The sequence below is a fragment of the Pholcus phalangioides genome, unplaced genomic scaffold, assembly GCF_987345545.1.
Source record: "Pholcus phalangioides strain wild (caught in Gottingen) unplaced genomic scaffold, Ppha-v1.0 ptg000013l_1, whole genome shotgun sequence".
NCBI classification, from domain to species: domain Eukaryota; kingdom Metazoa; phylum Arthropoda; class Arachnida; order Araneae; family Pholcidae; genus Pholcus; species Pholcus phalangioides.
The window spans coordinates 14,308,742-14,452,920 of record NW_028301606.1 but is presented as its reverse complement, the minus strand read 5'-3'; the positions used below and the strand labels follow the sequence as shown (position 1 = coordinate 14,452,920).

At 33.6% G+C, this 144,179-nt stretch overlaps 1 protein-coding gene across 1 annotated transcript; it reads left to right on the top strand.

Moving 5' to 3' along the window:
* The first annotated feature begins 78,983 nt into the window (after positions 1 to 78,983).
* Positions 78,984 to 133,526, top strand: LOC149078643 (uncharacterized). The gene is made up of 2 exons (XM_089240779.1): positions 78,984 to 79,726; positions 130,967 to 133,526. Exons 1-2 carry the CDS (start codon positions 79,573 to 79,575, stop codon positions 131,989 to 131,991), a joined length of 1,179 nt encoding a protein of 392 aa, XP_089096905.1. The 5' UTR covers positions 78,984 to 79,572; the 3' UTR covers positions 131,992 to 133,526.
* Positions 133,527 to 144,179: the final 10,653 nt, after the last annotated feature.

The following is a 144,179-nucleotide window of genomic DNA, read 5'->3' as shown; positions in this document are numbered from 1 at the left end:
TTTTTGCTGTAGTACATGCTCATCTTTCGGTTTTTCACATGGACCTAAGCATAACCTGTACCTAGAACTAATACATAAGCGATTAGAAATATGTCTACTGTATTATATAGGTTGTATACGGAAGTATGCACCCTGCAAATAACTTGCTAACAGCTAGAGCCACAGATTAGCCACACAGGGTGTCTCAGAACCAAATTTACAAACTTCCACGAGGGGTAGAGTACGCCTAGATGACTCGGAATTGCATAGCAATGCATGGAGGGGGGCTGCTTCCCTGATGTGGTAGGGTGCACAGAAAAGTAAGAGAGATCAAAGGTGTTCAAAGTGTCATCCACGAGCTGTAATGCAGGTCTCACATCTCAGGAGTGCTTTGAATTTCGAACATTCCGGAAGATTCCGTTGATGTCTAGGACTTCCCTGCAATGCAGGAAACAAGTTCCTCACTGCTATCAAAAGGGGTGTCATGCTTCAATGTTTTAATATGTCTTCAGTCTCGGGAACCCGGAAGAAGTAATCAAGACATTATAATCCGGTGATCGAGCAGGTCAATGCACCTAACATCCGGAACCACCGCTCCCGTATAACGCCATCTAACGCGTCAGGACAGAATTTTCGATTCTACATTAAATGCGATTCCCAGTCGTCTCGGTGCACTTTACCCCACTTTGACGTTTGCAAACCTTCTGCTGAGACACTCGATATACAAGGTTCATAACTAACACGACGTATGGTATTTCACTAGCGAACCGTTGATCCTAGAGTCATGCTTCCAATTAGAAAAGTGTCCAAATAACGTGTTGCACTCAGATATTCCATTCAGATTGCAAGGGTTATAAAATTATTAAAATAAAAATAACGTTTTATACAATCCCCGTGTGCCCCCAAAAACAAAATTAGAAACTTGTTGCCCTGTCTCTCCTGATGCCAAAAACATTATATGTTTCAAAGTGCAATACTCACTAAGATATTCGAATTCGAAAAATAGAGCTAAAGGGGACAAAAAAACGGCATTACATGCGGGAAAAAGTCTTTCCGCATTTAACGCTGTTCGTTCCCAAATTTCCTTCGTTTTTCCAATTCGAATATTTCAGTGAGTGTTGCACTTAGAAACGTGGATTTTTTTTTGACATCAGAAGAGACAGGGCAACAACTTTATACTCGGATTTTGAGGCACACGGGAACTGTATAAAAAGGTTTTTTTTTATTTCAATAACTATGCAGCTCCTTTCAAACATGAATGACATGTCTGAGTATTATACGTTATTTGGATACAATACCAGAAAAATATCATACGCCCTGCTACCTATACACCTTGTGTGTTTTATCCAAACAAACCGTCCTTTACTGAACACTTCTGCGCCTAGAGGATTTAAGATTATAATGACTTTGAAGATATGATAATTTTGTATCTAAATTTTTCAACACAGTTTTGATAACAACGTAATTTCTAAATTAAAAATGATCGTCAAGTGCGATGTAAAATTATTACCTTACACTTTGGAATTTTTTAGAAATGTAATATATTTTTACTTTATTCTGAAATTTAGAATAAAGTAAAAAGTCAATCATTCATGGTAAAGTATCAGAAATATTTTACATCTTTCCCGTGCACGTTTTCCTTTTGGTAAAATCACAAAGTTTTGTTATTTTAGACGTACTGCTAATTTAATAAACCTCATCAAATCTACAATAAAAATAGTACATACAATAATAAATACCTTAATGATAGGGTCATGCCTCATTCTTATGAAAAACAGTTGTATAGACAGAGGTGGAGGCAGAGGAAACTCATGATAGTTCCAACCATTCAATGTTCCACATATACAGCCTTTAGACTATAAGAAATAATGAAATATCTTATAATATGGAAATAAAATTTTGACAAATATGTCCTGAATTTCATTGGATTTTTAGCACTAACTATTTAGTGTTTATACAAATCATGCACGAATCTCTTCAAATTAAGTAGAAACAATTACTTTTTTCGATATTTAATATTTGACTTAATTCACATCGTTGACTAATTCGATATTTTAGGCAATTTATTAAACCTTAAATTCGAAAAAAAGCATTATTTCTCAAGGGCTCTCGCATATTCACCTATGCGATTTAGCATCGAATTCAGCTGTTTTTTTCGTAGGTGAATCATTTCACATAAAAACTGCTTTGATAAACAATAAGAAATGCTCCGAATACAATGTTGTATTTCGAACATCTTATGTTAAAAACTTAAATCCATATGATAAATTCCACCGTTGGTCAGAAAAGGATGTGGCCTTTATAGAGGACTCTTACCGTGCATGATTTAGGTTCTTCTTCGGTGCTTTTGCAATATTGATATAATACGGTATACAAATAGATGTGTGAGATAAACTAATTAATAATGTGATTCAGAGACTGTTGCTAATATGGTATAAAACAAAAATTTCATTCTTTCATCGTCTTATGGTTGTTCTTTTTCCATGGTACGTGTACTTGTTCATTCAATATCCATAAGCAAGGTGTTTTTTTTTTATCTCGATTTCCAACACAATAACGCTTGTCACTGCTAATTATGTCATCATTAGTGTTATGGGTGTTGCTAGTTCACCCAATTTTTCTACTCCATGTTATACTACACTCCTTTTTTTTCCGCTCCCCCTCCATTTCTTTCTCCTTCGCTTTTGGGACCTCCATAAGAAGAAGATCGGCCAAATCACGTGAACGTTAAAAGGCTCAGAAGCAATTGAATTATCTGTTCGCCAGGCTTGTTGCTCTCTCTCTCTCTCTTGCACATACACCCCTTAGCCTTTCGTTCGGTGTTTTGGGGGTGACTTCTTCCACGTCGCCACCCTCATCCAGTTTCTAGCAATGAACGTTATAATCAGGCCATCAAGAGGAAAAGGGCCCCTGGGACTACCAAGAAGAGAGAGAGAAAATCAAATCAGACGCGCAGTACGCTACCGAAAGCATGGTGTCTGGGGGTGATGAAGAAGTAGGGTTCCCCATCGATCCCCCCCCCCACGACTTCCATCACTGGTCTGGTGTGGTCCCTATTTTTTTTTTCCTACTCGGAGGGGGGGGGGGCCCGTGGTCTGGTGTTGTTGTCACAGCAACGGCTCCTTTCAGGAAAGAAATAGATCAAGGCTGTAGGAAAAGAAGTTTTTTAGGCGATTGGGAGGGTTTGGTGATTTGGTCTTGGAGGTTTGGGGTTGGGGGAAAAGAGAGGATTTAACCAGATTTGCCGTTTCACTTGCTTCGGAAGCTATCGCGATCGACGAAATTGGTGGTGATATCTTTGTTACTGTGGCACACATGACGAACCAGACAGAGAGAGAAAGAGATGAGGTTGCCAAAGCACTTCCCGAGACGGGAGTCTTTTCTCCAGAATCGCTTGCTGGACGATGACTTTGGTAGTGTAGAGGCAGACTCTCTCTCGTACTCCGTGGGGTGTAACTTCATTAGTGCAGTGACGATTTTTGATGCACGAATTCTCTTGGTGGATGCATTCACGTGCTGTGTGTAGTATTGGAGACGTCATTGGAGGAAAAGAACGCTCTCTCTTTTCCTATCTGGAGCTTTTTGTCAATTTCGACGGACGTTTAGCGTCGTGGGAATAAGAGTTCACGAAGAGTTAGAAATACTCTTATCCTTGTTTCTCTTTTTCTTTTTAAGCAAACAAATTCAGTCGAAGTCCGTTATAACGACAGTTCAGAGTCACGAGGAAAATAGTCATCATAACGTAGTTATCGTTACAAGCGAAATCGAATATTTTGCTCTGTTAAGGCCTATTTACACGCTGCAAGTGATTTTAATAGTTAAATAAATTTTGAGTTCTTAAGAGTGCTGTAAAATTTGCCCCAGAAATGAAATGATGAATACTCATTGAATATTACGAGACCACGCCCACTGGCGCATGCGCATTGTGCCTACTTAATCCCAAAATTATAGATCTTACTCTATTCTACTTAAGAACTTAATCACTAAATCTTACACTTACCAACTAAACCCGAGCGAACGGGTCTTAACGTTAGCATACATTCTAAAGTAATTAACTTCCATGACTTTATGGACTCGATTTATTAATTTTATATAATTTTTCAAAAATATTAAGGTTTTCCAAGTGTGATTTTTTTCAGTCATTCGAAAATGCCTTCAAGGTATACAATTACGTTCCAAAGCACTTTTCTATAAAATGGTTCTGGAGTGAACTTTAATGAAATTGCCTGAATGAAAGTGTCTCAAATTGGTGGAAACAATAATAAGTTGTGCACTACCTGCGTCATCTTTTAAGAAAAAGGCATTTTTATGTCAAATTTTAAGCAAAATCCGTATAACATTCGTCAGTCTGTGACAAAATCTTCTATGAGTAGAATATTTTATTATTTCGCAGTACATTTAGGTATAGTAAATGTAAAAAATATGTTGTAACAATTTCGTATGCTTTGTTTTTCCTTTTAGGCACAAAATAAAGTGTTCCAGACTCTGCCACGAAGCTAGACTGAAGAGATCTCGGCAACGGGATAAGTCCACTGGCAAAGTTCTGGCATTCATTTATTCATTCAGATAAAAACGGTGCAAGTCATGAACCAAATGTTGAAGGGTTTCGTGGTACGCGCATAAGTTACACTCAAATGTTAATGTGGTCATGAATTTTTTGAAATTTCATTCAACATATCGTGTACAACCTACTGTAATTGGGCAAATACAAGTGATAGACCTCAGATTTTGGTCCATAACGCTTACAATGTATAGAAAAATATTATATCGAAATTCGTAATGATACAGTGAACAGATTTTTAGAAAGCATGTTTCAAGCTCAAGTAAAATGTAAAAAATAGCATTCTCCTTAAAACACGTGTGAAATTTTTATTCACGAATTACTTATATGTAAAAAACGCAACACTAAAGTGGACGTAATTTCGATTCTAAGCCTCATAAAAACATACCAAGACATGATTTGGAATCACAACACAGTATGGAGAATCCCTTTCACAAACGTCTTCAAGAAATATTGCTTGCATTCAAGCTATTTTATAAATTAAATATCTCATTCATTTTTGTAATCGAATTAACAATTTAATTAGGCCAAATTCAAAATAGGAAGGATAATTGCTTTCCTGCCTATATCACTGCCTATATCTGCTTATAAATCTTTTTCAAGGAAAAGAATTCACAATTAAACGAGGCTACACTATTTAAAATCTTCTTAATTAATTCTGTATCATTAGAGCGTCTCGACAAGACGATATCAGGTCAGACAGTGCCACATAAAGAGGACGTTCGGACGTATGTTAGAGAAGAGACGTTATATTTCATATCATAACAAGCATTAAAATTTTCTAACTATTAAGGTACAACGTCTCCTCAAGTTGACATAAGCTTGATTGTCACACCGAGCAATGCACAGGGTAATGAAAGTGGAACGCACGCTCGCAAGTGTATTTACGTAATACATGTATTTGCATACACATGGCAGAGAATAAGATGCGTAAGTTAGGAGAGCAAGATTCGAATACCCTAGTCTTTCTCCAAATAACAGTAGGTTGACTCCGTTTACGAGGAGCAAATTATAACATCTTACATGATCGTATCTTGCGCAATAGAATAGCATGCATTGTGAAGTACCGGAATCCATTGTAATTATTCTCCGACTGATGATCAAGTAACAGAGAGGTAATTACATGGCAGTCTTGAGAAAAGGCTGAATTGGATAATCTACAATGGAGTTGCAAAATCAATGTAATGCACATACACACATGGAGAAATACTCACACAATTATTAATATCAATTACTATTAAACTTAATATTCACGCATTTCTGTCATCTTTTAGTTTAGAAGCTACTACAGTAAAACCGTTGATGAGAGTTTTTAAATGCATACTTTTATTATACAAGGGCGTCCTATTATTTGGCTGTAAAAGAGGGATGACAGCATCTGAGGAGTATCCGTTAAGAGGAGGTTTCACTGTATTTTATTACTTGTTGCCGTTCCAAGACATTCGCCTCTGATGACTTCAGATTTTGTATTTTTATTTGTATGTGATTGTAGAATTAAAAATATATATCATGTGTCGACACTCATTATAAAGACCCCAAGCCATAGCGACCATTCCATTACAACAAATCCTAAATGTTTTAATTAATAACCTCATATTCTTCTATATGATATAAAGACCTTCTAATACATTGTCCGTTTTGATGAGATGGGGAGTCGTTATAACGTTTTATTACATAAAACGGTTTTCTGTCGCTCATTTTTAAATAGAGGTGTATCAGACTGCTTGTTTTGAAAAATAATCAATCAGGAAAACGATGAATAATAAGTATATATATGTGTTTCGTATGATTTATTTTTTTATATTTACGGTGCATAATATATAGGGTGGGCAAAAAATCCTGGACACATTTTAAACATTAATAAAAATCAACCAATCAAAACATAAAAAGATGTGGTGTGCACTGAAATATTTATAATGGTCTGAATGAACGCCAACACTTTACCAATGGACTTATCCCGTTGCTGAAATCTCTTCCAGACCACCTTCATGGAAGAGTCTATAACACTTTATTTTGAGTCAAGAAGAAAAAAAAACACGTTAACAATATAACAAAATGTTTACAATGTTTTCCCAGAACAATTGGGTAGTACTGTCGCGATAAACAGATATGTCATGGTCTAGACTTTTTTGAAATACTAAACGAACTGTTCAAAATTCCACTCACAGATAGAGCTGTATCACGAAAAACTTAACATTACACATTAAAAGTGCGAGATAAACAGATCATAATTAATATTTTTTTATGATGCGCGTAACATGAAACTACCACATTTGAATTTCAGTGCCAATTTAGCTCGGGGCTACAACTAAGCGGGTGAAATGGTGCTCATATTTAAATTTTGATGTACAAAATGTAATAGAAGAAGAATTATTTTGGTGCAAATCACACTTTTCTATGTCGATTGGTTAATTTTTTCAATGAATGTTTAAAATGTGTAAGGACTTTTCACCCACCCTGTATATTGCATAATGCGTAATTATTAGAACTCACTTTACTCATATCGGTAAAGGAGAATTCGAAATGTCCATTCTGTGATAAAAATGTTCTAATCCATTAACTATTAAGGTTGGAATTTACTTCATGCATTTTAATGTATATATGAGGTAGTTCATATTTCTGTCTTTTCAAATTTAAAACAAAGGAATTTTGACTCTCAACTAATGAATTATTAATCATTATACGTATATTTTGTAGATTCCTATTAGCAATAAATGTTATTAAAGTAATGTCTTTCCAACACAGTTGGACAGTACAATGAAAGTGGTTGAATGATGTTTCATCCAAATAGTCTAACAAAATATCGTATCACAACCCGGTTTACTTTTCTTATATCATTTAAATATCTGTAGAAGGTTTTAAATGAAAAAAAGAAATGTTAAATATCAGTTTGTTACCTTATCTTAATTTGTGATCATCCTAATATTAGGCTTCAATAATTACCCCAAGCATTTTAATTAAATTTAATTATAAATAGTAGAGTTTGAATGTTCTAATTGTAAAAAATAATATTGTTTTCATAATTTTCAATAGTATTAAACACCATTTATTTAGAATAATGAAAATTAATTGTTTTCAAATAAGAATCATATATATATACACACATTTGTATTGAATATACTTTTTTATTTATTTGTATTGGTTCTACAGAACATTGGCAAAAGTGACACAACATAAAAAAGACATCGATTAGTGATACTAGAAACATTGAATACAAAATGCAACAATACAAAAATTAAGTGTTAGGAAAAGAAGCAAACACGTTAAGAATAAAAGAAAATTATACGTAAATAATGAGCGTGCACATACATAAGTCCCGGGTTCAAAATATAATTGATAATCATTGATAACAGAACGATTTTAAGCAATGTGGATACAGATACAATCGCTGAAAAACATGAAGGTGATGAAAAAAACTTTTGATCTTGATCTGCGACATAATTCAAAGAAATCTCATTTTTTTAAAATTTCATACAAAAAAACCAATAGATTTTAGAAATGTTAAATTCATAATGTTTCGAAAATTCAGAAATTTATTAATGTGTCAAGGTTTTGCCTAGGTATTTCGTTCTATAATATCTGTAAGCATAGCGGAGAAAAAAAACATGCGACCAGGTCTCGAGAGAATTTTTATTACAAAATGGTACAGTTTTTGAGTCGGTTAATGAATCGAACACCTTTCCATTCACATAACAATTTATTTTCCAAGTCATATTTCAATAAGAACTCTCTTGTATCATAAATCGTTATTATTCAAAAGGAATTCTTCTATTCCAACATTAGATTTTAATAGCAGATATTGAGGGAACGTAGAGTCTTGAATAGTCTCAGTTAATGTCTTTAATGATAATTTTACTTTAATCATTGATTTAAAAAGTAAGAAAGTTACGGATGAAATGAAATAAATTTCTCCAAGTAATCCATAAGGGGGGGGGGGCATTCAAGTATTACGTAAGCATCGATGTGGGGGGGGTTTCCGATTTGCTGACTTTTGATGACAAGAGGGAGGGGTTTTAGATGATGCTTACGTCATCAACCACCCTTTATAAAGATATGAAATATTCTTAATATATTATTCGGTGCGCAAAAACGTAAAAAGCCTTTAGATAGTTATTGGGCACCTGAACTAACATTCTCCCTATTGATAAGTCCCCTACAGAGCCACTTTAGTGACCTAAATGTTTCACGGATCCTTCAAGTGCTCTGGAGCTGTGTCCGGGCCACTTAAGTGCTCTGGAACTGTGTCCGGGCCACTTAAGTGCTCTGGAACTGTGTCCGGGCCACTTAAGTGCTCTGGAACTGTGCCACGTGTCACTCAAGAGATCTCTAAATGTGCCACGTGTCAGTCAAGAGATCACTAAATGTGACACGAATCGTTTACGTGTTCTGGATTTGTGTCGCGGGTTACTTAAGTGATCTTTGAATGTGAAAGTGATCTTTGAGGCCTTCATCAGTGATCTGAAGCCACGGGCCACTTAAATGAGCCGGAATTCTGCCACGGATCATTTAAGCGATTTGTAAATGTGCCGCTTAGTTAATTTTTATGAAATTAGGTTTGAGGGGGTGTATCCACATCAGATACCTCAGGACCACATTTGGTCTGCGGCTCAAGGGTTTACCATATATGGCTTAAAGGGTGGTGGCAATGAATTTCTTGAAAATAAATGTTAAGTTCTTAGCCTTCAAAGCCTCAATAACATTCAAATTAACAGAAATTGATTATAATAACATATAAAGGTATTTTATTCTGGGGGTGCATGAGCCCCCTATGCACCCATCCCGCGTACGTTTCTGGTCCCACCAATATGCGATAGGAGGCAAGAGGCAGTGCTGACGAAATTTCGCGGGAGGGAGGTGGGTCAGAGTTTTGCTGACTTTTGCTGACGGGGGTGTCAAAAATGGCTAAAAAATTGCTGACGTAATACTTGAACGACCCCTAATAAAAATCATAAGGATTTTCTTGTTCTTAGAAAGAATATAATCATCGACAATTTTATTTTTTTTCCAGTAAAAGTAAGGATCGAGTAGAAGAAGCCAATGTCCTCATCTATTCTAATTTCACTGTGTTTGAGATATTCCCTACGCTACATCCACCCCATTTATACTCGCCATCACCCTTTATAATACCATAGATTTCCCCCCCCCCTTTTTTTCGGCATCCTTCTACTTATGCATTTCTCAATATCATCTAAATCTGTTTTTAAATCTTCCTATATCGAGTTATTTTAATGCGGCCTAGAGGAAAAACGCTCTCTCTTTTTTACGCCGATCTCCAACATCCTCATCTCCCTCAATCTCTCACAGCTATTTTCCATCCAGTTTCCTAAAAATCCCTCCATTTTTTTAACATTCTCACTTTCGGCTGACAAATAAATTTTTAGCTATAGCTTCTAACATTTTCTAAGCCCCCTCCTCGTTCTCTATCTCTCCACGTTCCTTAATTGCGCTATAGCGAAAATTCCGCGTTCCAAACTCTCTTCAATTTCCCATCTTATAACGTTACTGAATTTGTATTTTTTTTCCTCATTCCTTTAATCAATTTATTTATTTCTTTTTTTTTACTGATTTTGAGGCGATGATTGGAATTTCAAGAGAGGAAAATAAAAGGAACAAAAAATAAGAGGATTAGGGAATTTTGTGTAAGCTTTATCTACCTCTTCTAATGTTTTCCTCTCTCTCTTCGTCAGTATCCATAAATTCCTGGGAACGAGACATGGAATGCCTGGCAATAAATAAAGAGAGGTTTCGGAAGGGAGGAATCCTATTTATAGCATATTTTGTTTGTAATTGAAACTATAAATAATTACCATTAACTAGAAATTCACTTGTTTCAGAATTGAATACAATTCTAAATGGTTTTTGAATACATACTTTCAACGGTATTCGAAATATTATTAATGATATTACAGTTTCAACAACTTAGCCGAGGGTAATTTGTCATGTGGATATAGAAAGTGGCAAGTTCGTTAACTGTTTTCCACTTTCTTACCATTAAAATGCTGAAAAGTATGAAAATGTGATAAAACTGGTCAGAAAGTTGATAGAATGAAATGTAATTCTACGGAAGATGTCAAAGGAAACAATGCGAATCATCCACAAAGATGAATTAGACGAGCAAAATAGAAATTTTGTGATTGAAAAAAATCATCAGTTTGTATAGAATATGAGTGTAGAATAGAAAAAGAAGAGAACTCTCTATATATTATTGCATCAACCCCTTTACACAAAAACGTTATCATAAAAATGCTGCAGTACTACCGAATTTCTATTGAGTTGTTTGAACATCACAATAATGGTTAATATGCAGGGTGCCCCCCCATAATTCGTAAATACTACACCAATTCATAAAAATTGAAGGAGTTGATTTAAAATCTTTCGCAAACAGAATTCAAATTACCGATTCTTTCACTTTTATTAATTCTTAAGCGATTTACGGATTTTTGCCACACCCTGTATATTCTACATTTTAACATTCCAAAACAAAAAATCGTACCATGCAGATCCATTCCTGATTTCTTTTCAATCTATCCGCAATTCAATATAAGCGAATCTCACCATTCTTACACATACTTTAAAACAAGCTGAATCATCAAAAATAATTTATTTTGCTCGACTGACTACCACATACCCCGCATTAGCCGGCATGCCGGGAAACATCAAAGGAGACCAGCATGCCGAGAAATTCGAGTCACTGATTCTGGAAAATCATTAAAATACTTGGCTGAATTCTAAAAATTTGTCTGAATGTACACTGTGACTCCAATTTAACCTCGATTTTCCCGGAATTCCGGAACTGCCAGATCCAATATTCAAAATTCCGGTGTCCTTCGAGTTTTGCGGCATGCTGGCTGATGCAGAGGAAAATGCACAGGCTAATGCTGGCGGTTGCAGAGGAATGAGGTAATTGTAAAAAATCCCCTATCTCCTGAATCGAATCATGCCATGGTTATGAATGAAACGTGGTATTAAACAAGATGTGAAAAAAAAGTGGAAGTTAAATTTTGCCTACATGGGATGAAACCTTTAACATTTCAGAAATGAAGTTTGTTCTCATTGTAAAAATATTCATTTCATAATGTTTCAGATTTGTAAAAAAATTCCACATTTATTAGTTTTAGGCTGAAAAAGAGGTAAACGCATTGCAAGATGATTTCTTATCTGTTTGAAAAATATTATAATATTCACTTATACAAAAAATACAAACAAATTAGTCATTTTTTCTAATTTTTTAAAAATACATTTGAGGTGTACGACATTAGAATCTTGAATCTTGCCAATATTACAGTGACATCTCCGTGCAACGATATTCTGCTGTCCAAGAAAAAAATATCATTGTAGAGGGATTACCGTTATATCGAATAGCAACATTGTCGTCACGTGCCACTAAATTTATTCTGTTGTCGGCATCTTTTCTAAATCTGCGTTGTTAGAGCCATCAAAAAACGCACTTTAAATATTTATTCGTCGCCAAAAACTGTAATAAATTAATTAATTAATGAAATTCACTCAGATGCATTACCGTTATAAAGAAATTTACCTTATTGCACTTATGTGTCTTACAGAGAAAGTGGCAGCACCAACAGCGTTATCAACATTTTCGGTGTTCATGTGGTTCAAAACACCGATGTTATTAGACGCTGTTGGAAGCATGAAAACAAGTGATGAAGTTAAAATTAAATTCAAGACGATTTTAAGTGAAATATAAAAAAAATATATTGTTGTAGCGGTTTCAAAATCTATTATAAATATTGTTACAGAGGGATTTAACGTAGTAGAAGATCGAGAGGTGTTTAACATTAGCCTACAGGCAATCGCAAACAAGATTTGAAAAAAATATATTGTTGTAGAGGGATTTTTCGTTATACCGAGTATCATTGCAGCAAGGTTTCGCTGTATTAAAATGGATGGTAATAGATATAATTAGGTTCATCCTAAAAAACCATGAAACCATGAGAAAATATGGACTTACGCATTATTGTTATTCTATAATTTTTCCTACTATATCCTTATTTTCCTTTCCTTGATGGTGAAAAATAAAGTGAATAATTAAAAGTCTAAGAAACATTATGGATTTTTTAAAATAAAATAATAATAAGATGAGGGAAATAAAGAGCTGAAATAGATTAGTGGGACGGGCAAACACGTTCCCGTTCTGGTGAAAGGCGCGTCGCCCTGGAAAAGGTCGTCTAATTATAAAGATAGCATTGCTTGATATGAGGTAGATACGTGACTGCATAACAAGTGGGAAATCACTGCGTGCGAAGAATTCATTCCGTGTTTTTGCGATGATATCGGGGGAAAGAATAACAGAAATAAATAATAAAAAAAAAATGGAGTTAAAAAAGTAATAGAGGGCAGCAGAAGCGATTTTGTGCATGAGTGTGTGTATGTGTTTTTCCATTGGATCTAGAGAATACTACGACTTTTTGTGCAACCCTTGCCTAAGGCTGACACGTGAATATAATTTTCTTTTTCGCAATAGAATCGTGAGAAAAACGAATGTCATTTGCAGGTGACGTTTAATTCAATTGTGAAATAGAAGAATAAAATGAATAGAAAAAAAAGAACAATATATGTTTAAAAGGAAAAAGAAATGAATACACGTGGTGAGAGTGAAAGTCTGGTCTTATTTCAGATACTGGGATTTCAAAATAAGATATCACAACTGACATGGCTTTCTTTTTTTTTTTTTAGCCTCGAATTTTATTTTTATAACATGACTGCTCACCTCTCACTTCACTACATGAAATAGGTATATCTAATACTTTAGGTTTTGTTTTTCACCCTATTTAAACTTTAGAAAGATCTTTTATATCATGAGTGCACAACCTCAGATATGTGGTATTTATGTTATTTACGGGCCAGTAAGGGAAAATATCGGGTGAGAATATGACCCGTATTTCCCGGGATATTCACATAATTTCAATCATCAAGACTTTTTTAAGTGAAATATCCAGTTCTCTCTTTCCCTCATTTTCAATGATGCCCTCTTGAAATTTTCTTCTTTGCATATAAATTATTATAATCATGACTTTCATTATCATAATAATTAAGGTCGTATGAATATATTCATCTCACATAAATGTTAAATATATAAGTTTTTTCTGGTAAAATCAATTTCAATTCATTGCGACTCTCAGTAGCACAGTTTTGTTGTGTTTCTTTTTGTGTTTTTTGCGAAAACTACATACACATTACAAAAAAACCAGACAATAACAAACAAAGAAGGAATACAAAATAGAAAAGGAAGAAAAAGACATATATAACAAATATACACTATGTATCCCCAAAGGATAACTACTCCTTCCAGGTAGCCAAAAAGGATTTATATTATTTGTTTAGCCACCACTGTGATCTGAGTATCCAGTACAGTATAATATTTCAAAAATAATATATATATATGTATAAACACATAAAAAATTCACGGCACATTATAAAACAATTCAAAGTGTATGGCATTGTATTTATAGATTCTAATTAATCAAATTAAAATGCCAAAACATAATAGGAATGGTTACGGTATTAATACACACATAATAATATACAAGGTGCATAGCTACAGCTGGCACCACAATTTACTGGCAAACTGTTGATCCTAGAGGATTACTTCCGACTAGAAAAAGTATCCAAACAACTTGTGAACCTCAGATACGCCATTCATATTGCAAGGGGTTGTATAGTTATTAAATTATAAAAAATTAGCTGTTTATACGTTCAGCTTGTGCCCCAATTAGAAGCCTGCCGCTCCCGAGTCCAACAAAAGAAATTAAGATATTCTACATTTCTAAATGCAATATTCGTTGCGATATTTGGATTCAAAATAGGTGAAGAGTTAGAAAAAAAACAGTAAAACCAACGGAAAATACTTTTTCCCCTCATTCATTTGTATTCTAATATCTCAGAAAAAATTGCACTCAAAAACGTGGAATTACTTACTTAAAAAGTAAATTATTATATTTTAATAACTATACAATTCCTTGAAATATAGGAAATGGCATATCCGAGGTATACGCAGTATTTGGATTCTTTACGTATACAATTCTTCCAATTGGAAGTATGCCCCCAGAGTCAACGATTCGCCAGTAAATTTTGGTGTCAGTGATGAGTAGCCCACTGTTATCTTTTTTGATAAATTTTTGAAACTTTAATAATTGCATTCCGCTGCTAATTTTTTTGTTTGTGTTTTCATGTTTTTCTGGGTGAGATGTATGTACTTAAGTTTCTTCATGTGTTTTTGAGAACAATACTTTGGGAACCTTTCCTTTTGAGGGGTTCACAACCATTAGACCAAGTTCGTTTATTTCCATTATGGATAATAAAGCCTTAAATTTTTTGTTAGATAATTGATTCAGTTCAAGTGATGTAAAGGAATGAAATATTTCAAAGTTTCGTAAAAAAATATCATTTTTTAGTGCCCTGTATTTACAAATAACGAATCAGTATTTTTGTTGTAAATTTATAGTTTTTCTTTAATAATTATGACTGGGTCCGCTATGGTTGTAAATTGAACCTTCTACGTGAAAAAATATGCTGGTACAGTGTGTAAGTAAAGAACATTTATTATATATTATGATTTATTTTATATTAATAAAATTCTTGATTTTGAAATACTTTCATTAGTTAAACTACAAACTACAAGTCAATTACAATGAATAAAAAATGTTACCATTTGTCGTAAATCAATCACTTGGAGCCTAGTATTCGCCTCCGCTGGAAGATTCTGAAATATGCATGATGTATAGTGGGAATGTATAGGAGAAAATCTATCATATCTTTATATATATATTATATATTTTTGGAATATTCAGATGGGGATATCTAAAATTTAAAATGGGATATCATAATAATAAGGGAAGCGAAAATGGAGCTCATTTGACATCATTCTCATCAACGGAAAATTATAATCCTACTTGTGAGTAAAATTAATTCATTATGAAGTGGAAATTATCAAATTAAAAATAATGACTGAGCCAACTTTATAATTCAATTTTTAGTGCGATTTGCACCCAGACTGATTTTTAAGCATATTCGTGTAATTTTATAAATTCTAATGAATATATTGGAAAAAATATATGCATACCCCTCAGTTTATTTACAAATGATGTTAGACGATTTCTTGAAAAAAAATTCAAAAACCATTCTTGTATCACTTTTTGGATGACATTACCTCAGAGTGTATAATACTTTCAGTCCCAAGATATATCATCATGAAAACAAATTTCTTTGATAGCAAATCTACATTTTATAAGAGTTATGACTACGGTGTTTTTCCTGAATATAATCCTGTTTTTTATACGTTAAAAAAATCTGAATTATCTTAGTGCGGTTTATAAGCTACTCTTTTCACCTTTAGCTTATTTTCCTGAGAGAGGTGAATAAAATATATAGTCTGAAAAAAAAATAATCTATAAAAATTATTTTTTAAAGGAATTAATTTTTTTTTAATACCATAACAATAGCTTGAAAATCTTGCGAAATGAGACCTATAAAAGTTTTTTTTTGATTTCGGAAGTTTCCAAATACAGTAGGTGCGAATATTGATTGAATGGCTTACAAAATCATATGAAATAATTTATACAAAGTGATAATAACGTAAATTCCAGCCCCCCCCCCTCCTCCTTCGCTTTCCGTGATTTCTGAAATAGCGAAATGATGCAAATAAGTTTTCCACAAAGCGCACGGAGTGCGTACCAGTTGTCATCGAAACCGACGATGAAGGTGGAGATTATACCAACACACCATCCCATGTGATTGCAAGGATTCTTTAACAGCAGGACCCGAATGTTGTTGACATTTGCATTTTTCGCATTTTGCTGCCTTTTTTCACTATTAGGGATTTTTTGAGATTTAGGCACACATTTTTCAGATTTTTTCAAGATATTTTTAAATTTTCAAACTTTGTTTACAAGGAAAGGTTCGAAAAAATTATATGAATACTAACTGTGCATATTGAGCACATACGAAAAAATATGCTTGAATTTCTAGGAAAAAGAAAAAAAGATGCTTTATGGCTTCCAAACCATAAGCATACACAGGATATTCTAAGGGCAGCGTTCATTTTTCACTGCTAAGATTTTTCACGAACTTCTCAATAGTGAATTTATAATGTGAAAATGATAAGAATCATCTCAGCCTCCCCGGGATGTAGCCCCGTCAGTCCATTGTGGAAGGCCATAACGCCAGTATTCCTAGCGAATTCATGAGCTGTAACTCGTTTGTTAGAAAAATTGTTATTTTTTACTGAATCTAAACATTGAGAAAAAAATATTACATATGGTTTTGATTCTATGAAAACTTTTTCTTTCTATTTTTGAACATAACCGGTTTTTAAAGAACTTTGTTTCGTTATTTCGATATTATTTTTGTTTTAATTTTCCGGGCATTTTTTTAGTCATTTCTGAAGATCTTTTAGGACAACAACATCCAGGCCTTCGTTATCAGACACTTGTGTTTTAGATTGAGTGACACAAGATTTTCAGTATTAGTGAGGCTAAATTTCCATGAAACAGACTCACTTCACCGTCATTAAAAAAGACTACAAAAATCTACATATTTACTAAAAGAACGGAATAATCCTTTTCATTCTACGAAATTTCAGTAGTGAATGTACAGATAGATAGAACTACTAACAACCACAATCCTTGGGGTTGTGAGATATATATATATATATATTTTTTTAGTGTATTATCAAAAGCCGGGGGGGGGGGGGCAACAGCCCCCCCTGACCCAGCAAATGACTGGCCTGTTAGCAAAGATTAATAGTAATGACCCCCTTGCTCGCAAGTATCAAATCTCCCAATGAAGACAGCTATCAAGCCGATGCAACAATAACTATAGTCAGATAAGAATATACCAGAAATTTCCATCTGCAAATGTTTCACATCGCGGATTATATGCCAAAATTAACGGTGCGGTAAAAATCAAGGATCAATGGGTTATGTATGGCATGTACTCCAAATTAATCGATTCTCAATAACTATTTAGCAGATAGTTTCCATTTAGCTTTTTTTTTTTTTTTTTTACTTATTTCCAAAAAGGCACAAATATGGAAAACGTATTTTTCATTACAGACAATTACGAGACACTGTAATTTTCAGACATTCCTATTTACTGAGGAAAAAATACAGGAGGAAGAAAGAAAATTTTAAAATAGGGACTGGAATAAGGACTTTCTGTTCTGTTTCGCTCAAGGCGTTCCTAAGTTCATTTCATTTAACAAAAAAAACAACAACAAAAACGGGACTTTTTCTTCCATTTTATGCTTTGTTTCCTTATGCACGTTTGCTCAGATTCAAAATGAAGAGGGAGGAAAAGTGGAAACTATTTTTCTGCAGTTATTCCACCGTCTACTGTTTACCACGCAAATGCTCCAGGGCTGTTTTCATTATTCACTCTTTAAGACAGTGATGTTTCTCCCTGGGCTTTAACCTCCCTTTTTTTCTAACTCGAACCTATTATATTTTTATATTTTATTTTGTATTCATTCCAGGCTTGTTTTTCCACTCATGTATGTACTATCATGCTCTTTGCTTTTATGCATTTAGAGGCTCGTACAGGAAAACGAAAAAAAAGTGCTTTCATTTTCATGCATTTGAGCTCTTACACAGATCAAGTACTGAATAAAAAGATTTTTAAGAGGCTTTTGTAAAAGTTTAATGGGGTATTTTTTTTTGTGCGTTTTGTTTCTTTCCGTGTTCTTCGTTTCTCTTTATATTTTTTCGCATAATTTCCTTTTTCTGTTGTTTGTTTAAGTGTGTATATGTCATGATATGGAACACGGTTATTGTAATGGATAGGATTTTACTGGGTTTATATATATGTATATTTTAATGCATGTACATTTGTTGAACTTTCTCATCTCAGTGAACAAATAAAACAAATAGTAGCTTAACATGATCAAAAATAAAATAAAATGTGCGTACTTGATGTACGAAAACTTATTACATAAATACTAGTAAATAATTATAATAAAACAAAATTTCATAAGTATATGTTGGTATGATAATTTTTTTTTATAAAGAAAACAATAGAATGAACAAGTAACGAGTTTATTGTGATTTTCGATGTCAATGGTGGAAATTGGTACGCCATAGATTGTGTTCCGTTTTTTTTTTATCAAATTGGAGTAATCTCAACTAGATATATTCTTAATAATATTAACTAGATATAATCTTAACTTATTTCAAAGTCCATATACGTAATCATTAGAGCAAAATGTTATTAGACTCAAAATAAGCAGGCAAAAAAGTGTTAAATTTCTAAAATAGGCATTGAAAAATAAATTTATAATTAATGGAAAAAAAAGGAAAGTAACTAAAACCTACAATATTAAGGGTCCGAAAAATAGCTAAAAATTTGCCGCACTCCCTGAATCTACTGTTTCAATGATAGCTTATAATAGTTGGCGTGGAATTTTTATACTATTTTTCTTGAAAAATAATAAAAAATTGTCCAAGCCGATGAAAATGTTACAAGAAAATTCAAAATTCAGAATCATTTCATAATGATGAGCCGGGAGATAACTTCCAGACAGAAAAATGAACCAGTCGATCCGGCTTTAGTGAAATTAGGGACCACGAAAATAAGCCTTATTAAGGGGGAAAACATGCATAAAACATACTTTGTAAGCAGGATCTAATGACGCCTAAAGAAGAGCGGTGAGAAGAGAACCATTGAAGTAGAAATCAGTGCTTCTCGTCATTCTGAAAATATCAGCTGTAAAGATTGGAATATGAAATATATATGAGTGTAATATGAAATATTTATGTATATCGTGTGAGGCGAACGTATATGCATATAACCAAGTGCATGCCAGGTAAAAACTTTTACATGCCCTAGGCACGTCAGGCAATTTGTGCTATCCTGCTTCCTACGTTAAAAAAAATAAAATAAACACTACAATACATTTTAATGGCAATCAAGTTTCTTAACGGTTTTTCAAAGGTTCTGGCTCATGATGCAGAAGAAACGTATTAACCGATATATTTCACTATATCGGATTCTTTTATAAATGTGAACAACTTGACAAAATAATAAATTATTCTACCAATTATTGAGAAAGTGATTTCCCAGATGAAAAAAAAATATAGAAATTGAAAAAAATGTAGGTAAAATTTAAAAACATGTCGTTAAAAGTTAAAATAGATGTCGCTGAAAAACATAGTAAATTAATTTTAATACGCACAAAATCGAAACTTAAACTGCTTTGAAATGCAATAATATTTATTTGCCACAATAAATTAGATAAAAATAAATTAATCGATATTTAACTACATCAAATTTCGCAATGATTAAGTTCAATTACAATAAATTTTATCAAAGTAATGACTTAATACCGCATTCTTTTCCAAAATATTAGATATATATTTATTCTTATTATAATCATCAATTAGAAATTAGTGTTTAAAGTCAACAACAGAGGACGCTAAAAACATCAATTCGCTGACCGCAAGCATCAACACATTAATCGCTCTTCCAATCTTTCAAACAAATTGCATATTCTTTTTGCATATGATTACTTAAATAATGTTTAATGCGTTTCAAAATTCTCCCTTTCAACAAGTAGTTATGAAAATCAGACAGGACAATCGATCTGTCGGCAGGAACATGAAAATTCAAACCCTTCCATATTGATAGCAACCGATCAAGCACCCTTAATTAATTCGTACTAAGGTTTGAAGATTTTAAACATAAAAATTCTCTCTCTCAATACTTAATCTCTTATACACTGTATACCTAAGTAATACTAATGCTGTATTCAACACGGATGAGAGATTTCAATGCAAGGTATATGCCATTATGTAAGATGATTTTTGCATATTGATGCTATGTAAAATTATATTTTCAATATAAATATTTTGGGCATATTAACAACAAAATCAAATTTTTTTACATCCATCTATCGTTGACTACCAGTAAATTGATGCTGAAATTGGGATTTTTCGGTTTTTTTTTTTTTTTTTTTGTGGTAATCCGCGAAATATACCGAAAGAAGCCACCTGAATCTGTGAATGTGGATCATATGTTACGGTAAATGTAATAAATCTGGTTAATATACATAATCGCATTTGGCAAAGTTTGATAAATTTCAATAAATTTATCACTTTTAACGGTGATTATGCATAGTACTCAAGCGTCGTTGGCAAATTTAATAAGAACTAAAAATATCACTTTTATTTGCAACTATGCATAATACCCAAGCGTCGCGTCATTGGTAGACATGAGAAATCGTAATTTTTGATATGAATACATAATACATGACAATTCATCCATGCATTTTATCATTGTATCAGGGTACGATCGTGAAATATTTTAACATTATATCCGGGTCCGACTTTTCATCACGCATACAAGACATACTTGGAATTCCTTTCATATTTATCAAATTCACCAATTGCACTAAAGTATCATGCATAATCACAAATAAAGGAGATGAAATTGAATTTTTTATCAAATTTACCAATGACACATGGCTATTATGCATTATCCTCGGTAAAAGTGATCAAATTTTCAATATTTATCTAATTTACCAGCAACACTGGGGTATCATGCATAATCTCTAGGGTAAAAGTGATAAATTTATAAAATTTAACGAGATGATTGGTAAGTATGCACAATAACCGATTTATCACATTTGTCGTACCATATATATCTCTGCGTCTAATTCTAAACGTTAGTTTATGAACAATTATCTTTTAGGTTAATTTATAAAAAAAACATTCATAGATGTTGTATGAAGGTTATGTTGTGAGTAAAAAAATTCACATATTTTTGAACAAATTGACATTGACATATTTTTTTATGAAAACAACCCTTTGTTTTCCTTGCATTATACATGAATGAAGTTTTTTCATGCGGATTATACGCCACTGTGGACTATAGGATAATATTTTTTGCTGAAATAATGAAATATTGACATCTGCAAATTACGCATACGAAAGACAATTAACAGTATATCTGAACTACCACTACTACTGAACCGTAGACGCATCTCGTACACATTCCTCTAGAATTACTAACGACTCGGTGCATGCCGGAAAGAGTTGTGTGTGTGTGTGTATACGTATGTACTGAATATGAGTGACCCTAACGTATTTATGCTGTCAGAGTTGTGTTTGTTTCGTGTTCTTGCTACATTACCACACATAAACTCCGGTCATATCGCTATACGGCGATTTCCAACAGATAGAGTGGGTAGGAAAATAAGGCTCCATCTATCGGTGGTTACTCCATGCTCTGCAGGTAAATAACTTGCTTTCTGTGTTCTTAACCCGGAATCGAACAAGTGGACCCTGACGGTAACCTTCATGGTGGAAGACGCGTATATTAGCACTGCACGACTTCGGCGCTCATGTTCTTGCAGGTACTGCCAACTCTTTTCCCATATTTGCAAGTGAAGACAGCAAATGCTTTAAATTTCATGCAGTGAAAATATCCTGTTGAAAGTCTGTGCTCTCAGCAGAAACACTTTTTCAAATGGGTGGCCGGCTCGCATTCACACCTCGAAGTGCATAACAATAGAAAAACAACTTCAGTTGACCATCATCGTGCCAGCAACAAGGTTTGAACCTGGATTCTCACGACGAGCGTCCAGCGTGATGACACACAACCACACAGTGGCAGGCCTCAACTGAAGATGAATAAGTTAAACATTCGATATGCGCCAGTGGTCGATGCACCAATCGACTGATGCAACTATACATCATAATATGGAATGTCATGTAAGTAATCAATTACCCCTTTATCTCTTTAACCGTTACTCGTAAAGGCATGGTTCTAATTTAAAAAAATGCTCAACATGTGTTCAGAAATCGTTCTGTACGAGTTTTGAAAGTTTGCTATGTCACAAAATAAAAAATTTCATTTTTATTCGGTCCCTATGTGTCATAATTTTCAGTTAAAAAGTTGCTGGCCTGTCTTTCCTGATTCCACATTTCTGAGTTGAGAATTTGCTGAGATGATTCAATTCAAAAATCGGAGAAAAGTTGGGAAAGAACAGCAAAAGCTAACGGACGACGCTTCTTTCCCTCTGATTTATTCTTTTCCCAACATTCCTCCGGTTTAAGAATTCAATATCTCAACGAATCTTCCACTTAGAAAAGTGATTCTTTTCCTCAACAACTTTCTAACTCAGTGTTTCAGGACAGGGTTGAATATCTTGTCCTAATATGAAAAAATGCTATTCTTATATAAAAATTATTTTTTGTTGCACACTCTCAAAATTGGTGCATAATGATTTCTAAACATATTTTGAGCATTTTTAATACTATAACGATACCTCTACGACGAACTGTTGGTGAGATAAAGGCTGAATTAAGACTTACAGGACCCCTCTATGAGAAAAATCGTTATAATGCACTAAAACTTGCAAAATTTCTACAATTTTGTAAAATGATCATGCTTGTTATATATTTCAACTTTTCCATTTTGAGCATCAAAATTTATAGCAAAAACTAATGATCTGTACTAGATCAATATTCATATTTAAAAGGTAATTAGTTGACCATGGTATCGTGTGTCGTTAAAGAAGCAAAAAAAAAATATGTATCGCAGTTACACTTCTTCGATCATAACTTGAAAAATGACACACGTGGAATATTTTGCAGGCATAAAAATCGAAGGAAAGGGGGAAAAAAAGCAAAAATGTGAAAAGAAATATGTGTATCGTGATAAGAGATAAACGATGGCGCAACATCGTCATCATGTTTAGTCGTTTAAATGCGTGTGATCTTTTTCCCAGGGAAATTTGCTAGCGGTATTTATGTACAGCGTTAACTTATAACTGATTATAAGGTAGGAGGAGTGACCGTTTGTATGTTTTACAACAAATGATTGTCCCATTGCAAGACCGACTGTCAACGGCGCATTGATTAATTCGATTTCGTCACGAAACGCAACATCGTATTTATGGCAACCTATGTCGTTTTCCTTAAGGCTTTTATATTCGTAAATGGCGAGTTTTCACTGCTGTGGCTAGATATTTATCAGTTTCCAACTTTGTGACAGAAAGGTTAGTGCCAAATTTTATTTAAAACAGTATTATTAAAATTCAATATCGTTAAATTCCATACGATAAAAGTTTGCATGTTACTTAACTCCTATGGAAAAGTGTTTTCATTTTTTTTATTTGGCCCATAATTAATGAGTTATAATGCTTCAAAAATGATTATTCCAAGGTAAAGTAGGAGAATTCAAAGTTTTGTGCAATTCCGAGGTACACGGTATTGTTTGTTTGAAGGTACAAGATTCTCCAGGCAATTTTATAAGAAAGTTTAACTGATGGGCTCCTCGTAAAAAAGTGATACCCAAAGACAGAAGCTTACGTGGGAGGGGGGTATAAGTCCTCTACCTGCCGTCCCTCCCCAAAATTTATTCATTTTTCAACATTTTCGTAAAAATATTAAAAGTATCGAAAAATAAAGAAAATACCCTTTATATATGCTTTCAAACAAGTTTCTGTTAATTTAAATGCTCTTTAAGATTGGTAACAAGAAGTATAAAGTTTTACCATTTTAAATAACCTAATTGAAATTATCGTTGTGTGATAAAATATTTATGTAACCGTATCACATAGGAATTATTTGAATAAACTTAATCATATATGAAAATTATGTGCAATTGGAGTTGATAAATATGTTGATACGTCATGCTAGAAAAATGTTTTTACTTTATCTGCTGTTGATTTAAATCACTAATTTCGGAATTGTTGTATGTTTTAACAATATGTGTATTTTGGTTTTGGGAAAATTTATTAATTTGATAAATTTTGAGCTATCACTTTAAGAGTTATTATTTTGATTAAATTTATTGCAATTCAGCTTATTCAAACTGAAATTTAAAAAAAAATCAATTATCAGTCAAAATGAATTTAATTGTTTTTATCGCGGCCCGAATCACTGAAATCATTGTATTGATGTCCATTCTAAGTTTTAAGTTCATTAACTAAGCGTTCCAATCAAAATCAGTTTCGGTTTCGCGGCATTTATTGTCAATTTTAGATAATATTTTTTGGTTTTATGTATACGTTAACGATATTTTTTCTATTTATTATCTATTGAGAAACAATTTTTTTTTAAATATTTAGTAAAATTTCTTATTTCAACAACGTTTACGAAAGTTATCTTGCTTACAACAAAATATGTTATATTGAAATATCGGATTTTCCCTTCTAACGTCGTGACTCACAAGCCATAAAACGTGCCAAAAGGAATTAGTTTCGTTTATCAGCGTCATCTATTTTTAGCTTCAAATGAAACATTCTGATTTTGCACGTAGGAATTTTTGGTGATACCTTTTTACTTTTTATACCGTTTCTTTAATTCGAAAAAAATAACTTCTCAATAATTTACAAAATACTTGATTATTCTGATGTCACGCCCACTTGAAAATTAATCAGATGCAGTGAAATATTAGTTAATATTTTCTTCTGTGTTCATGAACGTGAACCATTGAAATATAGCGTTGATGTTCGTTGCAAATGTATTTCATACTGCATTATTTATTATGTTTTGAAAGTAGGTTCTTAACAAGGGCAATCTACTATTGCCCTACATGCCCGTGGCATTAAAAAATTCTCAACGGGTATACATTATGTTTTGTGTTTGTGTGTATGCCTATACGTTCCATATTACCAAACTTTAACGGTGATATTTTCGGAATCAGAGAAGCATATAGGGGCCTACTGATGAAAAGGTTGTAATATTAGCACAGGCTGGAGGCTGGAACCACGTTTACTATACACATCCCCAAGTGATCTGCCCCAACTCGTTTGAAGAGCATGCATTCACTTGTGCGGAAAACATATTCTAAAGAAAATGCATGTATAATGGAGAATCTATATAGTGAAGTAATGATTTATATAGTAGGTAACGATAATTATATATATATAGTATATATAAATGTCATTATCATCAGCTGTCACCGAATTTATGTTTTTGTTGGCATCTCATCTGCGTTGGTAATGATGCTACTACCATAAAATGTATTATAAGTATTTATTAACAAAAAAAAATTCAATTGATTAGTTGATTAATTCAGTTAATTCGCACAATACGTTTGCGTACTACATAGAAAGTAGCTTCACGGCAATTTCATCAATACATTCAGAGGGTAGATTGCGCAAAATACTTTTATTATTAGACACCCTTCGGAAGAATAGCAAATTGGTGAGGAATTTGGAAATATATTGAAGCTGATTTTGAGTAAAATCTAAAATAATATCGTTGTATCAGTTTCAAAATTCTCCTAAAAAAGTATCTTTATACAGGTATTTATTGCACTAAAGGGCATTGTTGCATCGCATCATCTGTTTCGTCGTCTGCATGCCCACGTATTTTTGACATTTTGAACCATAAAAAAAAAAAAAAAAAAAAAAAAAGAGTCCAAAAAGAAGGGGGGGGGGGCAGAAACACAACAAAACTGAACAGGAGATCGACGAAATGCGTGACGCACGACGCGTTTGACTTCTCCATAAGCAATCGGCTAATCACATAAAACGTAAATGTAAAGCATTGGCGTGAGACTGTTTTCCTTTATAGGAAAATAGTCGCACAGTGTTTTCTATTGGTGAGTGGGCGACATGTCGCGCTGGGTGGTTCACGTTGCACATGGCACAGGAAACCTGCTCCTAGGAAAACCGGACTTTAGACAATAAGTGGAGGAACATTGCTTCGCGGAAGAATGCTAATAGGGAGAAGCCCTCAGTCATATACATGAAGAACTTTTAAAAATCAAAAACTGTGAGTTCTGACGCTTTCATAGACTGACTCTTGGGCCTACGTTTTGACATTTGCATTATCATTCATCAATGAAGAGAGAAAAATAAGTTTAATTAATTTTTGTAAGAAATAAACTCAAGTTTTACATTAATGTTTTGTTTATTTTAAAAGTTTTGTTTATATGTTCATACTGTATATGATTTTATGTTTCCTGCAGGCAAAGATAGAAAAGATAGACATAAAAGAAATTTTCCTAAAGCCTAAAATGTTTCCAATATTTTACCGAACAACGCACCAAAACAATTATCGAAATGATTTGATTGATAGTGCACACAGATGCATTCAAAATGGAAGCCTGTCATTTGCTGTAAAAATTTTGTAAATGAATGAATACATTTGTTTTGAAGTAAAAAAACTTCATTAATCAATAAGAGAATATTGCATTTGAGTAAAATATATATATTTTATTAATAAGATAAAAACAATTCGAAAATTAGATTTAAAAAAATTGCCTTAATTTTGCATCGAAAAAAAAATTAGATTCCACAAATCACATTGATTCTTCTCGGCAAGAAAAATAGCAATTCTCTATAATAATGATTACCTTTTTTTTTAGATATTATTGATGACTCCATCCGCTTGAGTGGAATACATACCTAGATGAATATGAATGATGATAACAATCTGTCAAAAAAAAAAAATAATAATAATGAAAAAAAATAATAAAACAACAACAACGAATGCGAATTTCGTTGCCGTAAAGGATAATCGGTCAAATTCCTTGATCCATTGTACAAGAGATTGTTGAAGCGTACGAAAATATAATATTTTAAGACAAAATATACGATTATTCTACCAAAGAGTGGGGGGGGGGGGAGAAGCATATATCCTTTAGGGGTTTTTTGTTTCATTCCATTTCTTATGCTTAACAAACGAATTACTTAAATTTATGAGTGTTTCTGTCGGAAAAAGAAAAACACATATTATATATATATTTCTTCCATTTTTTTTTTTGCCGCTTCTACTATTTCAAAGATTTTGACACGATGCCATCAATCATATTTCTTAGTGATAGTACAGCCAATAAAAAAGAAATAAAAATAAAGGGATAAGAGAATTAATGAATACGTCTTTTGTTTCTCCACTTTCTCTTCCAAAAAAACTCAATGTGGTTGTTCTAAAAATTACTTAAGCAGTTAGCTATTGGATATCAAAATTGCTTTCCTTCAGAATCGTAGATGAAATTACTCGTATATGTTTCTTGTTATATATATAAATGTATAATATATATTCTTAGGACGACCTAATAAATTTCAGGCTATCAGATAACTGAATTAAGTGTTGTAATAAATTTATGTTATCCGTTTGTCAGGATGGGAATGCTATCATTCACTTTTTTTTTTTCTTTTGGTTTTCTGATTATTAGGGGATGTTGAGAAATGCGATATAATTCTAAGAAAAAACGTTTTTCGCGCATTTAACTTTAGTTTTTCAATTAACAATGTTGAAAAGAACATTTTCTGTGAATCAAAATAGTAACTGATCTAATCTAATCTCGTGAACATCAGCGTTTAGCAAATGTGATTGAACTGAATTCGTTGGTAAATTCTTCAAAGAAGTTTTTTTTTTTTTTTTAAATTATGTATAAATTACACATTTAACATTTATTTAATTTTGTATTTTCTTTCATTTCATTTTTAAATTTTTCAACTTTCCTTAATTTTTCATGTTATTACATTTTTTTCGGGACATTCCATTCTTCTATTGTACAGAAAATACGATATGTGACAAGCATGTTTTCAACACCAAGTGATGTGCTTTTTTTTAGCCTCGAGGACATTCTATTTGTGACTTCTTTAGTAAAAGTTCCTTATGGTTACTGATGAGCCATATGTTTTTTCTCTCTGTTGGAGATCCAGGAGCTGGCAGACTCAGCCAGTTTTCTACTTTCAAGTGTGCGGATACAATGTTGTTGTCAGAATAGTTTTTTTGGGTTGGACTTTTTGGGTTCCAAGTGATGATTTTTCGCTCATGAATGCATGGACGTACCACCTTTTTTTACAACTGATATCCTAGACTTTCTTTTACAACTGATATCAGGTTCCGTAAGAAACGTTAATATGAACATCTATGAAGCTCTATCAATTTTATACAGTTTATTACGATTTCTGTGACACTTTATATGTTTATTTGAAGTTCATTCATACTGCCTCTCTACCACCCCTAGAAAAGGATTAGATAACGCGTGCGTCAGCAAATAGACCCAGAATACTTACATATTCAAAAATTTTGATCTACATACTGAAATATACTTCTCAACATTCCCACCTGTGATACATTGTGCAAAAGTATTGCACGCGACCGGCATTAACAAACGGCAACTCGTAGAAGGATAGAAATATGGGAGAGGATAAAAATTTGCAATTGCATACGCGGTTCCCAATCTCAAAAATTTTCATTAATGAAAACTATTCTTCGATGCCTGTTATGAAGAAAGAAACTCACCCAGTAACATTAGACTGAAAATCCATTGGAACATTGGTGATTGGAAAATTTTTAGTATTTCTTTCTTCAAGTTACTACAACCAAATATCCGCATCATTTTTGAATTACTGTTATTTTATAACTTATGAAGTTACAAAATTCAAATCGCCGATATCCCAGAGTATTTCCATCAAAATTTAACGGCGAAAATTTTGTTTGGTATACAAAAATGCGAATTTTTATAGTTGACATCTCTTATATTGTATGCCGTACACAAAAATAAACATTTGTAAATATTCCAAAACTAATTATTTTATGCGATATTCTTTTTCGCATCTGATCGGGTGCAGTCATTTTGCTTAGATGTTATCTATGGTGAATAGTTATAGTTCGCTCGTTTGCAAGTTATTTCAGGTCTAAAGGACTATCCTTTTATGCACTCTGTATAATTACTCTATTCCATGGGTGGTCAACGTCTTTCTGTTAAAGAGCAAACACAACGATCAAGTGCAGCTTCGTGGTCCGCATTACGAGTGTCATTCCGGTTATAAGCCGCACTAATAAAATGACACGGAGAACATGAACATTTGTAGACGCCATAAGTAATATGGCGAAATGTGGGCAGTTATTTGCTAATCTTTTACCCTGGGCAATGCATTCCCTTTCATCTTCATAAACATATATACTGTTTATCTAGTTGAGTTCCCAGCCAAATTTAATACATTAAAAATTACAGTTTCTTCTGCAAATAGTTCCATCCAGTCCAATTTTACAAATGAAACATTTGTTACATTTTTTTTATAATTATTGTTTTGGTGCAATAGGCAATTTGCAGAAGGAGGTCGAGGGGAAAAATCCAATATGGCAATCTTTATGAGTAATTTGTGTGTGAAAAAAGCAGTACGGTGATAACAGTAAATTATTTTCGTCACTAATAAAATAATGAATGTAAGTAATTTTCTGCTGTTGGAACGAAGAATAGCTCAAATAATGATCACCAATTTGGTTTAACACCTTTCAAATTATTAATTTTAATTTCATAACATAGTTTAACCTTGTCGTTATAGCTATATTATGAATAGTTGTCGTTTATTCATAATATAGTTTAATCCGGGGGGAGGGAGCACAAAATCAGCCAACTGTTGGCCCACACCTCCTATCTTATAATGGTGCACATTTTCAGTCTGTGAACTGCTTGCGGGCCACGAACTGTTTAAGTTATCCGGTGGAGTGGAGTGATTACGTTTAACTAAATCCATTTTCGGACCAAATTTGCCGCGTGAGTCGAAGGTTCTGCGCCTCTGTTCAATAAAATCATCAAAACAACATGAATTGATTTATCTCCTTGGTTTTTGGATTGATGGCATTGCTTTCAGACATAGAATCTCGAGATTTTTCAATTCGTGTTCGTATTCCCGATCTATTTCTTAAGAACTTAAGATGTGATCGTCTCCACAGTGGTGGTGAAATGAGAAAAAAACATACCAGAGGAGGGGAACATCGCAAGAGGAATCCTAAACATCATATACGACTAACCTGTCAGACCGGATGAAACAGATCGCCTTGAGGTCGGAGGTGATTAATTGCAGATTCCAGAAGTCTCGGGCACAGCGTTTCCAACAAGTTCTTTCTTCGTAGTTTGGCCACACCCTTACCATGGAATTATTGCCATTCTTTGGAGAAAGAAAGAGAGAGAGACAATGCTGTCGTTCTCCTTTTTTTCTCTTCTTGTGATCTCCGCCTTCTCTACACAGTTCAAAAATTTTCTCCTTTATCGTGATACTATATATTATTTACGACTACTGTATGTCACACAGTTTTTTTCCCTTTCCTAGGAAATAATAACTCTTGTCGTTTCGTAAATCTTTACTAAGGCAGTTTGTCGAATATAGGAGGGATTTGCTAAAAAGACTACGAGGACTCGGTGATATTGAGAAAATACTATATTAATATTTTAAGACTATCAATTGCCTTATATCTAGTTGATAGCACAACGTTGTTTTAAAATGCATGACCATTGCTAAATACACAGAGATTTTTAGAAAATATTTTTTGTCCATTCGCTTAGAGAGGAAGCAGAGATACACAGAATTTGGAGAGAGCTGCAAATCGATAAAAATACGCAGGGGTTCTTAACTCTTTTAAGCTGGAAGTACAGTTTATACCCAGCTGCAGAAATAAAGCTCTCCCATGTGGCAACACTGCATTCACTGCTTAGGCGGCTAATATGATGTGAACTAATGGATAGAATGGCTGTATAAAGGTTTGATCGAAACCCTGTGAGCACAACAATCACACAAGTATGACACTCGATATTAGACGTGAGCATAGAGACACAAGGCCTCCGCACGGGTTGCCATGTTCATCTGTAACGTCATTAAAGACTAGTTTTGTGGCAAAGCCGTTCAAAATGTAGCAAACTTGCCACATTTTGTACCACAGCATCCTGTTTCGTTTCTCCGTATTTTAGCGTAGAATCTTCCTGATTGGCTCGCAAATTCCACATTGTGATTGGATGTGGGGTATAGAAATTGTCAATTTTGAATCCGATCATTTCTTTTTACGATAATGGCACGAGCAGGGAATTTTTCCCCCTTAATATTCTGAGAAAAAAATGGACTGCTTGCTGACGTTACGAGCAGCGTGCGGGGGAGTCTTCTATCTCTAGCAGATGCTGATCTAACTCAATGTTGGACACAGGTATCAAAACTCAATATTGGATACCAGCAACAAACTCAACATTAGACACGAGCGTAAAACAATATCGTACAAAAGATCGAGCAGGTACAGGGGTAAGTGTGAGTCTTATGCAGGCCATGTATCAAAGTGGACACAAGCATAGGCTGGTAATTCATCAAATGCTGTAGATGGTAAATTAACGAAAACATGGAGCCAGTTGGGCACAAGTTCCAAGGAAAGAAATCGAGCGAAAGCATCGATCGCTCGAAATCAGACACAAGCAAGGAGCACTCATATTTCACTTGTGTACAAATGCTGTGCACTAAAGACGTCACAATGTTTTTTTTGTTTTTTGGCGGGTGCAGGTGATTACCATTTTGCAGAATACATGTGGTAATGCGTTTTTTTGTATCATATTTATAAATAAAAACCATTTATTTTTCATCAATCATTCTGAAAACTTGCTAACTGGGGCACAAGCTTCCCTTGTCCTCCAGTCGCGGGTATAGCAGATCATACTCATGTTTCAATAAGCACCGAAGTGTTGCGGGAACTACGTTGAATATTCCTAAGCTACAATACCGATTGTCCCATAAATTCGTAACTATTTGAAAATTTATAAATATTAGAGGAACTGACAGATTTCATTGCGAGGTCTGCGAAAAAAAAGTTAATCTCACGAAGAGAGATTTTTTTTGGTATAGAAAAAAGAAAGTTCAAATTTTGTCGACAGAGGTCACTCCACGAGAGAAAAAAAATTTCGATCTGAATCTTTCTCCAATCTCTTCTATATCCGGACCGTCCATAAATCTTCAGCCCAGGATTCGTGGCTGAGTGCCAGTGGCAGGGGAATTCATAAATGAAATATATAATGCATATATATGACTCTGACTTGCATATTTCCAGCCATTCGATTTCGTGAAACGCTCTCTATGAACAAAAATTTAAACAACTTTTTTTTCAGTACCGAAAAAATTCCCCTTGTGTGTGAGCATAACATTTACCTCCATAAACTCCTCCAATCTTTACAAATTTTTTAACTATTTACGACTTTATGGGACAACGTGTATAAAAAAATCATTGGAATGATGAACGTGATTCGTTCATTTTTTTAGGCAATGATCTTCCCAGCAGCCGCAAATATTTACGTGTCAAGTTTTTACTCAAATAACCGTAACGATCACGCTAACGTCCAACAAAATAGCGAAACATCGTGCTAAAACCATTATTCGCTACACAAGGGCAATGAAAAACTGCACTATTTGGTTACGGTGTTTGGTATAAGTTCAGATATTTGAATAACCTTATATACAATTTCGCATGATTATTTTATACATCAAACATACCTCGGGTAATATTAATTTAGTGTTGAAACGTTCCAGCGCTATCATAGATTAGGTTCTCCCAAAGCTTGAATGTCATGACAGAAAAAATGCCCAGAAATCATTTTTTCCTCCGTCTCGATTTAATTTCAAAAATTTCCAACTTTTATATTCGTTCTTAATATTTCCTCAATCCTGCCATTCTTTTATCATGATACGCATTACTTACTGTCTTTCGCCGATGGTTCTTCAAGAAAATATTACAGTTTTCAGATTAAAAAAAAAAAAGACTTTTCCCGTAAATTTAAAATGAAAAATGCTTTCGAAAAACAATTGCGTTGTTCGAAAAATGCGATGTAAAATGAATTTTTTTTTCCCCCTTCTTATTTCTCAGGAGCACCGGATGGATAGAAAATTGGGAGAAGAGACGAGAAAAACCTGTTACTTCATTTAAATCATTTGCAGCCGAGATAAGGAAGAAGAAAAGAGTAACAAAATGAAATGAGGTGGAGAAAAGTAACCCCTTAACTTAGATGGAGGCGAGTTTTCGTAAGAAGTTGGGTTCTCCTTTTTCATTATCGTCTTCGACTTTAGGTTCCTTACTTAAAAGGTTCCTGAGATATGGATCTTTTTATTCTACAGTTTCCTTGAAAAACGGATGCATGCGTGTGTATGAATACCCTTTCGGATAAAGAAAAGAAAAAAAATCTTATCGTTTTACCCTTTAAAAATTTTGATAAATTACAAATATTGGAAAATAGAAATATTCCATTCGCATTTGGCCGAACAAATGAGTTCCACTCAAATTTGAGTAGATTAGCACTGTATTAATAATGTTACCATTTATACTAATTTATGTTTATTACTAAAACTAGTTAAAACTTCTGCTGATTCAGAACTGTAAAACACGGAACATATGACATTCTTTTCTAAATTCATAACTTCTCCTTGTTTTCCTTTGTGTCAAAAAATACAGTTGGTCCCGTTTAATCGGATATTCGAATCAAACTTTCTCTCATAGAGTTTCACATAACTTACTTAACTTTTACTTAAGTTCAACAGCTTAATCGAACATTGCAATTTATATAACTGTCAATGCACATCAACCACTATGCATATAATGTTCTTATTAGATAAAACATTTTGAATTTATAACAGTGATATCGCCGAAAAAACCTGAACTTGAGTTTGGGTACTGGCTAGAAGGGCGTAAGTTGTGTTCAGTACGTATCTTTAATTATTTAAATTTTGTTCTCCGTTGAGCCCACAGAGAGAGCCAACTTTCACAAAGAAAAAATCTTGGGTATTGTGGTCGTTGTGATTCAATATGATTTTCATTTCATTTTGATGTCTGATCCATTCCAGAACCTTTATTATCATTAATACACCGTTAAATTTCAATATACAATCTATACCAATAGTGTTAAACAGCGATCGAATTGCTCGCCACTTAATCAAATATTGCGTGCTGGAGCGCTAGATATCCGTTTGAGCGGGACCGAGTGTATTAAAATTTAATAAATTAAATTTTTTTTCTCCCACGTGAAAACGATTGATGTGCACGATGCTTCAAGAAAAATGGAAATTTCGCTCATTTCATGAAGTTATGTTGTTTTAGCCATACGTCTGAAAAATGATTGACCGGAATCATGAATTTCGTATTTTACCATGCTAAATAACGATGTCTAGTCGCCCCTATCACTGTTAGAATCAATCTGTTCCTACTTCTTTGCATGATTCGTAAGCGCACTTAATTTTTTTTTAAAATTTATAAAAATAAACTACGCTTATGATAAAATTGCCTGAAATCAATGCAATTGAATTAAAAAAATATTCAAGGTAAAGAAAACTGTTGAGTTCATAAAATTATGAAAAAAAATTGAGATTTTCATCGACTCAATCTTATTCAAAATTGCATTTTAAATTTAATTTTTTTTTCAATTTTTTAAAAAGAATTTATAACCTAAATATTTAAGAATGGCTCTCAAATCAATTTCATGATTTTATGAACTGAACAGTTTCCTTTATTTTAAAGAAATTTTTGTATCATGTTTTTGAAACATGACATAAAAGTAATGCGCAAAAGTTGTTTCTGATGCATTTTTCTTTGAAATTTGTAAAAAATTAAGTATTGAGATGTGTGAGATTTTGTACTGGCATATATGATAGCATACACATTCAAATATATGTGATATACTTTAATTTACATGAATTTATTGGTAAACAATACTTTTAATATTATTTCTACATTAGAAAGTTTTTTTTTAAAAAACATATAAAATTTATGATATGCGAATTATAAAAAAATGCAATCCGTATTGGCTTTCTCGGGAGGGCCCCGTCGAATTGACCTTCTGACGCTACAGGGGATCCATGGTGCCTTCTGCGACATCAAACAAGTTGGGAAACACTTTCTTACATATATTATACTGTAAGTATTGTATGAAAATCTGATTTAAACGAATGAAGATTTCAAATTAATGAAATATTCCAGAAATACTGCATGAATATATGGCAAGCATTACAGAGAAACAAAAAGAACTTCACGTCAGGTTTCACTACACACACACGCACATTCCGCATGTACCGATTCGTTGGGGGTTCCGCGGGGGGGGGGGCATGTGTGGTGTAGCAGTAGTGGGTAGGGCCTCCAAAAAAATGGCTCGGGGATCCATGATGTTCTTAAGTCAGCAACCTCGTTGGGAAATTTGCCTGTTGTGGCGTTGTATTTGTATTTGTATAGAATTAAGAAAAGACGAGAATTACACTTTTTATATTAAAAAAAGTTTCAAACTTCTAATGTGATGATATTTGCGTTGGAAAAAAATGATGCCGTATATGAAACAATATAAATAAAATTTAAAATATAAAATTACTATTGATTTAGTTCAAATCAAAGTGAAAATATGTTTAATGTGGTTGCGTGTCTTCTGGTTTATAAGCAGTTCCGAAGCTAGTTTTAATCATTTTAATACGTGTAAAAACTGTTAACTATTGGTTATAATTGAATGACATTAACACAATAATATTTTCAAGAGTTTAAAATAATTTATCGTTTAAAAAGTCTTTGTTTATAATTATTTCCCCATTTAAGAAATATGATTTACAAAAAAAATTATATTAGGAGCCAAATTATTGATAACGATTCTTTGGTTGAACACATGTTCAAAATAGCGAATCTTTGGCTAGTGGCAAATATTCCTTGAGCTAATTGTGAGTCTCAACTGTTGAAAAAATATTGCTTTGAACTGATTATAATATGAAACCATATCTTAATTACATAAATGTTCTGCTGCTTTTATTAACGGGAAAACATAGGATTCATAATTTTCATATTCAAGGGCTATCAATGTACATTCTACATCTCTCTGAAACAAAAAAAAATATATGCAAAAAAAAGTAAAAAAAAAAGTAAAAGGAAGTACAAGTGAAACCCCCATATAACGATTCTCCACCGACCAAGAAAATATATCGTTGCAGTTGGATTATTTTTACATAGAGAGGCAGCAGTTTAACATTAGAGTGTAGGCATTTCCAAACAAGACTCGAAAAAATATCGTTATAGAGGGATTTATCGTGATATCGAGTATCGTTGTAGTGAGGCTTCACTGCAATAACTTACCGAACGATCGATATTCAATCAAATTCAATAGTTCAAAAACGTGCTGTATCTCAAACTAGAAAAATCGGAATTACGTGTGTGCGTGAAAATTAGTGAAATAAAACATGTAATAAACGAAACAATACAGTCTTCATCGAAAGAAATGTTTCAAGATAAAAACTCAAAAAAACCGAAAACAAAAACTATTTTTCTATTTTTTTTCTTTCCTAAATAAATCTGAGGTAAAGGCTTCAGATATAAACGAGAATTAAATAAAAAAAAGTACAAGAAAATTGTTCAAGTTTTATTTATTTTTTCATTATTTAGTGTCCCTGAGATCGGTTTGAAACATTGAATTGATTGCAGGCAAGAGAGAAAAAAAAAACCCACTTCAGTCAGTGATTTTTAGGATTCAAGTGTGAGAGGGGCTTGAGAAACATATAAATAAAAGAAACAAGAGAGAGAGAAAGAGAAATATATATAACGTTAAGGGAAGTCGGTTTGAAAAACTTTTTCATTATCTGCTGCATTTGCGAGTGCCTCGAAGCGGTCATTTATCCAGAAATCCATTTACACCCTTGTTTCTCTAGATCTGAAATGGGACTGAATGAAAATGTGTGTATGTGAGTGTGTGTGAGTGTGTGTTTCGACATGGCACTGAGACGTGGTAGTTTCCTGATAATTCAAGTAGAAAAAGAAAAGAAAAGCTTCACTATATACAAAACATGGATTTTTATAGGAGAAAAGAAGAGGTGAAACGCAAGAATAAATTTTTTTTTTCCATTAAAGAAAGCAAGAAATTGTTGTTTCTTTATTATCATTTTTTTTCCTTCTTGAGAAATTTTACTACATGTCCATAGATTCGAGAGAGAAGAATAAAGCCGTTCCGGGAATTCGAACATATAACCAGAGTCTCTATCCCCCGCGCTATTCCTCTTTCAAATATTTCACTTATATTTCATTTTCCGAGTTCCTGGAGCGTAGGTAAAAAAATTTTTTTTACTGATGTGTGACTATGTATTTTTTACTTACGGCTTATGTCTGAAAGAGTTTATGTATATATGTGTATTTCGTGTCTTACTTCCATAAATGTGAAGTATGTTTTGATTATGATGAATAAGCCTTACTGCTTTTCTCATGTCTGCGTTGGGCTGTCCACCCAACGGGGGGAATATTCATCATTAGGAACTCGGTGGTTGGTTTATTCTTATGATCTCGGCTCTGGTTGCTGCTGTGAGAACATTTTCGAAAAATGATTCATTTGCATTGAAACCACCATAAGTGTCTCAGTAGGATTTCCTTTCACAGGGAATTGCATTGGCAAGAATTTTTGATAATATTTGTTTTTATTATATGGAAACAAAAAAAATGTTTCTTACAGGAAGTGTGTATTTTTAATAAATGAATAAATAAAATACTAGAATATACGGAGGTACTCATGAACTTATTTATTCACTCATTGTATTTTTGAAGGCAAGTTCTAGAGTTTTGTTTTTGACTGTGTCAGGTATTCGAAACGGGGATTTTATCTGATATTACTGAAAAATTAATTGCAACTGAATAGCTCCACGTTTTGACTGATATATATTTATTGTATTTGTAGCGATACAGTTCATGAAAAGGGAAAAAAATCTAAATAAGTATCATTTCATCAATTGATGACTAAACTAAAAGAATTGAGAATTCCATTTCAACCCTGAGAGCAACTAAACCCACCTCCTAGATAACAAAACTAAACACGTGGAATAATTAAATTGCAGATATCGATGGCATATGAACGAAATGCTGATATCAGAATGTCAAATTGTGTTGCGTAAAACATTGTTGAAATATTTCGAATTCTATTCGCTTTTCCGTTGCTATATTTCTCTGTAGAAGAGAAATGCGCATGGATTTTGAAAGAGAAAAATTTTGAGCTGTAAACTTCTGCTGCCGCCTATCAAACAAGAACAAAATAATTTGTTATAAATTCTCCAAGTAAAATTGACTCCAGGTTTTTACCGGTATGCAGTTTGACAATAAATAAGATATCGTATATACGATAATTATTTCCTTTTCATGCTGTATACCGATGTAAATATTATGCACTGTGAAAAAGATTACTATATTTTCATGTTTGCAGCAAAATTATTTTGAGGTCAATATAAAAACGCAGTAACCGGTAATATGACACCTAAAATTTACACCAATCATTTATTTTATTTCTTTTCATACTGCACACCGATTTAATAACAACAATAAACTTGAAAAATAATAGCAATTAGTTTTTTTTTCATTTCATAGATGGCGGCAATGGATCAAGATCATTTTGTTTATTTAAAAAATAGCGCAGCATCTCGGCGTAAGTACATATAACAGCTTATCAAAATATATATTTTTTTAATTTTGACGATTTCATAATTTTTGTCACACCACTGTGATTTTCTACACACGAGAGCTAATTTGACCGGGACATACAATTTATTGCCGATTTTCATCAACGGCCTTTTTTCCTATACTCACCGAGAGGTTGGTGCGCTAATCCCTCGGTTTGGGACTTCCTGTGGTAGAAATTTCCTTCTGCGGTCATGTCACCTTTTCTGTTGCACCCTGTTGCACCTTTCTGTTGCGAGGAAACTTCCTAATAAGACGGACCAGGTATCGAACTCGCGACACCTCTAAACATCCTTTGGTACTTTAAGAGAGTATCTTATCAAGCTGGACTACCACACCCATTTTTTTCTCATGTAATTACTCTACTAGTATGTAACATTATTTCCCGCTGTGAGAAAACTGTGTGAAAAATGTTTATTCGCAGTCCAATTCATCCAGGTCAATGATATTTAAAGTGGTATGATATAGGGTTTTATAGGTTGAAGTAAGTTGTGTGGCGATGATAAATATAGTTCTGAAGAAGACGACGAGTGATAGGACAAAAAATTGGGGAAACTGTGCCCTAAGTAATTGCTTTCTTTCTTTTACTTTTCAAAATTAAATATTTAAATTTAAAATAAGGCTCTCTATATGCTGGCTCAATTCTAAAAAGCTGTTTTAATATATAACAATTTATATTTAGATGTTACATGATGATATTCATAGTAAATTTCTTAAAGATTTTTTTAAGGTGTTTTTTTTCAATAAAAATTATCATGGGTGCCTCGTTAGTGCAAGCGCCAGAAATATTAAAAATAATTTTAAAAAATGAAACTTCCATTGTTGGTGAACCTTGAAAAATGATATATCCCGAGATAGATTTGATAATATCTAACTTATTCGAGTTATTGCTGAAGAGATATAAAAAAACGTGCTTAATGTATATGAACTGAAATATTTTTCTCCAAATTAATTCTTATTTTTCGTAACATCATCATTATTTTTCGTAATAATCAAACATTCCAAATCATACATAAATCGAAAAAAAATATATCTGCGAAATATATTTACACATATACAAACAGTTACACAGTCAGTGACATTTTCATATCTTCATGAGGACTATATTCAGAATAGCTTTGATCTTATCACTCATCCACGCCCAAATCCAGCTAAGCCTCCACTTTACAAATCTGTGCTCAGATGGCAAAATGTAATAAGCCACTTTTCCGATACTGTATCTTTTTGACTAATAACAGTTTGCCTCCGTTGTTTCCTGATAAACTGAAAGAGAAAAATGAAATTTTTCCACTTTCCATAATTTCAACAAACGCGACTTCAGAATGCGATCAACTCAATTTTTTTTTAGGAAAAGTGACTTATAGCGTTTTGTCATCTGTGGATATAATACAGTCGAATCCCGTTTTAACGAATGCCGTTATAGCGAAAATCTCGTTTTAACGAACACTTTTCTAATACCTCAAATAAGATTACATAGGAACAATGCAAACAACCTGAAATTCTTTATAATGAAATTCCATTATAACGAAGTGATTTCTCCGGTCTCTTGGAGTTCGTTAGAACGGGATTCGACTGTATGAAGGAGAAAGCGTTTGTTTCTAAGTACATAATTTAAAAACATAAATCGAATTTTTTTTTTTACAAAATACAATTTCATATCATATACACAGTTACATAGTCACTGACATAATTTCATGAGAGCTATGTTAAAAAAAAAATACTATAATGTTATCTCATCACTCACCCATGCCTAAATCCTGTTCTAAAAAAAATCATACACACTATCAATATTCTATAGTTCTTTTTCAAAAAATAACATAAATGAATTATTCACATACGATATTAATGAATTTTGATTTTCATTAGAGCTGCATATTCCACGCAGTCATTTATCGCAGCCACTAATACAACACAATAATACAACAACGCGGAAAAACAAAAATCCAATTTTTATTTTCTAAAACAAACTAGAATTAATGAACGCCGACTTATACATACAATAATGAAAGTATACGAAATAAAAAAATAATCAAAAAAACCACGTCCGTAATTTATCGGCAGCATTAGCAGTTATTTATTTTTTTCATCCTATTTTCCTACGAAAAAAACGAAAACCTCATTCATTTAATGAAATAAGGAAAGTACAAATTTGATTTTTCGTCAGCTGCCGTTATATTAAAAAAAGAAAAAAAATTAGAGAAGAAAATTATGTGTGTATAACAAATAAACACAAATTTCTCTTCTCTCATATGCATATGTATATACATATATATATATATAAATTTTTTCCACTTTTCTTTGGATACCGGAGAATAATTAAATATAAGAAGACATCCGATTCTAAAGTTCTTGCGGATACTCTTATGACGAGAGGAAACACATCGAAGTTGTACGCATCCGAAGATTTTGTTATTTTACTTTTTATTTTGCTACTACCTTCTCTTCATCCTCCCAATAGCTTCTGAATACATTACCCAAATGCCGATATTAAATAAGGATGAAGGAAGTCCGCAATTTATTGGCTGGTGGGAAAAAAAAAATATATATAAGATAAAAAGTACCTTAGGAGAAGGTGATATTCAATTTGTTACCGTCACTGCCTCGGAATTTTATTTTTCTCTCCTATATCTATTATTATTTTGCTTCTAGACTTTCGTCTCCTGTTGCTGCTGCTGCTGCTGCTCCGAATGCTCCGAATCAATAAGTGTCTGCTTTATATATAGGACTTGAACGTTACTCACAGAACAAGAGGGGAAAAAATGACTTTTTACGTTTTATTATGTTTTTTTGTTTTTTTTTTCAATTTTTTTTCATCGCACTCACAATATATATCTATATATTATTTTAGGTTCCCTCCTATCTGTCTTGAGCCGACAGGTTGTCTTTCGGAAAGAAAAGAAAATTGGCAAAAAAAATGAACAGAATTGGAAAGGGAAAAAAATGGTGCTGGTGTGTTTTTTATGTGTTTCTTTTTTTCAACCTGTAAGAAAGATGAAACGTCAGAAAACCTCTCTTAGAACTGAGTAAAATATATATAAAAAAACTGCTCTTCAGGTGGTGGAAGTGGAGTTGTAATCTGCCCGTTTGCAGCTATTGTAATATGTAGGGCTCCGGGGAGAAAACACTGAGGAAAAATAACCGAAAAACTGCCTTTTTTCTGGTTGTGTTTGTTATATTTTTTATGGTATTGTTCATATATTTTTTCATTGTTTTCTGACCAGTTCTAGAACAAAACAAAAGAAAAACAGACCTTTTTCTTTGAACTCAACTTTTCACAACACGAGTGAGTGTCTTATTTATATCGTGGTTTGTGAACAACAAGATAGGATGTACCCCATGTGTTGTTTTCGAAAACTTTAATACGCTCTATATTTCTTGGATTTTTTTTTTTTTGCCCGTTTCTTCTGAGAAAGCCGTGGCTATTCACTGGACATGTAAATAAAAATCGATCATTGTAAAAATTTCGGAATTCTCTTTTTCTTTGCCATACTCATACACATCAATTGATGTCTTATTCTTTAAAACATTGTGGTATTTTATTCACTAATTCACATTGTATGAGATTTTCATTCACATGAAAAAAGAAATTATATTAAAAAAAATACATATTTAATAAATCAGGGAGTTAAAAATTTATAGTTATACACTGACAGTCAATATCGAATGATTGAGAAATAACTATTCATTTCTGTATTTACCAATTTCATCAGCATGTTTAGATGTTATATATGTCATAAAACTTGTCGAAAGCTTATTTTTTTACATTTAATAATTTATAATTGATAGAGCCTGGAAGTTTAGACACTAAAATGGTCAAAATAGGCATCAAAAATGCAATTAAAAAAGGCATTTTTTAATTTTTGGGAGGAAGAAAAATTAATTAAAGGTAAAGGTATTAAAGGTTTATAAACGAGCTTAAAAACTGGTTGCACTTAAACCGTCTATTGTTTTAATTATAGTTTATAATAACTGTATTATTATACAAGTCATACTGTGATTTCAAGCACAAAAAAATGTTAGTAGATTCTCTGGATTAGGCCAATTCCAGGACCACCATTATCAGATGCGGAGCAAGTGTAAAAAATGATCCGTGGTGCTCCTTCGAGTTGCGAATAATTCTCGTTTATGTGTTGTGTTATTTGAAATAATCATTGCCATTTCTATAGTTGAGACATGGCTACATTGTTCTATCTTCATTAAAAATCGTTTCTGTTTTTTAAAACAGATATTACTACGTATGTGGGACTCCTTCAAGCGCGGGGGCCTTTGTGGTCTGCCAAACGCCCCTGAGAGCCACTCTGCTCAATTTAAAGGAATACTAAATATGTGTATTTAATAAATAGTCATGGTTGTTTGCAGTGTATTTATGCTGCAAAAAAGAAAATCAAACAACATAGGCCCCCAGAGTCCTGTCTGCTCCTGTTCCGCCTTGTGTGAGCCATGGCATCAGTTCATGGCCTCTTGGGACAGCCATCGGCCAGCTTTACACATACCACGCAGTCCAATGCTTGAGCGAGACATATTATGTGAAGCGTGGGAAGAGAAACAAAAATTTCTAGTTTTCCTCTGCTTTTTTACATGGGCTGCGTTCATCTGAAACAAAATGATTCATGCCTAACACCATCCCGTCAAAGCAAAGTCAATGTATGGCAACACCAATCTCTCAAATCACTTATTTGCGTCTAAATGGAGTTGATGATAACTAATACTGAGAGTTAAATTTAAAAAGAAACCAATTCTTTCGAAGTTTTCAATGCTCAAAATATCAAAGTTTTGGCCACCGAAATTCACTCATAAATTTAAAGTTATGTAAAAATAGGCACACATTTTATAGCACGAAAATTTCAAAAAAACATTTTTTACCAAAAAAAAAGTTTGAAAAAGTTTTAAAGTTTGAAAATATGCAAAAAAGACATTTATAGCATTTTCTCTGAACTTCCGGGCTCTAATAATTAACAACTTCTTACAATCGATATTTAACATTATTTTCTTTTTATATTGATTTTATGTGTTCTCTATAAATATTCATATCATTCTTTTCTATTCATATTATTATTTTCTATTCATATTATTATTTTCTATTCATATTATTATTTTCTATTCATATTATTATTTTCTATTCATATTATTATTTTCTATTCATATTATTATTTTCTATTCATATTATTATTTTCTATTCATATTATTATTTTCTATTCATATCATTATTTTCTATTTATATATTCTTTTCTATTTATCTGTTTTTTTCCAAAGAATGTTATCCTAAAAATCGGTGTTATAAGTGCAAATGATATCGATGAATAGAGATTTTTAATCTCAATGTCGAGAAGAACTGTGAGGTCATACTGTGTCGAACTGATGATAAGGGAAAGCCAACTTTTTGAAACATTTTAATGAACAATCTAAAATGGTGTTTTCTCATTTAGTAGAAATTTTCGGTGATTACTTAGAAAATGAGAGAATTCCCTCTCACTTCTCAAAAATACTTTGAGAAGTTAAGTTCTCATGTCCCGTGAGAAAAGAAACAAAATTATATATAAGTTGTGAATGTGCTTTCTAAATAATTTGCTCTTATAGATTCATTCTTTTCTATAGATTTTATCGTTATAATATTGATATATGATTGAAATACTGTACGTATATATATATATATCGTAATACATTTTAAATTACTGTTGAGTGCAAGATAAAAAAATCAATATCAACATTATTAATATAAATTTAACATATATATAAATGCATATATTAACATATATCAATATGTTACTGCCAAATCTCTAAATCAGCCAGTTCACGATCTGGCCGACACTGTTGACCTGGCCAATATCCAAATTTTGGGATATATATATATATATAACTATGTATCGATCTTTACAATCCGTGGTCATCGCCACGTTTTCGTATTTTTCTAATTATGGTTATAATTTATAATTTTGGTCAGCTGTGGCAACCCTAAAGATCAAAGGAATCGGAATACCTTTATCTTGGAGATCGAGACTTTTAAGGATCAATGTATGGGTCCGACAAAAGCCCGATATTCGGACGTTGGCCGGGTCTACTGGGCTTTTTTCGAGCATTGTCAGAAGCATATATATATAATGCCTGTAAATAAACATTAAAGGTTACCTCAAATTAGTATAATCTATATATTTATTCACAATAAACACACACGCACACACAAATGCAATCAGTTGAATCTTATATCTGAATGAAATTTAGAACATTGAATGCTATCTTCTTTTTTGCTCATATAGTTCATCATAGTTGATTTTTATACATGTTGTCGATCGAATATTGAATATATTTTTGATCCATACAGTACCATTCCATATTCAGGAATAATATGCGACATTCTTAGCTCTTCATTAATACGTATAATCAATTGAATACTATTATTGTTATTACACACACACACACGCAGAGAAGATTTCAAACATCATCTATTACCATATTCCCATAGAAAGTTTTAAAAAAAGAATAAATTTTGTTATTATAAGTAATAATAATACTCATAAGAAAGTTTTAAAAATCTTTCACAATGAAATCTTCAAGAGTATATAAAGAGGAAAAGAAAAAAAGGTAAAAATAATTTTTACAATACAAATGATTCAAGTAAATACCACAGTATTTAGAGACACATAACTCTTCGTGTTCCGACTTTTCTTATTCTTTTCTTAGTTTCTTTCAAGGCTCATTTTCCCAATAAACGTAAATTAAACTTAATGACGTACATTAAACGTTTCGAACAACTACAGTGCAGTAGAGAATAATAAATATCATTTCTATATTTTCCTCCAAATGGAACAAAAAACAATGCTCTAGTGGGGAAGGGGGAAAAGAACCCTAGCAAACGTCATATGATTTCTTTTTTTTTTCTTTTTGATATACTTTCGCTGTTCTTTTTCCTTCATCTTCAGCAAGTTATTCTGCTCAAGAAATATGTAAAGAGGTCTAGAGACGGTTAGTTTTCTCTTTAAAAGATATCATTTCGCGTTCAGTGTTATATGGAAGGATCAACGATCCTACTACTCCCTTAAGAATAGAAGAAACCTTGAAAAAATATGTGGATAAAATATGAAGGAGAAAGTGTGCGTTTCTAAGCACATAATTCAAGAACATAAATAAAAAATATGTATATTTATTTCATACATACACACAGTTACATAGTCACTGACATAATTTCATAAGACCTATATTCAAAAATACGATGTCATCTCATCACTCACCCATGCCTAAATCCTGCTATTAAAAAAATCATATAGACAATCAATATTCTATAGTTCTTTAAAAAAAAGCATAAATAAATTTTTCGTATACGACATTAATTAATTCTTTAATTTCATTAGTGTTGTACATTCTAAGAAGCCACCAATACAACACAATAACAGAAGACAAAATTCCAATTTTTTCTAAAACAAACTAGAATTAATGAACCCTGACACACTTATTCATATAATAATAAAAGCATATAAAAAACCAAAAAAACTCGTCCGTAATTTATCAGCAGCAGTAGCAGTTATTTATTTTTTTTTCATCCATTTCATTATGAAAAAAACCAAACTTCATTCATTTAATAAATTAAGAGAAGTACAAATTAGATTTTTTGTCAGCTGCCGTTGTTTATATAAAAAAAGCGGAGAAAATTACGTATATCAAATAAACAGAAATTTATTTCTCTAATATCGTGTATATATACATATATATAATTTTTTTCATTTTTCTTTGAATACCGGAGAATAATTAAATAAAAGAAGACATCCAATTCTAGAGATCTTCCGGATACTCATATGATGAGAGAAAACACGTCGAATTTGTACGAATCCGAACTATATAAACCGGGAAAGGAAAACATGATCAAAAATAATTTTACAATAGAAATGATTCAAGTCAATAACATGGTATTCACAGACACATATAACTCTTCATTCCGACTTTTCTTATTTTTTCTTCCTAGTTTCTCCCAAAGCTCATTTTTCCAATAAACGTAAATGCAATTTAATGACGTACATTAAGCGTTTTTCGAACAACTACAGTGCAGTCGAATAACAAGATATCATTCCTCTTTTTTTTTTACTCTTCCAAATGGAACAAGCAAGCAAGCAATCCTCTAGGGAGGTAAGAACTCTAGCAAACGTTATTTCATATATATATATTTTTGTTTTTCGCTGTTCTTTTTCTCCATCTCCAGCAAGTTATTCTCCTCAAGAAATATGTGAAGACGTCTGGAGACAGTTAGCTTTCTCTTTAAAGGCTATCATTTCCCGTTGAGCGTTATATGGACTTTAAGGCTCAACACCCCCTACTACTACCCTTACGAATAGAAGAAACCTTTAAGGAAAAAAAAAATAAAATGCGGATAAAAGATGAAGGAGAAAGCGTTCGTTTCTAAGCATCATCCAGACATTCTCTCTCCCAAGAACCAGAAGAATCACTGTTATTTGCCCAGGAAAAGAGAGAGAGCTTTTGATTCATCTAATATCCTCTTTCGCGCTAGAGCTGTCAATATCATTTTTTATTTATTATACATACACGTATGTATATCGTATCGAAGACCATCAATCTAAAGAGCACTTACTTTACGAAAAACGTCCGATCGATATTTAGGAAGGCAATGTCGATGAACACGCACCCGAAAAAAAAAAATGAATAAAATCTAGAGAAAAGAGGGAGAGAGATTGAGGGCTACATTTTCTAACACGAGTTGCTTTTGATATAGGATATTTTCTTCCTTTTTTTTTTACTATTTATTCATTTATTTATTCTTTTACATATCGATGGACAGTGGAAATGGGAATGGAAAAAAAAATAGATGAATTTTTGAATATTTGAAGGGATGGAATCGGAAAAGATGAATGGATATCTTTGAAGAGTGAGAAACAAATTCGATGGAATGTAGAGGAAAAATTGTTTCAATTTTTTTTTTCTCCGGCTAAGTTTCAGTTCTTTGGAGAATGTGTGAATATTCGAATAATGTATTCAAAAACCGAATATATATTTAAGGGAAAGATACTGTCTGATAGCAAAAACATATTTCCTTAGGTTTATATTGATGCGGCAAATCTTATGATAACAAAATTAACTGTGTTTACAACATTTGCCGATGTCCCAGTCGAACACAATATGGTTTTTAAGGTTTAAGGAAATTTCAACTCCGAGAAATTTCGCCCCGACGTTTCGGGATCGCTTGGGCGCACCTACGGCCACGCACTGGGTCACTCATACGGTCACTAACTTGATCACTAATACTGTCACGCACTTAGTATATCATAGTTAGTATATCTTAGTATATCTTAGTTCAGACACTTCATGATTATTCAAAGAAATAATTCAGAATTGGTAAAATACTTGTGTATTTCAAAATTCATAGTAATGCATAATTGATGAAAAATTCTGGATTTATTGAATATTAATATTTGATAGAAAAACAGTTTCAGAAGCAACGGAAATTCATATTTAATGAAAAAATAATTTCATATTTAATGAAAAAATAATTTCATATTTAATGAAAAAATAATTTCATATTTAATGAAAAAATAATTTCATATTTAATGAAAAAATAATTTCATATTTAATGAAAAAATAATTTCATATTTAATGAAAAAATAATTTCATATTTAATGAAAAATATTTTCATATTTAATGAAAAAATATTTAAGGTTTTAAAAGTCCATATTTAATGAAAAAAAATTTAGGATTTTTTTTTTAATTTCATATTTTAATGAAAAAATCTCAATTTTGAATTTCCAACCATCAAAAGGCATTTTAAATTCACAAAATCGATCGAAACACCATTTAAACGATTTTTTTTGGATGTTTCAATTTTTTTCTACAGTTTTCTCTTAGTTCCAGATCATTTTGGGATAAGCATTGCTGCACGGGCCACGTATGTCTCCGTGAGGGAGAGCCAGACAATGAGATTATTTTATTGTTTAAGGTGTAACTAATAGAAAATTCTCGCTGATTGTTCAAAGAATGAATTATTTCACTGTTGGGATCTCATTTCATTGTTAATTCAGTATTCACAAAATTTTTGCTTTCGGTGCGTAACATCTCTTTAGTTAACTCTTCCTCGGAAGTTCGTCTCCATTTCGGTTCACAGTCAGGGTAGAAAATTCTAAAGCTCAGGGATGGCTCGCGAAAAAATGTTCGATCCAGTGTTTCAAAAAGTGTTCACAGAAGCTATCAACAGGGAAAACGCGGTGAGTACTGTAAATAAATTTCGATGCGAAAACAATTTTTTTAAATAGTAAATGTGCAATACAAACTGGGAGGATGTACTCTAAACCAAAGTTATATGAAAAAATAATGCAATCGGCTATTCGGTTAAGGAGCTAATATTCTCCATAAAAATATCAATACAGTGGAACCTTTTTATAACAGACACTTGGACATCGAAATTATGTCCTCAAACGTTTACTTGGCGTTATGGTAAGTTCCACTGCATATCTCGAATTTTTTTAACTAATTTTATTTTGTGCTATATGAAAATTAGTCCAAACAAATGATACACAGAAGACGTCCTGTATCCAGGGATACTTAATCTTATATGTGAATGCATGTTGTCAAAGGGTTCCATGTTGTCACCATCAAATATGGCCCCTTTTAAGTCTTCTAGGACTCTAGGACCTTTTCATTTTCTTATGTGCCTGATGATGCGAATTTTGAGAAATTGTATCTGGATTCACATACATGGCTTAGGATATTGGAGCCTTGTCTTATTCGCCCTGATTCTGTGTCTTTGTAATATATCTAGATCTCGAATAATATATAGCAACGGTTTTTTTTTCTATTTTCCACGCCAGAGAATATCACATAATATCGCTTGGAGCCTAACTGCTTATAGACATTGGCTCTCTTCCAATTTAGATTTAGAGGATCCGAGTAAGGATGTAGTGAACCAACGGGTCAGCAGTTATCACCAATCCGAAATTATCTTTATTTTTCGGTCACGTTTCGTTTAACAGAGGTATGGAGACATACATTAAAACGAATATAAATTCTTAATTAGCATAGTTTTCGTTCAAACAACAGTCTTTGAAAGGGTTGTTTGGCAAGCAGAATTTCTTGAATATCATTTTCTTCCATGAAAATAAAAATAAAAAATACGCCAAAAAAGGATAATTCGAGGTGCTTCAAACGTATTAGAAGAGATATAGGCCATGGTCTAAATATGGGCTAGCTGTTGAATATTGAATAGGCTAGTAGGGAGCACCGGTTGAGAACCGCTGACCTAGACAAAGGAATATCGTATGCCAGAGGTTCTCAAACTTTTCAACCCGCCATGCCTCTTTTCCTAATCAATGCTTATCTATGGCTCTCCCAGAGAGGTTCAACAGAGAATCTCTTCGAAAAAGCTGCTGCTTCGCGGCACCCCCTGCAAAGTTTAATGGCGCACAGTTTCAGAATCCCTGCCGTACATCTCAATAAAAATTGAACATACTGGTGTAAATATGGGTTAGTAGCTATTTTCCATCTTTCGTATATTTTTATAATTTCTTGGATTTGGCTTTTCGAAGCTCCTTTAAAGTACGTTTTAAATCATATTTTATTAAAGTTATACCTTAAAATTATCTTCGATTGCTGTTATTATTCATTTATCTATACTCATATGGGATTCATACAAGGCTCTCTTAACACCATAGGCCTCCAGGCAAAGGAATGACTTTGTGGGGCTCCTAACCAGTAGCTGAAAGTGCTGTTAAGGAGAAGAAAACCAATGCCTCGGAAAGCTGGCTTGCTTCCGATTGATTTTTAAATTGTTTCAGCAAATATATCACGGCTCGACCATATTCAGACCACCATTTCAAAAACTATTATTTCCTCAATTTCTTTAATTAAATTTGTTATAAAGCCCACGGAATACTTTAAGCATGTTTTTCCTTCGTGTCTTAATCCTTACATGGTACTAGGTAGTATTAACGTATCAAAAGCTTTGAAAAGATGTACATATAATGGTGGTCAGCCTTCAAAATGAAACATTTAGCTTATCTTTGAGAAACTTTTCCTCTATTTTTTCTCAAAAACTATGAACGAGCTCTCATGAAATTAAAAAAAAAGAAACATGTTTGTGACTTACTATTGTTTTTAAATATGTAGTCGCACGGCTCAGATGTAATAATGGCTTGATGTGTAAATTCAAAGTTTTTCTTCTTTTTTTTCAAATTTATCATTTTAAGATAAGAAGACGATGGCACATGGAATATTCGTCTCGGGGACCAGATTTCTCAAAATACTACGAAGACGAGGACGACGACGAGTACGAAGATGATGATACGTACCCAGCTGCTCCAGAAGTCGCCGAGGTCTTGGCTCCGGTCGATGAAGAAAGCATGAGTCCAAAAGTGTCCATCACCCGGATTGCCGATCAACCGCCTGTGATGAGGACTCCGGATCCACAAACCAAAATGCTCCTTTATCAAGGTGAGGGAATTTCATTTAATATAAATGCTGACTTCATTTTTAATTATTATAATTTTTTCTGCTCGAGGAATGCCCCATGACATTATTTTAATCTGATAACAAAGACAAATAGTATTTTATTTATTTGTCTGATTTTGATTTCTCTATAGGGATCAGTCATGACGGAGAAGGCCGTACTCAATATCTGAAGGCTCGCAAACGTATCATCCCAGAAGTCAGGTACAGGTTTCCATTATGCTCCTCGTGGGAATACGGATGGCATTACGGAATGCCAGTGGAACCGCTCACCTTGCCCGATTATGGAAGGCGGGATATCATCCGGACTTCTTTCTACCGGCCCAACGATCCGCAGATCAAGCCAATGCCTTGAATGGTACTCGTTCGTCGATTCGTCGGCGAAGAATTCACACGGTGTCTGAATCGGATTCTTATATCGAACAGTAGAGAATAAGGTCTCATAATCCCCATACAGTGCAGAATTCAATAAAATCCATTAGCCACACTGAATATTTGAATTTTTGAATATTATATATTTTCAAAGCAGAAAATTACTGTAGTCTCATATATTTCTCCGGTGCACCCTATTCTAGGAAAAAATAATTTTTATTACGATCAAGGCTGTCAACACATGATTAAATTATATTCTTATAGTTCAAATATGTATTTTAAAATAACTGAAATTAAATCAGCAAAACTAATTTTGATGGAATTTAATGCCCTGAGGGTATATGTAGCTAATTCTTTAGAAAAACACCAAATAAATAATCATCAGACATTCAGTCTAAACTAATTTCAACTAATTAAACTAACTTCCTTTAATCAATTGAAATTTGATTAATTCATGAGGTTATTCTTTTCGGTTTCGAAAATTTTGTCTCCTGAGCTAAAAAATGAAGGTTGAGGTTAAACTTGTGGAAGTTTGCTTTTTTTTTTTTCAAAATCCTAAACCATTTTTAGAGAAGATTAAAAATTCTTCCAATGAATATTTCATCTGATTCGGAGGTTGCAAAACATCTGTCACATAGAAATTTTCTTTAAGAGAACGAAACTAATGGCATTAAGATGTTGGGATGTCTGCAGTACTGTGGATGAGATTATTTATCTCACGGAATCCGTTTTCGGAGACCTTAGAAAAAGTAGTCATTCAAATTGGTGTGCATCAGAAACATGCATGTTGAATACACATCCATGCTACGTTTCTCTGTTCACATTTGTTGCCACTGCATACCCACCTCAATCATAAGCTTCTATAAACCAGTATTCTCAAACTTTGTTTTTCCGCAGTTTCATTGCCATAGTGGAAATGCATCCGCGGCTTCTCGGGATTGTCTAAAACTGAACCGTTTCATGGTATCGAATAGACACACATTAATAATGGCAGATCACGACGGCGCTACTGACAATGGTTGGCATTGCATAAGGAGTCGCAGTGGCAGTTTGAGAACAACTGTTCTAGACCTAATGCTAGAGTCATGAACAAAGTAATCACTCTTGTATAATTTCTAATTATTTGGTGCTTGTGCCATTAGTATGTGCTCCCTTAACGTGTATATGAGTAACGAGGTGCATTGATCTGGAGAATGTGCCCAAATGTGGCCTTTGGAGTCAGTCATATGATGTGGCCCTTGATCTCTAATCTAATTGTGTAAAAATGAACTAAGTGACACATTTTTATAGACCACTTGAGTGATTCGCGGCACATTTCCAGATTGCTTAAGGGAGTTATGGCATATATAGAGATCACTTGAGTGACCTGCGTCACAGTGCCACATGATCTTAGTGACGGTATATTTACACACACCTGATCCGAGGTTCCCACTCTGCCTTCAGAGGCGATTTAAGCGGCTGACGAAATCAAGCTGGGAAAACCTTTTATCCAGACCAGGAGGGCCACTACGTGAGACACAGGTCCACGTGACTCACCCCCCAGGGCATCCATCTCAACTCCATAAAAACACCACCATCAATAACGTGACATATTTATAGATTACTTGAGTGCCCCGCGGCACGGTTCAAGTGCGCCTAAGTAACCCACGACCCATTTCTAGGTCATTTAAGTTGGCCGCGGCACATTTTTAGATCACTTTAGTCTGTGATCCCATTCCCATTCCAAGATCATCAAAGCTGCCCGCAACCCATTTTTAGATCACTCAACCGCGGTCCACGACTCTTTTCCACATAATTAAAGTGGCCTGCACTCTTCTAAAAGTTGAACATCCTTATTCTAAAGTACGAATATTAGGCATGAATTAGGTATCTAGGTTTGAATGTTCTTGAAACTGTCGAACAGTAAGTCGATCCGTATAAACTGTAAAACGTCACATTCATACACTTGAAAAATATGTAATTGCCGAAGTCGCTTCGAGTGGTAAGGGAGCTAGATTCTCACTGTTCCGGTATGGGTTTGAATCCCGGTTCGGGCATGGATGTCTACTAACACTAGCAAAATTCCCTGGACAGATCGAAAAGATGCCTTGGGAATACGTGAATAATTAAAAAAAAGAAGCTTTTCAGAAAATGTTAATCTTAATATGATGGAAAGAAAAATACAGATTTTTCTGTAATAATGCGAAATATAAACACAAGCTCTCAACATTACATAAACTTATACAAATTTAATTATTAAAATAATTTGTTTTTTTTTAAATTTTGAAACAATAAATTAAATATTCACAAACAACTATAAATACGTATTTATGTGAAAGAAAAAAAAATTCTTATTTCCATAAATAACACGTAAGCGATATAGCAACGCAGCCTTTAAATCCATAAGAAGCTTTTTTTTTTGTTCTAGCTCCGAAGTAATATTATTAATAATAAGGATGATGATGATGATGAAAAAAAATTATTTAAGCTTAATCGTAATATCACAAATTATAATTTACGAAAAATTTCCCGGGAAAAAAAAAAAAATTTTCAGCGTGAAATTTTTATCGTCTAGGACCGAAAACGAGTTTATTCTTAGAGAGGCAACTTTTTAAAGTTTCTCTCTTGAGCTCTTGTTATCCGCTTTACTGGGGGGAAAAGTTTATTATTTTTATTGATCATAAATAACTTTAAAAAGTTGATTTTTATATTTTTTCAGTTAATAAGAAGCTCACGACTTCATTAGGAATTATTGGTTGACTTCGCTTAATATATATAAATATATTTACAATTTTTTTTTTCTTTTTGGTCCGCTTCGTTCCTTAATATCACGAGCGAAAATATTCCTGGATAAAAAAACGTACTTAAAATATTAAAAAAAAAAAAATCAAAATAAATATAGAAAGATACAATTTTTGTCACTCATAGGCAGCGAGCAACTAATCTCCATCTAATGATGAAGTTGTTAATGATCTTTAATAGGCTTAAGGTATCATTACGCGGTTTTTCGGCGATAATTTAGCGAGCCTCGTGATTAACAAAATATATTTTTTTTTACCCCTCCGAAAGTGCACAAAACCGTGGTTTTAATCGTAGAATTCTTATCTTGAGGAAATAAGTGAGAATTTTTTCCCCAGGTAAATTTTCTACCATAAAAACACATCACTGCATTAATAAAATACTAATATATCGATTATTGGAATTTTCGAGAAAAAAAAATTATGTGATGGAAATTTTGAATGTGTATATTTCGTGTAATAACTTCCTGATGCTGTGCTAATGAAAACGTAGATTTTCCATTTAATTTACATTATATATTCGAATTAAATGATTTTTTCTGTGGGTTTGATGAACATTTTGGAAACATGTACGTTAATTTTTTTTTATCTTTGAGTGAAGTATCACAGCAAGTAATCAAGGGTATTTAGATAGAGATTATCAGCTATCGGTTCCGGTTAGATAATTATGATTGGATATTTAAAGCTTATATTGCCGGAAATATTTGGACTTCGAGAATATCTTCTTCTGGTTGAAGAAACTATAAAATAACATCTCACCATTGGTTTGTGAACTTAACGCCAAAACACGCACATCAAGCGTCAAGTAATGTTATTTATTTCTACAATCGGTATTGAAAAATCAAGAACAGTAACTGAAAATTATTATTATAATAATCTGAAAATTATAAATTTATTAATAAACTGAAAATTATAAATTTATTAATAAACTGAAAATTATAAATTTATTAATAAACTGAAAATTATAAATTTATTAATAAACTGAAAATTATAAACTTATTAATAAACTGAAAATTATAAACGTATTAATAAACTGAAAATTATAAACTTATTAATAAACTGAAAATTATTATAACTGTATTATTTTCATGGCCATTATTAATTTCTTCATTGTCCATACCTATCTATTTTTGGATTAGTTTGATCACAAAAAATTGTCTGCGGTCGACTATACAGGCTCAGGCCTCTTGTCGACTAGTGATATGATATATAATGTAATTTTATGGCATATCTTAAACTGAAATAAAGGAAGAAAAAAACACCTTTGTCAGGTTCACAGCTCCTCGGCGCCCCTAACAAAGGTTGGTGGTTCCAGGGCGCCATGGAGCACAGTTTCAGAACCCCTGGTCTGTACCATTTCCTACGAATATTCAAAACTTTTGCGCAGGAAATATATTGGATATTTGTATTCAGGCATCTGCTGTTTTCACTTCCAGATATAGGAGGCAGATGGCAGCACTGTCAGAACAGTGAATATGCCTAGCTCTGAGTCTTGTTTACATGCGCAATGTTGCGGTATCATTGGCACCGCTGGACGACCTTTTTCACTCGTAGGGAAAGAAGTGAGTTACAGGAATTGTTCCTGTTTTTGTTGTGGATACTTGGGGAGTATCCTATATTTTTCTTTGCGCGGCGAATGAAACCAAGCGACCCACGCACCTCTGACCACATCCGAAAAGTTAAAGTGCCGGGACGTGTAAACGAGTTTTGGTGGAAATCCTTTCGGTGTCCCATGTAAACGGAGTGTAGTATAACGGTGTCTTTCTCTCTGATGTTGGAGGACAGATATCGGGTCCTGGTTCAACCTAACCACTGAATCTCGACGTACACTTATCTGGAGCAAATCAGGTACACGTTATTGGATGGGTTGGGTAGACATCGTCTTCAGTGGTCGTGCAGACTTCCTGGTCTTCACCAGTATATCTGTAACTGCGGTGGGGTATAGGGGATGACATTTTGGATACATATGTTCGACTTTTCAAGGGTGCAGTTGGCGGTTATTTCATTTTATTGAACCATATCGCGAATCTTTATAGGGCTTAATATGGTTGACGAATTTCTGGATAGTGGATGGAATGGTCATCCAAATATTCAAACCAAAAAGCCTATAAAGCATGCTTGGGTCGCTGTTTGGAGGACAATTGCAACTCGTCATCCTCCTTCTAGAACCGTAACTGAAAACAGCGTTGCTGATGGGAGCAGCTGTCATAGGGAACTCCTACACAACCCGATTTCCAGTATAAATTCACGTTGTATGATCTGTAGATCTGTATAACAGTAAGAGAGCTGGTTAGATCAACCAGCGGTTGATAGAAACACTGACTCCTTTTATTGTATAGTAAAAAAATTGGCTGTGTGTCTCTGCGTCAGTTCTGTATGCATAAATATTTTGCACTGAAATGGCGCAAGACAATGTAATTTCTAAAATACCAAGAAAATTGAGAAAAAGGGTATGGTATAATGGGTTATTACGGTATATTCACCTATATAATATCATTATGGTATAATAATAATAATTTGTCATGTATATTCAATATACAATGGTTGAATTCTTGCGAAAATTATGAGATATTAGAAAATTTTACGAATATTCTCATTTTTTTTTTCAAAACTAAAATTTTAGTTATCAAAATATATACGTCACTGTATGTATTTTCATTTTTATACCGTATTCTTAATTCCTCTACAGCAATAAGATGTGACTCGATATTCAGAGTTTCTTTGCGAAATCAAATTATATCATAAGTAATGCGTTTTACGATATTTATTTGGACGAAACTTCGTAAAAATTTAATTAAACTCATAAAAACCATCCGTTCCCAACTTTCCGATTAATTTTCGTAAAATAAAGTCTTAAACGCAGTTTGAATTCATGCCTTTCAGATTAAAAACCTACTTACTTATAAAAAAAAAGAAAAAGACTTAATAAATCGGAAAGCTAAGTTTAAAAGGAAGGGAAAAAATAGTAAAAGAAGAGATAATGATATGTAAGAAACGGAGCTTTAGTTATTTAACTTTTCAAACCGCGTATTCTACCTTTTCGCCATTGGGAATTGAGAACTAATTTCATGCATCAATTACTTCCGTGCTTTAAGAATTCAGTAATTGATTAGGAACACTAATTGAGAGTTTTCCGCCTTTTTAGGTCTCACTAGGTCGAGCTTAGGGAAAGTTCCTCCTAACGATTTATTGTTAGGCATTAAAACATACATAAAAAAAATTATAAAAGGAAGACTGCTTCACAACTGAGTATAAGTCGCACAGTCTTAACATTAATTGAATTCAATATCCCTAACGACGACTGAGCTTTTTTATACGCACATTTATACACACACACGTGCCAAGAGGTAAATGCTAAGACCCCATTTGGATAACAAGAAATACAAACGACTCTTATTGTTTGCGCTTGCAATTCCATGTTAATTTTTTGCAATTAGCGTTTACGTCTCGTCAATATTTCCTCAAGGGTATGCAAATTATTCCTCCGGAGCTCTCGTTTTTTTATTTCTCTCCAAAAATCAACATCTTTCTTTATGTTTCTAAATTTTTCAATTTGCTTAATTATGGATTTGTATTATCTAACTGTAATGATCAACATGTTGAATGTTATGATTTGTATGAGACGAATAATATTATGTAAAGCTTAGAGAAAACTGTTATTTATGGAGTGTAGATAATACATAACAATTATAATATACTAAAGATAGTGAAAATTGCATCACGGAAATTATGAGTGAAATACGGTGAAATTCATCAAATCTAAAGCCCAGATACAATATGATGTTTGGAGTTATAGAGTTTTGTTTCGGAACTCCATATCCACCTTATGACTATATGTCATAATAACTAACTAAACAACCGTCATAACCTGCTTTGTTCTGCTACCTTGCATAATGTTGATGCATAGACGTAAGCTTTTATCCATCAATTGGATCGATTCTTTTCTTCTAGCTCCTGATATTTTTCACTGTCTTCATAATAGCTATTGAAATACACATTAAAAATGTCGGCTTATAACGAGTGATTTGTAAATCATTGTCAAATAGCTAATGTTAAAGATAAATAAATAAATATATATATATATAATTAGTAAGCATTCGTTTATAGCGTCAACGGAATTCTCAAAATGTTAGTGTTTCCTTATTTCTGTTGAAAAATTAAACATGATGCCTCTTGACATAGCACATTCTTCCTCAAAAATTACTCTGAGGTACTTCGAACAAATAATGTACACAGAAAAGTCAAATTGTAGAGAGATGTTCTTTCAGCCCTTTTTTTGCCGGTCTTCAAGTCATTTCTTTTATGTATGAATTCTTTAACGACCCACAAATTTTATCCCCTATTTGCGTATTTTTTGTAAATTCACAAGTTATCCCTTCTACTATTACTACTGCTACTAATAAAAATAATAACGTGACTACTACTACTAAGAATAATAATAACACGTATTCCCAAGAGATTCTTACGATCTGTCCAGGGAATTTGTTGTTGCTAGTAAGCACCCATGTGCAGGAACCGGGATTTGAACCGGACCTGCTTGCACAGTCAGGGGCTAGCTCACAGCCACAGGACTGATGGGTGGCAGTAGGTGGAAAAATACAGTCCGAAATATTTCTCCTATTCGTGTGTTTTCCCCGGTCTGGAAATTACTTCTCTGATTTATATGTTTTTTTAAGGGTCTCAAATAATTTAATCTACTTATTTACTTTTGATGGTTCGCGAACCACTTCTCCCACTTACTCAAACCCGCAGGATTTTCCAACTATTTGCGTCGGTCCGAAGTTACGAAAAGGTAAACAAATATATTCTGCATACATTTTATTTTTAAAATTTAGATCCCACGTATGCAACTCTTCATCATTCCACAAAGTATGCCACGAGGATTACAAACTTAAATTGAAAAACATACGGGACTCAGAGAAACATATTGAAATATGCATACACGACATATGCAAAATAAAAATAATAAATGATAAAAATAGTAAAAAAGAAAAGAAATTGTGTACAATAACAACATACGCTGCCCATTTCATACTACTAATAGATGCCATAAAACGATATCAATGGAAAGACAGACTTAAAAATATGATTTTTACGCAATAGTTCATAATACATTATGTTGAATAAAAATAAGATAAAAAAGGAAGTTAACAATTGTCATGTTACAATTTTAAGATGTATATTTCTCATAAATTTTACATCTTTTACTGGAAATAATAAATTAATACTAAATGGGTTTAATATTTATATGTCATATGTTCATCATTTTTTCCATTATTTATGTAATAATTCCATCGAAATTAATACCTAATAATGGATATCATAATTCATTGTAGATCAGCACAGTTCATTATATTACAAATTCATAATTAAGACCTGTAGTCGTGCGTTTGTCCATGTAAATTTTTTAGAGATTTAAATTTCAGAAATTTAAAAGATCCAAAAATGAGAAAAACGAAAAACATTCTTCAATTTGAACCCATTGCTAACGGGATGAGCAGTATATAAGCCTTATTATGAGTAAGGCTCTATGAATCTCTCTCTCTCTTTATATGCCCAAGAACAAGCAAGATAAAGAATAAGAGTAATAACCATAAATTTTACGGGACAGCAATAAAAAGCTCCCAAGCGAGGAATTTGCTTGGTTTGATAAATTTAGTATAGACCTCTTTTCCTGAGGCGATAACATTTATCCAAACAATTTGAGAGATCGGCGTCGCCGTCTCTCAGGAATTCTATGTACGAAAACGGACAGGAGAGAAAGGAAAAAAAAATATATATTTTAAAATTCTTACAAGTAACTATAACCTATCAATTTTTCAAGAAGTATTTACGGTACTTTGCCTGTCAGAGTAATACTGAACCGTGCGCAAAACGGATGATTGGACTTTTATATCTGTACATACATGAGTAAACTCCATAGTCAATATGAAATTCAAAGCATGTTGTGATGAAAGATGAATGTAGATAAACTATGCTATGGTAGAAACAAAAATTGTGGTGCGAAAAATCTACAGATTTGAAGATAGAGAATGAAGAAATAGCTAAAAATACTTTTCTAACCATGCATGGGGTTCTCCCTGATGACGACCCTGCATAGTTTCTATTTCGCTTGTGCATAAATCCATCTTGTATTTTTTTTCTTCAAATAACAATCTTTTGTGTATACAAACTATGTTATTTATACATATATATGTATATATATATGTGTGTGTGTGTGTGTGTACATAAATTTATACGTGATTTGTCATATTTTGAATTTTGTAGAACCTGGCTATATTAAATTTAAATTATTGATACAGATTTCAGTTTTGAACGTGATTTCAACAATTAGCGGATAGTGTGTGCGTTGCATCCACTAATTCGAACTGGAAACCCTGTCAAGACGTGCATGGGCAGTGTATCTGTATCCGCTGAGAGCTAGAAATTTTTTACACCATAAAACGATGCAAATGCAGATCACATTAGAGTCCTTGGTTTTTATGTAGGAATCCTGAGATGATGCTAAATGCAGTAGTAAGGTGAGCAATTTACTGAAGAAGCATGATTGTATCTCATGTTTTTCAAGATAACACATCGGTTGCTTATCAATTATAAATGCTGAGAGAAAATGTAAAATATTGCAGAATATCCTCTTAGATTTGTGAGCAACCGCCGCAATTCTTGTTAACTATTTGGTCTCAACAGGACGACTAAGACCAACTTCTCCAAATCACAAGATTTTCTACTTTGCCAATTTTACTTGCAAAATCTGGATTCAACATCTCCTGGCTGATTTTTGTGCCATGAAAAAACTTTGAAACTTGTTTCCAAGAAATCAACGAATGAAAACTGCCACCAGTTGTTATACACTATTATGACAGATATGGTAGGAAATTTTGTAATATTCGCCACTCTGTAAAATGTGTGTGTGTGTGTGTATATGGTGACCAGGGCCGCAACTTGTGAGTACAAGTAGGGCTGGCACCCCCGGTGGCAAGGAGAAGCAGAAAATGTTAGTGACAGAAACATCTCCTTCATAAAATTATCAACCTTTTCAATGGAGGCAGTGGCAAAACCACGAATGTTCCCCTCTGAATAAAATGTTAGCTACACAACACTGATGTGGGCAGTACTTAACAGTATTTATCACTGTACAGTAACCACCTTGAAATCTTGAATAACGGAAGGAGGGTTCTCGCCGAGTGTCATCAGTTCAGCTGATGGCATCTGTATCACATCTATGAGGATCGGAAGATATTAGTGCACTGTTTAATAGGGCTTAATAGAGAAAATACTTTAAATTTTCTAGCGTAATTTTTTGGGCTATAAAAATGCAATTTATTCAACAAAATAAAGTTAGATGGTGGGGAAGGAAAACATACCCCTGCCAGACAATAATATTATCATAGATATATACAGGGTGATCAGCGAATAAGCCCTTATTTCAAAATTAAATATCTCTACAACAAAGATCAATAGAATTATGCGGTAAACGGTACGTTTATTAGCAAAACTGTAAGAATGTTGGACAGAAATTTCGAAAATTTAGGTTTTTCTTTTTAATTTTTTAAAATTAAAAAAAAAAACCTGTAAATTTTGGGGTTCCGAAAATCCTCATTTGTGTGAAGAGAAACCACTGCATTCGCCTAAAGTTACTGCATGGGCTGCGGTATGCGCCGTGTGTGCTGAAAAATTGTTCCAAAATTGTAACGTAACGTTCAGTAGTAATCGTTTCTCGCACGAAGAAGGGGCCGATAATGCCTCTGGCGCATACCGCAGCCCATGCAGTAACTTTAGGCGAATGAAGTGGTTTCTCTTCACACAAATGAGGATTTTCGGAACCCCAAAATCTTCAGTTTTTTTTTTTTTAAATTTTAAAAAATTTAAAAAAAACTAAATTTCCGAAATTTCTGTACAACACGCTTACAGTTTTGCTAATAAACGTACCGTTTACCGCATAATTCTATTGATCTTTGTTGTAGAGATATTTAATTTTGAAATAAGGGCTTATTCGCTGATCACCCTGTATTTATAATACAGTGTACAAGATTATTTGTTGCATATAGCGACTGATGATATGTCATGCTAAATTTATACCGGCATGCAGCATAAAAATGAAATTTTCATACCACTTATCCTTCATTTTCATTTTTTACATTGGTTTCAAACCAACAAGTATTTTATTGTAAGAATTATAACAGATTACCAACAGCTGATAGCAGAATCCTGACTTCACTCTGTCTCTCGCATTTAATACAGCAAACTGTACGTAGTATATGGATTATTATCAGTCAGAAGGTCCAGAAATTTTCACAAACACACATATATATATTTTTGCCACATTACAAATTATTTCTCCCATTTATGCTGGTTCACGAAAATTTTCACTTCATTTTAACTGTTTGCAATAAGAAAAATATTGAAGGTTGAGCAACACTAAATCATACAAGATATTGCAATTCAACACTGTAATGACCTCTGAAAAAAAATTCAAGATGTCCCGATTTTCATCAGGATTTGTCCCGATTTCTCAGTATCATGATCTGGCCACCATGTTCCAAGCCCGAGTCCGCCGTCCTGTCTCGTCATCAGCTATGATTCTGCAAGTGAGGTGAATGGTGAAGGAAAATTTGTAATTAGTGGTTTGAATAATTTTAGGTTTTGGTGATTACCAAAATTTTTTTTAATTTTCACATCGCTCAGAAAATTTTGGTTGAAAAAAATTCACATTCCTTTAGATAATAATATTTTTTGGCATTTAACCCTTTAATGTGCAGCTTTGCATACATTCAAAGGGTCTTTTAGACATTCATTACTGCAGCCAGTTCAGCCGCTGTGGTGGTCGAGTGGTTATAGTGACGGACTCGCGATGCGAGGATTCGGGTTCGAACCCCACAGTGGTGGTCGGCTGAAGTTGGTTTTCTGTGGTTCCCAACTTCAAGGCGCGAATGCGAGCCGATCTCCCAGTTAAAAAGTCTCGCCACAGAGAGCAACAGGCCTACAACGTAACAAATATTCAATCATTACACTTCACTCACATTTTGAAGTATAGATGGCAGCACTGAAATATCATACACAACACTAACTACACACTCAGACTGTTAGGTGCACTCACTTTGTTCCAGACTCTGCCACGAAGCTGGGCTGGAAGAGATCTCGACAACGGGATAAGTCCGGTGGCAGAGACCCTGGCGTTCATTCATTGCAGCCAGTTCAAAAATGAAAATTCTATATAGCCTTTATACATAAGCCGAGGCCACATTCTTTCTATTTTATATCTCGAATTTACTGATAGATGTCCCAATTAGTGACAGCAACTGTTTGTTGCAGAGCATGTGTATCTCTGATTTCGCTGATTTGCTAACAGACAACAACGTTGCATTTAATTTTTTTTTTTACATTGAAGTTTTTGCAATTACTTTTTTTTCTTACTATGATTTCAATCTCACTGAAAGTGGTCTATATCTGGAATGTGATATTACTTCCAACGTTTATTTTATGAGCGATTTTTGAGGCTTTATACGGCCACTTTAAGGCCCTGTATAAGCTGTACAATTCGAGATAGATTTTTTAGTCTTTCTATGCCATTAACTATGAAAAAATTATAGCTGAAACAAAAGGGAATTTTTTTTTTAATATTGAATGTTTAATCTTTAAAATATTGATTCGGGCACCCATCATTTTAAGTTACATACTTGACCGGGCATGTATATTTGTGGATCCAGTGAGAATTATAGGAATCCGACAACCACAGAAATTTTATTCATGCATTACAAACATAATAATTTAGCTATTTATGATTTTTATGTTTTCTGCTTATGAAATTACAAATCTGATACGTTGTTTCTGAATTTCACCATCTTTTTTATCGGATAGGAGAAACGTTTGATCTGTGGTCTACAAATTTGAAAAAAAAAAATCGGCATTATCACAACGATGACGGTGAATAAGTATCTAAAACATTACCGATAGAATTGAGTCGACGAACCCTGAAACTTCATGTCAAGTAAGCTTTAGTCAAGACGAAGCTGTTATTGGCTAGCGATCCCTGGATTTGGCGTTCTTCCATTGTCAAAGACTTTTCCCGCGTCTCCTGCTGGTTTTTCCTTAAGAAGAACTCTCTATTTTTCCTTTTTTCTTTGGCTTATGTTTTCTTACATATATGCCTATGAGTGTATGTGTTTTTTCCTTTTCTTTTTTTCGATATTTTTTTCTATCCTTGAGACACATTTTTTTTCTCTCTCTAGAACCAACAGCGCTATCTTCTCATACGCTGAAAAAGCGATTTTCTGTTGAGATATCTGCCTCTACAAACCTTCCTTTTTCTTTTCCCAGAAAGGTGTTAAAAAATGAAAAAAAAAACAACATTTTTTTCCCTCTTTCTTTTATGATACGTGTGTTCATACTGTGTGACAGGAAACATTACGTGCTATGACGCAATGAAATCTTTGTGCTGAAAAAGTTGATATGAGTTTGACATTAATGGTAATATTCTTCGCTTCTCTTCTTTTATTCTTTTTCCATTTTTTCAGAAGCTATATCCTTTTTTTTAGAAACAAGAGAGATTTTATAAGGGAAAAAAATATTGGGAGGGAAAAATCTTAAAAAATGAAAAAAATCTCAAAAATGATGTGAAAATGATAGAATAAGACAAAAAAAAATCGATTATCAAATTTTTAAAACTTTCGGTTAAAAATATTTTTTTTCTTCATTAAAAATGAATTTTTTTCTAATTTATTTCGTGATTAGTTAGGATATATATTACATTTTTTTTTACGTGTTTTTGAAGAATTTCGTGTCAGTCATGGGGAATTTACTAGAGTTATCTATGGCTATCCATCCAGGCTATCATCCTGGCTTCAATGTGGTATTGGATTCAGAACTTCACGGCTGAGCCATCCATCGGTTGTCGCCACAATCTCGTTAGGGAATTTATCTTATCTATATTCTCTCCTGGTTTTGAAAACAGGACGGTGACTAACTTCACGTTGGTAGACGAGCATCTTACCGGCACGCCACCAGGGCGCACGGCTAAAAACTGGCACATAAATAGAAGAGTAGATCAAATTTACCAAAGAATATTAGGAAAACCAACGAATAAAGCAAATACACGAAAAATATATACCAAACTCCTAAAAAAATCAACCCCTCTTCTCTAAATTAACTCTCCTAAATCAGGCGTTTCTGTATTTTCCGCGTATTTGTCTAATTCGTTGATTGACTTCTTAGTAGCATGTTAAACACACGAATGACAGGCAGTGACGTAATATAATTCAACTGCTCATCTTTACTTTACATTTTTTTTAAAAATCTCTGTTTCCAATAATACGCGTATTCAGTATTGTGTGACAAGAATCGTTACGTGCTATTACGCAATAAAATCCTTGTGCTGAAAAAGCTGATTTCAGCTTGACATTAATAGTAATATATATTCTTCGCTTCTCTCCTTTTAATCCTTATCCCTTTTTTTTCTCCGAAGTTATCTCTCTTTTTTTTATAAACAAGAGTGATTTTTTCGGGAAAAAATATCGGGAAGAAAAAAAATTGAACAGGAGAAATTTCTCAAAAATGATGGAATAAGACGAAAAAAATGGATTATCAAATTTAAAAAATATTCGATTAAAAATTACTTTCTTTAATAAAAAATAAATTTTTTTCTCAATAATTTTTCTAATTTATTACGTGATTTGCTAGGATATAAATTATTTTTTTGTGCTTTTACAAGATATTCGTATCTGTCATGGGGGATTTATGAGAGAAATCTATGAACCCATTCAGGCTTCAATGTGGTATTGAATCCAGACCTGCATGGATGAGGAGACTATCACGTTGACTACTTGGGTGACAGAAACTCATGTAATATAATTTAATATTTCATCATCGATAAAAATATCCTTTGATGAAAAAATTGCATCTTGAAAATATATAATCAAAAAATATGTCTTTGAAATTATATATCAACGGTAGTTATCACATAATTTGATTATCATTAAAATACTAATGATTTTTTTCCTTCAAAAAAAAGTGTAAATTTTCTCTTAATTTTAATTGGGAAATTTTTAAATAAAAATATTTCAAAATAGATTTCGCAACTTTTTTTATTCTCTTAGAAAAAAAAAGGAAATATTCTGAAAAATCACTCCGTGAAAATAAGGTTTATTTTAATTCTGGAGAGTGATTTATTTAACAAATAGAAACATATATTTGAATTCAAACATACGTTACTCAAATACAAACATATAATACAGAAATGTATTATATGCTTACACAGATAACAATATATAATACACAAATACACACACATAATACGCAAATACATGCACACATAATACGCAAATACATGCACACATAATACGCAAATACATGCACACATAATATACAAATACACACACACTTAATACACAAATACATACGTACATAATACATACCCTCACACACTATATAGCCTCAAAGGACTGAAAAGACCTTAATTAAAAAAAGTAATAGAAAAAGTTTTCACTTAAAGTTTTTTTTGAAGAAATTAACTCTATTTTGCATTCAAAGCCTCGACTGCAATTTTTTTTATCAATTAAACTACTCAATAATGTCTTGGAAAGATTTCAAAAATTTTTTTTATAACTAATTTTTCAATTTACGTTTAAAAATACAATCATCAAAATATGGCTGTAAAATTGCATTTGTTTTGGAATCATTTCCTAAAAATTTCATTAAAAAAAATTTTGTAGCAGAAATTATATATTATTTTCTTTGTAATAGTATTAATCATTGTGAAGTTATAATTATGATTTTTTGGTGGTAGTTATTAAGTGATATATTTATATGAGTATTTTATTCAAGAATGCATATTTTAATTTAATTATCTAAAATTTCATAATAGATTATTATCTTTACGAGGTAAAAGATAAATAATAAAAATCTTGAAAGAACGAGAGAAATCTGTTTCTCAAAACGTTTAACCTAATCAGTTTTTATTAGTTATTGTTTTCTCCGTCTCTGTGTTGTTTCTGAACTGCAAATTTGTTTTCATTCCTCGATCCAACTACAGTGCACGATCTGGAAGAAGAAGAGGCTAAAAAGAAAGATGATGTAGACGAAACCATTTTTATCGGCAGTGCAATCATCATCATCGGAGCTTGAGCAGCTCTAGCTATAGATTCTCACAGTGAGAGAGAGAGAGAGAGAGAGAGCAATTCTCATTTGAGCTCATTTCCTTCTCTCTTAACCTCACCGTCCCATCCTTTTGAAATTCTGTACTGAGCGAATGTGTGCGTGGAACTGACTGTACGCTTCTGCACCACAATACACTTCGCCCTACCGTCGGAATCTTTCAGTGCATCTTCAGCAAACCCCATCCTTCCACCCACCGCATCAGCAAAAGTTCAGCTCCCCGCCCCCTTCCAACCTCTTTTCAGTGCTGATGAAGACAAAGGAACAGAACGAACTGATAATTAAGTGGATCTGTTATTGATTCAGCGGAGCTCTTTGTCGTTAATTGAATTAATTTACGGTGCTAACGACTTCCCCCTTGCCTCTGCCATTAGTCTTTTCACTGCGCACAAAAGACTCGAAAGCGACTTGCATAGTGGGAAACGGGGGTCCAGAACCCGAAAACGGGTAAGGAGGGACGGCCCACCATCTCCGTCCCTTTTCCCGTCCATATCCGGTGGAAGATTTTCGCTTAAACCGAAATGGTTCGAACGAAAAAGACCTACCACTGCCGTCCTTTTCCCTTTATGCATCTACGATCTCGGATTGAAAGGGGGCAAAAGCTTATCTTCTAGAAATGAAACTCAGCATAAAAGAGTTTTTTCCTATTTTTTCCTTACCCTCTTCCGAAACATCGTCCGTAGAAAATTGAAACCTCATTTAAGGATAAAGCTTCGAATTATCTGCCTTATTCGAGACGTTTTCTGAGCAAGAAAAGGATTTTTGCCATCGAGTAGCATAATGAACACCGTCTTTCGAGTTATAAACGTTTACTCTCCGACTTTGCTCAATAATCACATTTTATACAATAAGAATCATATACAAAATTTAACGGAAATAGTCCCGAGAAATACGATGTGCTTTCGGCTACATGTCCTGGTCAAGGTATTCCTACAGAGGCAGCTAAGTATTTTCCGATGGGTTTTGATTTGTCTGACACTAGGTAATTACTGATTTAATAGGAAAAGCAGAAGTTCAAAATTCACTGTCCTATAGCATCTTAAGAACTCAAGTATTATTTGAATCAGTGACTCGTGAAATGAATATTGGGTAACACGTATGTTAAGTGGGGCTTTTGTAAGTTTTCAGGGGTATTCTCAAGTTGTTTTTGGCAAGACGTAAGTTAATGAAAACGTTATTAAAAATGAAATGGAACAATTATAGATACAGTAATTAGTATAAATATTTTCAAAACAACCTTATAGTTAAAAGGATACCCATGTTAAGCCTTCCACAAGAATATTGATTAAAGTATTTATCATGCAAATAAACTATTCATATTTACTTATTCAAAAACAATTATGATGAACACTTATTTCATACTTATTTAGATCATTATAGGATATTATTGTCATGAGATCGTCTTGCCCCATACAAGTATTTTTAATTCCTTTTAATGAATCATACAATTGAACACTTCGTTTTTTCTTTTGCCTCTTTTGGCTGAGGCCTGCTTTTACTTCTTAGCTTTAGCGAAAGCCTTTAGAAATTCATATATTCCGATTTTCACTTGGCGACTACCATCACATTATAAACACTCTCTTCTGTCTCATTCCCACGTTTGGATGAAACTCCAGAAGTTACACATGACTCCTGTTGACCTATCAGAAAATAACATCTTTGTTAGATTGCTCTATATCTAGAGGCATCACACACTTCTTGGCGTATAAACACTCTCTTCTGACTCATTCCCTCGTTTGGATGAAATTCCAAAAGTTACACGTGACTCCTGTTGTGTAACCTCCTATCACACACTTCTTGGCGGGAAGTTTTAGGGTAGGGAGGTCAAGCTAATCCCGGCCGGAACGACCCGAATTGCTAATATATTCAATTTAAAAATGAAATAAAATAGAATATAATAATTTTCCTCCACGGGCTGCTCCTAATGGCTGTGAATGATGGTGGGTGAGTGTTGTGCTTTTTTTGTATTTTGAGTGACTTTTGGTGAGATTATCCTAGCTTTTATTATGATTTACATTTGAGCGGCTTTTAATATGATTCTTTCCGTAATGTGAATTTGCTTTTTATTTAATTGAATTCCTATATTATACTGCGATTTTGGTCGTTATATTATAACGACCGAAATCGCAGGTTAAGTGTTTGAAATATGTTAATATTTTGCTCAATTCTTTCAATAAATATTTCAAAATTTAATTGCGGTATAACGTAATGCCGCCTCAGTCTATCTACCACTGTGTATTGTTTGTCTTATTTAAAGTAAACGTCGTGATCCGGCCTCGCGACATCATACCGTTAACGTATTCTTATTATTCATCAAGAAAAACTGCTTAAATCTTACATTACTCTTGATCATATACCAGAACTTATAGCAATAATTATTATAAAGCATATTGCATTTTCCATATTTATATCAATAATAATACACGTGATAAAGACACTCATTTATACAACACAAAAACAATTTTATTTCTCATTTCCATTCAATTCAAATTCATTTCCTGAAGCTTATAGGAAATATGATAATTTCATTAATCTTAATATGCATAATATTAATATCCACATCTACATGGTCCCAACTGAATATTTCAGAAATATTTGGATACCGGAAATAAGGAACAAAAAATAACGTAAATGAATTGAAAAGTTAATATGGTCACCAATTAAAAATTAAACATGATTGCTTTCTTACCATAACTCATTTTAAAAAATTAATACGGAATTTGTTTAATTAACACCCACTGCTTATTCATATACCGGTTTGTTTTCTTAAGAAATTTCAACTTAACTAATAATTTCATTTTTTTCATGGTTGCGCTGCAAAATAAGTAGAATAAAAAAAAAATCTTTTGTTTTATTTTTCATTTATTTTGTTCAAAAGGAGAAGAAATGCCTAAATCTATAGCGATTCCTAAGAGACGTCGACGTTATAAGATTTCTTTAAAAGCAATTTTTCGTTTCTTTTTTCTTCGGAGTTTCAGAGTTTCGAGATTTAAGTGCTTTGTAATTAGTTTTTGCGGGAAACTCTTGAAACGGGATTTTATATATATATTACTAGTCTTATTATTATATGTTGTTTGACCGTGTTTACTTCTTTTTTCTTACTGGTGCTTTTGATTCGCAAAATGCGCTGTTTTCTTACAATATTCTATTTTTTATAGCTCTAAATTCAATTTTTGTTTGCTGATGCTTCGTCACCACTAAAAAAACAAGTTTATATTTTTCTATGGTGAGCACATTGAGAGGTATTAGGTAAGCAGACTTTTAGCTGGATCTTTTCCCTTGAGAGAGGAATACGTAATATTAAAAAATATACTTTGAAATTTTTGTTGCTGTGGATTTTTTGAATATTTATTAATTTTATAGCATTCCAATTATAGTTGAATACCGTTTATTTATCTCTCGTTAAAACACTTTTTTGTATTTATGCATCGTTTTAGTTCCATTCTGCATCTTCGCTAAGCATTTCGATGAAACGATACGTTTATGCGTATTGATACGCATAAACGCATACAGTGCGCATTAATGTGAAAAGCATTTTTTGAACTCGTATTCTTAATATTACACGTATAAATTTCTGATTCTATCGAAGTATTCTTTTGAAATAATTGGTATGAGAAACAGGTATGACAGGATATTTATACACATTAATTCTTTTAATAGTATATATCACCCCCAAAAATATATACATATAAATATAATTCACCCTATATTGTTTAAGGATTATCTTTCTCTTTTTACCCTTGAATCGAAGAAACAATCAACATAAAATAAAAAATCGAATTTTGAGATTTTATTTGTATCATTACATTCAGTCAAATTATTCTATCGATTCAACTCTTTGTAATTGCAGTCGAATCCCGCTATAACCAACTCCAATAACTAAATTTCTTTGTAAAGGAAGTCCGGATTTTTACATAGTGCCTATATAAACTTATCTCGGGGATTAGAAAAGTTTTCGTTATAACGGTATATAATAATTAATTAAAATAAAAATAATAAATAAGTTTAGAAAGAAAAATATTGTAAGAGCCGGCTATATTAATGTAAAATGATTCTGAAAGAGACGAAAAGTTATTAAAAAATTAACGAAAACTGCCCTGTGACTTTCGGGACCTAAGGAGAAGGTCATGGACTTGGACAATCCGAGAAAGAATAATGAATACATCAATTGATTCAAGTTATACATATCCTTATAACTATACCATAATTATATTTACTCAAGAGAATACAATATTTTTATGATTTTGAACCTTCGTCTTACTCGTTACTTTTTGACTTGATTAATGTGAAACAACGAACCAGTGGGGTCAGCTGGCATCACATGCCCTCTCTGTGATTCGAGGGCCTCAGCTCGTGTCCTGTCAATCCATCTGTAAAGACGAAATGAACTAGTTTCACTAATTTCAAAAACAAAGAATTGGTTTAATAGAAATTTTATTTAATACTGTAAGAAGCGTCAAATTAAAAATAGACCGATGCGTCACTAAGATGATCATGTGTTGATTTCGAGACGAGGCTAAAAAGGTAGAGAAACCCTAGTCTATAAAAGTAAATTGATTTTCGCCCACGATCTCGGAATGTAAATACAAGTATAGAAATTGTTTTATAAAAAAATTGCGTAGCCCTAAATTATCAAGAAAAAGCAAGCAAAGGATCATTAACTTCCATCTGGAAAGAAAACAAAGAGAAAAAGGGAGTAATAATTGACTATATTGATTTATCTTCCTCATTTTTTTCTTATATTGCGTTATAGTTTTTCTTCCGTATAAAATGTTCAGTAGCAGAATAATTTTTCTTCGTATTATTTTTTTGTATATATAAATCCGATTTATTCTGTGTACCGTGCCATAAAAAAAATTAGAAATGTTCTAGAAGAGAGAAGAAGGGACGGGAAGTAAAAGACAGATATTGAATTCAGATATCAAAAAATAAAAATAATAAATAAATATAGAAAGCCGAAAAAAAAATATTGTAAGAATCGAACTGGCTTAGTGTTATATGTGAAAAAAAAAATTAAAGAGAAAAAAAAAAGAAGAAGTAAAAGCTGGAAAAACGAACGGCATCTCGATAGGCGCAAGGTGCGGATAACGTTGATGGAAGACTTCACTGATCCGATATTGATATACCAGATGCGATGATGGAAAGGTAGGCTACAAAGTCATGACAGACTCGCAAGAAGGCTTATCTCACGAGAGAGAAAGCAAATTTCGCTGTTTCGAGTATTTTCACTGTCAGTGAATATTAGGTAAATGCTTTGATGTACCATGAATGCAAAAAAAAAGGAAAGAAAAATCTCTACCTTTCCTGTGAGTTCTGGTCTTTTCCGACATGGAAATACAGTAGACTCTCGATAATCCCGCCATTTGATAATCCGGCGTTTTTTAGGAGGTTTTCTTCTAGCATAGAAGAGGATAATTGATCACTCTTGTCGCATCACGGTCATTTTCTGCACACGAGAGCTAATTAGACCGGGACCTACAATTTATTGCCGAACGGCAGCCTTTTCTTTTGTGCTCACCGAGAGTTCGGTGCGCTAACCCCTCGATGCGGGACTCCCTGCAGTAGAATGCTTTTTCTGTGGTCATGTCGCCGTTTCTGTTGTACCCCTGCGCTAGGAAAGTTTTCTCACTAGGCGAAACGGGTATCGAACTCGCGACGCCTCTAAACATCCTTTGGTACTTTTGGCGAGTGTTTTATCGACCTGCGCTACCTCGCCCATAGAAAAGGAAGACATGTCACTGCATGTCTTTTCGTAGAAGTGTATATTATTTAATTCGCTGACGTACAAGCTTTTGGCAATAAATTTGAATGATTTCTCTCATAAAATCAGCGATAAATCTGGTAATCTCGTCCTATCCTAACCATACGTTAGAAAAGGGAAGAAAGGAAGAGAAACAAAATGTATAAAAAATAAAAAATAAATAGAAAAAAAGCAAGCACAGTATAATAGATAATTAAATAAGAGTGTACACAGTATAATTATCTTTTAACCCTCAACCTACGTGTTTTCTTTCGCCCTTAAACGTGTATAGTAGAAAAATGCATTATATATAGGGGGGAGGAGAAATCAATATCTGGAGTACATAAAAACTAGGAGGAGAAAAAACAACTTCTGTTCATAGGTTTGCAAAGAAGTCTGCGATGATGAGGAGAGAAGAAAGAAAACAAAGAGAACTGGATTGAATTTTTTTTTCCACTGGCGTTTGAACCCAATATGTTGCAATATGATTGCAAAAGGGTTAAATGGAATTCTTTCACTTACTTTTAGTAATCCCGCACGACCTATTCTGGTTTGTGCCGGATTAGCGAGAATCTTCTGTACTATCAAATTCTGTTGCAAAACATTTAAAGCTTCCCTGAATATTTATCGTTATAACTGATGGTGCCGTTTTCCAGACATTTTGTGATGAAAAATTTAATCACATGAAATGAAATGCAAGAAGCTATTTCATTATGACTAGGGTGATTATATTTGATCGAGAGAAAACGCCATATTGGTGTCATATAAATACAAAAAAATCACAAATTTTTGTGAACAAAACAAACAAAAAATTATTGCCAACTGTCAGAAAAATCACCAAATATGGCTAATAGATAACCCTTTTGAAGTTAAACGCATATTATAATAACTCAATAAAAATTACGTATAATTATTACTTTATTGGCAGCGTACGACTAGGAAATACAGTCGAGTCAACATATAATGAATGATGTTACTTATGATCCCCTAAAATTCGCTTTATAGAAAAATCTGTTTTAGGGAAGTAGTTTTCAATGCAAAGTCAATTAACGAAAATCTGACCCATTTTTTTTTTCTATTTTTATAAAAATAAAAAATAAATTTCCCATAAATCAATCAAAATATTAGGTCAAAGGAATAATTAGACCACGAATTTCTAGCTGGTAATTCTGGTTTATTGATTCCATTTGTGGCTTGAGTGTTGGTCTACCACGATGAACCTGCAGTCAGGTTCGCAAGTTCGATCCTGGTGATACAACAAAAACAACAAGTTTATTCTATAAACGGACTCGAGGCAACCACCGATAAATTTTCAAATCGTCGTATGGCAATGTGCCCCGATTTATTGTTCGGTAAAGCAGTAGAAGAAATAAAAAGACGAGTAGTTGTGGGTATAACATCCATGAGAAAGCTTAATATAATAATGAAAGACAAAGGTATCTGAATGAAAACAAAAATTAGGATTGTAAATGTGTTGGTCTCCTGTCTTAATGTATGGATGTGAGAGCTGTACATTATGGAAAGCAGATAAAAAATTATTGATTTTTCTAACTTTGGTGCTGGAGGAGGATGATTAGAATTCCATGGACAGTTAAAAGCACTAATAAATCGGTTATCGTAGAAGTCAAAGCTGATTATTCTTACTTTGGTCATATAATGCGTACAGAAGGCTCACTAGAAAAAATGGTAATGCTTGGAAGAATGGAAGGAAAGAGGAATAGAGGCAGACCGAGCACCAGATGGATAGAGGAGGTGTTGCAAAGCACCGGAATGAAGCTAGCGCAACTGAGGCATGCTGTGTTTGACAAACCAGCTTGGAGAGCCATGATATTCTATAGTCACCAGGAGTCGGAATCGACTCGATGGTTCCTAACAACAACAAAGCAGTAGACCTTCAAAATAGGTATATCAAGTATAGCGTTATAACTACTCCTACTTGACCGTGCACGTACCTCATTCATACACATTCCTCTAAGGAATTTCTAACGAATTGGTCTATGCCAGGATACGTGTTTCGAGTGCATGTGTGGCCATGCCCTAACATATTTATGTCGTCAGAATAGTGCTTGTTTCGTGTTCTTGCTGGTGCTGCCTGTCCTCCATATTTTGAAATAAAGATGGGAAATGCTTGAATTTCCACGTCATGCCTGTATCGTGGTGTATGACTGCCTGCTCTTTGCGGAGAAACTTTTTAATATGAGATACAGACTCGTATTAGCAACGCTAATTTGGGTAACCGCAGAAAATTATCTTCCACCGACAGTGTGCGTCAACGGAGTTTGAACCTGGATCCTCACGAGGAGAGTCCAGCATGATTCCAACACCACCACACAGCGAAAAAAAAGAGGCTGATAATTGCAAATTTAGTATCAACTGGTGTATGTATTATAATGATTAGAATAGCATGATAAAGAAGAATTATTAATAATAATTAAGATTTTATTTGTGACATTTCTTACGTGTTTTTGTAACCTGCAGTTTCGAATACTTGATTTGAAAACTCCGTTTAAAAAAGATAAGGTTTTAAATTATTTATTTTTCTCATTATTATTTTTTAACGTCCAAAATGCGAACATCTGAATAGCTTAGCATTAGATCAAACAAGTGAAAATGGTAATATGGATCTTTCAAGCAAGTGAACTGAATATTGAACCGTATAATATCTTTTTTCCTGATTAGTTGTATGGCGACATATTGCATGATGATTTTCAGTTATTGCCCAGTAAGCGTATTGTTCATTGATCGCTTCAATTACCGTCCCGAACATAAAACGTTGACCTGGAAACGAGCTGCATTTTTGCGATATTTAAATAACAGCTATCAATCCTTTTATTACTCGCAATTTTCCTCATAATGAAAATCGATTTGACGAGTTTATTGCTGTTCAGTACTGATTGAATGATCTTTCGGAGCCTCGTTTCAACTAAATTTTCTGTTTTTTTCCCCGTATCCTCCGCTTAAAACCCGTTCAAAGAGTTCGTATTATGAAACAGAAATCGCACTTACTTAATTAGTTATAATTACGTGAGATTTCTCCAATGAAAATTATAGCACACTTGCCTTTTTAATGGACGGGGAACAACGTTGAGTGTGTTCCTATCTATCAATCTATTATATCAATTTATATAAATAACAATCCACTCAGTAGTGCTCCTATTATTCAGGTGATTACTAAATTGCCGCATTTTGCTGTCGAACCGTTGATCCTAGAGTTATTCATTTTTAGTCAGATAAATTCTCAAAATAATGAGTATGAAACGGCATTAATGTTGCAAGGGGCTGCATAGTTATTAAAATTTAAATAAATCAGATTTCTTATACAAACACCCGTACCCAAAAAAACAAATAGAAAGTTGTCGACCTGTCCAACCTGATGCCAACAAAGATATTTCCACTTTTTTAAGTGCATATTCACTGAGACATCCAAGTTCAAAATTCGGAGGAAAAATTCAAGCATTCCCTTCCTACTTTTTTTCTGTTTTTGAATTTCATTATCTCTGCGAATATTGCACTCGGAAACGTGGAATTTTCTTCGTTGGCGTCAGCAGAAACAGAGCAACAACTTTCTAATTAAGTTATTGGGACAGAAAAAAAATGTGTTCGTGCAAAAGTTATTTTTTATAATTTTTGTAATTCGAAGTATGCTTCTAGAATGAAAGGTTTGCCAGTAAAATACGGCAAGGGAAAAGGACTAACCCCCCAGTATATCAATATATATAAACTTAATGCGATAAATTTAAGGCTTCGGTAAAAATATCCTAGTGAGGTGGCATAGATAGTACAAAAATGCGTTTAGGCAAATAAATTACCATAAAATTGAATATGTACAAGCTGGTAGCGTGACAAAGAAAGTAAGGAAAAAGTTAATCAATTCAATTTTATTTTATTACAATATCGTACGAATCGGAATTTCTTTTTGAAATTTCAGTGTAATGAACTATTTTTATATCTTATGGATGCTCTCGAGACATATTTTGATTAGTAAAACAGACAAATTTTGAGGATTTCTTTAGAATTTAAAATCAGGGATTAATGAATTAATGGATCATGAGTGCGCCCACTTTTTAGTAAAAATGGATTACGAGAGCACTCATGCTTTCTATACTACTGATATACCAATAAATAAGGTAATTTGGTTATGTTATTTAATTTCTAGAATTTATTATTTTCGAACCAGTCTTGTTAGATATTGTCGTTAACTATTTTGACGATGCTTGTAAATCCTGTTTCTTTGCAGAAAGGTTCTTCATGTAACATAACAAACATTAAGGATGAACCGATTTTTACGAAAAAAATCTCTATTTTTAATGTTTTTTTATACATGCACTCTCCGTCAAGGGCGTAGCGGGGGGGGGGACTTGGGGGTCTGGTCCCCCCCGAAATGTGAGAAAATCACCGAAAAAAGGGGAAAAAGATGGCCAAATCCATTGTTCTGTGACTTTGGTCCCCCCCCCCGAACAAAATTTCTGGCTACGCCCCTGCTCTCAGTCGGTTATTTATTGCATTCATGAATGTGTGAAAGTAAACTGCACAGTGAACTATTTTATAGGGAATGATTGTACATATTTTTGCTTAATTTTTTTATTTTATTTTATTATATTAAAGGATAAAATATTGGTTTTTAAACTGTAATTTCCTGTGAATCCAAATACTCTGATTAAAAACTTCAAAATGTATCATCGTATAATGCACAGTTATGTATAATCCTCAATTAAAAATTTCATTCATCGATAATGAAATCTTAAGAAATGGAAAGGGTTGTACGTCAAAAAATGTTTTATTTTAAAACTAGATTTTGCTATTCGCCCACTTATCCATCTATAAAAATTTTAAAAATCATTTTTTTTCAATTTTTATAAATATATTAATAAAAATTATATGATAAAAAAATATATAATACAAATTACTGCTAATTTTATAGGTAAAATCCGCATATTTTCAGTACTTTGCTAGACATTGTACACTTAAAACTATTGCTTTTATCAACATGTTCTTCAAGCAGATAATGTTTATATTGTTCTATGCAATAGATTAAAAGTTTTATAATACTATAGAAACATTGCGTGATATGATTGTTCATGAGGGAAATAAATGCAGTTTTTCATAAAAATACTTGCTATTGTTAATCCAAAATCATGTAAGTCGAAAAGTTTCAAATGTATCGCTTAGCTTTTAATTCATTACTCAGCCAGTATTATTTAAAATGCAATGGAGGAGTTTCATAGATACATTTTGAAAAATGCCTGTGCGAAATTGTTTTCCATGAAAAAACACAAATCTTCAAAAAATACATTCACAGATTTCATTTTCAGATGAAGAAGAGTATTGATTTTTTTTTTACTTAATTCGCAATAACTTTGCTTCTAGATATTGTGGGGATGAGAGGAATGCTTTGGATTCCTTAATAATTGCATTTTCAAACTAACATAGGAAAACGATTTCAAAAATTTTTTTGTGAAATTCGTCATTTGAAGGCAGTCAGTCACCTTAGAGTACTTTGATTAATTATAAATAATTATACAGAAAAAACCATGGTATGATTTGAAAAAAATTAAATTTAAATGTTTCAGAACATTCCATTGTTCTCATTTATTTGCCAGTTTTCGCACTTCCTCCTCATAACCGAGTGGGGAGGGGAAAAACACTCTTTCCCTTCTCCCTCCCCACTGTCGGGAAAATCACTGCTGCTTGGAATCCAGAGGGCAGCACTGCGCCTCCTAAAGTGGCGTCTGCATAGCACCTAATTTCTCACCCGCGCCGAGCCAGAGCCCCGCATTCTGTTGGAGAGGGCCAGACGAGCCGTAACATCTGTCTGAACGGAGTCGCCCCCTCCTTCCCTCACAAAACTCCGATGCCGTATCGACTCGCTCCTACATCGGCATCAAATATTCCACAAGAACGGCATTAGTAAATAGTCAAGCGACCTAAACCTATCTTACTCATGGCACTATCCTAACATCCCGAGCAGCAATTTCAGTTCCTCCCTACATAGGAAAACAGATTCCGCGCGCGCCTTAGTTATACTATATTGTGGTAGGAGCAGCTTCTTTTTCCTTCTCCATAGAAAAACAAACAATTTCACGAAAAACCGTTCAACACTCTCTCGATTCTATCAACCTTTGTTTTTTATATATATATATTTAGAGCATCCATTGTTTCTCGGAGTCTTACTCAATTAATGCGAATATTGATTCAACCTCTGCCCAAAGAGATCAGCCCTCGTGGGGTTTAAAGGGACCCTCATTTTCCCTTTACAGTGTTATGCCGTATAGCAGGCGGTGTCCGTGCCGCGACCGAAGGATTGCATCGACCGTAGAATAACACCGAAGAGGATTTCGAACAAGAAATCAATCGGATGCTCGTGTTGTTCCCACTCCAAACAGCATGCCGAGATCCTTCCTGGTGAAGAAGGCCAAGCATCCGGATCATGGAAGCAAATGGCCTTACAAAGAGCCCTCGAGCCCTTCAGAGGCCTCATCGGCCCCGTCTTCTCCATCACCACCGCTGCATCATTGTTTGACCGTCCGATACACCAATGGTAAGTCCATCTTTGACATTTCCGATGTTTTGGATTATTTGCATTTGCCCCGCTTGTTTGTATGTTGCGTAGTTGCTCGTGCAACAGGTTGATCAGCACTTGTTGGTCTTTTACGTCCGTTCTCGTCCGTACTAAGATCGTATCAGTTGATTCTACACCGGTATTTTTGTCGCCTTTGGCATTTAAATGCTATCTCAATGAAGTCTTACTAAATAAATGGAAAAGGACTATGTGAAAGCACTGATATCTTCGAAATATGACTTGGTGTCTTATCGAAAAGTGCTTTTTGACATTTTTGACACTTTGCTGTATTATGCGAAATACATTAAAATATTCAATACTAAATTAAATAAATTTTACCTTTTGAGGAAATTTATTTCCAGCATTTATTTTTGGAAACATTGATTTCAACGGTGATCTTAACGAAAAGCAATTATTCATGGGAATTCTCTCATGTGAACCATGTTCACTGAATTTCTAGTGGACATTTATGTTTTATAAATAAAGCCATTTAAAATTCTTTCGAAACTTGGACCCCTCTATTTGAAGCCATGATAATATGTTTATATATTCATTATTTTAACTTAATTATTATCTCCATCGGTAAGCAGCATTAATAAGTACACGGATAGAGAAAAAACCATATGTTATTGACGTTGTAATAAGTACATAACAACATGAATTTTCATTTTCGAAAATTCTATTTTACTTATTTGTCAACGATTTGATATTTCTCGATGCAAGTGAATTATTTGAATGGAGTTTTGTGTCAAATGCGTTATGAAATTCAGCTTTGTACTTGTATTTTATACTTTTTAAAAAACAATGCATGAATATGATCTGGAGTTAGTTTTTTTTTTTTTTTTCAAACAAACTTTCTTCGTTTCTTTGAATTTCCAAGTTTTGAACAGAATGGGATTTTTCGAGAAATATATCATTTTTTTTCAATTGAGTGTCCTACTAAGCTGTGTGCGAATGCTGTACAATTTATCTGGAAGTAAAACTAATGTAAGAATTCGTGACCTTATATTATATAAATATGCTCGTGTCAGGTAAGCGAAACCGATCTGATCCTGATAGAAATATAATAAAAAAAATTAACTTCACTTGGCGAGACATCAAACATGGTGTCAATAAATGCATAAATAAATAAAAAACGTTTTTATTTATTTAGATAGGAGATAATTCACGCGATTTCGTAAGAAAATGTGGTTTATTATAGTCTTTATACATGCATTTATCATTTATTTCATTACTTCCCATATGCCTGTGAAGGTGGGACGGCAAAACGTATCGGATATGCATTTATATACATTCATATATGTCTGATTCATATAACGTCTATAGGTATTATAAATATTTTATGCGAGGCTACAAGAAAACAATTGAAATGTAAATATAGTGCGAGTTGACATGGTTTAGAAGTTAATTAAAATTTTTTTTGGCAATCACATGGGGAATTTTCATCGTTCTCTGGACATCATAACAAATTCAGACGATTCCATTTTTGCACATTCTCTGTGAAATAGAAAGATTAAAAACGTGACGTTAATATATGTAATATATATACATATATCAACGTGTCATATATTTTCATGTCATGTTTTAGACTTCCTGAAACCCATCTCGAAAATTGATCTGTAATATTCAAATGGGATTTGGTTTAATCTGTGAAAATAAAAGAGCAAGTTTGTTTGAGATTCGGTGAAAGCCATTAATGGAACTCATACATATAAATATCAACAGAGGAAATTTTTCCTTGTATATATTACACGGAAAATACGATTCAAAATTCACTGATTCACTGATTTAGGAGAGCACTGTAATTTGAATTTTCATAATAAAATGTTTTATTAACAACAAATTGTAAATTTACAATTTTCATTCACCGACTAGGCTTGATATGTTCTACAAAAAAAACTTGTTATATTTACAATCATTAACCCATTCTATCATTACTCGAATGACAACTTCGTTTCACTATTTCAGTAGAATACCCATGTCTTCAACAAATTCCTGATGAATAAATCGAGTGAGGGATTGCACCCCAACAGTTATATATAACTTTACAATCTTAGTAATTTCGTTTGCTTAGATGAACTTATGAAAACTGTATCCGTTGAATATTATGGTTACATTTCAGCATTAAGAGCTGGGAAAATAAAGACTAGAAATAATTATATGATCATGTTTTTTGATAAATTTTCGCTTTGGAATACGGTTTTTGTAAGAAAATTTGCTTAAAAATACCCACTAATGTTACCATGCCCCACTATATTAAAAAATAAATGCTCATAATTGTTATGAAATTTTGCTTAGTTTACATTGAAACATTTATGAATGGAATAACTAATTTTATTTACTTGCAAGTGAAAATCTTCTTGTCAAAATATACTATTAACGTACGCATGAGTTTAGTTATAAATTAGGTCGTCTGGCAAGAATCAATTCTAATGCTTTCTATACTTATATTCAATAATTTAGAAACTGTCTTGTGAAATCATATTATTGAAGAATGCTATTATTCTGTTGAAGATATGAAAGGGGAATATTAATCACCTCATCTTAGTTCAAGTGAACGAACCGTTGACATGCTGATATATGAGTTTATAAAGAGCAACATGAATAATTTATGTGCGGTTGAAGGTTTTATCATATGAAAGAACTCGTATGGAGAGCATATACCAATCAATCATTCAAGTTTTATAAGAAACTCGCATATTTTCGTTTTTTTAATACGGTGTAAGACAGATGTATTTTATAATGAATCGATAATCCTTTTCTTTTTCATTCAATATTAGCATGCTTATAAAAGTTTTTATGAGAGGGGGTATGTACAAAATGTTACTGTAAATGTGGTTAGTATTAGATTTGGATATTATGAATAATCACCGAGCATTTTGGTAAGTTTGATAAATTTCTCTAAATTTTTCACATTACCGGCGATTGTGCATAATACTCAAATGTCGCATCATTGGTAAACATCATAAATCGATACTATATGCTATAGTATGACTGATTATTCGTACATGTATTGTATCCTTATATCGGATCCGACTATATTCGTTACACATACTAGACTTAGTTGGAATTCTTTCCATATTTAACAAATTTACCAAATTCCCAAATCTTTTGTTTCATCGCCTCCCCTACTCCTTCTTCATGTTTTTTTTCTTCTCATGCTCCTCAAACTCCAGTAAACCCATAGGATCCTATGTTACACCCGTAGTTTCTATCGCCCCCTTAGATCATTTTATTGCGCCTCAGTGAGCAATATTGCCCACTTTGGGAAGCACCGCACTAGGTTATTAGGCATAATCACATATAAATCCGATGACTTTCAAGTATTTATCAAATTTACGAACGACACTTGGTTATTATGCATAATCGCGATAATAGTGATAAAGTTTTCAATATTTATCAAATTTATGAACGACTCTTCCGCATTATGCACGTTCGCAGGTAAAAGTGATAAATGCATCAAACTTACCAAAACAATTAATACGTAGGCATAATAACCGCTCATTATGTATAATAACGATTTATCACATTCACCGTAATTTTTATGTTCAATAACGCAATGACCATTAAAAATGTTTTTATTCGGCATTAATATTGAGGTCTATCAGGTATAAATGAAACGTATTAGTGATTTCAACAATGAACTACTATATATGCGCATCAGAGTGCCATGCATATCGTAATACTTGGTTTACGTTGTTAAAGTTCTTCATTTCTGGGCTAACTGCAGCACTTATCATTCTTTAGGAAGCTAAACGACATTGGAAATGTCCTTCATTAAATAGTGTAGCATCTTCAATAGGACATTCCTGAAGTTTCATAATTTTTTGATGAATAGTTGCGGCTGTAGATAGCTTCTTTTTTGCTTCTTTCTAGCTTTAATTTTTTGATGAATAGTTGCCTAGTATATGATTTTATTCTAAATATTCTAATCCCCAATTAATACTGTTCACAATAATTGTAAAATACAAGTCAATATGACCAATAACTATTATGTTCTTAGAAGTCACTGAAGTAGACTTTACAATTAAATTATAGGGACTTGCAAGACACAGAAATCGACAAATCTAATTCATAAAATGAAGTTCATTTTGCAGGCACGTATGTGTAAAATTGATGCCAATCATGAACACTTAATTTTATCTATAAATCCGGTGATTACGCATAATCGCCGTTCATTATGCAGAATTTGATAAATATTGTGAAATTCGCACATTTATAAAATGTGATTCTGTGCAAAGAAAATCAAGGTTATGCTGTGCCAAACAATCATCAAGCGGTGTAAGCCTTGTGGTAGAATTTGCGTTACCCAGGTTGCACCATGAAAAGGCTATCACATTACAATACCTTGCACCCTCGAATGGTTGATTGCACTTGTTGCACCAAATCCATCAGAAAAATATTATATAGTGATACCTCGGTTGACGAATGCCTTGGATTGCGAATTTTTTGGCTAACAAAGATATTATTCGTGATTTTTCTCCCTCTGCTAACGAATCCAGATTCAGCATGAACATTATATGGATGAACACGCTAACAAAAACATCGGCGTCGTGAGCTGAATTTCTGTGTAAATCATATTCAGAATTACCTTGACACTACTCCAATTAACTCATTATCCACCTCAAAATTATTTTTTTTTCAAATAGATACAGCTAATAGAAAACGCAATAAATAAAAAAGGAGCCTATGTTTATAGAACACGCGGGTTTTTTTTTTTTGGTGCAAGACTCTTTAGCATCAAAGTGAAAAGTCTGAACATTCTATGATGTTATATTTTCTATTTGCATGTATCAGACACAGAAATAAGCTGATCAAATCACAAATGGATGAGGACACCTACTCCTCAACAGGATTGTGTCAGCATCATCTTTAGTAGCTAAAGCTGGTGTTGGTTCTGTCCATAGTGTAAGATGAGATCTTCGACGCGTTATCTTTTCCTGTAGATTTTAATTTATCAAATTTTTAGGCTGTAAATTTTAGCCTTGAAAATTGACTTTTTATAGCGATCCTTTGTTGTTTGAAAAATTCCTCATTCAATTTCGGAAGGAACCAGGAACGAATCAGATGATTTTCCATAGGAACCTATGGAAAATCACGCTTCGGCTTGCAAAGATTTCGGCTAACGAACGTGATTCCGAAGAGAATTATCTTCATTAGCCATCACTGAATTTGCTTTTTGGTAAAGCGAAAAAAATATGATATTCACTTTGAGTGAAGGGCTGTTATGCACTCTGTAAAAACCATCACTTATCGCCCTCGCTATTGTGATTCGGCCACACAGTGTATGACCAAAAATGCTTGTTCAGCAGTCTTATATCGCATCTTAAAGTTTGTCCCATGAATTCGGAAACCCTCTTTATATTCAAGTTATTACGGAGATAAAGTCTAACTGTTAGGTCATACAATGGTAACATTAGAATGAATAATATCCGGAAAGAAACAAAATTCGAAGATTCGTTGCTCGAAAAATTGCCTTGCTATCTTTCACAGAACGATATAATGTACAGAAAAGGTATTTCAGCTCTGCAGTGCTCGGTATGGAATAGAAAAAAAAATATATACGCAGACTAATTTACGTATTTCTGAACCCGAGGTGACAAAAGTTTTCTATTTTTGTTCACATTTCAATTTTAGAATGCCATCTCCATATCATCACGCGCATGTCACGGATATTTCCATTCCGAAAACTAGAATGCGAAAACTACTATTCCCTCAAAAAAAAAGAGATGAAAATTCAGATCTTTTATCAAACGTGAATATTTTCTTTTTCTATTTCAAAAACTAACTATCAGAAGTAGCATTCGGTTCAGTGAAAACTTTCCTATTTTAAAAACTTCTCTTTTATCTGTTCCATCAACGCTCTCCTTTCTTGCGTTGTGTATGTTGCACAGGTATTTTATTTTATTTTTTTCTCTTCCATTTATATTTGTGTATATATATATATATGGGTTGCAGCAACGATGTTACATCAACAACAGCATGGCAGATCTTCCTCTGGTTTACCTCTGCTGTTGTCAGAATCGATAATATTTTCCAAAAATTTTCCCACACCGCAACTTTTCCTGAAAGATATCGAACTCGAAGGAGCACCCGCATCTGATAGTTTCTGCCATTTTCCTGTATTTTTCCTCCTTTTATTTTATTTTGCTATTATTTATCATCATCAATATCATCTCGTGGCTCGATTTCAACACTACACCTACACGCATTCTGAAAGTTCTTTTACATTATCCAATGAACATATAATCATATAATCATTGGGTAAAAGAAGATGAACTAAAGCGATTTCGTATATAGTCAAACTTGGTGAAGGGGGGGTGAATTTTATGGGTAATGTTGGTTTTGCTTGTTGCCTACGTGTGAAGAAAATCAGCATTACAAGACTGACACTGTAGTTATGAATGTGTATTTTGTATCTTCTTCACACTTAATTTAATTTTTATTGCAAAAAATGTCTAGTGTACGTACCAAGTACGTTTAAAAATGATTAATTGGTTTAATGTAGAGACGGAAGGTTATAAATATAATTTTTTCCATATTTATCAGACTTTTAAACTTTATTTGGGGGATTATGCATAACTGCCGGTAAATCTCAAACCTTCAGTCGTATAGCGGAGTGCCGTAGATGAGACTTTAACAGCCCATATCCCCGTTCATCATCGTTCTGTCAATTACATGCAGCAATCCCACACCATCTCTAAGATGGTGAACATTTTCGAACAAACTGGGACTACATCTTTACCCCGGGAGTTACCAACCAACTCCGTAGGAACTAAAGGATATCAGATATTGATGATAAAATTGATGGTAACCATATGTATATGATAATATGATGTAATATGAATAAATTATAATAAAGTCACCGTACGAAGAGTGAGATGCTGAAAATGCAACATGTTAAGAGTGATGTGATTAATACTATATGAATATGATGATGTAGATAAAAATAATAACGGCGAATAAATATCACCGGTAAAAGTGATAGATGTAGTGCAAGTCTACCGCGTCGATGGGTGATTATGTATAACCATCGGTGTTACTTTTACAGAGTGTGTAACATGCATTTTAACATTAAAATGTATAAGAACATTATTATTAAAAATTTTAACATTAAAATGTATAAGAACATTATTATTAAAAATTTTAACATTAAAATGTATAAGAACATTATTATTAAAAATTTTAACATTAAAATGTATAAGAACATTATTATTAAAAATTTTAACATTAAAATGTATAAGAACATTATTATTAAAAATTTTAACATTAAAATGTATAAGAACATTATTATTAAAAATTTTAACATTAAAATTAATAGGAAACAATTATGACCGAAACCAAACGTCGTATAAATGTTGAAGTCGTATAAACTAGGTTCCGCTCTATACCGTATCTCTCCATTAGCGGACACTCGCCGTTAGTGAACAAATGGTCCCATGTGTGTCCGTTATCGTGAGGCTCTACTACCTCGGTTTTAACGTCAAAAATCCGTGTTGCCGGATTATTCTCGTAGAAAATTATGTTAATGAGTCGTGCTTATAACGTTGATAAAATGCAATGACCTCGGATATCACGACACTTTTTCGACGCTTTTGTTTAAATTTTTATGGTGTTTTGAAAGAAATTGAAGGGATTAGAGCTCAGCAAATTCCGAGAATGTTTATCTGTTACTTTACTTAACGATAATAATAATACTAAAGATTTATTTAATGTTTCGCAGTTCGATTTGCTTATGGGTATGACCCGTATACGGGCCATCCATGCATATTTCCGTAATTTTGTTCGATATTTTATAGAAAGATCCCGTTTATCAAAATTTCATTGAAAAGGACAACCTATTAACAATCTTCGTTAAAATCGGAGCCAGAGATAACTTCCATAATTTATAAATTATATTCTAACGAATATGGCTAAAAATATTCATTCCTCATACTTGTCAACTGTTTTTTCAGAGAAATACATGGCACTGCATTCTTGTTGTAGCACTTTATTTCCGCTAAGGGTTATTTATACGCAATAAATGACAAGTTCATCGCAATTGGTAAAACTGTTTTTAATCCAAAACTGGCAATATCCCGTTTTACATGATCCGAATTTCCCGTGTCTTTCTATCTAATATACGGTCATCAAAACTATAATGGAATAACCAGTATTTTACTGCAATCGGTTCCAAACTCCAAGGTGCGAATGCGAGCCGATCTTCTCGTTAAAAGTCTAAAAAAAAAACCCTTCAGTTATTACACTTCAGTCATAGTCAGAAAAATAGGTGGCAGATGGCAGCACTATAACAAGCATTACACCGATACAAACATTCAGTTTACAACACGTACACACACATTCCAACATGTACCAATTCGTTAGAAGTTCAGCAGAAGAATATGGTCGAGTTGCATGTGTGGTTTAGTAGTAACAGTATTTTACCGCGCCTTATATTATTTTTCATACCAGTTGGCATCACCAAGACGTATATATTTAGGTCTTGGAGATGGCAATCTCGATTGTAACGGCACCTTGGTTATAACGACAAAATTTCGTGGAATCGTCGATGTCGTGAAAACTGAGTTGGACTTGTGTTTTTGGATTAGAATACACTAATAGACTATTTTAATGCCGCCTCGACTGTAATGCCAATCATTTTCAGTTCATGCTGATTATAATAGAGAATATCGTTAATAACCTTGCTTATAACGTCGATGGCACATTACAATGATTAAATTGAAAACTGTTCACATATTTAATGTAATCATTTTTAAATTCCTCATCTGCAAAACACTTTGTCTCTCACGCGTCTCTTACACAAAAACATTATTTCCTCTTTATTATTAAATTATAATGCGGCCCTGAATACAACTAATGTTCTTGTGGGAAAATTTTCTTTAGCGAGTGAAGTAACAACACGAGGTATCCCATAAATTTGTAAGTAGTTTAAAAATTCATAAAAACTGAAGGAATGGGAACATTTGAATACAGTTTGTGAAAAAAATTGTTTTCACGAAAGGGGATTTTTTTTTTTGATACGGAATAAAATTTATTTAAGAATTTCATTGGTAGAGGGTTCTGCACTAAAGCAAATCACCCTTTTCACACAAAATTGCTTATAAATTTTTTGTCTTAATACGCATACCTATTTTTTCTGTTGTTTTTTCTCCCTGGCGTTGGGCAAGTTTGCCTGTCATATGTAAATGCATATTTGGTGTTCTGCTCACGGCGACCACACCTTTTCAGAATGGACGCCAACTCACAATGACACCTCGAAATTTCAATTGACTAAGCTAGCCAGATCCTGGGCAAAAATCTGTCATACTTGATAGTGGCTTGATATTGTGTTGTTGACCAAGGAACTCTCACACAGAAACGCGATGATTTCCGGAAACGAAGATTCATTATTATTTGAATTTAAACATGGTTGGTAACATTCCTCGTTGCACCAGACCGGCACATATTCAAACCAGAATCACCAATATTCTGGTTAAAAAAAAGTAGCTCATGTACAGTGATGTCGAAGCCGGGCGTAACGTGAATGTTGCCATATACTCTCGGTATCCATAACACCGTATTACAGTATTCATTGAATTATAGTCAGTGGGGGGGGGGGGAAGAATCTCGTATATCTACATATGATCTATCGTAATTTACATAATGCTAAGTACCCCCAGTGCACTCATTATAATAGTACCATACGGGAGAAGGCATTAATTCCAGCTGTCAACTTTCATCCGAATTTAAACCCGATTTTGATCACGTGTGACGTGCGCAAATACTGCAGTATTCAGTCGATAATGCCATGCTTCGTCTTTGGAGTGCCCTCCATTATTATACCATTCGGTGATGGATATATACACACACATACGGTACATACATATAAATATATCTATTCAAGAGAGAATGCATATCCTGCGCACACATTCTACCTCCCCACGATCACGTACGGCCACGATAACAGCCGGCGTCGTCAAAACGTCATACGTCACTGCCTTGTTTCATTAGATTATCGGTACGACGTCGGGCTAATTACTAATGTGTCTCCGCCATAGCCTGCAGGAATTTCCTGCATCGCTGCCGGAATGCAAGATGGCAGCAGTTGAACCCTTTTGCGTTGAACCTACCGAATCTCATGGTGTAATTTCATTAGCTTTTCAAGGCTTATTCCACTTGTTCCCATCATTTTACAATCCTCAATTTCAGAAAAATTCCGATAGATATATGGAATAAATTAGCCATGAGTGAGAATTTTCCCGATGACCATCTTTGTCATCGTCTTACGGCAATTCTGCCGCTCATGAGCGAGAAACTTCCTTATATGGCGACCATATGGCCCGTATGTTACGGGACATTACCGTAATTTTTGACCGAAGCAATTTTTTCATAAAATATCCCGTTTATTTTTCTCTTATATTCAATATTCTCTTATATTTGAATTTTTGAAATCAAGTGTTAAGATTATTTTCATGGTTATGAATTAATGCCTTTGACAAATATTTTTCGGCTGTATTTGGAAACTTTACTTTTAAGACGAGATATCTCGTCCATTTCAGTGAGAGTGTTAATGAAGGAGTTTCAGATTCCGGTATGTTGGATATAAGAGTGAATTAGCCCTTCGAAATATTTGTTGTTTCTGTTGGATTTCAGATTCTATCAAGTAATGATTCAAAAATGCGGCGCTTACATGTAACGCAGCGTTTCTGAACTCTTTCAGATTTTATTAAAAGCTTCATGCAATCGTGGGGTTTACGGGATCATGTGGCATATCTCTGCCCAAAAACAATGATAGTTAGAAATTTCATCTACAGATGATGATGTAACGCACGTATTTAGTTAGCATTGGTCACCTGAACACACAACTAGCGCAAATGATTAAGTATCTACCGTAATCCATGTTATCAAATGCATAGAGTAATGTTGGATATCGTCCATTCTATGAAGTATACATATCAAAATGAGGTAGTGGTAGGTAATGGATAATGTATTTTAATTATTTGTTGTGTGTGTGTATATGTGTGTATTAAATTTTTGCTGTTGCGTTTCTCCTGATAGAAGGTCATCTATTCGTGAAAAAAATTGTGTGAATTATGTTTATATAAAATTCCCTCATAAGAACGTTCTTTGACCATGAAACAATATAAACTGCACGCCACACTCTCGTATATCTACCATTCTTTCTTCGTTGGTATTATATTATTTTTTCAAAGTATCTGACTAAGTTTAAAACATAATTTTAAACCTTATTTCTATTTTCTATGGGAACCCCATTTCTTGTGATTCTAAAACTAGCCTCGCTTTGCTTATATAACGCTTAGACCGAAAGTTACCCGGATTTATTGGTGCGTTTTCATGTTTCAGTAATTTGTTATGAAAACTTTGAACGCCATTTCTGACATATCACTTGATATTGGTTATGAATCTAAATCTAAGGCCTACTGCATGTATTTGGTTTTTATATATAATGTGTGGAAGGAAATTTCAAACAAAAATTCACACGTGCATCAAAAACTTTGGGTGTAACTTATTAGCATACTATACAATATTTTGAATTTGGTTCATGACCTACACCATCACTAGCTGAATGTACTTTGAAAATAACAAACCATTCCATTCATAGAAGTTTTTTGGCAATCGTGCTTGGAATATCACATGAATTTTGTTTAAAATTCGACATAAAAATTAGGTTTCCTTAAAAAATTTCATAAGCAATCCAAAATTGCTTTCATCATTTTGGTATAATTTCTATTAAAAACAAAAGTATTAGAGTTCACTCCAGTACCATTTTATAGAAAAGTGCTCTCGAACCTAGTCGGATACTTTTAGATACTTATTTGGATACTAATTGAAAACCGGAAATACTAATTGAAATTGCAAAAAATTCGCAAAAAAAAAAACTAGATTTTGCAAAAAATGTACTTCAAATTTTACTGCCTGTAGAAGGGTTTAGCAAGACGTGCAAAGCTTCCAAAATCATATATAAAGTAAACGTATTGAAGCGCGGAATTACTTCCCCACATATATAACTATTTTGTTGCGATTCAAACTACGCATAGTAAGAAGCAAATACGGATTTCAAACATGAAAGCAAAAAAAAAGGGTAAAAAGAAATAAAGGCAAAAACAAAACATTCAAACAAATAAGCGAAATCTCAGCCACACATGCTTTACAACGAAAAAGAAAGAGTAGTTGTCAGTAATTGGGGACTTCTACCAACAAACTCAAAGTATAAAACAGAAAGAACATGACTTTCACCTTACGTTCAAAGGCCATTGTGAATTTTTCTCTTCAAACTAGCTGCAGTAATGAATGAAAAAAAAGAACTACACATTTAATCAATTTTTACTGATGTTTCATTTTGTTTAATAACTAATTTAATTAATTTTTTTATACAAAGAAGAATAGTGTTTTTGCCACATTGTACATGGAGTTTCCCAAAATCATAATTCCTAATTATTTTGATTAAATTAAGTTAATTAATTGGACAATTATATTAATTACAAAGAAAAACATGCTAAATTAATATGCACTATTTTGAAATTTCACATGTATGTGATTTGAGTAACCAGTTGCCATATGTATTAAAAAAAAGTGCAATTTGGTCATGAATTCAAGATCAAAAATGGGTTAAGGGTTTAATTTACGTACTGCAATTGTGTCAATTGTCGGCTGCTGTCTTTTTCCTGTCACACTGCCATCTATGCGTGAAATTCCGAATCATTTTTTCTACCTAAACAGTTTTCTTGACCATGAAACATTTTACGATTTAAGCCACACTTTCATACACTGATCTTGGTTGATTTTATATTATTTTTTTGATATATATTGGATTTTTGATGACCTTATGAATAACATTATCAAACAGCATTCAATTGCGTTCTTGGTCGCTTAAAATATCCCATGAACTGCAGTCGAATCCGGTTTTAACGAATACCGTTATAGCGAAAAAAGATCTCATTTTAATGAACACTTTTCTAATCTCCCCAGATAAGCTTACATAGGAATAATTCAAAAACCTGCAATTCCTTTGTTACAAAATTTTGTTACAACGAAGTGATTCCTATCTTTTGGAGTTCTCCGCAACGGGATTCGAGTGTATTATTAACATATATGCAGCATTACCACCATTCAAGGATACAAAATCAGTGCACATCGACGAAACCCATAAATAGTAAACATTTAAATAATTTTTCTCTATATATAGGCGCTTTCAAACCAAGTTATTTTAGCATGTCACGGTAAATACCCAAAGACAAACAATTCAAATTTATTTATTTTAAACCAAAGAAGTTAGTGTTTATATTCCGCGTCGACGATCAAATAACATATAGATTTCTCGAAACAAATGCATCGATGCACAAATTCTTATCCAGTTCTCAATGAACTTCGGGGATAAGAAAAACAAACAAAGGGGATAGGAACAAAAAAAAAACTGCACAAAGAAGAGAACACATAAGAAAAATAGCGGAAAAACAATGGAAAGAGAAGAAAAGGTATAGATAGGAATGGGAACAAGGAAAAACAAATAGATGTGGGCAAAACCAAAGGAAAAAAAAGAGCTGTCACACCTTTCTTAGCTCTTTTTTCCTCTCTTATCCTGTACTGTACTCATAGCAGGGACCCGTTCCCTTTTGGTATCTCTAATGGGAGTGAAAGTTGCGCTGCAGAGGCTGAAGATGTGAAGATGTTTGTAGTTTGGTGGGTGGGAGAGAAGATACAGAGAGGAGAGAAGATGTCCAAACACAAGACAGTGAGCGCAACGTCGTCGATTGGCTTCGATCGGCTTTGGCAGCGTCAGTTCGTTTCGCTGTTGTTCACTTGTTGATCGTTAGTCGGTTCTCCCTTCATCCGCAAGCTTTCCTTCATCGTAGAGACCCTTCATCTATCTCTCTGGCCCCGAGTCTCTCTTCAAACATCACCTTTCTCCTACCCTTTCCATCTTTACTTTGCATAGTCTATTTATTCACCCTCGGAATATAACAATACATACTAACCGAATATTCTAACTGTATAATACACGTAATCAAACAAAACCAAAGACAATCTGAAATAACAACTTTTAGAATTATGTATAGATCATTTTTAAGGTAATTGTACTAAAGAAAGTTAATGCAGATTTTTCTAGTATTTCTGCCATTTTTTTAAAAATAAAATTTGGTTTTTTTTTTCGATTATTTTAATAATCAGTCTCTTCAAACATCATCTATTTTCGTCCCTTTTGATCTTTACTTTGCATGGTATATTTCTCCACAACACTTCATACTAACTGAGTATCCGATTAATATAATTTTCGTAAAATTACATGTGTCAAATGCACACGCAACAGCCGAAAATAATTCCAAAACTAATTTCCAGAGTTTCAAATGTATTGAAAAATTAAGGCAATTATTCTAAAGTATTTATTAGTCATAAAAATAGTTATTATATTATTAGTCACTTAATCTTGGTCATTTCATAGAAAATCCAGTTTTTTTCCCGATTAATTTAAAAATTTGTATGAATTTATTTTAAATTCATTTTATGGAATTTCTTTTTTCTTGGACAAGATTTTATCTATATTATACTAAAATCAATATAGAAAATTATGCATAAAATAAATTTGAAATTTAATTTATTTCATTTTATTATGTGTTTCAGTATAAGTAAAACTTCATCCAATTTTCTTTTGTAAATCGTATGAAAAAAAGGGGGCGTAGAGATTTCAGAAAATGTGTACAATTTATATTTCAGTTTTAGACTAAGATCCATGAAAAATGCATCTTCCAATATACACTAAAACCCCTATTAAGTAACTATTCTAACTAATAGAGAGATTTCTGTTATTTCTTGGTTATGTTTTTACGGAAAACACATTTTTCGGAATTTTCTCGGAATTTCAAAATTTGTGTAAAAATGTTTATTAATTACGTTTCGATTTTTTCTGCAAGGGATTTTATTTATATGAAACTTAAAAACTAATGTTTGGGAAATTTTTCTAGATAAAATAGAATTAAATTTATTGTATTGTGCTTCAGTATAAATGAATTTGTGCATAATATATGATGACCTATCAATGTATGATTTAGCTAGTATAACGACGGCCAAGTTATGCTCGGGCAAAAAAGGCAACTCAAAATTCTAGGTTTTGAGATACTATATCTGCATTTTAAAATTCATTTTGTATTGAACTGAATGGGAGTCAGATCAGATTAAATTGGAGTAGGGCAGAGTATAAGTAGAGTTGGAAGTTGTTGCTGTATTGCAATATGTAGAAGCATTTTCCACCGTTCTTATGGCGTGCATGACTGAAAATTTTATTTTCTGAACTGGGCCGTTGGTATGGTCTTTACAGGCGGTAGAGCATTTTTACAAATTTACATTTTTAGTTTTATGATTAAGAATCTTTAACACTGTTTATGCTTTTATATATATATGGAATGGATTTGAGTTACCGATGAGGTTCTTTTATCTAAGATAGCTGAAACTTTTCAATTTTTATCAGTGTATAGTAGTTTTATGCATTTCCTCTTTTGTTCGATTTACAAACTGGGTGTAAATTAATTTGTTTAGTAAATGCATCATTTTTGTTTCAAATATTATTTCTCCCACCCAAAACATGAAATATTCCAAATCAGTTTTTAATGGTATACTCCATTCCACTCTTTTGTGTTCAGATTATAGTGAAACATCGCCAAAAAGCCGATTAATAATAATTTTAATTCATTGGAAATAATAATATCATGATATTTAAAAGAAGACAGTGTTCTTATGCTCTTTTCATGTAGTTACATTAAATGATAAGCTGGTTTTATTCAGAAATCGACGTTCTTAGTTTTAACCATATATAAAAGTACTTTTCCCGCATAATTATGTTGAAGTAATGTGAAAAAAAATACGCTTACACACACATGAAGAAAATATCAAATTATGAAATAAAAAAGAGTTCAAATCTGGGTAGTTAATTCGTTTCTCAGCAATCCTTCAACTTGTGAGAGGACAAAAAAAGCGCCTAATTAACATTCCTTGACAGGGAATGCCAAATTAATTTTCCTAATGTGACATGACAAATCTAAAGACTTGGTCATAAAATTTTATATCACGAATGAGATTTGTTGATGTATGAGTGTGTGGAGGGGGGGGGGGTGTTTCAAAGCAGATGAAAATAGGGGTGCATAGAATTTTGAGGGACGGTAATACGTCACACAACGTGGTTTAGAAATATCCGAATTTTCAGGAATGCAAAGGATCAAGACTTTCAAGTGTTTCCTAGTCTGCAATTCTCTAGAATCGAACCCATTTGAGCATACTTGAATGCCACTCGATCGTTACAGTTGTTTCCATAGATATATCGTCATGCGCTTCCCAGGGCCTGTTCTGACAAGTATGGGGGGCCCCTGGGAGAAAGAAAATTTTGGGACCCACTTAACGTCATTTGTGAATTGTTACGTAACGATAATACAGTAATACTTCGATTAACCGTCACGGCGCGGACCAGGGTTGTGACGGATAACAGAAATTACTCAATACATATGTACAATAGCGTGATTTCGCTAAGGACTTAGGACAAAAATGATAATAAAATCCTTTCAAAGTGAATAATACATAAAGTTTGTATTTAATTTTACAAAACGATCAATATAAACTTCAATATATGAGTGGTAATGTATAGAAATGTATTGTAATACTATAAACTTACGTTACAGTAGCCTACTGTACAATAATTTGGCATCTCCTTCTGTGTCTGTGAGGCTCAGGCTTTCTGCACTGCGATGTTCCGTATCTTACGCAGAAGTAGAATCTGTGTTGCATTTGCCTCCTCTTGCATTTCAAACCAGTCGATGCATTTTGATAACATTCATTCTTCTTCTGAATGGCTAGTTGTAGTTTTTTGGTTAAGAACTGATCCTTAAGCGTCATAAATTTCTTCTTCAATGGTAGCACACTAGGAAACAATTTCATCATCGTTCGAAATTTCAAAGTGAACACACAGGCTACTCTGTCAAGATCTAACCAGTATGTGACACAATGGCGACTGGTTAGTGATGGATTTGTGGCACTTAGATCAAGCTCAACACTTCCGCCATAATACAGTATAGTCTCTTCCAGCGTTATACTTGGGGTATAAAAGTAATCCGGGGACAATTTTAAAGATGTGTTTGTTGATATTCGTGCATTTTTTTTAAACGATGACGGGTATCAGAAACTTACGGTTAAACGAGTGACGGTTAATCGAAATTTTACTGTATATAAATACTTTCACAAAATAGATTCTAAAACATGCTATAGCATTTGCTTACTGTGCAAGCCATTAGTCATCAATTTTACAACCATTATTCTAGAATTCACCAAGAAGGTAAATATCTTTAATTATTTTTGGGTCCTAAAAATATTTCACGAGTCATTGCATTCAACCGGAGTCTGCGAAACTCCAGACAAATACAACCATCATCAATGTGAGGGTGATGGTTGTATTTGTCTGATTGAGTCCATGACATATACTCACCAGAGCGCACAAAAATGTTTTTATATATACAAATACAAATGCAACGCCGCAACAGGCAAAATGTCCAACGAGGCGGCTGAGAAAAAGATGCTGCTGGAATTAAACTGGTTGTCAAATCCATCTGAATTCACTGTGCATCCATCAGACTGTAAAACTATTTAAAAAAAAATTCTATTCATACTCATGCCACGTTGCATACATACTATCAACTTACCAACTGAAACCAATAACCCAAACAAACCAAGCCGTAAAAAAATAACGAAAAAATATTTAATAAGTTATCGGTTTAAAATTACGAAAAAATTTACCATAAAGGTAGAAGTATTGGTTCCCGTTCAAAAAAAAAAAGGAGACTGAAAATTTCAATCCGTTTTACACACATGCGGTACTTCCACAGGGAACACGTAAAAAAAAACACCTACAGTTTTATAGATTTTTCGTGTTTTTATATTTTTTATTCTTTTTTCGAGAGAAACGGAATTCGTTCTAACGAATTTTCATTCCGTACGCACACACAGAGAGAGAGAGAGAGAGAGATTCAGGTCAAGGTATTTTTAGAGAACAATTTTCACCTGTTACATCGCACATATACACACACAGAAAAGAGAGAGATAGGGTAAAAGACGCTTGCGGGTGAAAAATATTGATTTCGCTCCTCTTAGCTCTCCTGTAACTATCCCTTTGCCGCCTGCACCTTTTTCCCACATTCCACCATTTTTTACTTCTTTTTTCCCGTTTTTTTTTATTTTTTATCTCTCACGTTTACCGGAGCCTCGGGGTATACTTTAATCAATAAAACTTTGTTCAAAGTTTTATTGCTATTTTTTATTATTTATTTATTCATTTCTGTAGAAATCTTTGTTTTTCCCCTGTTTTTCTATATTTTTATTTTATTTCTTTAAAATCCGAAATAATTCTCGCTTTTGCTTTATATTGAATATGCAAATCGAAAAAGAATTGCGACGGAGGATGAATTCATCGTTTTCGTTTACCTGTAGGCGTGATGAAAACTCTTATAAACTGAAATCGTTGTGGAATGGATATAAATGGCCTCAAGTCGAGGAGACAACGGTTGTCAGTCATAATTACTCTTGTTAGTGCTGGTTTTCATCTCTCAGGAAATAATTATTTCATGCTTTACAGATTGGAGTTTATTCTCGTTATAATTAACGAATGTAATTGAACAGCGAGTTTTAATTATTCGAATAAAAATGGGAATATATTAGATGCACGTCCGACACCATATGCATCAGCATAGAAATGCTGATGACATAATATTCCATCAAGGGGATATTTCAATCGGTATATCGAAATCACTCTTTGTTTAAAATGCATTTAGATCCAAATTTTTACGATATTTGAATATTTTAATTTTATGATAATGTGCTGTGAAATGAGGATCTATTTGAATTCAAGATTTCATTTTTAAATCCTGTATTATAATTTTTTCAGTATTTACAGGTCAAAGTTAATTGTTTATAGCCTTTATTACATATGAAATCCAAATACAGGTCTCACTATTACGTATAATCAACTCAATCCGCTATAATGTCAATAATTGCCGGTCACAGTCCATTTATACGTATAAGGAATGATGTTTTTTAACTTTGAACGTCAATGGCGTTATGTATCGACCCCGGATATATGTCCCGAAAAAATAAGTATTCTTTATGGGCATTGTATAATATTTTATCACGTGTATATATTGTTTATAATTTTTATTAATTGCATTTTTAATTGGGTTGCCGTATTTTTGAAATATATGATATCCATATTTTTATGGGCATCTTTTTCTCCGCCACCTCGTTGGGCCTGTTGTGGCGTTGTATTTGAAATTGTATTATAACGACTCATTTTTGAGCATGATTTATTTTTATCTATGAAGTTCTACCACAGGCAATTTCATTAGAGCTCAATACAAATGGATGAAAAGCTTTCTTCCACTTTTTTTGGCGTCTTTTTAGTTTAATTATGATTATGGAAACATAGTTCTCTCCATGGGATTTCAATCATTATTGCAGAATTATCTTAATTATTTATTTTTCACCCGTTGCAAGCGTGGTTTGCCGAGTTTTTTCAGTACCTATTGCCTATGAGCAAGGTACAAGTATTTCTCCGGTTCATTCACTATCGATATTCCCACTTTATTTCAAACAAGTGTTCTTAACCAGGGGTCCTTGGAGATATTTTAGAATGTCCATGAGCTTGGATGAACAAACAACTAGATAACTTGTCAGAGAGAAATGATTTTGATCATATGAGATATCCAGTAAGTTTTTTTTTTTTAATTAAGTCATTGTTTTGAATTGGTATATATCTACCGAATATTATTTTATAATGTTGTCCAGGGCCATCATTTTACAAGCACAGGAGTTAAGTGAGCTTAATCTTATCATTGATTAAGGGTAAAGTAACCACCTCAGGGTAAGATTTGATCATACATGGTGTTCCACAAAACTGGGAATTGCTCTCAATATGAGCTCTATTTCTGAATATCTCTTTGAACCATTCAAGAACTTTTTATTCAGTTCCTTTGTTCCAAATTGTTGATAACGAATTATGTTGAATCTCTATTTTTTAAATTTTTGTCAATCAACCAGCTTTATAGCTCCAATTTTAGAAGCAATGGTTAGTGTTTTGCACTTGGACCTTCTCAAAATTAACTCGTATACGATAATTTCACCATAACCACCGTTCGAATCTAGCGAAAGATGGGCAAATGTGCACAAAAGATGTTTTGGAGGTTGGATTCTTGCGAATAAATAGCCTTAAGCTTTCCTTCCTTAACGTTTTTCTGCAAGTAAAATAGGATTTAACTTCAGAAAAGGTATATGAGGCTCCATAGTAGGTTCTATACCTTCTCTAAGGATTTAACAAAGAAAATAAAAAAATAAAAAGTGAAGTGAAGAGGATCTTGCCATTTTTTCACAATTCTCAAAAATACTCAGATAGATTTTCTTCCAAGGGAGAAAAGCTCATTGTAGAAAGGTAAATTTACAGATAAGAAGATTTAGATAAGATAAATAAGAAATTCGTGGCAATTCATGTTTGAAAACTAGCTGAAAATTTATTATAAGCATACTTTGCTGAAAACAGCGTTCGTTATAAGCAATCAAAATAACATAGAGATGCAATATGAAATTCACGGGACATGAGAAAACTTCGTTATACACCTTCCCTAACGGAAAATCCCCGTTAACGGACACTATCGGATCCCCGTCCCGTGAAATAGGGTTTTAATGTATTTCATTCCCCCGAACACTATAGTGGAGAGTATATATATAAAATGAGGCAAACTCTATCTTTTTTCCCTAACTAATTTATTAATTCTTGGTCTTGAACCGAGAATTCATCATACTCAACTAAGATAATGTATAATCAATCCCAAGCTCATGTTGGTAAATATGATAAATTATAAATTAGTTACTCAATTAACTAAATATAACTATGATACCGGAGGGTGATTCCGAATGGTGATGGTTTTGTTTGTTCATAACGTGTGAAGAAAGCCAACATTACAAGACTGATAATGTTTCCTTATCAGTATTTTATACTTGCAATGTCTGTCTTGCAATGTATGTGTCTTTTTATACTTGCAATGCACTGAATCCTATTTTCGGTCAATTAACAAAAAGTAGTTGGTTGTTATTTCTATTTATCTGAGGTTGAAATAATTCTTTCATAGACAGAAAATAAATGTGTTTTTTCTCATATACAACGAGTCTATATATATATATATACGCGCACAAGGACTTTAATGCTGTAGCGTAACGATCGCAGCAATACATATAGCCCTTTCTTTACTTCTTATTCTGCCCAAGGCGGTCAAAAGTCATCGTTCCCTTGGCGAAGTCGTTAGTCAAAGAGTGATTGGTACAAGTGAAACCATCATTCTACGTGCACTAGAAGAAGAAGAAGACACTCACAAGAAGACGAAGGAGTGGGATGGGCAAAATGTGATCAATAACGGCTGCTACCAATGCTTTCATCCATTCAAGTCTCCGGTTCTTATATTCTTTCTCTTGGCTTTTCCGATTCCATTCCATTCTCCATCTCTCTCTTTTTATTCCATATATCTAATCCTCGCAAGTCCAGCATGTACTACTTCGTTCGTACGCCAAGCCAAGGAGAAGAAGAAGATATGAGCTCACTCTCAGTCATACAGAACATTTCCTTTCAAGCAACCAACGTATCGGGAAGCTCTTTTTTCTTGCTGCTGCTGCTGCTGCACGCACCGGTCTGTACCCTTCGAGACTGCAAGAAAAATCTGTTTTCCAACTACTTCCAGGCAGACAGATCTTCACCTTATGTTTGTGCGTCAGTTTGTAGCATTGCTTTTCCGATAACTACCAGAACGCCAGCACACGCACATACACACGAAGAAGCAGCAGCAGCAAAGTGATCGACCGCTCAGTTTATATGGAGGCTAACGTTATTGTATCTGCCGCTACTGCAGGAGCAATCTCTGTTACACTACAGCGGATACGTGGTTCGACAATGTATAGGGCTATGAATAAAATCCTTAGGATACCTCATAGATGATCTCCAATGACTAAACTAAAAATAAAAATATTAATGTGAAGAAAACACCTGGGATTCTATTTTTTATACGAGTTTTTTTTTTGTTTTTTTTGCAGAAATTTGGATATTAAATTATAAGTTGCGATGAGAGATTATTTATCAAATTATTTTTTTTCTTCTTGGAAAGTGCTGTTTTGTCCCAATTACTTGTTTTGGACTTGTAATGATGTTGCCTACGAGTCTGGAGCAGAGGTGTTCAATCTTTTTCTAGTCGTGAGCACCGCCTGTACCTATGATCAAATGAAGATCACCTTATGATAAGTTCAACATACGAACGCATGAAATCAGAATTATATAAACCCTTGAAATAACCCTACATTTGTAAACGGTGTTTCATCGGAACTATTATTAATTGCTCGCGATCACGAAATCGTACACAGGCATAGAGTACTATGGGCGCTTAAGGGCTTCAAATTGCCCATGATGGCGATTAATTGGGATTGTACCGATTGTACTTGGTTTATAGAAGGAAAACGGGTTTCTTTTTTTTTCGTGATTTTTTTGGAATTATGATATGATGATGACAATAGCTTCTCCTTTCACTCGAGAAAGCATGCATATTCTGCAAAACTGTGTGAGTAGTGCAGTTTACTTAAAAACCATACACACCCTATATATAAACGTTATGTTCTCTTAAAAAATTTCAAACTGTGCCATAATGCACCGTCAAATATATTGAGTACTTCCTATTTTCCTGAGTGTTTGTTACAGATTCGTTTCTCTTTTTATACATTCGTTTGCGCGGGAGAAAATGGTTTTCCCCTATGCAAACCTCAGCAATATATTCGCTAACCCACTTCAAGAACGCTGATTAATAAAATGTTAGTTATAAGCAGTAATTTTAAATATTAGTACAATTTATCAGGAAATATTTCACTCGTGTTTTTTTTTCAAATTCAAGTTATTTTATTTGTTTCCAAAGTTAAATAATACATAAAACGGTCAGATCTCAATGTTTGTCGTCTAGAGGCCTGAGCCTGTAAATTTCTCATGCAATTTTTTTTAATTGCAAGGCGTTTACTAAGATGAACTTACAGACATAACATGGATAATAGTTCGTGTGTTATAGAATTTCAAAAGTAATGATTAACTTACACCAAAACAACTTAGAATAAGGGTAAATTATTTACAGCGAAATAATAAACTGTGATTATGAAACGAAATATTCGTTACGTACACTGAAAAGTTGAAACTGAAAGATGGGAAGGGGGAAAAAAACCTCATGAAGAGCAGGAGTTGTTCAAGAACTCAGGCGGAAGATACTCATACTCGAGAAATTTCTTCACGGAATGTTAAATTTCACGCATATGACTGTGTGTGGTACGGTGACGCTTCCGTCAAGGTATGGGTAGCCAAGTCGTTGCGTAGTCCTGCCAGTCTGTCATCTGCTATGTCGTTGAATTTAACAGGTTTCTTCTAGAATAGAAATGAATCCTTACGACTATCTCCCTTTCTCTCTAGCAGAATCAATAAGAAATAATTCTCTTTAAAACCTCTGCGGTAACAGGTTCGTGTAAAATGCACTAAACACACAATAAACACCGATCATTTTTAAAAATTTGTTTGTATCAGGAAATTCGATTTTAAATTTTTCGGGAATTAACATTTCAGTAATTTCATTTCGATTTTTTATGGGGATTTTTCTTGTTCTGACCATAAACAGAAAAAAAATGAAATAAATAGTATTTTCTCTAATTTGGTGCGTGGGGGTTCATAGTTACTCGTAATCATAGTTACGGGAAAATTATTAATTGATTTTAAGTCTAATAATTTTCGAAACATTTGAAATTTGTTATATAAGAGAGTAATCAGTAATCATGTGTAAAAGTTTTTAACATTTTGGTCATGAATTGGAAGAGCTGAGAAAAATGGATTGGCGATCGTCTTGTATTGTTTGTTCCCTTACATTCTAAAATTAAATATTTGTTAGAAAATATTCGTCAAGCGCTAACTTCCAATTATGAATAGTTAAAATGCGATATAATTCGTATACATTTGAATATTATACAGGGTACATGGGTAACCGCACTTATGGCATTTTACTGGTGCATTGTTGATCTTAAAGGTATACTTCAAATTACAAAAATTATCCAAATAACTTGTAGAAGTGGAAGTCAGATACGTTACCTCTTCATGTTTCAAAGGGTTATATATATTTTTTTTTAATACAAAAACTAACTATTTGAGTGCTCTATAAACTATTTGAAACTTGTTGATCCTATCTACGTCATCTCCAATAATTTCTAAACACGAAATATTAATGCCGTTGTGCGATTATAATATCAGTTCCTATCATATATGCATGTATGACGAGACGCTAGAGACGTATTTGTAGTAGTTATATAGCGAACGAGAAATAAAAAAGCCTCAATTTCCAGCCGCAATGATATTGCTCAACGTTAAATATGAAGCATAGAGCCATCGTACAAAAGGGGGATGATAATAATTTATTTCTATGGCAGAGAATGGGAAGACACTAAACTAATATTTGCTTAGTTCGCAAAATCTCTATATCACTGCTCTGTTTCATTAAGTAGCTTCATTATCTGAGTCGCAGGTGATGCCTTTCCTATCATGGCTAAATCCGACGAGAAAGAGAGGGTTGGGCTATTAAATTTGTTATTCTCACGGGGGAAGGGGAAGGAAAAAGGAAATCTAAGCAATTTGAAATAGATGATTAAAACGAAAGTTCATCGGAAAAGAGCTGATTAACAGGAGACACACATACACACACATTGCAAGAGGAGAGAGAGAGAGAGAGAGCACTCTTCTCTCTCTCACACTCTACTACTGTCTCTTGCTCATCTTCGTTGATTCCTCTGGGCTAGCCGCTTCAGATACCACTGAAGTAGATGGATGGTATGGAAGAAGGCAAGTGGAAAAATAGTGAAAAGGAGAGTTAAGGTAGACAGAGTGAGAGAGAGAGAGAGAGAGTTGAAGCCATAGCCATGGCCCTTTTCACATACTTTCACTCCTACCCGAAAACCGAAAAGCTTTTGCCATTGAAGTCAGTCGAAGCGAGGGAAACGCATAATTGGAAGGTTGCGGCTTTTCGTTTCCCGGAGGCAAAACCCTAGGTATTTGCCATGTTTACTAATGCGTGAGTTGCCCCGGTACACGTTACGAGATGCGTAACAAGCTGAGTAAATGAATTTTTGTGATCGTCAGCTGTTGCTTTATGCCCTGTTCGGTGTGTCTCCCTATCTCCCCTATGATTCCATCTTCTAATCTAAATATTTTCTCTACAACCATCGGAAGGATTAAGGAAAAGATGTAAAGAGACAGACATACTCTCTCTCTCTCTTCGTTTCTTATGCCACTGAATGTACCCGTTTCTTAAGGCGATGACACTTCTTTTTTTGAATTGAAGCTTATTTTATATGTAATTATTTTGTCATGTTTAATGTAGAGATTTGCTTTCGTTTTCGGCAGGGAATTATGGTTATAATTACTCACTACACACTCGTTAAAGCTTTAAGGAATGATATCGAAAGATGCGAGGATAAATATAATGAAATGAATTGGGAACTCGATTTGTCGTTGGCATTTTACGTAGAATGTATTTATTCAAAGCATTTACTATTTGTTATTTTCACCATACATGCTCAACCCGTGACACAGGAGCCAAATGCAGTCCTCGGAGTTATCTGAGGAGGCCAGCGACACACCTCAAAACGTATTTTTTCTTTAAATAAACGGAACAGCACATTTAGCAGATATCTTAAGTGACCCGCGACACAGTTCTAGAGTACTTAAGTGACCCCGGGTGCAGTTCCACATCACTCAAGTTACCTTCAGCATAGTTTCAGATCACTCAAGGGAATCTCGGCACATACCAGGGCACTTAAGTGATCTAGGCATATTTATAAATCCTGGCGTGACCCGGACATTCACAGACCCTTGATACAAATACAAATACAACGCCACAACAGGCAAAATGCCCAACGAGGTGGCCCGCGACACGTTTTCAAACCAATTACGTGGGCCACACTCTCGTCAAGGTTGAGCACCAGTATGATTTAGACTGAATATTTCAAATCACTTTCATTGATCACAAGTTCAAATCCTCGGCAAACATGGTATTTTTCGGGCCTTTATGATTGACTGGTTCATACTGAATTGCTGTTCAGTTATGTAGAAATGCTTTCAAAATAAATTCCGGAATATTTGTAGTATCGCATTTGGTTATTTGACTCAAAAATGGCGAACAACGAAAAACAAAAATTCACAGAAAAGTATGAAATTCATAATGCAACTCATTTTCTAACCAACCAAATTGGGATACACGGTCAGCGTGATGGTGGGGGGGGGGGGGGTTATATGTTATTCACCTTCCGAATACAGCACTCAGTGTGTCTAAGTGAATTAGTGATTTCGTATTTTGACGTGTAATTGTCTTTTTTTGTTAAGGAGTTCTTACGAAGGTTTTAACAACTGGCTGTTGCGAAGATATATTTCGGAAAGAGAGAAAATTCAACTGCCCCTGCTACGTCCTTTCACTTTCCGGGTGAACGCCCTAGCCTAGACCACTAGACTACAGAGGCACAGAATCTCTCAATCTTACCTTGGAGCTCGTGTACACTGAAAGGGACCGTACATGGACGACCGGACCAGACTCAGGCCAAGCTGACAACTGCTGACGCTGCCACCAGATGTGAAAGGACGTGGGTTCGATTCCCCGCAGGAGCAGTTGAATTTTCTCTCTTTCCGAAATATATCTTCGCAACAGCCAGTTGTTAAAACCTTCGTATGGTAGCGGAGAGTGACGTCATCCTTGTATAAGGATTTCTTACTCTTCCGTGCTTGTTCTTCTATTTAACACATAATGCAATTTTACAAACATCATCTAATAATTGAACAAAATAATGATGTAAATATCTTGAGTTGCTTTTGGGCAACTGGGAATCCTTGACCGTGGACTTCTGTGTGTTTTCCCCTACGAATAAATAATACTGCAAGAATGAACTGCATTTCAAACACGTAAAAATCACGCAGCTGATGTTATAAACCGGAGTATCACGACTACACCGACATCAGAAATCTGTACCTATTTTTGTGACGTCCCCAAATAATGTCGGATTTGTTAGAGGATGGTTGTAAAGTTTTGTGATAAGACGAATAGATTTTTTGTGTGTATCGAAAGGTGTACTGTAATTAACTGCCGTTAACGAGTTGGGTTAGAAATGAATACGCCCTCTATCGGTGGTCGCCTCAAGCTCGTTAAGGAAAATATCATCCAACCTATATTCTTTCCCGGTTCGAACCTGGGATCTTTATAGTCGTAGACGGGAATCTTACCACCACACCACTCGAACGCTTGCCTTTCCGCTGTAAAACTAAATAATTTTAAAATTTTTCCCATAATATTTACCGACAGAGACTGTCAACCGTAGCTATCAACCCCTTTGCAATCCCCGAGTTCCGGCCGTGGAATGAATAGTATGAATTCTTTGCTGCACTGTTATATTATATTGTTCCTGTTTATACAATAGTAAAAGTAACCGATAAAAGAAAAAATTGAATTGAATTTAAAAAATACCTCTCCTCGAGGATTTTCATTTGTCTTCATTGGGACTTCATTTTGTCTACCAATAGCATCAACATGCATTAACTTCTACCTCAACTGATCACTATATCCACGAAATACTGAAATTGTCCACAGACTTCAAGACATACATATATTTCATACTTTACCTCTTCCAAACCGAGTACAACCCCGGTCTATCGCCCAGAGCAATTTGCCACAGATGGAAATTGGCCGGTGTGTGTACCTAACAGTCTGAGTGCGTATATAATGGTGTATGTGAAATTTAGTGTTGCCAAATATATTTCAAATTGTAAATGAAGCGTAATGACCGACTGAATATTTGTACCGTTGGAGGTCTCTTTCTCTCTGTGGTTTTTAACAGGGCTTTCCAATGGGGAGATCGTCTTCCGTTCGCACCTCGAAGTTGGGAACCACAGGAAACTAACTTTTACCGGTCAACTCTGCGGTCCCGATGGGGTCCGTCCCTCTGACCACTCGATCACCACAGCGACCGTAATTGATACTGAATATAACACGCGAATATTAAATTTTCTTTTCTGTAAGTATTTGCATAACTAATCCTAATAAATAAAATAATTGAATCAAATTGCTGAACTGACAAAAATAAACAATTGAATTGCGTTTCACACATTAAAAAAAATCATTTTACAGGTACAGTTGTAAAAAAATTTACTATATCTGTAAAGAATAGTCTTTGCGACAATTATTGCACTGATAGGCAAATATTCTCAAGAAAAGCACTGCAAGAGAAAAATTGGCATTAATTTCCATATTTTAGAGACAATTCGATTTGAAATATTGAAATTATCATCATTTTTATTTCGTATTGATTTTCCTTATCTTAAATTATACAGATATAGAAAGAGAAGAAAGAACACACACACACACACTATCTCAACGCACGAATGTCATCATGATTAGCAAAAAATTCAATTTTCAGAGTTGTTCATTCCGTGAATTACCGTCTTCGATCAACAACCGTAATTGGTAGTGACTTTGGAAGAAACTCGTCGCGTTGGGTGTTGTTGTTGTTGCTGCTGCTGTTGTCTGAACAGAATACAGAATTGGGTGTGGTTGGTTGGGAAGAGAAAGACAAGCAATGTCGTATAAGATAGAGAGAGAAAGAGACAACACAGATAAACTATAAAACTGTCGGAAGACATTATCTTTCGATAACGAGTTACATTTTATTGCTTTTGCTTTAACGGCCATCGGAACATTCGTTGAGAAAAGAAAATCAAAAGGACGTCACGAAAGATTGTCGTTTTCTTTTAGTTCACATACACAGAATATTTCACCGCAAGACACGCGTATGTATCTTTCCTTTCAACAAGTGGACGCCCTAGAAGTTAATATATCTGTGAGTCAGACTCATGTGTGTATCATGAACGAGATAGAATATATATATATATATAAGAATTTTTTTCCGCTGCTTCGCTATACACGATCGAACCCATGGATAGAAAGAGAGCGAGAGACCATGATATTCCGCCTATACCCGCTCAACAGGGCGCGGTCGAAGCTCTTTTAATTAATTGCTGCATAACAAGATGAAACCTTCCGAAAAGTTAATGGCTGCAGTTTATTTCTGTGACCGCTCACTAATATTCGATAATATTCCGAGGGCTCCTCTCAGAAATTATGCCTTCAAATTTTTGGCTGGAAAATATTGCGAGTGCTCGTTCGGGTCATCAATTCTTATGTTGTCTTCGTGCAGCGCTGCCTGGAAAAGTGATGATGATTTTTTTATTTTTATTTTTAATATACATATATATATATATATATATCTACCAACTTTGATAGGATGGCATTTTCTTCAATTTATCATCGTCCATCATCTAAAATAACGATACTATTAAGTACCGTTATTGGATATATTTATTAATATTAATTTTAGAATTTTTGAGAGTTTTTCTCTGCTCGCACTTAATATAGGTTATCTTATGTGACCTTAATACTCTGAGAGGAGTTATAATCAGTATAATAACCGTTGGATGGATGCGATTTGAAAATTGTTGGGAAATGTTGAAGTATCTACTATATACTCGTTCCATTTTTCTTTTTCGCGTTCGAAATACGGTACCCGGCATTATCCGGCTGCAAATTCGAAAATTAAGTCACGGGAATGGTTCAACTTTAAAAGCTTATATCTCATAAAATACACAGCGAAGATAACGTTTGATGATGTTTCCGACAATACAGGGTGGGAAAAAATCCTAGACGCCTTTTAAAAATTAATAAAAAAATCAACTAATTGAGACGCAGTTTGCACCAAAATACTTCTCCGTAAAATGGTGGTACGCTCATACGTTATGTAAGTTCTCCCCTTCGAGTATGATACCAGAATAGCTATACTGTACCCTGATGATTCTCATGTACCGTGATAAAAATATTGGAGACCACACATGCACAAATAGAAGTTATTTGTGTTTATACATAGTACCCGTAAAAAAAAAGACGATCGCACCTATCATTCACATTAGTTTACTCGTGTTGGGATGAATCGAAAATTTATATAGATGAGAAGACAGCCATAGTTCTTCTGAACAGTCTATTACATTCATCCTAGATCCTTACTCTTTTTCTGGGTGCCCTGTTTTTTTGATATGTATACGGTATTTGAGATCCGTATTTTATGAGAATTATTATATAGTTTTTATCTCAGCCACCTCGTTGTGGTCCTTGAATTTGTATTTTGTGAGATCGTGTCTTCGAGTTATTTTCTCATTGTTTTTTCATAGAAATTGCTTTGCTTTGTGCAGCTGAGTTTTTTAATTTTTATTTGCTACTATACAAAGTGATTCGGAAAACATAGGGAAAACTTTAATAGGCGATAGTACACACCGATACAAATAATTGCCATCAAAGAATGCATGGTCCGACATGAAACGCAAACGCACTAGCGCGTTTTCAAACGGCTGCTCCGTAAACGTTAAAACTGCATTCCTGTTGAAATTTATCGGGAGAAAAAGAAAACCATGCATGCAAATTTAATATGAGGAAGTAGAAGAAACTGTATGCAAATCTGCGTCTCAGTGAATAAAAGGCGCGAACGCCATAACATACGTTACGACTGTTAGAACGGTTGCACGCTATAACAACTTCACAGGGTCTTGTGGTCCCACATTTTACTTGTGGTCTCCGTACTATATTTGTATTTAGGTACCACCCGGGCTATCAAGAATCACAACGAAGTCCAAATGACATAACCACGGAAACAACTCAGGTAATGTCATCGTAACAATTGAAGATCGGTGCCGCGAATACTGCTACAATCGACATGTTTAAAAAGAAATACAATGTTGATATAATTTGGGGTAAGAAGGCAATGTGGTTATTACATTTTATCATAATCACTAGTTTTTTCGTGATAATTTCTATTATTTTGGGTTGCTCTATTTTGATATACTGTAATTGATATCCATATATCCATAGATGGTATGATTGTGATGATGGCATGATTGATATCCATAGTATGGATGAGTTTTCCTCACTATGTGAAGGAAAAGATCTAGGTAAAGAGATTGAGCACTTAAAATCAGTTTTCCGCTCTAATGGGTACACGAAAGACGACATCAAGAAAGCCTTACGCTCCATCAAGGAATCACCAACGGAAAATGAGCAGTCACAATCAATTGGAAAAGCTGTGCTGCCTTTTATCCCCGGAGTGACGGCAAGAATCAGCAAGGTCATGAAAAAACATCGTATAAAGACCATTTTCAAACCAACCAGAAAAATATGTGAAATGCTGCGATCAGCAAAAGACCACCGTGACCCTCTATCAACACCGGGGATCTACCGAATACCGTGCACCTGTGGTCAGGTATATATTGGAACCACAAAAAGATCTGTGGCCACGAGAATAAAAGAGCACGAACGATGCTGCAGAATGGGCCAAACAGAAAAGTCGGCAGTGGCAGAGCATGCGCTTTACGACAACCACAGTGTACAGTTCAGCAAAACACAGGTAATAGCTAATGTTGACCACTTCTTCCCACGAATCTACAGAGAGGCTATTGAAATACACAAGCACAAAAACAGCTATAATAGAAGAGAAGAAACTTTGAAATTGAGCAGATCCTGGACACCAGCTCTCAGAAGAACAAGAACCTTCCCCTTCAAGGTCCAGCAACAGAATGATGACAACAGCCAATCAGATAACTCCACATCTCTCGGCCAATCAGGTTCTACCAGCATAACAACTGTTTACAATACGCTGCCAGCCATAGAATCAACTGACCAATCGCAAAACAATAGTGTAGTTCAAGCCACTTATGTGCATAAATACAACCTGAGACTCCGGAAAACTTGACTTTGATCCAGTTTATCAATTCTCCTGATGATGCCAACCACTAGTGTTGGGGAAACGTTGAGAACAAACTCAAACGGACGACGGTCTTCGAACCCGAAAAAACAATTTTTATCAGGTCTTGTTTTGTTTATATGTTGCTTAAATCGAAGTTACGTCCACTTTAGTGTTTCTATATACAAATTATACGTGAATACAAACGTTGAACGTGTTTTACGAAGAATGCTATTTTTTACAGTTTACTTGAGTTTTAAACACAACTCTTAAAACTTTATTCATTACATCATTACGAAATTTTAATACGATATTCTCCTATATATTGTTGAGGTTATGAACCAAAAAATCTGAGATCTATCACATACACTTGTCTTATAACAGCGTTTCAGAGACGATAAGCAAAATGAAATTTCAAAAAAATTCACACGTTCATTAACAGATTTGAGTGTAATTTATGAGCTTACGACATAATCATTCTAATTTTGATTCACATAACCTTCACAATCACTGGACGAACTGCAGAAATTACAAAACACTCCATTCATAGAATTTTTTGCAATCGTGTTTCGAATATTACATCAATTTTGCTCAAAATCTTACATAAACATGACTTTTTCATAGAAAATGACATAGGTGATTTATTGTTGTTTTAACCATTTTGAGAGACAATTTCTATCAAAAAATCCTGCAAGGTCGCTCATTTGTGTTCGAACAATCTCGAGTTGAAAGGTGCTATTATTCCGGATGAAATTAGGATCACGATCTGGGTGTTCTTATTGATGAACGGCTCAAGCTTTTTCTGAACATTGTTCGAAAAATCGAATAGAATGCTCGATTTAGTTCTTAAAAAGGCCTCTTCGCGTTCTCCTAAGGTGATGCTTCCACTTTTCTAAGTTCGTCCTGGATTGGAGTATGCCGTCAGGTTTTATAGACCATACCTACAGAGGAATACGGATTTCGTCGAAAGGCTGCAGAGAAGAGCCATGCGTGCTCTTGATGGCACACGGGGTTTAGGCTATGAAGAAGGACTTAATTTTTTGAAAAATCGTGCTACCAACTTATTTTGGAACAGAGCAGATCATCCGAATTTGTTGCTAATCGCTTGTAAGATAAGAGGTAAAAAAAAATAACTTTTTATCAAAATAACTTTGTTTCTACTCAACGAATGAAGAAATAAACCAATAATCTCGAATATATAGATGGGGAAAAAATCATCAAGGTTATCACAAACGTACACGAGCAAAGAAATATCAATAATAGATTACACTCTACCGCATTTATTTACTCTCGATCCGTAGCAAATATTTAATCTCAAATGCAAGCACGTACGTTTACGATCACGGATTAAAATCCCGCTGCTTCAGTCATTAATAGCATCATGGAAGCCAAAGATAGAAAACTATCAAAAAAAATTACATAAATAATACTAACAATATAAGAACGCGTGGCTTCTCTGACAGAAGAATGAAAGCGGATTTTTCTATAGATAGTAAACCGAGTAATTTTATGTACACGTATCTGAGATGGTAAAGGCTAGCTATATCTAGGCTGGATAAATAAATCTCCGAAAATTAGCATGCCCTGCTAGGCATGTAACTAAGATTAATTTATGCAGAAATCTATGTTTCACATGCCGAAAAAATATTATCACTGGGTTTCATTGAAAATTTTTTTACAAAAAAATTGATTTATTTGCATAAAAAATATCGATAGTGATAATTATTTTGCTTTATTAAATAATAAAATTTTTTAAAGAAATACGAAAATTCCAAGGAAAATGTGGGTCATGTGTTGAAAAAATAAAATTAGTCAAACCACTTCACTCATAGCTAGAAGTATTAATGACAGATGGCAGTACGACACATAACAAGCATCACACAGATTCGTGATTCATTCCAACATATAACAATTTGTTAGAAATTTCGCAAAGGAATGCGGATGAGGTACACGTGTGTTTAGTACTACAGTGGAACCTCCCCGTTAGCGAACACCTCCCACTTTTCGGAAACCCGGTCCCGTGAAATAAGGCTTTAATGTATTTCACTGCGCGTTAGCGGACAGTAAAATCGGGCGAACTATTTTTTTTTCCAAAGTGTAATTTGTGAGTTTTTTTCATAAATATAGAATTTATCATACTCAACGGTGATTATGCGTAATCCCAAGTTCTTATTAATAAATATTATAATCTGTCATTTAATTACTTGATGAACTGAACATAACTATGAATGTTACTAACAAGATATAATATGGATACATATGGATGACATAACAAGATGCTGGTTCCGAATGGTAAGAATCAAAAAGGTGTCTTCGCGTTCTCCTAAAGTTTTTTCCTCTTTTCTGAGGCTTAGTTCGTCCTGGACTGGAGGATGCTGTAAGGGTTTGGAGACCATACCTACAGAGGACATGGACTTGGTTAAAAGGGGTGCAGAGAAGAGCTACGCGTGTCTTTATTGGCACATTTTCCTCTAATAGGGTTGTTAATAAATGGAATAGCTTACCCCCGGAGGTAGTAAATTCTAACAAAATTGACACGTTTAAAAAGAAATACGATAAAAAATATTTTGAAAAATCGAGAAGCTATCCATATTTAGAATAAAACAACCATAAATTTATTTTATGGGCATTGTATAATATTTTATCACGTATATATATTATTTGTAATTTTTCCGATTGCATTTTTAATTGGGTTGCTGTATTTTAGTAATGTATGGCATCTTTTTCTCAGCCACCTCTTCGGGCATTTTGAGTGTTGTGGCGTTGTATTTGTAATGTTGGTTTTGTTTGCACATGTTGATACATGTGAAGGAAGCCAACATGATGTTGTTATGAACGTTTATTTCTCTCTTTCCCCTTCACACTTATTTTAATTTACTTTTTATTGCAAAATATGTGCAGTACACGTACCGTGTACGGGTAAAATAATTGATTGGTTTACTGAAGAGAAGAAAGGTTATAATTGTTTCCATGTTTATCAGACTTTATTTGGGGACTATGCATAATCACCGGTAAAAGTGACAAATGTAGTGGTAAATTTTGCACACAGTAACACATAGGAACCAATTGCGACCGAAGCCAAATGTCGTATAAATGAAAAAGTCGTATAAACGAGGTTCAGCTGTATATCATATCTCCCCAATAGCGGACACCCCGTTAGCGGACAAAAGTTTCGGACCCATGGGTGTCCGTTATCGAGAGTTTCTACTGTAGTAGTAGTACAGGTCATTACAGTGTCGAATTCAAGGTAATGGATAATGGCTATTGTTGGCACTAAAGAGCCTGGGCCTTACACGGTTATGTTCCGTGTTCTTCAAACTTTTCCTCTGCTGCCAATGAATTTCAGACTGCTGAAATTAATTGAAAATTTCGCGAACGGCATAAATTAGGAAAATAATTTGTGAATCAGTGGAAAAAAACATGTTTCTCTTATAATTCTTGAAAATAAGATTTTTATTTCGTTTACAGCATAAAAATAGACAATTTATGATATGAAACTATAATTTCTTTTTTGCTGCATAGTGATTTAAATTCTATGCACCATAATAACGATCACTATATTTTTAAGTTCTTAGCATCATGGAAATAAAAGAGAGAGAAACAGCAAAAAATATATACAATAAAACCTCGATAAGTCGTCACCTCATGTTAGCGAGAAATTATGACGGCTTAAGCGGAGTGCCGTCAGTTTTAATGTGCAGTTTTGTGAAAATCGCTTATAAATTTAAAATAATATAACATTTATTAAAATATGAATTGAAATTATGATATTGATAGAATTCATAGATTGCAAAAGAAAAAATTGAATTTGTTCTCTTTTTTAGAGCTCTTAATTACTTAACTTATTATGTTAAAATATACTGGTACACTTTGATTTATACTAGTAATTTTTAATTTAGACTAATTAGAGTGACTGTTAGAATAATTAGCTTTTCTTCACAACAGAACCACGGCACATCAATTTTACACATGGATGAAATTTTATTTTAGTGTATTAATTCTTTATCAGTAGTTCATGTAACAACTACAAGGTAATCTTTCACATACTAACTATAAGATGATCGCGAACGCAGGGTCCACTTTGAGGGACTTGTGGAAAAAAATGTCTGATTTTGCAACGAGGATAATTTGTTTAAATTTGGAGCCCATAATTAGTGGGGCCCTTACAGAATCAGGTGTTGCTCGAACAGTCCTTAACGTTACAAAAACTTCAGTAAGAACTTCCCCACCGTAACTTTCGTTACTTGAACTGTTCCGTTTTGGTACATAAGGTTTTTATGGTGACTTTTAAGCATGCTGTTAACAAGCTATTTTCTTTTAAAGGAAGCCATAGAAAAAATTATCTGTTCCTCTCTCTCGAATTTTTCCATGGTGACGAGTTAATCGAAATTAGCGACGAGTAAACGAGGGTTTAATAACATTGCTGTCTATGAAAGCTGGACAGGCCTGAAGAAACACGACGACTTAACGAGGTTTTACTGTATACATAGAATACTAATATTGCAAGAACGCGCGCCGTGAATAGTTCACCTCGCACCCTGTCAGAAAATGAAAGCGGATTTTTCGATATCTCATAATATACAACGTGCATAGGTAACAGGTCGTATGACATTTTACTGGCTAACCGTTAATCCTAGAGGCATACTTCCAAAATTAGAAAAAATATCCAAATAACGGCTAGTGCTCAGTAAGATACGTAATTAATGCTGCAAGTGGTTGTATTGTTATTAAACTTAAAAAATAATTTCTACCGTTCTCGTGCCCGTTCTCTCCTGATGCCAACTAAAAAAATTCCACGTTTCTAACTTCAATATTTCTCGAGATATTCGAATTCAAAAACTGGAGTAAAATTAGGGAAAAAACACCTTTAAATACAGATGAACCGTTTTACCCGCATTTAATTCAATTTTTCCCAACTTTCCTCCGTTTTTCGAATTTCGTATAATATCTCAGTTCATATTGCACTTAGAAATGCGGGATGCTTTAGTTGACATCAGGAAAGAACGGGCAGCGACTTTCTCATTGGAATTTGGGAACAAGGGGAATGTATAAAGAATTATTTTTTTTTATTTTAATCACTGTACCAATTCCTTGCAACATGAATGACATACCTGATATACTTTTTCTAAGTGGAAGTATGCCTCTACGATCAATGGTTAGTCAGTAAAATGTCAAGCGCGCCCTGTTATCTATGGACCCTGTATATATGTCGGAAGTTAGCTGAGGTGGCATATAGGTTAGCTAGTATACGTATGAATGGTTGTATATAGCTGTACACATGTATGAGTGGTGGATTAGAAGGTTTTCTCCGTGTGTTTGCTCAATCAGGATGATTGATCTTCGCTGGTGTATAACACCATCAATGAATACCTATGCGTGATCTAGCAAAGAGTCCAAAATATTTTTAAATTATAGAGATATAGATGGCTTTTTTCTCAGCCAGAGATATCAAGGAAACAGTTATTTTCCGGATATTATGCTGAGGTGAGCTCGGAAAGAAAAGTCATCACGTCTCCGCCGGGACTCGAACCCAGACCCTCTTGCATACCGGGCAAGCATGCTACCATCTACACCACTGGAAGTTAAGAGAGGCTACTGATGCCTCTACTTCAGCGCCTAACGACACAGTGCGTGAAATTAGGAAGGCAGATTCATGTGTCTCCAGTGGTGTAGATGGTAGCATGCTTGCCCGGTATGCAAGAGGGCCTGGGTTCGAGTCCCGGCGGAGACGTGATGACTTTTCTTTCCGAGCTCACCTCAGCATAATATCCGGAAAATAACTGTTTCCTTGATTTTTAAATTATGTTCAAAAGACATTAACAACGTAAACAATTAAGGTCGTGTTAACGACATGATTAATTTTTTACGCTATATTTATACCTACTAAAATAACACTGATAAATTTTCAATTGAAATATACATTTGTTTCTTTTTTCGTATATTTTTGTTTGACCACTTTGAATTCAAATAAATGAATACGAGAGTCAATTCAATAGTCAATAAAATCATCTCTCACCAAGATTAACACAGAAAGTCTTTCCTCAAAGTAGTGCAATGTATACTAAATGAAAATATATATATATATATAGAAAATTGGGTTGTTTCTACTCAATGAACGAAAAAAATACATCAATTAACTCAAATAAAAAATCATCAAGGTTATCAAAAACGTACACGAGCAAAGAAAGATCAATAATAAATTACTCTCCACCGTAATTTTTTTTTCACTCTCGATCCGTAGCAAAGATCTAATCTCAAATGCAAGCACGTACGTTTACGATCACGGATTCAAATCCCACTGCTGCTGTCATTAATAGCATCATGGAAACAAAAGATAGAGAAACCCTACAAAAAAAAGCATATATATATATATATATATATATAATATAATAATAATAATACTAACAGAAAATGAAAGCGGATTTTTCGATAGCTCATAAATCGGGCCATTATGTGTATATGTAGGATGGTAGCTGAGGTGGAAAAGGCTAGCTATAGTATACGTATGAATGGCTATACACATTTACGTGTGTAGGTGGAAGAGTAGAAGCCTTTTCTCTCCGTGTGTTTGCCTAATCAGGATGATTGATCTTCGCTGTTGTTTGCCACCGCGAATGAATACCGGCGTGATTTAGAAAAGAGCGAAGGGCAGCCTGGTGACGCGGAAGAATACGCTCCGGTGCGCTTGAAGAGTTGATTGTTACCCAACCATTTCTCTCTGCTCTGCTCTGCTCGTCCTTCATACATTCGTACGGTATACACACACACAGAGACACACACTACTACACCATCATACCCACCTTCAACTTTCTAGCTGCGAATGTCTGCCCCTGGAAAAGCGAATAGCTGGTCTCGTGGGGAACATACAAAGGGCCCTGACACCACACGGCGGTAATTAATAAAAGACGCCCTAGAAAAGGTGGGAAAGAGACGCCGAGAAAACAGAAGTTTTGACGTTCAAATTAGCGGCAGTGTTTTCCACGTGTGTGTGCCTCTCTCTCTTTCTCTATGTATTTATGTACACACATATATACACAAAAGAGAAGCGGGACCTAATTGGTGGTGTTGGATAAAGCGCGGATACATTGAACCTTTTCCAAGATCTTTCCGTTGTGAATTTTTAATTATTTTATTTTTTTACACTTTAAGTGAGACAGTGATTGATATTCATGAGTATAGAAGTTTCAGTTCAATCGATGTTCGATAAAAATTTGTAAAAATTTAATTTTTGTGGTTTTGCGTCATTTTTAAACTTTGATATATGTATTGCCATTTTGTTTTAATTAAAGGAGGAATATATCAAAATGTTTCAGTTTATACATGTATTTAAAACTAATAGAGGTTCTAAACTTTATTTCTAAATTAAAAAAAACATTATTGAGAATTCTTTTTTTTTTAAATTCAATTGAACTATTGTTAGTTACAATAGTTATGAAAAACCGACATGATAAAGGTTTCATGGGAAATAAATTTTGCCTTTATTGTTTCTTAAAGCTCAGGAATGAATTTATAACCCTCTATGTTCCTGTGTTTATTTGAATATTACATGGCAAATACGTGGTCAAAATCCCACCGCACCTATTTCTTTTATTTATTTATTTATATTTTTTTTGCGATTTTAGAAAGCATATATTTTCGTCTCATTTCAGTACAAAATACGGTTATATAAGAACAATACTTTTTATATTTCGAAAGAGTTGATTCTATATTGGTGTCATTTTTTTTAGATCTACTGAAATTTTACGTGTTCGGAGACGTAAGATCGCATGAAATTGAGTGGATAGCAAATAAAATTCCAGTTAAACCCTATTCAACTTTGCGCTAAGCAAAATTTTATCTATTTATAAATAACATGTTTAAGCTGCAAACTGTTTATTTCACTCTTAATTTACCCTTACAGCTAATTGAAAAATCAACTCTAATCATTTAAACTGCGGTGTTTATGTACTGTCTCAATTGAAAATATGTTAACAGAGAACAGTCATTTACATCCGTGTATTTTATTTAAAAAAATTCAGTACGTTTTTATGGCGGTGAACCATAGACGGTTGATAAAAAATGATTAGCATGAGTCTTGTTATTGTTTAGCGATGAAAATTGTTATTTTTTGGTGTTTTGCAGATATATTACATCATTTACGATATTATTCTTATATACAGTTATTTTATATCATATATGATATTTTACTTATTTTTTTTATATATATCAAACAAAAACTAACATATACATAGTATCTTGTAAGCCCCGCTAGCCTCAAAATTTGTCTTAAGTTCCTTAGCAAACATATAGGCCAACTTTATCTAAAATCTTTATTCCTAGAGCCATGAATGTAATTTATAGACAATGTGTTCGAAACGGTAATGTTGGATTACTATGGTGGATTTTACTTTATGGTGGATTACTATGGTGGGTTTTACTTTATGGTGGATTACTAATGTTGGATTTTATACTCAAAGTGATTGGAAATCCATCGAAAAAGAAATGAGTATTATATTAAAGTACAGTATTTACATACAAAGTCAATCAACGTTATTGTTTAAATCAAACTCGGAACAGTTCTTTCGCCAATGCCTTTCATAAAAAAAAACGACTCCTTGCATTTAAAAACATGTAACCAAAAATATTTTTCTTGTAGCAGAAGAGGATCTGTTTCATTGGTCCCAATAACAAATTTTTAAATGGTTTATGGAACTACGCGCCCGCTGCGCAAGAATGAAACTAATCAAATTAACAACTTCCTATTTCATTCTTAGTGGCCATGCTATAATTTGTGTATAATTTACGAGAGCTGAATTTGAATAAGGACGACATATCGTGGTAAAGTATGATCAACAGGTGCTGCAATATTATAGAAATCTGTTGGCAAAAGCATCTGGAATTAAATATGACCCCAATCATATGATACGACTAGATTTTACTGCTCTGTGTTATAGCACTTTCAGACCTGAGCATTCATTCTTTGGAACATTCAAGATATTTCTGCATTTTTGATATTCAAAAAAATGCATTGAAAACATAAATGCCATCGAAGCTTTACTTTTACATTTTTTTATGAAGAAATCATCAATTTGGTTCAATGTTTTCTGCCACGATGATACATGATATATATTCATCTTCATGCGCATTTTTTCCAGAATTTTATTGCTGAATTTCATGAAATAAATTCCCCTTTCCCCGGAGGTATTATGTAAAGGGGAAAAAAACCTGGAAATTTAAATTTAAGTGCTGCCCTCTGATCAAAATTTTCCAAGTTCATATTCACTATAATTCTAACTCAAAACTTACCCAATCATTTAAGTCAGGAATTAACTCCCTAAAGTCAATGAGTCAAAGGGAATTTCTCTTCTTCATCCTCCCTCTTCTTTCCATTTTTCCATTTTCTTTTCCTCTTCATAGGCCTTCCTGGTCATTTTGTATACCGACAGTCGTCCATATAGGATGGGAATCGGCTAAAAATTATATTCTGATCCGGTCTGGTAAAGTCAAATGAAAATATTCTTCAGTTAGAAAAGTAATTCACACATTGGGGGTCTGAAAGGGATAAGGAGTCGTTAAATACGAGGTACTGAATATTAGTTTTTGAGCACAAAAAAAACGACGAAGACCTTATCTCTATCTTCGAAAATATCCGTATTTTTTCCACTCAAGATCCGTTTTGAAATTTCGGAGATTTAGTGCTTGTAGAACTTACTGTTTTGCAGCCAAAATATTCATCTATGTTGCTTTTGATAGCATTATATCAGAGAAATATTTCCGACGAAGAAAATTTCGAGGACAGCGAAACAAAGAAAAAGTGGGATGATGCTAATAACTGATCAGTATAGTGAATGTGAAAAACATTCTACTCAATCTAATTAAAATGTTAAAGGTGACCGAAGCAAAATTATTGCTTTTCGTTACATTTCAGTACACGTCGCACACTGAATATGGATCTTTACAGTTTTTTTTATAGATGCCGAGGAGTTTCATGAAGTATCTGTGAACTCTACTTTCAAGAATGTTAAGAGAATCCCTCTGCTGGGAATTTTTTCGCTTCTCTCAGATAAAATATTTTCCCTTATTACTCCGAATATGAAAATTTGAATTTCAGGGCCGTTGAATTTATCTTTGGAGTATTTTTTACTACTATATTATAAAAAACTATAGCTCAATACACAGGGCTTCCATATTTAAAAGGCCCCTATTTTAAAGTCGCCTACAGGAGAAACCAGTCGTCAGAAAATTGTGAAATTTTGTGGAGAACTTCATGAAGTGATGGGAATTTGTTTAGGAGGGATTAACTGCACATGTCGCCACCAGAGGGCGTTTTATTAAGAAATGGCACATTTAAGCAAACGTTTACAATTTTAATAATTGTTAAACACTTTTATAATTGTTTCTGCACCAAAACATGTTTCACATGATGGCCATCATATTCACACATGCCATGTGAAATCGCAAGATAGCATGTTCCACAATTGACTGAAGTGTCTGCGAGGAAATGTTCAGCACGTGGATTGAAATGCTGCCTTTAAGGTCGCATTTGGATTGTCACAACTTGCCAGACGTTTCAAATGCCCCCAAAGCCAAAACATCGCATGGATTAAGGTCCTGGGATCGGGGAGGCCATAGATTGGGGAAGTGCCGGCTGATGCTTCGTTCTTCTGTAAAATGTATTTTAACAACATTCTTATTACACACTGCAATGTGTGGAGGAGCTCCGTCTTGCATAAAGATTGTGTTTGCAAGGCAGTGACGTGCTTGTAGAGCCAGGTCAATTTTGTTCTGTAACAGCAATGCATATCGCTTCTCGGTGATCGAGCATGCCACTGGACCTGTAGAACGTAAGTCCTCGTAGAAGTAGGGACCGAGAATAAATGATGCACTCAACCCACACCATACCGTCACTTTTGGTGAATGTAACGGAACCTCTAAAACAGCGTGCGGTTTGCGATGGAGGAATCTTTCTTTGGATTGTTTTTAGCAGAAGTCAGACTCAGATATCTCAGTAGACTTTTAACTACACCATGTGGTGCAAAGTTTTTATTTTTTTATTACCATAAAAAAGCCACATGAGCAGCTGAAACCTTCACCTACGAAGAACGTTGAGAACTATTGGGACTATCCAATAAACATTGCCCTTCTTGCAGTCTCCATGGAGATTGACGGGTTACGATGTGATAGTCACTGCCATATAAGGTCCATTACTTCAATCAACGTCTATACAAAGAGTGAGTATGACTTTAGAATACAAAGTCGAGAAGTCACAAAAAAAAAAAAAACCGCGTTAATATATTTATACTCACAGGTAGAGAACTCCGTGCCGATTCTCATTGTATAGCACAAAAATACGTTTTCTTTAGCAAGAGAGATAAATCTCCGGGGAATCATTTCCTTTAACAACTTTCACTTTCACTGAGAGGAAACATCGTTTATCTGTCAGAGAGATTTTGAAGATTGTAGAAGTTTGTTTCTCGGCAACAAATTTGATGTAGGTGTGAACTCTCTTCTCTTTGCCAATCTAATCCAGATGTTTTTACGAGAACCGACGAAAAACACTTTTAAGGGTTAAAGAATAAGAGGAAGGATGAGGAATAGGGATAAAAATAAAATAAAATAAATAAATAAAAAAAGCGTATTTTTCTTTCACAGTCGGCTGTTTTCCCTGAGACACGTTTTAAAAAGATCACTTTCTTCGTAGAGAAGAGACGTCTGATTTTTGGTGGAAAGCTGTTCACGCCTCACGGAATCCACTTTTGAGCGTCAAGGGTAGGGAAAAAAAATATAAAATAAATAAATAAACAAAAATTCCACACGAAAACCAAAGAGGAAAATGTGAAGGGGGGGAAACTCCCAGAGCCGGATATTTCCTCTCCCTTTATCTTAGAGTATTCCCGTGTTTTCCAACAGCTTTCCATTGAAGAACAGCGAGATTTTGGTCCTTCCGCTTCATCCTACACACATTCGAAATTTGATCCTCCTTCACTACTTTGAGATCAAAAATTTTCCCTTATTCTCCCTAGTACGTAAATTTTGAATTTCAGGGCCGTTGAATCCTGAATTTTTTTGATATGCTTTTTCCGGGACGTTATAGAAAATTATGTCTCAATTTAAATGCATCAGTCTGAGGAAAGAAAATGTTTCACGTTACATGTCTTCACTGTATTGATATAATTTTTCTTCCGTTATAATAAAATGATTGGCATCAAAATTTGTTAAGACAGTTGACAAGAATGTCATTGCAGAAGGGTTTATCGTTATATCAAGTACCTTTGTAGTGAGGCTCCACTGTATTAATATTATTTTTACTTGTGTTATAATGAAATAATTGGCGTCAATTTGATAAGCCTCACTACAACGACACTTGATATAACGATGAACCCTCTTAGAACGATATTTTATCAGATCTTGTGTTTGAAATTATTTACATTACATGTTAAAATCATCTCGATACAATGCTGTTCTTCACTACAATGAATCCCTGAACATGGTGTCATTCTCCGCTGTTTATGCGAAGGTTTCCACGGCTAGCTGATGCGAGGATAAATTTAGGAAAACAAATTATAACTGCCTGTAATCGAACCCAGTTTCTATCGTTACTTATGCGAAGTATTCTTTGAATACGTCTACACTGAAATGACGTAGGCATCGTGGAGATATGATAGAATCATATCAATTCATTCAAGTATTTTGGCCGGGGCACCAGTTTCGATTATTTAGGGATAATTCTAGGCTGTGACCGCAACAAGTGTGATCATACCTACATCATAGTCGAAAGTACAGAAGAGTTACAGACAGAGACTTATCAAATGGTGACATCTCCTCAAAATAAAGTTTTAGTCTCACTCCCCTACGCAAAATATTCAGCAATTTTCGAACCTCTTGGAACAGTTCTTGAGGGAACTGGGTCTATCCAGGCACAAAATGAGAAGTGACCTTAGAGAGTTTGGACAGGCACTCTACGATATGGAAATTGATGTGGCCCTCGTCTGCGAAACATGGTTGAAGCCTTCACACACCAATAACATATTTAACTACATCTCCCTCCGAAGAAATAGACTAAGCGAAAGAGGAGGGGAAGTACCATCCTTCATCAAAATGATATACCATTTAAAGAACTTGATATACCATACTCTGACTCCATTGAAAAACTGGCAGTTACCATCTTTATTAACAGGTATCCAATATCTCTAGGTGCAATATATAAGCCACCTAGGCTTGACCTGAACTTACTTCAAACTGAACCTGAACTGGAATAAATTTAGAGATCCGCTAGATGTTGACGAAGTTCTCGAGCTCCAGCATGGAAACAAGGAGCAAGTAAAAGCAGCAACGGGCATCTTTTCGGACAGAATTAAATCAGCCTTACACAATTCAACTAGAAAAATCAAATACCCGGGAAACAAATTTGGAATATCTCTGGAGCTGAAGGAAAAAATTAGACTCAAAAATATAAAATAAGAAAATACTGGCAAAGATTTCGTCGTCCTTTGGACAAAGTTGTGCTCAATCGACTTGAAAAGGATATCAGGAAAGAAATCAAAAAATTCCCCAACGAGAGTTTCTGAAACCTACGCCGCCCAGTATGTGCTCATGCTTCAAAGTACAACATGCAGGGTCTGCAAAGTCAACAGAAGTAAATCCTGAGCACCGTTGTGCGTGCCTCAAAGTACATAAGTACATCGGGGGGCTGACATTGGAAAAGACCTGAAGGTTCCAACCATCCTCAGCTACATCCAACAAATCTCAGAGGATCACTTTGAAAGGATGAAGAACTCAGTGTACGAGCATTTGAGATAGCTGGTCGACTACAACCCTCGTCAGAGACTAAAATTTCTCAGGCCTCAAAACGTGCTGCACGTGACATGGTCAGTATGTTAGAGTCTGAATTACTGAGCTGTATAATCTTTGTCTGTCTATCATAATATTTTTGTAATTTTATCTTGCTACTGAATTTATTCATCAACTCTATTGCATAGAGCGACATTTTGGTTAAATGTACATGGATGATCTTGCATTTTGCCAATTAGTATAATCTTAACTAACACAATTATTTTTCTATTACTTCTTAGCCTTTATTTTTAATTTAATTTAAAAATAAATAAAATAAAAATAAATAAAATAAAAATAAATTTTAATTTTTAAATTATTATTTTTATTATCATTATTTTTTTGGTGATTTGTACAAAAGTAATTTCATTTTTGTACCCATTAAAATACTCGCATTTATCGCATAATATTAATTTTCTTACTATTGATTTTACTATTCAACCAACTCTATTGCATAGAGTAATGTTTTGATGAAGTGTACATGTGGCTGATCTTAGTGTATTGCAATACTCTGATGGTAGCATTTACCGGACCCGCGCGTATACTTTTTGCTTTTTTTTTTCCTTCTCTATCAACTTTCAAGAACTTCGCATCAACACAAACACGCCCAAACTTGTTTATAACTTCCTTAATGGCCATCAAGGGCAGTCTGTAAGTCTCCAGGAAGTCCAGTCGGGCTGGGCAGCGACGAGAAAAATTAAATTCGGTCGGTCGGTATTTTGGGACAGTTTTAAGTTTCGATTTTTTGCATGTCAAAATAAATTAGCTTCAGTTAACATTGCTATCTGTTTTTGAGAGTTTGAATATTGCTTTACAATTTTACACATGCTGTATATTTACGTCATTTCTCTCTCTCTCTCTCTTTCTATATTTTCTTTTATCCGAGTAATGAATATCTCAATAATTTACAGAATACTTGATTATTTTTCCAAGTTATGTCCGCTTATAAAATAATCAAATTCAGGGAAATATTGGTTAATACAAAATAACCTGTCTTTCTTAAATTTAAGAACAATCGACTCCTTGTTTTTGAAAAACGATTGAGTGTGAGAGCACAATAGACACATGCATAATATTTTGCATTAGTCCGGGGTTGTGTGCGATTCTATCTATGCATAGTATTAATTGTTATCAGTGTAAGTCTTCCACCCATTTAAACGCAAATAGGCGCAAGTGTCTGAGAGACAGGAAAATTTGTGTTTGGCATAGAAGTGACAGACTTTTCATATCTGCTATAACTAGCTTTCCAGTAACTATCAATATACCGTCTATTCCCATCCATATTGTAAGAGTTTCAGTCGAAAGGAACCCATGCATAAGAAAAGCTTCGAATAAATTAGAAATTTTGTTTCTCCACATGCATCGCACAACACAACTTGTATCACATAATATGACAATTGCACAGTATTGTAGATGAATAGCTGATCGATGACTGTCCCAATAGCCGATCAGTTAACGTAACTACGTAACTATAACAGGGAGAAGTGTGGACTGACAAGACTCCAGCACTAGAGCCCATGATATTTTGTTGAGATTTTATTTTTTACACCATAAATAAATGCATTGCAATCATGGAAAGTTGTTTTAGACATGCAAAAATCATCTCCAGAATTTGAGAGATTTCTTTTTTCAAATTGATGCAACCCAAATACAAATTCCAATATTAAAAAAAATAACTTCAGAAGCATATATCGTTATTATGAAAAAGTTTTAAATAAACCCATATTGCAAATTGCTTTAATGTTTTATAATTATACTTTAATTTCAGCAAACAAAATTTCGCTTGCCCAAAAATTAAATATCAAGTATTCGATTAAATTGAACTCCAACCTAACTTTGAATGATCAAATTTTTTTTGATATATCACCTTTCTAATAATGCAGTTGTTATAATCTATTATTGAAACAAGTAGATTCAGTGAGTTTAACTAATTGAGAATCCAGTTTACAAAACGCTTACTGTCGTAGCTTTTATTTTTAATTTGCCCCTTTCCCCCCTCAGTTATAAATGCCTTTTTTTTTCAGTGTTTCTGTATTTAAGGAAATTTTGGAGCCTTTTTTCTTGCTTATTTTGACGATTTTTCGACCCAATTTGTGTTCTCCAATCAGTAGTTGCAAATGGTTTGTGTTTGGATGTAGCACATCAGGCGCGAAAGCAGTCATATATTCCGTAGCTCATGACTCTTCGGAAACTCAACTAAAGCTTTCCACACTGGACCATAGTAACATTGTTGCCATTAGAGCAGTGACCATCCATCCGGTTTGGAGTGTCGTACTCAACGGGATTGCAGCGCTTACAATTGATATAGGTGTCTCGATGGTTGATTTGAAACGTTAATTGCTCAACTGTAGAACGTCCTTCGGTCCTCGAGGCCTGTCGAATCCGACATGCACCTCTCAGATCAATGACACTTGGTGTTTAGTGGTTTCCACTTCCGTTAATCGTATTAATGTCATTTGTCTAGTTACGATACACTTTAACGATGGCAGTACTCAAACAAATCGCATACTGAATAGTTTTATAAACATTTTATTGCTTTGCCGTGATGCTTACAATAATTCAGGGTACTCTTACTCTTATTTTACTTTTTATTCCCAAGTAAACCAACTTGGGGCCTCTTTCTTTTCATCATCTATACGCTGATGATTTGTCGAAGTAGGATTCCACTGTTGACTGAAATATTTCAGACTCAAGTAGAATTTTCCAACTGAATTATTTGAGCATTCACGCAATTACTTGAATGAATATTTTACTATATTGCACTGCAACTAATAGTGTTGATAAAGGCGTTTTCTTCTAATTTTATAAATAACAATTCGTTTTCAAAAGATCCCAAATTCCAAGGATGGACCAGATGTATTACGAATGATGGTCATCAATTCAAATCGATTGGATTATTATAATATATTTCAAGCATGTTTCTAATATATGGGATTATATGCATTCAAGAATAATAGCCCTATTTGTTACGTTAATTCCGCAGAACACGTCTTCCTTGTGATGTAAAAAACAATTCGCCATAATTATATATTATTCTGTACACAACTCTGAAGAAACATGCTTGGCAACCATGTAAAAACATTTGCATTACGAAAGCCATGGGGAAAAAACCAAGAAGTATTTATAGGTAACCAAATGATAAACGGACATTAATAAGCACAAGGGGGTGCACTTTCATTTTTTTTCCTCGGTAAGAATTTATATTAAATGTAGCTACATGAATGTTAAAAAATGAGAACGGAATATAGCATAACCATACTATACGTATATCTAGGGGGGAATCGACGGACCATCGCGCAAATCACCAAAAAAAGTGTTTCGAATGCATTAAGTGCTCTCGAATGTAAACGCATCACGGAATATACCCATAAAACTCTATTAGAAATTCTCAACCGCACACTTAAACATGAGTTTCCAAACATTTTATGAATGCATAGTTATACTGGCAACATGTCAAATTTGCTTACCGTTGTAAGACATACACAATGTTTGGTTAATAATTTAGTTCCAGCAAATATTTTGCCGCTTGACAGGCGTCGAGAGATGTAAATATGTGAGCTTTGAATATTAAATTATTATCTGTTATCTCTATTGAACCAATAAATAATTTTAAAAGCCAGTAGTTATATAGGTTTTTGATAATACCCGCGTTTGAAATAAAATATCAGAACTGAGACAGTTTTCTAAAACAATTATAATACATTATCGATTTAAGGTAAACTCAAAATGTAAACTTTGAATAATTAATTATTATCAGCGAATATTCTAATAAATCAGTTCGGCATTTATATTTGTTTTTCACTTTTACGTTACTCTTCTGACGAAATGAATTACCCTGTAAAGTGGATTTACTTAGTGTTTCGATGAGTACTTGGTACTTTGCATCACTCTCCTGAAATTACCCTCACCGATGTCCATCAGTGAAGAGGTACACTCCTTAATTCTCTCAAGATGGTTCGGGAAGTTGGAGAGTACTACCGTTTGGATACAGAGTAAATTTATAGCGATATATTCATCTCGTAGTAACTTTTCTCAAGGGCTAATTTGAATTTCAAAGGCTTTCGATTTGGATTCGAGACTATTATACCTTGGAACATTATTTTCCGACGTTTTTTTCTCTGGAAGTTTTTACCGTGAAACTAAGTTAACTAAGTTAATTTTTAATATTTCTATACTGCGTGAAATATATATCATATAAAATTTAAATTTTCTTTCTTTTCTTACTGTAGTAACGAAATATAGATATTTAGAGAAGACAAAAATATCTCAATGTACAATATGGGTCCTGTCCCTAAACATGCAAATTTACCCTTGAAGCAGGGTGAAATTACGAAGAAAAAACTACAAACATTACTGAAAAATGTATCATAAACATTTCAAATATATCTAAATGAAAAATACATGAATAATGACACATAAAATATATAAATAATGAAGCATGATTATTCGATGATATGAAGCTAATGGAAATTGTTCGGGGATCTCAAGTGATGGGGAGATGCTCCAGGTGAACTTGAATATGATCGCAGCATGGGCTACTGAATGGAGCATGATATTCAGTATGGATAAGTGCATGATCGCTCATTTTGGTTCAAACAACCCACGTTGAGAGAATGGTAATACTATCCCGAATGCAACCAGTCACCAATTTGGGAACTCTCATTGACGAGCAGCTTAGGTTTTCTCAACATTGTTCAGTGGTGGTATCGAAACATAGATTACTCGGTTTCAAAAATTTTAATTGTCATCGAATTTTTTATCCCCATTGTTTATTGTTTACATAAGTGAATTTAATACCGTTTCCATACAACTATGCGAGCAGTACGTGATGATTTGATCAACAAAATGTTTTTATCACGTGTCCAAATTAGCATTATATGCACATAAATATAGTATAGTTTGTGCTGGAATTGGTAATAGATGATCCGATTCTCTCTCTCTCTCTTTTTATCATAATCGTTTCTTTCAGAACGTCTCCACTAGTTTCCCACTAATAATTCATTCGAAGTTCAATTTTTACTTCGTTATAGTCACAATACTGACCTGAGAGGTTTCTACTTGATGGCAACACTCTCTTGACGATTAACCATGTCTTATTGAAAATGTTAAAATTTATGAAAATTTTTTATCATTTTTCTATAATCCGGGTTGAATTCCTGACATTTTCTAATTAACCTGTTTTCATTGTCATGTGCAACATGTTTTTTTATTAACACATTCGCATCTGGCTGAATTTTCTGAAACTTGTACATGTTTTATACTTATTGTGTGTGTGTTATATAAACTGCACATGCATATATTAAAAACTATTATGTTATATAATAATAATAAAATATATAATTATAACTTAAAGTCTCAATTATATAAAGTGATATAAAGACATTTCTACATATGTGTCAAACGAAAATTCCCGTTTCCCAATGCGGATTTGTCAAGCATTAAAATTATGTTTTTCGATTTCATTTAACTCCAGTATATAAAGTAAGATTTTTTATATTTATCTCTACATTCCAGGGTATGCCTATGATCTCTCGCCTCAGCAGCAGACACATGCCTACGTCTGCATCGAGAACGGGGAGATACCATCAGGGCTCAAGAACGGATCGACGGACCACCACATAGAAAACGAATCGATATCTTTGGAGAGAACGGGGCCGAGTCCTGCCGGAAGTCTGAGTGATGTGAGTTCCAGCAGTGAGGATATTCGGGACGCTTCCGCAACACATTTCATATATAGAGAACAAGGTAGGCTCTCGCCGGAAGCGCGCAACTCGAGTCCCGACGGAAACAGTGGCAGTGGTACGGTAGGATACACATACGACGCCTTCTTCATCAGTGACGGCAGATCTCGGCGGCGGAAAAACACTAACAACAGCAACAACAGCAATAGCAGCAACGTCAGTAACGGCAATGCTACGAACGGCGATACCCACGAGGTCAACAGCAGCAATGCGGTGGTCAACGAGAGGCCCAGGTACAGCTGCAGCGAATGCGGCAAACACTACGCGACCTCCTCGAACCTGTCCCGACACAAGCAAACGCACCGGAGCCTAGATTCCCAGCAGGCGAAAAAATGCCCGACTTGCGGCAAAGTGTACGTGAGCATGCCGGCCTTATCCATGCATCTACTCACGCACAACCTAAGCCACAAGTGCAACTTATGTGGCAAGGCTTTCTCTAGACCTTGGCTTTTGCAGGGACACATGAGGTCGCACACGGGTGAGAAGCCCTTCGGGTGCGCGCACTGCGGCAAGGCCTTCGCGGACAGGTCGAACCTGCGTGCGCACATGCAGACTCACTCGACGTACAAGCATTACACGTGCGCGAGGTGCCACAAGTCCTTCGCCCTGAAATCCTACCTCAACAAACACCACGAGTCATCGTGCTTTAAAGACGGCGGCGGAGGCCAAAACAGGGAGTCCAACGATGACGAGGACAACAACACGGGTGACGAAAAGGCTTTCTCCGAGCAACTCGCCGCTTTTTCGGCGGACAATTCGCACTCAGACGAGAACTCCTCGGATTTCGTAGAAATGTGAGAGTAAGCACTCAGAACAAACCCGAGCAAAGCAGTCATAAATAAACAAGTAACCTAAGCATATGCACGAACACTGTCTATTTTGCAGCACTAAATGCCAAGCTGTAAAAAAAAAGTCAACAACTGTGATAGCCAGTAGAGCAATAAGGTGAGCAATAGAATAATAAAAAAACTGTGATGCGCTTTATGCTATTTTGCCGGACTTGCATATTTACAGAAAATAATCAACTTCAGTTTTCATGCGTTTTGCTATAAATATCGGATAATGCTTTGTTACTGAAATCTTAAAAATACCAGTTGATACCTTCCATGTCAGTACTATTATTTTCTATAGATTGCAGAAAATTAAGCATTTCTTTTTATCACAGCTAATCTAAATTTTTTACATAGCCAGCTAAGGTCTAAAAAAATTTATTTATTTTTAAACGATTGAACTCATAATAAGCATAACAACACTTACCCAAACACATAATTTCATACATCATTAATGAATTCATATATATAGTGAGTATGAAATATTGTTCGATGGCGATTTAAGCTTGATAAAAGAGAAAAGCTCAAGAAATAAAATAATTTATTATGTAATCAGGGGGGATTATTCCCTAAATTGCAGTTCAAAACTTCAAATTTTTTCGTATTGTGATAAGAAATCTTTCATCAGAAGAGTAGACAAAATTATTTTAAGAAATATATAATATTTCATCATAATTCAAAATTTACAAATACGCATCGTATAACATCGTGATATGTAAATCTCGTACACATCGAATGCAAAATTAGATATTTTAATGTATAAAAGTTATCTGTGTAACTGGTCTCGTAAAATTTATGTATCGCAATCAATTTCAAAAATATTATTTTACACAACATTTACTATTTAAATAGTTCGAGAATGTTTAAGATTTTTAAAAACCAATATCTGCAGAATTCTGAGTGAAACCGGTGTTAGTAAAAGTGAAATGTAAATTAAATTTATATATATTATGTGCATAGTATAATCATATTACAGTATCAATTCTTTTCCTTCAGAGAAACCAAATACATTTTTACGTGCGTATATTCGAGCAATTTCAGGTTGGGAGGTTTCACATAGCATCAATGACGCAGCAAATAAATCATAAATTATTATTACAATCATAAATAACATACACCAAAGAAAGATAAATAATTTGTCAATGAATTTTTTGCTTGATTGTGTAAAATTGTGATTGAAACTAATTTCTACTTCTTTAGACGTTTATGTTTCAGACTTTTTATTCATTCATTTCAGATAAGGCGGGATCTAATAATTTATATAACTTAAATACTCCTAATAGGTCTTCTGTATTATTAACTTAATTAGGTCGAACCCCTCTAGCTATTTTAATTCACAGGAAAAAATATATAAACACAAGTATATACAATAACAAAATAAGGTAAATATGAAAATATGTAGCATGGTGAGTATAAAATCATAACGTAATAAATGCTACAAATAAATAGAAATAATTGCATTTTAAGAAATAACATGGATAAGTCAAGAATAGTTAAATGAAAACATAAATCGTTGGAAAATTTAAGTAATAAATAATAAATGATATCGTAAATTCAATACATAAAAGTAAGAAATTATTGCATTTCAGAAAATGACATACCGTACTTAAATTAATGAATGTTTAAAATATAAGAATATTACCTAAACACCATGAAGATTTACTTGTTAAATGTTAAATTACTCTTCGCATTAAGTTATCAATTAAAAGATTCAAGTGAAAAAGACCGAAAGCTTAAATTTGCAGTTTCAATTTAAATATATATTAATAATATATAACATTACATTATTTCTGCTGAGTAGATATCGATAAGAATATATTTAAATATTTTGGGCATTTCTATTTCTAAGTTACTCGTGTAAATAAGACTTTATTCAATTTTTTTTTAATCGAACGATTTAAGAAAAAATTCGAATTGCAATAAAATTTGTAGAAAAAGTGAAGACGCAATTTGCATGAAAACTGAAATTATCTCACATCCGATTGTTATCATTATTCATCCAAAGATGATGAAATGACTGTTTATTTCCCCTCAACGACAAATGTACAAAATATTTTTCTTTTCCTTCGATGAAAAAAAGAAAATTCGAAGATAAAAATATTTTCTAAAATATTTCTAAAACATTGAAGAAAAAAAAAATTACTCAACTACGAAAAATATTAGAGTATAGAAGAATTTTCACCCAATAAATGGAAGGCCGTGGTTATGTTATTCATACTCACGTGGATGGCTTTCCGAATCATGTGATCATTTGCATGAAGCGCATCTTGTACTCGAGTTATCATTCACGAAGTATATTTAAGTATATATATATATAATATATGAATGAGTTGATACGGTAGGATAAGGGATATGTACGATAAATACATACCTAAATGCCTACATATTACCTGTATATGCAACGATTTGTACAAAAAAAAATACGATAGTGAAGGAGAGCAATAAGTGTATTACAAAGCAATAATTTAAACAATGGATCATGAATCATCATGAATAAGATGATTATGATACCGTTTTGTATAATAATTGTACAGTGAAACGATGAGGAAGAAAAAGAAAATGCGTAACCACTTTCTAAAATTAGAAAAGCTAGTATTTTTAGAATCGAACTTTCTAGTAAAAATCGAAAAAAATAAAAAATAGATTAGATGGGGATAAAAAGGAGAAGATATGTACGACCACTATCTTTGGAATGAAGTAACTATAACTGCAAATTAATGATAATAATAACAACAATATCGAATATTTAAGAGCAAATAGTTTTGAAAAGAATTTGCAAAGCCCAACGAATATAGAAATTTTTCTTTCGCAAAAATATTATAATCAAATGCACTTAAAATACTTGATATAAAACTGTAGAAAAATTGAAAATATATTTAAAGAAATAATTTTAAATATTATCAGAATTATAATTTTTTTTTGAATATTTCTGCTTTAAATTTTCATTATTAATTTTTCAAGGAGTCTCATACCTTTCAACATGGTGGAAAAACTTTGCTCTTGTAGAAATATAATTAAAAACACTACTTATTTTATGTCAAATTTTTACACATATTTTTGATTATATATACTATTTTATGTCTGGATTTAATTTCATATGTCTGTAAACTTTATTTTTTGCAAATTTTCAAAAAACACATTGAAAATTTTGCACTCATCACAAAATAGCATGGCTGTAATGCAATTGAATAAAAATTAATTAAAAATAAAGAACACTGTTCAGTTCATGAAATAAAGGGAAAAATTGAGATTTCATTGACTCAATTTTATTTAAAATAAAATTTCAAATTTAAATTTTTTGAATTTAAAAATTTAAAATCTGAAATTCAGTTTTAAGATATGTAAAACTTAATACTGACATATGATAGTAAAAAATATTTAAAAAATATTTTAAAAATTTGAAATAAATAAATGGGAAGTAGTATTTTTTATTATGTTTCTACTAGAGCATAGTTTTTGACCATGTTAAAAGATGTACGATACCTTTAATTGCAAAAAAATCAATGGGAAAATAGCTCTGGATAGATAAAATCATGGTATCCTAAGGATACTTTTTCAAAAATAAAGACGGGATTATCTTATCAAAATAAAAGGGGTTTGTAATTTTACGTATCCGCAGTGTAAACAGGTGTTATATTAAATCACGTCAGCAATGCGTGCGCTTCATGGCCCGTAATGAAAATGGCTTAGAAAATATAGTGGCCCATCGTTTATGAAATAAGGTCAGTCAGTCTGTTTCTGACAGCAAGAAACGTGCCACCGGTGGGGTATTCGTTGCCAAATTTTGGCGTGGATAGTGCTAATGCAACGAATTCAACGACAAAGTTCATAAATTGTTGAGCCTTTCTAAGAAAGATTGGAAGAACCTGCATGATGAATCAAGCTAATGCTGACTGGCTGTGATCATCAGTGATCTTTACGGAGAACGAAACAACGATTCGCATGTTCTTCCTAGAGCATTCTTCCCCCCCCCCCCCTATTTACGAACTTTGCCGTCACTCTAACGATTGAAACCATACCGTTTAGCGAGCCGGTCGCCATGATTACTAGTGATGATTATTTCTTTACGGTCAGGAACTTGTTTCAGACTTCATTTAAACAAACGAAGGACAACTGGATTTTATTAGACATTTCCATCAAATGCATCAAACGCACATGTTATAGACGCGATTCAAAATGGCCTCTGTTTGTGTGTTATGATGTGTATCCAAAATCATGAACGCGTGCTGTTTTTAAATAAAAAAAATATCCTTGCGATCAATATTATAAGAAAATATCCTTCTCAGTTCTGAAAATAATATTAGATAATCAATTAATTTATTGGAATGTGAACATTCCAAATTCCATTCCACTTATCCCACATATTTTTCAAATAAAATCAAGTTATTAAATTTATCATTTGAATAACTTGATTTTCATAATTTTTTTGCGAAATCTTACTTTATCATAAATGTCGTAGTAACTTCTTTTAGATTTATTTTTTCGATCTTTCCAATTGCAAAAATAATCCGAAATATGTGCATTATCACTATTAGAGCATTTTCCCATTGATCGTTTGAATAAATTAAATAATATCTGAATATATGCACTGAATACAACTTGAATTTTCCGATTGTTTTCTCATTTAAACTCAAGCAATAAATCTTTATAATGGATGCGATTTTGATGGATACCATATATAAGGTGGAATGAGTATAATTTACTTATTAGGCCGATATATATCGATCAGAAATGAAAATATACTGTTATTTTTTGAAATTATCTTTCTTACATTTTGTGTATGTATAAAAACAAACACTCATGTTAGTGGTTATTTATGCTTGTTTCATATTAAGGAACAGTCGAAGAATGAACGTAAGTTATTCATGTCGTTCTATGATTCTGTGATAGATGTCTTCGTTTGAATATTTGTATATGGTTATATACAAACTGTTTTAGATATATTTAACAAAAGATACACAGATAAAGCAATAAATGATTTTTCAATCATCATGTTCGTAGTATACGTATGTCATACCGTATTGTATATAGATTCCAAAATTTGCTTGAAAATGGAACATTCTGTAAATTCTGATTTTTGCGTGTTTTATTTTCAAATTATTAATCAGTTGATAGCAAGCTAGATAATAAGCTATATTCAAAGAGAAATTCTGGTACACGAATATGTTTTATTAACCAAGAAAAGCAGTTTGATAAGATTAATTTAAAATAGACAAATAAACTGTGATTTTAATTTTAATTATAAACATTCTGTAAATCATCGTGTTTTATAAACTGATATAGAGGAAGTATATAAAGCAGTATTTTAAGATTTTTCATCCTTTCAAAGGGTGATAACGAGTATGTAAAATAGCCGTCCGTACCCAATAATAGCAATAAAATCACTTACATACCAACACCACACCAGGCAAATTGCTCAACGATGTAAGATTAAATTATGTATTTAACGAAATATAGATGTAATTTATACTTATATACAGCAACCTCGAACTTAATAAATACACTTATATTTTGAAATAAAAAATAATAATATAGTGTCCATTAAAATATGTTAGTCGATGTCTTAAAAATGGATAGATGCTCGATTTTGTCCACTGTGAATGTCATATTTTTAATTAAACGTGGCAATATTGTGAATTTCCGAGAACAGCAGATAAGATATCCTAGTGATGGGCAAACTACGGTCCGCGGGCCAGATGCGGCCACCTCAGATGTTCTATCCGGCAGTAACAGATTTCACAATAATAGAAATTTTCCATTTCAGTGTTTTAAAAATATTCATTTAAGGAAGGTGTTCCATTTTTTTCACATGGGAAATATAGTTATGAGAATAGGAATATAGATTCCAAAACTTTTGCACATGCAAGAAAACAAAAAGATGGAACACAAATGCAAAGGCCACAACAGACAAAATACAGAACGGGTGGCTGTAAAAAGATACCCATAAAAATATGGCTGTCGAATATATATTTAAACGATAAGAACAATAAAAAAACCAATTATTATGGCAAAATATAAATATACTACCCATAAAACATTACGGTTGCATCATCTAAGTATGGATCTAAGTCTCGTTTTATCTCAATACGTTCATCGCACTTCTTTTTAAACGTGGCAATTGTGTTAGAATTCATGACCACCAAAGTTAAGCTATTCCTTCTATTCACAAAACTTAAAAACAGAAACTCCCATTCAACACCACGACCTAGAATTGTTCCTTAGCAATCGATACCGGTGCCCCCCCCTCTCTCTCTATCCAATTGATTGGCGATGTATTAATTACTTATGGTCCATTTTATCCATCCCGTTGAAAATTTTAAACACTTCAATCATATCGCCCGTTATGCAATTAATATACATAAAATTATACAAATCACTTACTGTATTCATATCTTCACAGTTGTTTAAAGGATGACTCGTTCTCATTTGTAATAAAACTGCGGCAGTCTTCAAAGTATACAATACATTTCGCCACTTCATTTCTGAGCATAAAATTCCAATAACCATATTCCCAGTTTTTAGCCGGCTTGACGGGAAACACAACGTGAGACTCTCCTCCTCCTCCTAACCAGATCATGGCCCGCCACCGCATAGACCAGCATGTCTTAAATACCCGTATTTTCCGGCATGCTGGTAAATTCGAGTAACAGATATTCTGAAAATTCCTTATATATGTATATTTTAAAAATTCATTGATTTGACTAAATGCATATTGTGATCCTTATTAAACCTCGCTTTTTCCTGCATGGTGGAAACAGACCAGAGCCCGTCATTCAAAAAGTTGGTACGCCTTGCATTTTACGGCATGCCTGCTGGCGCGGGATAATATGGTGTAAATCACTTTCCGCGTGTCCAGCTAGGCAATTTTTTTGACCCGCTTTTAAAAAAGTTTACCCATGGCTGAGGAATTCCATGCATTCAGTACTTTAACAAGCATATGAGAAAAGAACTCGCTGTGCCGTCAGGGAATTGTCCCCAAAAATAACCAATACTTCTACTACGTAACCATGCATGTATCTCGTGCACATTCCTGAGTGGAATTTATAAATAAATTGTTATATCTGAATATGATGCCCCTCTCCACTCTCGCTATTAATACAAAAGTATCGACAAATGGCTGATGGGAAGATAAATCCAGGAAAGAATATTCAACTGGGTTTGAGGGGAATCGAACCCACATCCTCTTACTTGTCGGGAGAGCGCACTAGATCACAATACCAACGAATCTTCTTTCCTTAGGTCTCGAGTACAAGGCCGTACATGAACAGCCAGACCTAACTCAGGCCAAATCTCACACTTTCTGACACTGATACCAGATGGCGACTTATCTGAAGATCGGGTAAGTCGTCATGTGGTGGCAGTGTCAGAAATTGCGAGCTTTCGCTTGAGTTAGGTCTGGCTGTTCATGTGCGGCCCCGTTGAACGCACAAGAGCTCTAGTGACTCGGATTCGTTGCCTTGATATTCTAGTGGTCTAGGGCACTCACCCGGCAAATGAGAGGACGTGGATTCGATTCCCCGCAAGGCCGGTTGAATTTTCTTTCCTGGATGTGTCTTCGCATCTGTCGAAACCGTCGTAAAATTGTTATACGCCGGGATGTGTGTTCTGAGTGTGTGTAGGACCCTAACGTATCTACGTTGTCAGAAATTCGCTTCGTTCATGTTCTTGCTGATCTGATACTGTCATCTGACATTCATATTTTTTAATGAAGATGGAATTTGAATTTCCATGTAAGTGTTATTGAATTGAAATGAATAAACCAAGCAGAACGGACTCTGTCGCATAGGCCCCAGAAAGAGTGAAAAACTTAAGACAGAGGAACACGAAACTCAGCATTTAATTTGTTTTTCCCCATTATCGCTGCTTATCAATGAGTGAAGCAACTCAATTAATACATAAAAATTTAACTGATAATAAATTTAACTGATAACTAATATTAACTGATCCTCCTCGTAGCAAAAATATTTAGCTACATTTATACAGTTTTTCCGAAGATGGTTTCCAATTTCTTAACGCTTACACGATCAGTACCAGTTCCTTTTTCAAACAAATTTTGGTTTGTTCCATGTATCATTTTCTAGTCCGTACTGAGCAATAATTTACTCGAAATGGATGGTGATCATTCTTTTTTCTGAAACACGTAATGTGGTGTTATATACAGAAATTTTATAGATAATCAGTGAATTTGTTCATCAATCGCTCTTTGACATTCATCGAGTATTTCCAAGAACTCTTCATACTTTTATGATTCACAGAAATTCGTCACATATATACTTCCGGGTTATTATAATTAATAAAGTTCTTGGAGGATAATTGTATATTTTTGATTTGATTATATTTCTTAATTCATGTGAGTTATTAAATGCAACTTGATAAAAGTCAGCGTTGGAGCTTTGTGTATACGAATTTTTTTCTTCCATATCGTGGGAATGATGAATTCGGATATCCAAGCTCTAAACACTTATATATCAACTTGCGATCTATCATGTCATGAATTCACTCGATCGCTTATCTCACAAATAAAATTATGTGATGCGGCTTGTAAATCTCATTAGCCATCCCTTTCATCACACGGCCATCTTTCATCGGTTGAAGCAATAAAATATAATCAAATGCATATAATTCATGTAAACTTATGCGATCACAATGATAAATAGCCATGGAGAGAATGCATTGGGACTCGTGAACGTTATCTTTCTAATATATTATTGTAGAGTTCATTTATTTTGTATCGGAGTTTTAAGATGAATTCGATCACGATGTTATTCTAAAAGCAATACAGATTTATTATTCTAAAAGCAATACAGATTTATTATTCTAGTAATTTTGTCATTCCAGTATGTTTTTAATTTTTAATTGTATTTATTCCTTTGTGCTCGCTATGTAAATTTGCCAATTACGATGAAAATATATTATTTATTTCAAGAAGTATATTGTTATTATTTAAAATGTAAAAATATATTATTTATTTTAAGACACCGTTTAAGAGGTCTTTTTCAAGGCTTCTGTTGTAGAGCAGCTAATAAAACAGTGGATGTGATCACCGAGCCGAATGGATATGTTGATTTTTTTCAAATCATTTTTGAATAATTTTTTTGCTGAAAAATATGTATTTATATCTATGAGTTCCTGTACAGAATATTCTTTTAATGAAATCATGCTGTTCTTTGTTCGAATTTTTACTTTGAAAACTGTTGTCACAAGAAGGATTTTAATAACTAGGCTTATATATTGACTTCACGCGATAGGAAAAAATATGCGAAAAAAAAACCATCAATTATTAATAATCTTCTCAAATGCAAATCTATAAAATGGACATACATTTATCAAATTTTTATGTTTCCATTTCTAATTTCCCTTTTTGGATCAAATCCGCAAATTCAAATAAAAAATGTATGGATAAATATCAGATTTAATAAACAAACTATGTTAATTTATGATACCGTCCCCCCCCCCCCAATGCTAGAAGGGCGCGGTAGCCCAGGGCGATAAGATACTCGCCTACAGTACAAAAGGATGTTCAGAGGCGCCGCGAGTTCAATACCCAGTTCATCCTAGTCAGAAACACTCCTCACACAGGGACACAACAGAAACGGTGACATGACCACAGGAAAAAGATTGCTACCGCAGGGAGTCCCAAATCGAGGGATTAGGGCACCAACCTCTCGGTGAGTATAAAAATGCTGCACCGTTCGGAATCGACAATGAATTGTATTTCCCGGTCAAATTAGCCCTCATATGCAAAAAAAAAATGACCGTGGTGCCACAAAAATGATCAAGCTCATGCTAGAGGCATGAATGCCCATTGTACTTGAAAAACAAAACGAACGTGGTTAATGACTTTTGAATGTTTACTGTACTCATGTTACTCTATGAAAGTTAATTTCTAAAACGTTCCAATACGGATACACATTCATGTTTCAGGCAAAACTTAGATAATAAAATAGGGTATCCAATCAGCTGATGAAATCCCAAAGTGCAAATTGCACATTCATGTTTCTTGCATGGGGGGAAGGACGATACATAAATGTATAACATTGCACATTCATACTGGATATTTATCAACTAAACCTAACCAATTATTATAGGATAGTGAAACATATTTTTAAACTTTGTTTAATATGTTTAAAGATAAGTTTTTTTTAAAAATTTTCTTTAATTTTAAAATATTCTCCCACAATTTGATTGCCAATTGATATTCATCAACATCGTTAAGAATGATTTGAATTATTAGATTTAATAGTGAAAGATGCAGATTTCTTTTTTCAATAAAAATCTTAGCCATAGTACTTGAATCAAGGATTTACTTTCAAGCAAAATAATATTTCTTAATCAGTTTATATAATGATGCATTTTTATGAAAATCAAAAAAAGGAACTTCCACAGATTTTATTCAAAATAATTTCATTCCAACATTCTGTAGATTAAGCTATTCAGTGTTCAGTTCAATAGCACACAATAATGCTTTTTTTTTAGCACAGGGATAAATTAATACAGATATTTCTTTCAAAATTGATTAAATTTTACATCAAATGCAGCTCCAAGCCATGATTTTAATAATTTCTTTAAATAAAATACGCTAGTCATTGCAATTAATTTTTCTCGCTCATCATTATAAATTTGATTTAATTTGCATATTTAGTTTATTTCTTTGACTAGAATAATACTGAAAAATTAGAAAAAAATAGTAATTTCATAAATGCATAATTATATTGAAATTTATGTCTCGATATAGTATAATATAAATTTCACAAGGCTGTTATAAACACATTATGTGGTCCAGAGAATAGATTCACTTAAAATAACTACTTTAATATTTTTTAATGATTAATTAGGAAATAAATTTAGCGACGCTATATCCAGATAATTTATGAACTTATTATCATTACCTTATCTCGAGTGCAATAAAACTATATCATCCATCAAATTTTGAGAATAATTTTGATTATTGTGTTTTTTCTCTCAAAAAACTTGAATTAAAATTTATATGGAATCTCATTATTTCCATTATATGTTATTATATAATGGAAATAATTATATATTCCATTATAGTTTATTATTAAATTATTTTGATATATGTGTGATACAGAAATATCATCTTTTGCTTATAATGTCATATTGCCGAAACATATTCTCTCTACGTTCAACTAGTTTTATACTCATTTTTATGAATAATCGGAAAGCAATAAGTTGTATATGAAAAGTGTATATGTACATATATACATACTCATATATGCATACATATAATATGATTGACCAAGAAGTCTGATCGAATTAAGAGTAGCAACGATTATTACACAGCAATACATATACTAAATACATAACTACAGGAGAAATATCTTGATGACTTTAGGTGATCGAATTGCAGAAATTGTAGTTTCTCGATGCAGAAATTTCACTCTGCGGATATGTCTTTGGCGAATATGAAAGAGAAAAATGAAAATTGGCTTTTAGAAGAATATAATAAACGATTTTTTTTCGATTTGTGGTATTATACTGTGTGGTTATTGATTGACTTTCATATCATTTAGGCTACTATATTATATTATTGTTTCACGATTTCAGTAAATTCTTGTTGTTTTTTTTCTCATTCTGGGACCTATCGGTAGGGCACAAACGTGATTTTGAAGGCGTTTGTAATCGGTTATATATTGTGTCCGTCTCGTTTAATTAACTCTTACGCATGTACTGCCATACGGGTGTAGTATAAAATTAAAATTAATCTAAATGTGGTCCCAGCTATTTAATATCTATTATCGAAATCTGGTAAAACATTTCTCTGCGCTATTGAATAGTTTGTATGAATATTTGTTCAACACAGACTCATATTCAAGGGATACATAGGATTGGAATTTTAAAAGAATCTATTTTAATTATTCAAATAACTGACAGGTGTTTTGAGTTGAAATGGAATACTGCAACTTCACGTAATACAGGGTGATATATGGAAAAGTGTAGGGATTCCAGATGTTGTAATACTTGAAGATATAGACTATAATTGGGATCTATTAGGTAGATGTATGTCATAAATAATGGGGCTCCAAAATGATTGGTAGGTTCTTGCTTACAAGAGTAAAAGTTGATAGCATTTCATATATACATTTTATTTAAAATTTATATAAATTTTGTGTTATAATACGATGAGAAAGCGACAAG

Bases quoted from the DNA above. Each gene is read 5' to 3' on its own strand.
- LOC149078643 (XM_089240779.1), top strand. From the start codon at position 79,573: ATGCCGAGATCCTTCCTGGTGAAGAAGGCCAAGCATCCGGATCATGGA. The intron at 79,727-130,966 runs GTAAGTCCATCT...TCTACATTCCAG, and splicing joins GACCGTCCGATACACCAATG to GGTATGCCTATGATCTCTCG.